This window comes from Bos taurus, chromosome 1, assembly GCF_002263795.3.
Source record: "Bos taurus isolate L1 Dominette 01449 registration number 42190680 breed Hereford chromosome 1, ARS-UCD2.0, whole genome shotgun sequence".
NCBI lineage: Eukaryota > Metazoa > Chordata > Mammalia > Artiodactyla > Bovidae > Bos > Bos taurus.
The window spans coordinates 10,880,610-11,024,788 of record NC_037328.1 but is presented as its reverse complement, the minus strand read 5'-3'; the positions used below and the strand labels follow the sequence as shown (position 1 = coordinate 11,024,788).

The 144,179-nt window shown below is 39.6% G+C and overlaps 2 long non-coding RNA genes and 1 other non-coding gene across 3 annotated transcripts; 2 read left to right on the top strand and 1 right to left on the bottom strand.

Moving 5' to 3' along the window:
- Positions 1 to 29,423: 29,423 nt before the first annotated feature.
- LOC132345452 (uncharacterized) lies at positions 29,424 to 137,219 on the bottom strand. The gene is made up of 3 exons (XR_009494766.1): positions 135,627 to 137,219; positions 105,366 to 105,446; positions 29,424 to 30,119 (listed from the first exon to the last, which is right to left on the bottom strand). It is a non-coding gene; the product is annotated as an uncharacterized lncRNA (long non-coding RNA).
- LOC112448274 (U6 spliceosomal RNA) lies at positions 130,896 to 130,999 on the top strand. Its single transcript, XR_003036645.1, has one exon. It is a non-coding gene; the product is annotated as a U6 spliceosomal RNA (small nuclear RNA).
- A 939-nt stretch (positions 137,220 to 138,158) lies between the features above and the next one.
- Positions 138,159 to 142,221, top strand: LOC132345453 (uncharacterized). The gene is made up of 2 exons (XR_009494767.1): positions 138,159 to 138,362; positions 141,899 to 142,221. It is a non-coding gene; the product is annotated as an uncharacterized lncRNA (long non-coding RNA).
- Positions 142,222 to 144,179: the final 1,958 nt, after the last annotated feature.

The window sequence follows — 144,179 nt, the reverse complement described above, 5'->3', positions numbered from 1 at the left end:
GAGGCAGGTGTGGTGGTCTGGTATTCCCATCTCCTTCAGAATTTTCTGCAGTTTGTTGTGATCCACACAGTCAAAGGCTTTGGCATAGTCAAAGAAAAAACAGAAATAGATGTTTTTCTGGAACTCTCTTGCTTTTTCAATGATCCAGCAGATGTTGGCAATTTGATCTCTGGTTCCTCTGCCTTTTCTAAAACCAGCTTGAATATCACACACTAGCAAAGTAGTGCTCAAAGTTCTCCAAGTTAGGCTTCAAAAGTACACAAACCATGAACTTACAGATACTCATGCTGGATTTAGAAAAGGCAGAGGAACCAGAGATCAAATTGCCAACATTTGTTGGATCATCAAAAAAGCAAAAGAGTTCAGAAAAAAACTTACTTTTATTTTATTGACTACGCCAAAGCCTTTGACCATGTGTATCACAACAAACTGTAGAGAATTCTTTAAGAGATGGGAATATCAGACCACCTGACCTGCCTCCTGAGAAATCTGTATGCAGGTCAAGAAGCAACAGTTAGAACTGGACATTGAATAGACTGGCTCCAAATTGGGAAAGGAGTACATCATCAAGGCTGTATATTGTCACCCTGCTTATTTAACTTATATGCAGAGTACATTATGAGAAATGCTGGGCTGTATGAAGCACAAGCTGAAATCAAGATTGCTGGGAGAAATATCAATAACCTCAGATATACAGATGACACCACCCTTATGGCAGAAAGTGAAGAAGAACTAAAGAGCCTCTTTTTTTTTTTTTTTTTTAACTTTACAATATTGTATTAGTTTTGCCAAATACCGAAATGAATCCGCCACAGGTATACCCACGTTCCCCATCCTGAACCCTCCTCCCTCCTCCCCCCCCACACCCTCCCTCTGGGTCGTCACAGTGCACCAGCCCCAAGCATCCAGTATCATGTATCGAACCTGGACTGGCGACTCGTTTCATACATGATATTATACATGTTTCAATGCTATTCTCCCAAATCTCCCCACCCTCTCCCTCTCCCACAGAGTCCATAAGACTGATCTATACATCCGTGTCTCTTTTGCTGTCTCATACACAGGGTTATTGTTACCATCTTTCTAAATTCCATATATATGTGTTAGTATACTGTACTGATGTTTTTCTTTCTGGCTTACTTCACTCTGTATAATAGGTTCCAATTTTATCCATCTCATTAGAACTGATTCAAATGTATTCTTTTTAATGGCTGAGTAATACTCCATTGTGTATATATACCACTGCTTTCTTATCCATTCATCTGCTGATGGACATCTAGGTTGCTTCCATGTCCTGGCTATTATAAACAGTGCTGCGATGAACATTGGGGTACACGTGTCTCTTTCCCTTCTGGTTTCCTCAGTGTGTATGCCCAGCAGTGGGATTGCTGGATCATAAGGCAGTTCTATTTCCAGTTTTTTAAGGAATCTCCACACTATTCTCCATAGTGGCTGTACTAGTTTGCATTCCCACCAACAGTGTAAGAGGGTTCCCTTTTCTCCACACCCTCTCCAGCATTTATTGCTTGTAGACTTTTGGATCGCAGCCATTCTGACTGGCGTGAAATGGTACCTCATAGTGGTTTTGATTTGCATTTCTCTGATAATGAGTGATGTTGAGCATCTTTTCATGTGTTTGTTAGCCATCTGTATGTCTTCTTTGGAGAAATGTCTATTTAGTTCTTTGGCCCATTTTTTGATTGGGTCATTTATTTTTCTGGAGTTGAGCTGTAGGAGTTGCTTGTATATTTTTGAGATTAGTTGTTTGTCCGTTGCTTCATTTGCTATTATTTTCTCCCATTCTGAAGGGTGCCTTTTCACCTTGCTAATAGTTTCCTTTGATGTGCAGAAGCTTTTAAGTTTAATTAGGTCCCATTTGTTTATTTTTGCTTTTATTTCCAATATTCTGGGAGGTGGGTCATAGAGGATCCTGCTGTGATGTATGTCGGAGAGTGTTTTGCCTATGTTCTCCTCTAGGAGTTTTACAGTTTCTGGTCTTACATTGAGATCTTTAATCCATTTTGAGTTTATTTTTGTGTATGGTGTTAGAAAGTGTTCTAGTTTCATTCTTTTACAAGTGGTTGACCAGTTTTCCCAGCACCACTTGCTAAAGAGATTGTCTTTAATCCATTGTATATTCTTGCCTCCTTTGTCAAAGATAGGGTGTCCATATGTGCATGGATTTATCTCTGGGCTTTCTATTTTGTTCCATTGATCAATATTTCTGTCTTTGTGCCAGTAGCATACTGTCTTGATAACTGTGGCTTTGTAATATAGTCTGAAGTCAGGTAGGTTGATTCCTCCAGTTCCATTCTTCTTTCTCAAGATAGCTTTGGCAATTCGAGGTTTTTTGTATTTCCATACAAATTGTGAAATTATTTGTTCTAGCTCTGTGAAGAATACCATTGGTAGCTTGATAGGGATTGCATTGAATCTATAAATTGCTTTGGGTAGTATACTCATTTTCACTATATTGATTCTTCCAATCCATGAACATGGCATATTTCTCCATCTATTAGTGTCCTCTTTGATTTCTTTCACCAGTGTTTTATAGTTTTCTATATATAGGTCTTTAGTTTCTTTAGGTAGATATATTCCTAAGTATTTTATTCTTTCCGTTGCAATGGTGAATGGAATTGTTTCCTTAATTTCTCTTTCAGTTTTCTCATTATTAGTGTATAGGAATGCAAGGGATTTCTGTGTGTTGATTTTATATCCTGCAACTTTACTATAGTCATTGATTAGTTCTAGTAATTTTCTGGTGGAGTCTTTAGGGTTTTCTATGTAGAGGATCATGTCATCTGCAAACAGTGAGAGTTTTACTTCTTCTTTTCCAATTTGGATTCCTTTTATTTCTTTTTCTGCTCTGATTGCTGTGGCCAAAACTTCCAAAACTATGTTGAATAGGAATGGTGAAAGTGGGCACCCTTGTCTTGTTCCTGACTTTAGAGGAAATGCTTTCAATTTTTCACCATTGAGGATAATGTTTGCTGTGGGTTTGTCATATATAGCTTTTATTATGTTGAGGTATGTTCCTTCTATTCCTGCTTTCTGGAGAGTTCTTATCATAAATGGATGTTGAATTTTGTCAAAGGCTTTCTCTGCATCTATTGAGATAATCATATGGTTTTTGTTTTCAATTTGTTAATGTGGTGTATAACATTGATTGATTTGCGGATATTGAAGAATCCTTGCATCCCTGGGATAAAGTCCACTTGGTCATGGTGTATGATCTTTTTAATGTATTGTTGGATTCTGATTGCTAGAATTTTGTTAAGGATTTTTGCATCTATGTTCATCAGTGATATTGGCCTGTAGTTTTCTTTTTTTGTGGGATCTTTGTCAGGTTTTGGTATTAGGGTGATGGTGGCCTCATAGAACGAGTTTGGAAGTTTACCTTCCTCTGCAATTTTCTGGAAGAGTTTGAGCAGGATAGGTGTTAGCTCTTCTCTAAATTTTTGGTAGAATTCAGCTGTGAAGCCGTCTGGACCTGGGCTTTTGTTTGCTGGAAGATTTTTGATTACAGTTTCAATTCCCGTGCTTGTGATGGGTCTGTTAAGATTTTCTATTTCTTCCTGGTCGAGTTTTGGAAAGTTGTACTTTTCTAAGAATTTGTCCATTTCTTCCACGTTGTCCATTTTATTGGCATATAATTGTTGACAGTAGTCTCTTATGATCCTTTGTATTTCTGTGTTGTCTGTTGTGATCTCTCCATTTTCATTTCTAATTTTATTGATTTGATTTTTCTCCCTTTGTTTCTTGATGACTCTGGCTAATGGTTTGTCAATTTTATTTATCCTTTCAAAGAACCAGCTTTTGGCTTTGTTGATTTTTGTCATGGTCTCTTTTGTTTCTTTTGCATTTATTTCTGCCCTAATTTTTAAGATTTCTTTCCTTCTACTAACCCTGGGGTTCTTCATTTCTTCCTTTTCTAGTTGCTTTAGGTGTAGGGTTAGGTTATTTATTTGACTTTTTTCTTGTTTCTTGAGGTATGCCTGTATTGCTATGAACTTTCCCCTTAGGACTGCTTTTAAAGTGTCCCACAGGTTTTGAGTTGTTGTGTTTTCATTTTCATTAGTTTCTATGCAAATTTTGATTTCTTTTTTGATTTCTTCTGTGATTTGTTGGTTATTCAGCAGCATGTTGTTCAGCCTCCATATGTTGGAATTTTTAATAGTTTTTCTCCTGTAATTGAGATCTAATCTTACTGCATTGTGGTCAGAAAAGATGCTTGGAATGATTTCTATTTTTTTGAATTTACCAAGGCTAGATTTATGGCCCAGGATGTGATCTATCCTGGAGAAGGTTCCATGTGCGCTTGAGAAAAAGGTAAAATTCATTGTTTTGGGATGAAATGTCCTATAGATATCAGTTAGGTCTAACTGGTCTATTGTATCATTTAACGTTTGTGTTTCCTTGTTAATTTTCTGTTTAGTTGATCTATCCATAGGTGTGAGTGGGGTATTAAAGTCTCCCACTATTATTGTGTTATTGTTAATTTCTCCTTTCATACTTGTTAGCATTTGTCTTACATATTGCCGCGCTCCCGTGTTGGGTGCATATATATTTATAATTGTTATATCTTCTTCTTGGATTGATCCTTTGATCATTAGGTAGTGACCTTCTTTGTCTCTTTTCACAGCCTTTGTTTTAAAGTCTATTTTATGTGATATAAGTATTGCTACTCCTGCTTTCTTTTGGTCCCTATTTGCATGGAAAATCTTTTTCCAGCCCTTCACTTTCAGTCTGTATGTGTCCCCTGTTTTGAGGTGGGTCTCTTGTAGACAACATATGTAGGGGTCTTGTTTTTGTATCCATTCAGCCAGTCTTTGGCTTTTGGTCGGGGCATTCAACCCATTTACATTTAAGGTAATTACTGATAAGTACGATCCCGTTGCCATTTACTTTATTGTTTTGGGTTCGAGTTTATACACTGTTTTTGTGTTTCCTGTCTAGAGAATATCCTTTAGTATTTGTTGGAGAGCTGGTTTGGTGGTGCTGAATTCTCTCAGCTTTTGCTTGTCTGAGAAGCTTTTGATTTCTCCTTCGTATTTGAATGAGATCCTTGCTGGGTACAATAATCTGGGCTGTAGGTTATTTTCTTTCATCGCTTTAAGTGTGTCTTGCCATTCCCTCCTGGCTTGAAGAGTTTCTATTGAAAGATCAGCTGTTATCCTAATGGGAATTCCCTTGTGTGTTATTTGTTGTTTTTCCCTTGCTGCTTTTAATATTTGTTCTTTTTGTTTGATCTTTGTTAATTTGATTAATATGTGTCTTGTAGTGTTTCGCCTAGGGTTTATCCTGTTTGGGACTCTCTGGGTTTCTTGGACTTGAGTGATTATTTCCTTCCCCATTTTAGGGAAGTTTTCAACTATCATCTCCTCAAGTATTTTCTCATGGTCTTTCTTTTTGTCTTCTTCTTCTGGGACTCCTATGATTCGAATGTTGTAGCGTTTAATATTGTCCTGGAGGTCTCTGAGATTGTCCTCATTTCTTTTAATTCGTTTTTCTTTTTTCCTCTCTCATTCATTTGTTTCTACCATTCTATCTTCTAATTCACTAATCCTATCTTCTGCCTCTGTTATTCTACTATTTGTTGCCTCCAGAGTGTTTTTAATTTCATTTATTGCATTATTCATTTTATATTGACTCTCTTTTATTTCTTCTAGGTCCTTGTTAAACCTTTCTTCCATCTTCTCAATCTTTGTCTCCAAGCTATTTATCTGTGATTCCATTTTGATTTCAAGATTTTGGATCAATTTCACTATCATTATTTGGAATTCTTTATCAGGTAGATTCCCTATCTCTTCCTCTTTTGTTTGCTTTGGTGGGCTTTTATCCTGTTCCTTTGTCTGCTGGGTATTCCTCTGTCTCTTCATCTTGTTTAAATTGCTGAGCTTGGGGTGTCCTTTCTGTATTCTGGCTGTTTGTGGAGTTCTCTTTATTGTGGCGTTTCCTCGCTCTGTGTGGGTTTGTACAGGTGGCTTGTCAAGGTTTCTTGGTTAGGGAAGCTTGTGTCGGTGTTCTGGTGAGTGGAGCTGTATTTCTTCTCTCTCCTTTCGAAGACTTGGGTTACTTGTCTGGGCGCCTGATGTCCTCTGCCGGCTTTCAGAAGTTGTTTTGTGGAATTTACTTGGCGTTTAAATGTTCTTTTGATGAATTTGTGGGGGAGAAAGTGTTCTCCCCATCCTACTCCTCCGCCATCTTAGCTCCTCCTCTCCTAAAGAGCCTCTTGATGAACGTGAAAGAGGAGAGTGAAAAAGTTGGCTTAAAAGTCAATATTCAAAAAATGAAAATCATGACATCTGGTCCCATCACTTCATGGCAAATAGCTGGGGAAGCAATGGAAACAGTGAGAGACTTTATTTTGGGGGACTCCAAAATCACTGCAGATGGTGACTGCAGCCTTGAAACTAAAAGACGCTTGCTCCTTGGAAGAAAAGCTATGACCAACCTAGACAGCATATTAAAAAGCAGAGACATTACTTTACCAACAAAGGTCCATCTAGTCAGTTATGGTTTTTCCAGTAGTCATGTATGGATGTGAGAGTTGGACTGTAAAGAAAGCTGAGTGCCAGTGAATTGATGATTTTGAACTGTGGTGTTGGAGAAGACTCTCGAGATTCCCTCGGACTGCAAAAAATCCAACCAGTCAATCTTAACAGAAATAAGTCCTGAATTTGGAAGGACTGATGTTGAAGCTGCAACTCCAATATTTTGGCCATCTGATGCGAAGAACTGACTCAGGTCAAAAGACCCTGATGCTGAGAAAGACTGAAGGCAGGAGGAGAAGGGGACAACAAAGGATGAGATGGTTGGATGGCATCACCAATTTGATGGACATGAGTTTGAGTATGCTCCAGGATTTGGTGATGGACAGGGAAGCCTGGCGTACTGCAGTCCAGGGGGTCACAAACAGTCAGACATGACTGAGCAACTAAACTGAACTGAACTGAACTAAACTGAGGGCTGGATAACATTTTAATCTTTTGACTTTTTATTTTGTTGGAGTATAGCTTATTAACAATGTTATGATAGTTTCAGGTCGACAGCACAGGGACTCATACTTATACATGTACATGTTCTTCAAACTGCCCTTCCATCAGGCTGCCACGTAACACTGAGCCGAGTTCCCTGTGCTATACAGTAGGGCTTTGTTGGTTACCCATTTTAAATATAGCAGTGCGTACACATCCATCTCAAACTCCCCAACTATCTTTTTCCCCAATTCTGAATATTTTTATGTCAGCTAAAAAGACAAATTTGGGGAGGATTCTAAAGGAGGATGCCAGACTGCAACTTTGAGAAACACTTAGAATTTTGAAGAAAACTTAAATTCTGGATCTAAAAGGACATGACAGACTCTCCAAAGAGGAATTATCAAGCTCTGGAAAATTAAAGTTCTAAAGACAAGTTTTAATTTATACCATGATTTTTTATGAAGTTTAATGTTTTGTTAGTTCAACAGTAAAAGCAGTGTGGTGGTTGGTTTTATGTTTCAACTCTTATCCTCCTGACTTTAAGTACAATTATATGGTAGCCACTCTGAGATTCTGGCCCAAATACGGTGATGGTTTTGATCGTCAGACTCCCCTGCAACCATCGAACAACTGACATCTGCTTATTGATACTCCAAGTAAAGCAATTTGGAACTCTATGTCCCCTGGAATTTTCTAATGCTTCTAATGAAGGCCCTGACATCTTAGACTGCATTGTCCCAGGTAAATGTGTCCTAACTGTAGGACTAACTTCAGACTCACTCAGAGGCAGAAGTTAAGAGGCCGCCTTTAGACTTCATGTGTCTGAGTCAGGAAAGAAACAGAAAATGAAATCCTAGCCTTTTTAAAATGTTTGCTTGAATTACTTCACTCAGTCCAACCTCTGGTGTGCTGGCAGTCAGACCACTCTATAATTGATCTGCTCCAGAAAGAAAGCCAGAACTTCACATATCCCTGGTGTGACTCTATGTTGCACAAACACACACACATGCACATTCATTGCACAACCTCTTCATTATTTCATTGTCTAAGTGTGGACTCTCCAACCAAAGGAAACTTGCAGGAATGTCAGCAGTTACTGACTTCTGAATCTTTGCAAGGCTGGTTTAGTAACTAAGTCATATCTGACTCTTTACAGTCCCAAGGACTGTAGCCTGCCAGGCTCATCTGTCCATATTTATTTCCCAGGCAAGAATACTGAAATGGGTTGCCATTTCTTTCTCCAAGGGTTCCCGACCCAGGGCTAGAACTTGAGTCTCCTGCATAGCAGGCGGTCTCCTGCATTGCAAGCAGATTCATTACTGACTGAGCCACCAGGGAAGCCATTAGCAAAGCATAATAAAATAAGCCACAATTTCCTGCCCCTGGCACTTCACCAAGCAGTGTCCAACCATGAAATGCCAGATGGCCCAGAGACATTAATTGCTCAAGAATGGCCTCATTCACACTTAGAATGGCTTGACAACAGCTAAACAGTATGGTCTAACAGTAGCTCTGCTGCCATCATGGATGACGAGTATCCTGTAGCCACACTTGCTCTTGCTTTTGTACAAATAGTATAGATCACGAGCTTGTTTAGAAACTCCCGAAGGTCTGTATTACTCTTTCTTAATTATTTATTTCTTTATTTGGCTGCTCAAGGTCTTAGTCGCATCACGCAGTTTCTTTGATCTTCATTGCAGCATGTGGGATCTAGCTCCCTCACCAGGGATGGTACCTGGATCCCTTGCATTGGGAGAACTGAGTCTTAACCACTGGACCAGCAGGGAAGTCCTCTGGGGCTGTATTACTCTCTAACTATGAATTCCTCTAGGTAACACTAGAAGTTTATGTCCCAAGTCTAGAACAAAATATTTATTTGGACACTTATAAAACAATATCAAATACTCATGCCATGAGCCATCACCTTGCCAATCTTCAAATATATTTGCTATGTCTTTGAAAACATTGTTACTAGAACATCAAATCCTAAAAGTATTCCTGGGGGATGCTACACTGTTTTGAGCTCAGTGTGGAGAGGGTATCCATGAGAGAAACTGCCCAGAGAATAGAAGCAATTACAAACCCTATAATGCTCCTCAGATTAGAAAAACCTGCTTTCAAATGAAACTCATCCTGATACTTTGTCAATTCTCCATAACAGAAATGGAGAATTTATTTCCATGAAGGCACTGACTAAAAGTGGAAATCTACCAACCTGTTAATTGATTTTTATATTGAATAAAATTTTAAGTAATTGAAAATAGTATATGCTACCCTTCTTAGTACAAAACTGCCAAAACTAATTTTATGCCTTTGGGAAGTGACCAAGAAACTTTGGGCAAAAATCAATGTTGACTTTTCAAGACTTTTCCAAGAGAAGAAAGACTGGTGGTCATTTTCTTTTTGTGAAAAGGGTCATGAGACCCATCTAAGCCATCTTAAAATGTTGCCACTATAATCTCAGAATTATGACTGCCAAGCACTCACATTTATGCCAACTAATCTGAATTTTCATTAGTTGAGTTAAAGGAAATTGTTCAGAATTTTTTTCCCAAGCAATGTGGATTAAGAATGCAGATGAATAAAAATGTGCTGAAGTGCATGGTTGCAGACAACTGATCCAACTGAAATAACCAATGTAGGTTTTTATCAATTTTCTATTTATAATTTATGTAGCAAGTTTTAAGGTAATGCAATGTACTGTCATTATCACAGGATGTCAAAATACAAATGGATTTTCCCTAAAGTTCCCACTTTCCCTTTCCAACCTGCTCACCTAATTCAGGCAAATACTCTATTCTAGTTATTTCCTGAGGATGTGGGTGTGACAGAGTGGGGTGGAAAACAGAAACTTCCTATAAGCCTTTTGTTTATATTTTCCAAAATCCTAAACCCATAAAAAAATTATTTTAGGAGCAAAAATGACTTTGGGGGAAGCCATCAGGATTTACAGAGGGAGAGATTTCCCCTGAAGATTGGAAAAACAATCTACTAGGCTGGAGGAGAGCCAAGATAGCCAAAGAATGGTGGTTTAAAGAGAGATAATTACTGACTCTGTTTTCCATATTGGAATTTCAGTGAAAGAGCAAGACCCTGATATAGTTTAGGAGACAGATAGTAGATGTGGATATTTGCTTTATTCTTGGATGCAATAAAGCCACGAATTAAGCATTAAGGCAAATGAAGCCATACATATGTCCCAGGGAAACAGCATGGAAGCCGTAAAATGATGCCCCTGTTCTCAAGCCTGATGTGAAAGCAGCAGAGAGTCTCCTGGACTTTGAAGCACTGGGTACACAAGGGTAAGAGTTGTCTTGACAGTTTCCTGCATGGATCAGTGAGAAAAGACCTTGAATTGATCAGCAAGTATCTACGTGAACAGATGAGTCAAGGACAAGATATATCCTATGGCATTTTGAAATTACACAAATCTCCCAGGAACTTAGACACAAGTCAGGGAAAAGAAAACTATTTAGTGTTTGATGTCCTGGAGGATGGAAAATTCAAAGAATTTAGTTTATATATAGAAGAATAAAGTTATGTTTCTTACACGTCTGGTATATTTGGGACTAAGATTTGTATCTGTATAACAGATAATATGATTAACACTGACATCATGAATGACAGTTTATGAATTAGCTTCCAAATACCTAATCTCCCAGGTTTTCTTAATTTCATGAACACAATGAGACACTGCTGCATGAATTGTGGACCCATCTAATTTGTCATCATCTGCCCTCACATATCGGAGAAGGCAATAATGGCACCCCACTCCAATACTCTTGCCTGAAAAATCCCATGGATGGAGGAGCCTTGTGGGCTACAGTCCATGGGGTCGCTAAGTCAGACAGGACTGAGCGACTTCACTTTCACTTTTCACTTTCATGCATTGGAGAAGGAAATGGCAACCCACTCCAGTGTTCTTGCTTTGAGAATCTCAGGGTCGGGGGAGCCTGGTGGGCTGCCATCTATGGGGTCGCACAGAGTCGGACACGACTGAAGCGACTTAGCAGCAGCAGCCCTCACATATGTTCTTTTAGCTTCATCTACTTGTTCACAATATGTATTTCACTTCTTTCTTCCTTCTCCCTGTTTTGTTTTGTTTGTTTGTTTGGTGAACACCTATTATGTGCAAAGCATGATAATGTAATAGTCTCTCTGTTCTTCAAGTTGTTTTAAATTTTTATATGAACTCTCATTTATTGTACATTAACCATAATAAAAGCTTTACAAAAACTATCTCTTCTTCACAAACACACAAAAAAATTTTTTGAATTCAGCATCATGATGCCCTTTTTACAAACAGAAATATGAAGCTTACTGCTGCTGCTGCTGCTAAGTCGCTTCAGTCGTGTCCGACTCTGTGCGATCCCACAGATGGCAGCCCACCAGGCTCCCCCGTCCCTGGGATTCTCCAGGCAAGAACACTGGAGTGGGTTGCCATTTCCTTCTCCAATGCATGAAAGTGAAAAGTGAAAGTGAAGTCACTCAGTCATGTCCGACTCTTCGAGACCCCATGGACTGCAGCCTAACAGGCTCCTCCGTCCATGGGATTTTCCAGGAAAGAGTACTGGGGTGGGGTGCCATTGCCTTCTCTGAATATGAAGCTTAGAAAGGCTATATATAATTTGCCCAAAGTCAAATGGAATGAAAGGAAAGGAAACAAACTTCCAAATCATTTCTACTTCTAACCCTCCAGCCCAAGCTGATCTCCAGGCTTGCCTTTTGAATGTATGATCATCTCAATATATACTACCTAATTTTCTTTTTTTCTTTCATCATACAACTAAGTTCTCTATCATGAGATGTCCTATCTTAGCCATTACTTACATGTTAAATTTGTCTTCTCTTCCAAGCTGGAAACAATCAAAGGTCATAGACAAAGCATTCTTTGGGGAAAACTATTCCATATTTCTTACTTTCTCTAAATAGTACATGTCTGTCCAGAAATAGTTAATCTTTCCAATATCCTCTCCAAAAATTTGACATTTCTCTATTTCTCTTTACCTCTAGATCCTTACCCTATCTCTTTTCTTTCCTCTACAGCTAAGATTCTTGAGTGTCTGCATTCTCTGTCTTCACTAGCTCACCTCCTGTTCACTCCCCAACTCACTTCAACCTGATTTCCTCTCCCACTAAGCCACTAAGGACCATTTGCAATGTCACAATGGATTCCTTATTTCTAAATCCATTGGCCACGTTTCAGTCTTTACCTAATTAACCATGTGACACAAAAATATAGCCATGTAGAAATAAGCAGGATTGTCCGCCTTGAGCATTTTAAAATAAAATAAACCTTTAAAGCATTTTGTTTTGGATAATATGTTCACATAACCAGGACAATTGTTAAAATCATATGTAAATAAGTAGAGGAAACAGTGTGGAAGCTAGGTAGCCTGACACAAAAAAGCTAGGGCAGAGCCAAAGGTTTGCTCCTTTCTGAACACTGAGTTCATCATGATGGTGACCACTCAGGCCCTTCTTCACTGATAGGAGAACTTGCAATCCTCTTCTTAAACACTGTCTTCCCTTGGAGTTTGGGACATCTCTCAACCCCGTGTATCATTTCCTGCTGTATCATTTCCATATACTTAGACTTCAAATCTTCCCTTAAACATCTCTTCATCAGAGACAGCTTCCATGATTCTTCAGGATTAATTAAATTCCCTTTGCTTTAAACAACTTTATAACCTTGTCCAGAATACTCATCTGGGCTTAATCACTCACTGAATATCTGCCTTTGCTAACCGTGATCTTCAGAAGGACAGATGGTCGTGTTCACTGACTTAGCCCCAGGGCCCAAAAGAGCGTCTGGTACATCCTAAGTGCTTGATAGCTATTCCCTGAATTGAACTGAATTGAAGTTTTCTTAAAATGACTTTCCCATCTTATTTAAGTAACATAGGGAACATTAAAGGAAGGGGGTTATTACAATAATAAACAGTCTAGACGAGTTAGCCAAAATGGTCTGTTGAATCACCTGGGAATATTTAGCATTCAGAAGAAAAAATATCTAAAGACCATCTTATGGAAGACAGCCTAAAAGTGCTCCCTGGAGGAACAATTCAGTTCAGTATGAGGAAAGACTTTCCAACAATTGCAGCTAACAAAAACCAAAACAAAAAAAAAAAAACCAGCAACAACAAAAACAACCTGTGTCAAAGTGACAGCAATTCTGTCCCTGCTCTGGTTCAAACAGATGTAATCTTGAAAGGGATTTCCTCACTGGACTTGTAGTTGGAGAGACTGAACACCGAAGATCTCTCTTAGGTTTCTTTTGTAAGTGAAAGTTGCTCAGTCACATCTGACTCTTTGTGACCTCATGGACTAAACAGTCCATGGCATTCTCCAGGCCAGAATACTGGAGGGGATAGCCATTCCCTTCTCTGGGGATTATTCCCAACCCAAGAACTGAACCAGGGTCTCCTGCATTGCAGGCAGATTCTTTACCAACTGAGCTCTCAGGGAAGCCTTATAAGTGAAGGAAAATGAAAAAACTGATGCATCATCCCCTTCACCTTAAGCCAACCTACGTTTAATGGAAGAAATTTGCATAAAAAGAGAAAAATCGAAGATAAACTCTTCAGAAAAGAATTGTGTTTAACACCTACTGTTATAAATTTTTTTCTCCAGGTATATTGGACTGCTCTAATATTATTTGCATGTTCAATTTGTTTCTAGTTGATTGTTTGGTTGATTGGTTGGTTTATTTGTTTTTTAGTGACTATGAATGTGTTATTCATGCAAACAACTTCTTGCATGCTGCCTTTTCCTTACAATTTTGCAGCCCTAGTTTGTGGTTCAACTAAGAGCAGTTGCTCAACAAACATGAAAATAATGATTGCTTATTATTTCTTAATCCAATTATTCAAAAATTCAATAAACGCTTTTATAGATGCTCAAAATTTCCCGTCAATACACATCCCTTGAGACATGGCTGGAAGAAAGAAGTAGGTTGTCAGAGACAGTTTAGAGAGGGGAAATTATTTTTGAAAGAAAATCATGAAGCCATAATATTAGTTTAATTGATATTAGGGTTCTGGGGTTAAACACACTTTCTGCATTAGTAACCATTCTCTTTCACATTCTTCCTGTCTGGCTTTTTTAAAATCTTAATGCCAGGAAAAAAAAAAAAAGCAATGGTGATTATATTGAGGCATTTTGAATTTAAAATATTTATACAAGTAGTTTTTTTTTAACAAGACCAGAGACCATTTGTAAGCTAAATTTTTTATCATTTACTCAATTATTCTCAACATTATTGAGTCTTTACTCTTCAGCAATATAGGACACACACAATGATCTTCCTACAAAGGGAATCAAAACTTTTCATTTTGAGGAAATAACTGTTTTATAAAATTTAAGCAAACTCATTTAAAAATGAAATCACTAAACTCTTAAGATCATACTTTACTTGAACAAATATTAGAGCTTGTCAAATGATAGCTTGAATGAGATTATTTGTACCCCTTTTGGGACTCATTTTCCAGGCTATCAAGAATTTTTATTCAATTTTTCACCAGATATAGACTAGGCACTGGGAAGGACCTAGAGGGAAGTACAGTAAGTCACCTACATATGAACCTTCATGTTGCAAACTTTCAAAGATGTAAATGTGCATTTTCCATCGATGTCAGGCATGAGTGAAATCGCAGCTTGCCATCTGTCTGCTATTGCAGATGATTTTTCAGCTCTACCATCTCCCGCCTCCTCCTCCAGTTAGTAACTCTTCTTGCCTGTTCACTTGATGCCCCCGTATGCCAGCTGCTGTACTGTACTACTGTACTTTCCAAAGTACTGTACTGTAAGGTTCAAAACATTTTCTTTATTTTTTGTGTTTTGCTTTTATGTATTATTTGTGTGAAACATATTATAAACCTATCACAGTACAGTACAGTACAGTATTCTATAGCCAATTGTGTCAGTTGGGTACCTAGGCTAACTTGGTGGACTTGTGAACAAATTGGGCTTATGAACATGCGGTTGAAATGGAACTCAGTGTATATAGGAGACTTCCTGTACATGAATAGATACACATATGACAATATAAGAGCAGAGTGGCGAATGCATGTGGTAGCAGCCTGGGCTGGAAAAGACACCTCTATTTTGCAGCCAGACAGTCCTCTGGGTAGCTGAGCATTAAGGCTAAAGTGGGTAACCAGACAGTGAGTGTCTGGTGAGAGCTCACTGAGCCTTTCTATAATTCAAATGTTGGCTGGACAGGTCAGTGTTGAGCACAGCCTGGAAGGCTTGTTGTTTTCAGTCAGTCATGTCCAACTCCTTGCAACTCCATGGACTTCAATAAGCCAGGCTTCCCTGTCCTTTACTATCTCATAACCTTGTTCAAACTAATGTCCATTGAGTCAATGATGCCATCCAACCATCTCATCCTCTGTTGTCCCCATGTCCTCCTGCCCTCAAGCTTTCCCAGCATAAGGGTCTTTTCCAATGAGTCAGCTCCTTGCATCAGGTGGCCAAAGTATTAGAACTTCAGCTTCAGCATCAGTCCGTCCAATGAATATTCAGGGTTTATTCACTAGTATACCTTAAAAGACGTCCAAAACTTTCTACTTCTGAGTAAATGGAGTAGGCATACTTTTTCGCCATTCCTTCTGCTAACTATAGTGGAAAAGGGAAGGCAGAGTTTATATTCAATATATAAAATAAAAATAAGAAGATGGAGATACAGGTGAAGAGAAGAAAGAAAACTGGCTAGGGACCTCAGGACTGATGGAAAGACATGACAGTGAGTTCTCTAAGTTTGGATTTTGTTTTCTGGATTTTCTTTGCCTCATATATTCCAGACTGCTTTCTGGAGAAGCTAGCAACCCAGAAACACCACTGAGAACCAGGAAAAAATATCCCAAAGTAAAGCTTGCTCCCATTATCCACAGGGGGCACCCCAGCAAGAAAGAGAATTTTCTGAAAATAACCATTCTACTCTGGCTAAATACCACAGAAAAAAAAATTCTGTGACTCCCTCACATCCTACTCCCACCAGTAAAAGCAAAGTGAGTACCTAGACTCCACCCTTGCCAAGGTGGAAGGCAAGGAATGAGGCATCCTACCCTTCCACCAGTGATGTCAGATAAGGTCCACTTGAGACCAGGGATTTTCACGGTAGGCCCACCCCAAATCACCCCATCCTGGTACTGTCAGTGGGGAGCTGGACTTCTAAATCTGTCTTTTTCTCTGCCCACTGTCAACTTTTTAAAAATGTACTTCATGAAAGTAGTGAGTTAAATTTTACTTGGGGCAAAATGAGGACTACAGCCTGGGAGACAGCTCCTCAGATAACTCTGAGAGACTGCTCCAAAGAAGCAGAGGGAAAGGTCAGTATATCTGTGATTTTAGTGAAGGGGGAATACATGCAATCAAGCACATATCTCTCCAGAAGGTTTCTACTAGTCTCATGAAACTTTTCTAGTCAAGAGGAACAGTCATCACCATAAAGGATTTTAGTACTTTTCTAGATATGGGGAGATACAGGAACTGGATCCATAAACTTGGCTCCTGAAAATATCAAACTATCTGAAGACCTGTCCTGCCAGTTTTTCCCTGAGCACAGAGTGCATCATTTCTGCTCTCCACCCTGAACTCTTTTCAGAGGGTATTAAAGGTCAGAAATCTGCAGCAGCACATGACTGAATGCTTATAGGGATAGATGGCAAGTGCCCATGGCAAGTACCAATCTGTAGCTGACACCACTGTGCAGTGTTAGAGAAGGCCTAGAGGAAGGTCAGGACTTCCATCACTACCTGTAGATAAGAAGGACATCTTCATACCCATGATGTTGACAGAGGCCACACAGGGAGCAGTAACAAGGTACTCCTGCCCCTCCAAATCAGGGTAGTGTCAGCAGAGGCTTGCAAAAATCCAGAATTCCCACTCACACATAGCAGTGAGGAGGACCAACATTCCTACAGGTGTCAGTGAGGAACTTGAACTTCCACTCCCATGAGGTAGTAACAAGGAAAGTGCACCCTGCAACCACCAGAGTGGAGTCAAAGGAGGCCTACTATAACAGAAGACTTAAATAAATTCCGGAGCCTCTACAACCACTATGAAGATTCCTTTTTAAAAAAAGCTAAAAATAGAACTGTTGTAAAGACCCAGGAATCCCACTACTGGGCATGTACCCAGAAAACGCATAATTCAAAAAGACACTAGCACCCTAATGTTCATTGCAGCACTATACACAATAGCCAGGACATGGAAACAACCTAAATGTCCATCAGCAGAGGAATGGATAAAGACGATGTGTGTATACAATGGTGTGTGTATACAATGGAATATTACTCAACCATAAAAAGGAATGAAATTGGGGGGAGGAGCTAAGATGGCAGAGGAGTAGGACGGGGAGAACACTTTCTCCCCCACAAATTCATCAAAAGAACATTTAAACGCTGAGTAAATTCCACAAAACAACTTCTGAATGCCGGCAGAGGACATCAGGCACCCAGAAAAGCAACCCAAGTCTTCGAAAGGAGGTAGGAAAAAATATAAAAGATGGGAAGATTTGGGAGAATGGCATTGAAACATGTAAAATATCATGTATGAAACGAGATGCCAGTCCAGGTTCGATGCACGATACTGGATGCTTGGGGCTAATGCACTGGGACGATCCAGAGGGATGGTATGGGGAGGGAGGAGAGAGGAGGGTTCAGGAGGGGGAACACATGTATACCTGTGGCGGATTCATTTTGATATTTGGCAAAACTAATACAATTATGTAAAGTTTAAAAATAAAATAAAATTTTACCAAAAAAAGTAACTTTAAATCTCCTACTAGGCATATTTTAAAATAAACAGAAATAAATGAAAAAAAAAGAGAGAGAGAGACAAAAGAGGGAGGGACGGAGTTTCATCCCTGGAGGGGACTCTTAAAAAGAGAGAAGTTTCCAAACACCAGGAAACCTTCTCACTGCCGAATCTGTGCGGAGCCTTGGAAGCACAGAGGGCAACAAAACAGGGAGGAAAAATAAATAAACAATTAAAACCCACAGATTACAAGCCCTATGGTAACTCCCCCAGCAGAGAAGCAGCACAGACGCCTGCATCCGCCATTAACAAGCGGGGGCTGGGCAGGGAGGCGCGGCGCGGACTGCATTGCTTAGAGTAAGGATCTGGCCTGAATACCCTGAGTGCTATCTGAGCGAACTAATTTGGGCTAGCAAACCAGACTGTGGGATATCTACCACGCGAAAAGCCAGCCCTAACCTAAGACACCGCCAGGCCCGAGCACGGAACAAAGGACTGAACAGAGATAGCCGGCTGCAGACCTTCCCCCTCCGGTGACAGGCAGCCAGAGCCGGAAGGGGGCAATCGCAGCCCCAGAGAGACATTATCTATAAAACTGTAAGCAGGCTTCTTTGCTAACTAAGACTTCTTGGGGGTCTGGATGGTCAACATTTGCCTAAGAAGGTGTGCCAGTTGTACACCTAGATAACTGAGCGGCGGGGAGGCAATAAGTCGCAGCAATCGTGCTCACCAAACACCTCATCACCTGAGCTGCTCGGACCTGGGAAGGGCACAAAACGCAGGCCCAACTGAGTCTGCACCTCTGAGGACTACCCGAGTGCCTGAATCTGAGCGGCTTGGACCTGGGAGGTGCAAGCAGCCCAGGGCCGGCCACGGACGGTTCCCAGCGGAAAAACCTAGAGCCTGAGCAGTGTGGGCAGGAAGGCTACACGCGCCGTGAGCGGGTGCAGACCCAGTGTGGCTAAGGCACTTGGAGCACACACCAGTGTTATTTGTTTGCAGCGTCCCTCCCTCCCCACAGCGTGACTGAACAAGTGAGCCTAAAAAAAAAAGTGTCCACCACCGTCCCCTTTGTGTCAGGGTGGAAACCAGACACTAAAGAGACCAGCAAACAGAAGAAGCTATAACAGAGGGAACCGCCTTGGAAGCTACAGGCAATAGATTAAAACCCTGTGGTTAGTACCGTCCACATAGGAAGGGGCCTATAGATCTTGAGAAATAGAAGTCGGACCAAGGAACTAGCCGAAAATGAACTGAACCCACAATACCAACAACAAAACCAGAGAAAGTCTTAGATATATTTTTACTATTTTTACGATCATTCTTTCTTTTTTATTTTTAATTTTTAAAAAAAATTTAAGTCCTCTATTATTCCTTTAATTTTCACTTTTATAACCTACTATTACCTTGCAAAAAAAAAAAAAGACCCTATTTTTTTAAAGCAAACTTCATATATATATTTTTTATAATTTTTTTGACCTTGTTTTTTTTTCTTTTTTTATTCTTTTCTTTAACACTGTATTTTTGAAATTTCAAACTCTACTCTAGATTTTGAATTTTAGCTTTTTGGTATTTGTTATCAATTTTGTACCTATATATTTTTTAATATATAATTTTTGTGACTTTCTTTTTCTCTCTTTGTTTTTCTTCTTCTTTTTTTTAACATTGTATTTTTTGAAATTCCAAACTCTACTCTAGATTTTTAACTTTTGCTTTTTGGTATTTGTTATCCATTTTATACCTATATTTTCTTTATAATTTTTGTGACTTTGTTTTTGTTTGTTTTTTTTTTCTCCCTTACTTTTCCCTCTTCTTTTCTTTAACGTTGTATTTTTGAAATTCCAAACTCCACTCTAGATTTTTAATTTTTGCTTTTATGTATTTGTTACTAATTTTGTACCTTTAAGAACCCAATCTTCAGTACCCATTTTTCACTAGGGAGTGAGATTACTGGCTTGACTGCTCTCTCTCCCTTTGGACTCTCCTTTTTCTCCACCAGGTCGCCTATGTCTCCTCCCTAACCCCTCTCTACTCTACCCAACTCTGTGAATTTCTGTGTGTTCCAGACGGTGGAGAACACTTAGGGAACTGATTACTGGCTGGATCTGTCTCCCTCCTTTTCATTTCCCCCATTTATCCTCCTGGCCACCTCTGTCACCTTCCTCCTTCTTCTCTTCTCTGTATAACTCTGTGAAGATCTCTGAGCGGTCCAGTTGTGGAGTGCACATAAGGAAGTGATTACTGGCTAGCCCACTCTCTCCTCTGTTGATTCCACCTCATCTCATCCGGGTCACCTCTAACTCCCTCCTCCCTCTTCTCTTCTCCATGTAACGCTATGAACCTCTCTGGGTGACCCTCCCGGCGGAGAAACTTTTCATCTTTAACGTAGATGTTTTATCAATGGTGCTGTATAGAAGGAGAAGATTTGAAACTACTGTAAAAATAAGACCCATAACTGGAAGCAGGAGGCTTAAGTCGAAACCCTGACTCCAGGGAACATTAATTGACAGGGGCTCATCAAATGCCCCCATACCGACACTGAAACCAAGCACCACACAAGGGCCAACAAGTTCCAGGGCAAGACATACCAAACAAATTCTCCAGCAACAAAGGAACACAGCCCTGAGCTCCAAGATACAGGCTGCCCAAAGTCACCCCAAAACCATAGACATCTCATAACTCATTACTGGACACTTCATTGCACTCCAGAGAGAAGAAATCCAACTCCACCCACCAGAACACCGACACAAGCTTCCCTAACCAATAAACCTTGACAAGCCACCTGTACAAACCCACACACAGTGAGGAAACGCCGAAATAAAGAGAACTCCACAAACTGCCAGAATACAGAAAGGACACCCCAAACTCAGCAATTTAAACAAGATGAAGAGACAGAGGAATACCCAGCAGGTAAAGGAACAGGATAAATGCCCACCAAACCAAACAAAAGAGGAAGAGATAGGGAATCTACCTGATAAAGAATTCCGAATAATGATAGTGAAATTGATCCAAAATCTTGAAATCAAAATGGAATCACAGATTAATAGCCTGGAGACAAGGATTGAGAAGATGCAAGAAAGGTTTGACAAGGACCTAGAAGAATTAAAAAAGAGTCAATATATAATGAATAATGGAATAAATGAAATTAAAAACACTCTGGAGGCAACAAATAGTAGAATAACAGAGGCAGAAGATAGGATTAGTGAATTAGAAGATAGAATGGTAGAAATAAATGAATCAGAGAGGAAAAAAGAAAAACGAATTAAAAGAAATGAGGACAATCTCAGAGACCTCCAGGACAATATTAAACGCTACAACATTCGAATCATAGGAGTCCCAGAAGAAGAAGACAAAAAGAAAGATCATGAGAAAATACTTGAGGAGATAATAGTTGAAAACTTCCTTAAAATGGGGAAGGAAATAATCACTCAAGTCCAAGAAACCCAGAGAGTCCCAAACAGGATAAACCCAAGGCGAAACACCCCAAGACATATATTAATCAAATTAACAAAGATCAAACACAAAGAACAAATATTAAAAGCAGCAAGGGAAAAACAACAAATAACACACAAGGGAATTCCCATAAGGATAACAGCTGATCTTTCAATAGAAACTCTTCAAGCCAGGAGGGAATGGCAAGACATACTTAAAGTGGTGAAAGAAAATAACCTACAGCCCAGATTATTGTACCCAGCAAGGATCTCATTCAAATATGAAGGAGAAATCAAAAGCTTTACAGACAAGCAAAAGTTGAGAGAATTCAGCACCACCAAACCAGCTCTCCAACAAATACTAAAGGATATTCTCTAGACAGGAAACACAAAAACGATGTATAAATTCAAACCCAAAACAATAAAGTAAATGGCAACAGGATCGTACTTATCAGTAATTACCTTAAACGTAAATGGGTTGAATGCCCCAACCAAAAGCCAAAGACTGGCTGAATGGATACAAAAACAAGACCCCTACATATGTTGTCTAAAAGAGACCCACCTCAAAACAGGAGACACAGACACACTGAAAGTGAAGGGCTGGAAAAAGATTTTCCATGCAAATAGGGACCAAAAGAAAGCAGGAATAGCAATATTCATATCAGATAAAATAGACTTTAAAACAAAGGCTGTGAAAAGAGACAAAGACGGTCACTACATAATGATCAAAGGATCAATCCAAGAAGAAGATATAACAATTATAAATATATATGCACCCAACACAGGAGCACCGCAATATGCAAGACAAATGCTAACAAGTATGAAAGGAGAAATTAACAATAACACAATAATAGTGGGAGACTTTAATACCCCACTCACACCTATGGATAGATCAACTAAACAGAAAATTAACAAGGAAACACAAACTTTAAACTATACAATAGACCAGTTAGACCTAACTGATATCTATAGGACATTTCATCCCAAAACAATGAATTTCACCTTTTTCTCAAGCGCACATGGAACCTTCTCCAGGATAGATCACATCCTGGGCCATAAAGCTAGCCTTGGTAAATTCAAAAAAATAGAAATCATTCCAAGCATCTTTTCTGACCATAATGCAGTAAGATTAAATCTCAATTACAGAAGAAAACCCATTAAAAATCCCAACATATGGAGGCTGAACAACACGCTGCTGAATAACCAACAAATCACAGAAGAAATCAAAAAAGAAATCAAAATCTGCATAGAAACAAATGAAAATGAAAACACAACAACCCAAAACCTGTGGGACACTTTAAAAGCAGTCCTAAGGGGAAAGTTCATAGCAATACAGGCATACCTCAAGAAACAAGAAAAAAGTCAAATAAATAACCTAACTCTACACCTAAAGCAACTAGAAAAGGAAGAAATGAAGAACCCCAGGTTTAGTAGAAGGAAAGAAATCTTAAAAATTAGGGCAGAAATAAATGCAAAAGAAACAAAAGAGACCATAGCAAAAATCAACAAAGCCAAAAGCTGGTTCTTTGAAAGGATAAATAAAATTGACAAACCATTAGCCAGAGTCATCAAGAAACAAAGGGAGAAAAATCAAATCAATAAAATTAGAAATGAAAATGGAGAGATCACAACAGACAACACAGAAATACAAAGGATCATAAGAGACTACTATCAACAATTATATGCCAATAAAATGGACAACGTGGAAGAAATGGACAAATTCTTAGAAAAGTACAACTTTCCAAAACTCGACCAGGAAGAAATAGAAAATCTTAACAGACCCATCACAAGCACGGAAATTGAAACTGTAATCAAAAATCTTCCAGCAAACAAAAGCCCAGGTCCAGAAGCCTTCACAGCTGAATTCTACCAAAAATTTAGAGAAGAGCTAACACCTATCCTGCTCAAACTCTTCCAGAAAATTGCAGAGGAAGGTAAACTTCCAAACTCATTCTATGAGGCCACCATCACCCTAATACCAAAACCTGACAAAGATCCCACCAAAAAAAAAAAAAAAAAAAACTACAGGCCAATATCACTGATGAACATAGATGCAAAAATCCTTAACAAAATTTGAGCAATCAGAATCCAACAACACATTAAAAAGATCATACACCATGACCAAGTGGACTTTATCCCAGGGATGCAAGGATTCTTCAATATCCACAAATCAATCAATGTAATACACCACATTAACAAATTGAAAAATAAAAGCCATATGATTATCTCAATAGATGCAGAAAAAGCCTTTGACAAAATTCAACATCCATTTATGATAAAAACTCTCCAGAAAGCAGGAATAGAAGGAACATACCTCAACATGATAAAAGCTATATATGACAAACCCACAGCAAACATTATCCTCAATGGTGAAAAATTGAAAGCATTTCCTCTAAAGTCAGGAACAAGACAAGGGTGCCCACTTTCACCATTCCTATTCAACATAGTTTTGGAAGTTTTGGCCACAGCAATCAGAGCAGAAAAAGAAATAAAAGGAATCCAAATTGGAAAAGAAGACGTAAAACTCTCACTGTTTGCAGATGACATGATCCTCTACATAGAAAACCCTAAAGACTCCACCAGAAAATTACTAGAACTAATCAATGACTATAGTAAAGTTGCAGGATATAAAATCAACACACAGAAATCCCTTGCATTCCTATACACTAATAATGAGAAAACTGAAAGAGAAATTAAGGAAACAATTCCATTCACCATTGCAACGGAAAGAATAAAATACTTAGGGATATATCTACCTAAAGAAACTAAAGACCTATATATAGAAAACTATAAAACACTGCTGAAAGAAATCAAAGAGGACACTAATAGATGGAGAAATATACCATGTTCATGGATTGGAAGAATCAATATAGTGAAAATGAGTATACCACCCAAAGCAATTTATAGATTCAATGCAATCCCTATCAAGCTACCAACGGTATTCTTCACAGAGGTAGAACAAATAATTTCACAATTTGTATGGAAATACAAAAAACCTCGAATAGCCAAAGCTATCTTGAGAAAGAAGAATGGAACTGGAGGAATCAACCTACCTGACTTCAGGCTCTACTACAAAGCCACAGTCATCAAGACAGTATGGTACTGGCACAAAGACAGAAATATTGATCAATGGAACAAAATAGAAAGCCCAGAGATAAATCCACGCACATATGGACACCTTATCTTTGACAAAGGAGGAAAGGAAAATATGCAACGGATTAAAGACAATCTCTTTAACAAGTGGTGCTGGGAAAACTGGTCAACCACTTGTAAAAGAATGAAACTAGAACACTTTCTAACACCATACACAAAAATAAACTCAAAATGGATTAAAGATCTAAACATAAGACCAGAAACTATAAAACTCCTAGAGGAGAACATAGGCAAAACACTCTCCGACATACATCACAGCAGGATCCTCTATGACTCACCTCCCAGAATATTGGAAATAAAAGCAAAAATAAACAAATGGGACCTAATTAAACTTAAAAGCTTCTGCACATCAAAGGAAACTATTAGCAAGGTGAAAAGGCAGCCTTCAGAATGGGAGAAAATAATAGCAAATGAAGCAATGGACAAACAACTAATCTCAAAAATATACAAGCAACTCCTACACCTCAATACCAGAAAAATAAATGACCCAATCGAAAAATGGGCCAAAGAACTAAATAGACATCTCTCCAAAGAAGACATACGATGGCTAACAAACACATGAAAAGATGCTCAACATCACTCATTATCAGAGAAATGCAAATCAAAACCACTATGAGGTACCATTTCATGCCAGTCAGAATGGCTGCGATCCAAAAGTCTACAAGCAATAAATGCTGGAGAGGGTGTGGAGAAAAGGGAACCCTCTTACACTGTTGGTGGAAATGCAACTAGTACAGCCACTATGGAGAACAGTGTGGAGATTCCTTAAAAAACTGGAAATAGAACTGCCTTATGACCCAGCAATCCCACTGCCGGGCATACACACTGAGGAAACCAGAAGGGAAAGAGACACGTGTACCCCAATGTTCATCACAGCACTGTTTATAATAGCCAGGACATGGAAGCAACCTAGATGTCCATCAGCAGATGAATGGATAAGAAAGCTGTGGTACATATACACAATGGAGTATTACTCAGCCATTAAAAAGAATTCATTTGAATCAGTTGTAATGAGGTGGATGAAACTGGAGCCTATTATACAGAGTGAAGTAAGCCAGAAAGAAAAACACCAATACAGTACACTAACACATATATATGGATTTAGAAAGATGGTAACAATAATCCTGTATATGAGACAGCAAAAGAGACACTGATGTATAGAACAGTCTTATGGACTCTCTGGGAGAGGGACAGGGTGGGAAGATTTGGGAGAATGGCATTGAAACATGTATACTATCATGTATGAAACGAGTCGCCAGTCCAGGTTCAATGCACAATACTGGATGCTTGGGGCTGGTGCACTGGGACGACCCAGAGGAATGGTATGGGGAGGGAGGAAGGAGGAGGGTTCAGCATGGGGAACACATGTGTACCTGTGGCGGATTCATTTCTATACTTGGCAAAACCAATACAATATTGTAAAGTTAAATAAAATAAAATTTTTTTAAAAAACAGTAAAAAAAAAAAAAAAGGTATGAAATTGGATCACTTGTAGAGACATGGATGGACCTAGAGTCTGTAATGCAGAGTGAAGTAAGTTAGAAAGAGGAAAATAAACATTGTATATTAATGCATATATGTGAAATCTAGAAAAATATTATGAAGGATATTATTCAGTTCAGTTCAGTTGCTCAGTCATGTCCAATTCTTTGCGCTCCCATGAACTGCAGCACTCCAAGCTTCCCTATCCATCACCAACTCCTGGAGCTTGCTCAACCTCATGTCCATTGAGTCAATGATGCCATCCAACCATCCCATCCTCTGTCACCCCCTTCTTCTCCTGCCTTCAATCTTTCCCAGCATCAGGGTCTTTTCCAGTGAGTCAGTTCTTCGCATCAGGTAGCCAAAGTATTGGAGTTTCAGCTTCAGCATCCGTCCTTCCAATGAATATTCAGAACTGATTTCCTCTAGGACTGACTGGCTTGATCTCCTTGCAGTCCAAGGGACTGTCAAGAGTCTTCTCCAATGCCACAATTCAAAAGCATCATTTGGCAAAGCAGAAATAGAGACACATACATAGAGAACAAATGTATGGACACCAAGGGGAGAAAGTGGGGGTTAGAATGAACTGGGAGATGGGGGTTGACAAACACACACTACTATGTGTAAAATAGATAACCAATGAAAACCTACTGTACAGCACAAGAAACTCTACTCAGTGCTCTGACGTGACCCAAATGGGAAGGCTGGATGGCATCACTGACTCAGTGGACATGGGTTTGGGTGGACTCCGGGAGTTGGTGATGGACAGGGAGGCCTGGTGTGCTGTGGTTCATGGGGTCACAAAGAGTGGGACACAACTGACTGACTGAACTGAAATGGGAACCAAATTCAAAAAAGAGGTGATACATGTATACACATAGTTGATTCACTTTCCTATACAGTAGAAACTAACAAACTCTGTAAAGCAACACCAATAAGTTCAACCAAAGTTGTACACCAGTAAGTTTTTAAAAATAAATTCCAGTGTCTCAGAATACTCAAAACTTCCAAGTTTTCACCAAAAATAACTCATCCCACCAAGAAATGGAACCAAGAAAATCTCATCATTTTATTGTGTTGTTATTCCCCAGAAAGCACTCTGCCTGCTAAAACAGCTGTGAGAAATCTTGACTTTCTTACACTCTTTAATTACCAAAACCAGTCAGATTTTTCTTTACTCATGCAATTTCCATCACCACGAAAGAGAATAATCACTCTAGAAAGATGAAAAGTCCATCAAAGTTTTGGGGGTTTGAGGGAGGGAGTAAGGGAGATTGTTTGTTTACAAATAAACATTAACCAAAAAAAAAAAAAAATCTCAACATGAATGAGAAAAGATCATCAACAAACAGCAACACCAAGAAGACACAGAGGTTAGAAATAGCTGACAATGATATGAAAGCAAGAATTACAAAACTGATTCAACAAGTGATTATGAACATGTTTAAAACAAATGAAAAAATAGAAAGTCTCAGCACAAATAAAGAAAATATAAAGAAGAATCAAATGGAAATTTTAGAATTGAAAAATACAATAACATAAACAAAAAAATTAAAAGATAGTCTCAACAGCAGAATAGAGAATACAGAGTAAAGAATCGATGCACTTGGGACTTCCCTGGTGGTCCAGTGGTTAACAATCTGCCTTCCAATGCAGGGACACAGTTCAATTCCTGGTCAGGGAATTAAGGTATCCCACATGCTGTGGAACAACTAAGCCCTTGTGCTGCAATTCCTGAGACTGTGCCACAACTAGAGAGAAGCCTGCACACCACAATGAAGATACCACAACTAAGACCTGACACAGCCAAATAAATAAATGAGCAAATATATTTTTAAAAGACCCTGCGGGATGGGATGGGGAGGGAGATGGGAGGGAGGTTCAGGATGGGGACACATGTACACCCATGGCTGATTCATGTGAATGTATGGCAAAAACCACCACAATATTGTGAAGTAATTAGCCTGCAATTAAAATAAATCAATTAATTTTTTTAAATAAGTGAATTTGAAGATAGAACAATAGAAATTTCCCAATATGAAAACAGAGAGCAGATAGACTGGCTGGGGGTGGCGCAGGGGAATGGAATTAATAGAACTTCAGGGACCTGTTGAACCATAATAAAATATCTAATTTATGTGTCATTGAAGTCTTAGGAAGAAGGAGAAAGAGGCTGGAAATGTATTCAGAGGAAGAATCTAAAGATCTGAATAACACTCTTTTAAGTTAGCACCACCAATTCCCAGATTTTCCCACTTCACTATCCTTGGAAGCTAGAGTTTGGCTTACTTAATTTTTAAGAGGATAACATTGACCTCATGGGACTACCCTGGCAGTCCAGTGGTTCAGAACCTGTCCTTCTGTTGCAGGGGGCACAGGTTCAATCCCTGGTCAAGGAACTAAGATCCCACAGGCTAAGTGGCACAACCAAAAAATAAATCAATAAAAATAAATGTTTTTTAAAATATTGACTTAATGATACAGCACCAGAGGACTGTCAGTGCAGTATATCCTAAGCCTAATTCAAAGATATATATTTTGGTAGAAGTTGCTTAAATCAAAAGTTCATAGTAATTTTTCAGTTCACAGTCAGTTTCAGTCCCTTCCCAGGATGTGAACCTGGGAATCTTCCAAGGACAAACAGTAGGGCTGTCAAGGGGGTCACACCCCAAATTCAGCAGTAGGAGGGGTATTAGGTCTTGGGTGGGGACAAGTGGGGTAAATCTGACCCTTGGATTTCCTATTCTGGGGGTGGATAAAGAAGTCTTCTGCTATGTAGAGACTTGACACAGTGAGAGAAGTAGAGGGTGGGACAAATTCAGAGAGTAGCATTGACATATATACACTGCTGCTGCTGCTGCTGCTAAGTCGCTTCAGTACGATGTGTAATATAGTTAGTGGGAAGCTGCTATATAACACAGGGAGCTCAGCTCAGTGCTCTGTGATGACCTAGAGGAGTGGGATGGCAGGGGGAGTGGGGTGGAGACTCAAGAAGGAGGGGATCCATGTGTACATATGGCTGATTCACAAAGTTATACAGAGAGACTGATACAACATTGTAAAGTAATTATACTCCAATAAAAAAATAGATAATGATAAATGATGTAAAAAAAAAAAAAAAAGTCTGCTTTTGCCCCTGCTCAGGGAGCTGTGAATACTTCTTTGATCTTGAGACCACTTAAGAAGTTTATCTTTAAACAATTTAAGATAAGCTGTGATTTTTCAATTTTTGTCAATTCTGAGATTGTTAAATATGCATTGAAAACTGGCATTTCATTTGAGAGGACATATTACTTGAACTTTAAAAGAAAATGTCTGGGGCAGAGTCTGGAATGAAGAGGTTGACAAAGAGGAAGCCAAATTGTTCCACTTGACAAATTATCAGTAAATTCCACATGCAGTAATAACATCTTTTTAATTTTTTTTTCCTTTAAGATGAGTGGGGGGTGAATTTGGGAACTTGGAGTACAGGAGGGAAAAAATACTCTAGAGTGAGAGAGAAGACCCATAAAAATGGCAACAGACCAGAGAGTCCAGAAAAAAGTACAAAAATGTAGGATTCCCGTAGAGCAGAAATGGCTGATGAACTTGAGGTAAAGTGACTCACTTAAGTGAATGCTGTTTGCTGATTTGTGCTTTAATTGCTTGCCACCATCACCAAGACTTCACATAAAAATCTCCATAGCAGCTCTAGGCTGGTGGTACACAAAGGAACAGAGGACAGGTGACTGCTCTGTTCACCTGTCTTTAAATGAACTGGTGTGGGCAGGACACAGGTACAGCAAGATGATAGATCCAGAGTTTAAGAAAGGGTGGTAGGAAATGGATGTTGAGAGACATGGCAAATGTAAGACGAGATGAGCCAAAGGCATCTTGTACCCATTCTCCTTCACTCCCTTACCTGGAAAATAAAAGAAAGGGTATTAAACAGACTATCATTTACTGCATGTGTGCAGAGGGGTCTCAGTTATCGAATTTGTATTTGAAAGAACACAGAACTCCAGAGGGCTGAAGGTCTTGTGAATACTTAGCTCACACATTCTTCTTCTTGAGGATTCTTGAAAACTTGCAATTCAGGGTCCCCAATACTGACATTTATAAAGATTTCCAAATAGAGCTGCTCCTTAGGCTACTACATTCATTTCAGTTCAGTTCAGTCGCTCAGTCGTGTCCGACTCTTTGCAGCTCCATGGAGTGAAGCACACCAGGCATCCCTGTCCATTACCAACTCCCGGAGTTTATTCAAACTCATGTCCTTTGAGTCTGTGATGGCTCCTACATAGGTTTGTGCGTGTTTCCAGTCCAGAATTCCCTGTCAACAAATGAGACTAAAATGACACAAATCTTACATAGAAAATAGAGGAAAGATACTCTAAGACAAAAAATATCAGTCAGGTTGCCCTTGACTGGACCTAACAGTAAATAAGGAATTGCATGCAAGCTGTTAGGGAAATCATAATGGGTGTTATATGGAAACTTGGAACAGAGAAGTACTGACCATGTTAGGTTATTAATGTTCTAAGACTTCTGCCACTTGGCTGGCGTCTTGGTTTGGGTCTCCTTGACAGCAGAGCTTAAGATGGGAACTTGGGCTTGGGTGCATGCATGGGTTACTCAGTTGTGTCCGACTCTTTTGTGACCCCATGGGATTTTCCAGGCAAGAATACTGGGGTGGGTTGCCATTTCTCCTCCAGGGGATCCTCTTGACCCAGAGGTCAAGCCCACATCCCTGTGTCTCCTGCACTTTGCAGGTGGATTCTTTACCACTGAGCCACCTGGCAAGTCCTTGGACTTGGATACATACAGGTGATTGATTTGAAATGAGATCCCTGTAAACAGGAATGAGGAAACAAAAGCATGAGAAAAGGGAATATAAGATAGCATTATCCTAAAGGAGAGTTTGATTCTGCTAAGCTTGCTGAAAAGAGAAACAAATACCTCTCAGAAGAGTTCCCTAAAGGCCAAGAGGCTGAAGCATTTATCCACAAGCTTCCCATCATCTTTGCTTAAAGGATTGCTCCCAGGACTGAAACCTGGTTACTTCCAGTCTACACTTTCCCCAGCCACTTCCCATGAGAACAGGACATGTCCGCCAGTGGGAGATGAGTCTGAACTCCCAGGAAATGTCTGTATGAAGTCAGAGGTGGACTTAGAGGAAGAGATGTTGTTGTTTAGTCTCTAAGTCATGTCTGACTCTTTGCAACCACATGGACTGTCGCACTCCAGGCTTCTCTCTCTATGGGATTTCCCCAGCAAGAATACTGGAGTGGGTTGCCCTTGCTTCCTCCAGGAGATCTCCCCACTCAGGGATCAAGCCATGTCTCCTGCATTGGCAGGCAGTTTCTTTACCACCGAGCCACCAGAAAAGCCGAAGAGGAAGAGATATGAGGTACCAAGAGCATCTGCCACAAACTCAATGTCCAAAACAGCCACCAAGTTCATGTCTTGGTCTTCTTTTCAGTTGGCACAACAGACTTGTTAGTGGCAACCTAAAAGTAGAACTCAGTCTTCCTGTCTTCCCAAAATCGAAGCTTTTCCTCTCCATCATGCCTCCTCCCCAAAACTGAACCTTCCACAAATCAATCAATCGACATATTCAATTAAACTGTCATTGATTGGGATTGAAAGATGAATCCTTTCTGTCACTGCCTTCATGAACTGTATGATTCACTGACAGACACAAATATATGAAGAGATCATTTCTAATAACACGATGAAGACAATGAAAGAAGTACAAACGTGGTCACAAGACATGAGGAGGGCAGAGATGAGGCCCCCAGCCCAGCCTGGGGAGCAAGACCATGGTCAGTGACATCCCCCTAAAGGGGGTATTCTAAATGCATGGATGAGTTTTTTAAAGCCACGAGAAAAATCAGTGTTCTGTGCACTTCTGTTTTCCTTTTTTATTCCTTCCAACTTTTACATCCAATCATAGTGCCTTAAGCTTTGCCTTCACAACTTTATTTTAATTGGAGGATAATTGCTTTACAATGTTGTTGGTTTCTACCATACAACAACATGAATAGGTCATAAGTATATATATGTCCCCTCTCTCATGAGCCTCTCCCACTCCCCGACTCCATCCCACTCCGCCACCCCATCCCACCCCTCAAGGTGGTCACAGAGCACCAGACTGAGCTCTTTGTGCTATACAGCAACTTTCCACTAGCTATCTCTTTTACGTATGCTCTCTCCGTTCATTCCACCCGCTGTGCCCACAGTCCATTCTCTATGTCACATCTCTATTCCTGCCCTGCAAATAGGTTCATCAGTATCAATTTTTTAGATTTCATATACATGCGTTAATGTTTTTATATATATAAGAACTTTTTCATGTTCATCACATGAAGGCAGGCTATTCCTGTCTTCTCTCAGTTCAGTCGCTCAGTCATGTCCGACTCTTTGTGACCCCATGAATTGCAGCACGCCAGGCCTCCCTGTCCATCATCAACTCCCAGAGTTCACTTACACTCACGTCCATCAAGTCAGTGATGCCATCCAGCCATCTCATCCTCTGCCGTCCTCTTCTCCTCCTGCCCCCAATCCCTCCCAGGATCAGAGTCTTTTCCAATGAGTCAACTCTTCACATGAGGTGGCCAAAGTCCTGGAGTTTCAGCTTTAGCATCAATCCTTCCAAAGAAATCCCAGGACTGATCTCCTTCAGAATGGACAGGTTGGATCTCCTTGCAGTCCAAGGGACTCTCAACAGTCTTCTCCAACACCACAGTTCAAAAGCATCAATTCTTTGGCGCTCAGCCTTCTTCACAGTCCAACTCTCACATCCATACATGACCACAGGAAAAACCATAGCCTTGACTAGACGGACCTTTGTTGGCAAAGTAATGTCTCTGCTTTTGAATATGCTATCTAGGTTGGTCATAACTTTCCTTCCAAGGAGTAAGCGTCTTTTAATTTCACGCACCATCTGCAGTGATTTTGGAGCCCAGAAAAATAAAGTCTGACACTGTTTCCACTGTTTCCCCATCTATTTCCCATGAAGTGATGGGACCGGATGCCATGATCTTCGTTTTCTGAATGTACCTCAGTGTAAACCCATTAAGACTCTCAATATTTGATGAATGAGGTAAATAAGTGAATGAATGATATTTATCATCTCTTTGCATTCTATAATCTACAGGAATAGTAAGAGTATTCTATAGTAGCTTATGACTACTAATGACTAAGAATGTGTGCTTAGCCACACACACATAGTAGAAAAGACACTGATTCATTCATGAAGGGCTAACAAAGAAGCCAGGAGGCCTAATACTGTAACTCAAGGCCATTTGATTATTTATCTTCCCTGAAACAATTTATGTTCCAGGAAATTTTGTTTATTTTCATGGTCTAGAAAGTATACATTTTAAGTGGTTTACTAGAACTATTTGGATATTTATGAATATTATTCATCATAAACTTTATCTTTTTATAGAAATAAGGAGAAACATGAGAGACCAGTTGCTCCTTTCTGAGTTATAACCTCTTGTCTAACATGTGTCTGGGGCCTCGAGTGCCTGTACATGCTTTGGTGATGGTTGATGGGTATGTCCACCTAGTCCACACTCTTCATGCAGTGCACATGATGCTGGCTGTTGCTTGAATCTGACCTTGGTCAGCAGCACAGTAGCTTGTCTGCCTTTTCCAGTTCAACAACAGTGTGTCTAATAAAACTAGATGCTATGTTAGAAATAGAGACACATATGTGGGAAACAAATTTATTGATATCAAGGAGGGGATGAGGGTGGGATGAATTGGGAGATAGGGATTGATATATATACACTATTATGTATAGTGAAAGTGAAAGTCGCTCAGTCGTGTCTGACTCTTTGCTACCCCATGGACTCTACAGTTCATGGAGTTCTCCAGGCCAGAATTCTGGAGCGGGTGGCCTTTCCCTTCTTCAGGAGATCTTCCCAACCCAGGGATCAAACCAGGGTAATAGATAACTAATGAGAACCTGCTGTACAATTTGGGGAACCCTACTCGGTGTTCTGTGATGACCTAAATGGGAAGGAAATCTTAGAAAGAGGGGATATATGTATATGTATAGTAATTCACTTTGATGTACAGCAAAAGCTAATACAACATTGTAAAGCAATTACAGTCCAATAAAAACTAAAACAAAAGAATGAGTAAGTAAAGTAGTTTAGTTGTGTCCAACTCTTTGCGACCCCATGTACTATACAGTCTATGGAATTCTCCAGGCCAGAATACTGGAATGGGTAGCCTTTCCCTTCTCCAGGGGATCTTCCCAACCCGGGGACTGAACCCAGGTCTCCCACATTGCAGGTGGATTCTTTACCAGCTGAGCCACAAGGGAAGCCCCAAAAGTTAAGTCGCTCAGTTGTGTCTGACTCTAATGAATGTCCAACTCAAAAGAATCAGCTTACTTCTAAAAAGAAATAATGGAAGCCAAAGATAATAGAATTGTAAGGGGATGGAAAGAAAACATCTATTAATATACAATAAAAATACCTTTTGAAAATGAAAAAAAAAAAAAAAGAATGAAGGCCCTGCCTTAAAAAAATTAGATGCTATGTTTTCACATTTAATTTGGGTAAAATTTAGCTTTTATGTGTGGATTACAATTTAATTTGAATACCAACAAATACATGATACTTTTCCAGAGGAATAATCCTTGGACAAGTTTTAAATCATTTTTTGTATGGATTGGTTCAGGTACACCTATATACCGAAGAATCCTGAGTGTAGGACTTACAGCAGAAAGTTACAAAGTAGTATATAAGTTTAGGAAAGAAGTTTATTTTTATGGAGCATATTAAAATTAACCAATCCATCTAGAATATTCAATTTGAAAATTTCATTCTTTCCAAAAATATTTGTTATCTACTATATAGTTCTATATGTTAATACCAAGCATTAAGGAAATCACAATCAAACTTTCTGTTTATACTACATTACATTGGAAAACATTGCAAAACCTCAAAACTCATGCTGTGTGTATAAATATACTGAGATGCATCAGCAATCAGTTGGTATAAAACAAACTTTTATTCAAGATTTGAATCAAGAGAGAAGAAAAGTGGTGCCTACGTTTATTAATATGTGACAGAACTGTGGGTCTCAGAAATTAGGTCAGTTTCATGCCCTAATAGCAAAGATTTTACAAATCAGAAAAGTATTTGTTCTGGGAAATTGATTTTCTTATATGAAAAATATTAATAGATAATTAAACCTTGGAAGGAAAGTTATGACCAACCTAGACAGCACATTAAAAAGCAGAGACATTACTTTGCCAACAAAGGTCCATCTAGTCAAGGCTGTGGTTTATCCAGTAGTCATGTATGGATGTGAGACTTGGACTGTGAAGAAAGCTGAGTGCTGAAGAATTGATGCTTTTGAACTGTGGTGTTGGAGAAGACTGTTGAGAGTCCCTTGGACTGCAAGGAGATCCAACCAGTCCATTCTAAAGGAGATCAGCACTGGGTGTTCTTTGGAAGGAATGATGCTAAAGCTGAAACTCCAGGACTTTGGCCACCTCATGCAAAGAGTTGACTCATTGGAAAAGACTCTGATCCTGGGAGGGATTGGGGGCAGGAAGAAAAGGGGAGATGACAGAGGATGAGATGGCTGGATGGCATCACCGATTCGATGGACGTAAGTTGAGTGAACTCCGGGAGTTGGTGATGGACCGGGAGGCCTGGCGTGCTGCAGTTCATCGGGTCACAAAGAGTCGGACACGACTGAGCAACTGAACTGAACTCAACTGAAACATGAAGAGAATCCTTTCAATTTTGAATGTGTCTCTCTTTGTACTCTCCCTGAGGCCTCTCTGTTTTTCAGTCTTTTATGGCAAACTGTTTGGATAGATTTAATTTGTACGACTTTAAAACTTTTGGATAAAGAAGATGTGGTTCATATAGCAATGGAATATTACTCAGCCATTAAAAAGAATGGAATAGTGCCATTTGCAGCAGCATTGATGGACCTAGAGACTGTCACACTGACTGAAGTAAGTCAGACGGAGAAGCAGAAACACTATATAACATCCCTTATATGTGGAATCGAAAACAAAATTACACAAAAGACTTCACTTACAAAACAGAAAGAGACTCATAGACTTAGAAGACAAACTTATGATTGCCAGGGGGATATACAGTTAGGGAGTTTGGGATGGTCATGTACACACTGCTATGCTTAAAATGGATAACTAACAAGGACCGATTGTATAATAGCACATGGAACTCTGCTCAATGTTATGTGTTAGCCTGGATGGGAGGGGGGTTTGGGAGAGAATGGATACATGTGTAGGTATAGTTGAGTCCCTTTGCTGTCTACCTGAAACTATCAAAACATCGTTAATTGACTCTCCCCCAATACAAAATAAAAAGTTCAAAAAAAATTTTGGGAGGATGGTTCTGGTCTCAATCATTGATCTAACCATTATAATAATATAATACAAACAATTATATTAATTTTACTGAATCCTTGTTATCAATAGTTTGATCATCTTGACAGTTGTATGAAGGAAAACACAAAAATCAAATCTAAATAATAAATTGAGTTAGAAGTTTGTGACCAGAACTTACTCATATACCTTAGGAAATAAATCCAGAACTATAGAATTTTTAAATTACTGTGGGCAATATCCTATCTCACCAATTCCTTTCTCCTTAGTATTCTCTTCTAGCCATTTCTTCTATGGTGCATTATTCTAGACCAAAGTTTATGCTTTAAGTATAGATGTGCACTTTCTACTTACCACTCTTCTTTCTCCTCCTTCAGACACCTCTTTCTCTGTCTCCCCGTCTGTCTCTGTCTTTCGTTATTTCTTACAAACCTACATCCTCCCACACACAGTCTTCTTGAGTCTTACAATCAATGACCCATTAAACATTTGTTTTTCTCACTCCCTTTTTTACTTTTTAGAAAAGGAATGAGACAGTTTCTGTTTCTATACAGGAAGGTCAGTGGAAATTTGAAGTAAATTTCTAGATGGTTGCCATAATACACAGGTTTTTTTTTTTTTCAGTATTAAAATTTTACATTCTGCATTTTAATTACTCAAATGACCTTCATTGTATTTACACAGAGGGATACACAGGAATTAGAAGCAGTATTTGTAATTCTGTGATTTTCTCCCCAATTATATTTTTTTCATGGAATTACTAAAGCAAAAAAAAATTTGTGATTTTCTCCCCAATCATATATTTTTCATGGAATTACTAAAGCAAAAAAAAAAAAGAGTATTTTCCAAATGTTGACCCAAAATCAAATTCCTTCTTCTAGAGAACTGTTTCATATTTGTTCCTAAAGTAATAAGAGTTTTTCATGTACAAATGACATACAGAGAAAAAGAACATGTAATTGCCAGGAAGAACTAAAACTTTTTTCGAAACTTTTATGGGTTCTTTCATTTCTATTTAGAAAGTCACTGAAGTGACAAGACATCAAATAAGGAAATTCCCCTCTGATTCTAACTTATACCGGGTCAGACATGCTTAGAAGAGTAGGTTTGGCCTGGGACAAACTGTAGGAGGTTACCAGTAATACAGGAGTAAGTCTCTTCACTGTGTAACAAATATCCTTCAGGACTGACAAGTCCCTATGGGAGTACGTTGAACTTTATGTGTCAGATAAAAAAACGCCATGCAAATTCTCTTCTCTCTACTCTTTCTATCCCAGCTTCATAGAAACACTGTATTTATAACCAAGTTATTTTCCTCTGTGTTCATAAGCTGTAAAAGGAGGGTCTAAATGGAAAAAGAAGGATCCATCCTGTTGTTTCTGTTTGTAGGTTTATTTATAAGCTTCTAAAGTTTTTAAGGGCTTCCAAGGTGACACAGTGGTAAAGAATCCACCTGCCAATACAGAGACACAGGTTTGATCCCTAGGTCGGGAAGATCCCCTGGAGGAGGAAAAGGCAACCCACTCCAGTGTCCTTGCCTGGAAAATTCCATGAACAGAGGAGCCTGGCGGGCTACAGTCCATGGGGTCACAAATGATTGAACACAAAATGCAAAGTTTTTAAATTTTCTTATAAGGAAAAGGAATAGATCTTTGAAAGGAGGGAGAAAGAAAGGAGACAGAATATAAAGAAAAGCACACCTGGAATAGAAATCTCTTCTCAAAAAAAAAAAAAACAACAGACCCATCTATAAAAATCTCAGCTGCCACTTAAACACATATCACAAAGTCACTAAGTGCAGTCTTAGCAGTCAGACTCCACACCCACGCAGCTGGAGCTCACAGTGATCATCTTCCCCTCCTCCAGGGGAACTTGAGCCATATAAAACAGACTTCTGACTTTCCGAGGTCTACCTCTCCATCTTCCATTCCTTGCTGACTTCAGCAGAGGAGAGGCAACAAGCAAATATGACAGACTCAGAAGCAGGGGACACATTTTCCCAATTCTGCAGCCCCCATGGCTCTCATAATAACCAACATATGAAACCCACATCCCATGATGCTTGCACATGGCTCCCATCTTGAAATGAGGCCTGAGTGAGGATGGATGGCAAGAACTTCACGTGGGTAAGAGCTGTAATATTGGAGTATAGTTGATTTACAAGGTTGCATTAAGTTCAGGTGTACATCAAAGTGAATTTATTTGTTGCTTGTATATCTTCCTTGGTGAGGTATCTGTTTATACCTCTTGCCCATTTTTAAGTTGGGTTCTTTGTTTCCCTACTGTTGAGTTCCAGAAGTTCTTTGCATATCATGATTGTGATTCTTTTATCAGATATGTGATTAGATAATATTTACTCTCATCTATGGCCTGTCTTCTCATCCTCTTCACATTGTCTCTTACAGAAAAAAATTTTAATAAAGTTCAACTTATCAGTATTTTTAAAAAGTAAATTTGTTATACATAAACACATTGGAATTGACATACACACACTATTATACATAAAATGGATAACCAATAGGGACCTCCTGTATAGCACAGAGAACTCTGCTCAGTGCTCTGTAATAGCCTATATGGGAAAAGAATCTAAAAAAGAATGGATATTTGTCTATGTGTTAGTATTTTTTTATAGTTGGCATTTAACACATATCTGGTAGAATAAAGAAATGAATGAATAAAAGCACAGCAGCAACACATCAAATAAAGTTGATAGTTGATGGCCAGAAATATACCATCTTGGAAACATATTTCTTTTGAATAGACTAAAATAAAATACTGGTGCTATCCAATTGTCTCAGTTATAATTCTCCCACATTTGGCCCTTACCTCTCAGCTGGCAAAATTCCTTCAAGACTTTATTAGTTTTTTTATTTCTCCCTTTTCCTGACTTCAAATTTTTCTCATCATTAAGCAATTCGTTACATTTTCAGATCAAAATTCCCCTTTGAATTGTGATAGAAAAAACTGAGGTGTAAAAATAAAAGTCATTTTCAAGGCCACTGCAGTGACTCAGCTGCTGAAAAGACTTCAAATTGAGCTTTCAATATTCTGACATATAGCCCCAAATAGTATCATAATTATTGTTTGATCACCACCAAGAAGCTTTCCAAGTGACCTTGTCCAGAATAGAATCTTAGTCATTTCTCAACCAGACAATGCATGAACAAGTCTATGTGCTTTCTGAAACTGATCAAGGTGTACTAGGTAGGGATAAAAGAAATACTTCTTTTTTTCAATTCAATGAAAAATTGCTCACTTTTTGGGTGGAGCTGTATCAAGAAGCTTGTTTCATTTATATATATACTTTTTCTTACTGAGTTTACACTTTATTTGATATTCAGTTTGAATTTTTTCAAATAAAGAACATGAAAGTTTTGGAAAGCTTTCTCAATACCCCACAAAACAAAATATTTCTTCAACACAGAATTTGCCACCCATGGGGTTTTTTTCTAATTAACTGCACAAATTTTAATGAAAGTAATTATATTCAGAATAAATTGCATTCTCCAAATTAAGAATCATAAAATGTTTGCTAAGTATCCAATTTTAATGTCCTGGAAAAATTTTGTTTATTTATTAACCAGAGTTATGGGTTATGGAGGAACATAATAAATGAGATTAAGTTCCAAAGACAAATAATTAACCAAAAAAAAGAAGAAAAAATTTGTTTTGTATGTTTGTTTTATATGACCCCCAATATTTAATACATTTAAATCTCATATTCTAATTATGTCTCTTAATATTATTAAATAAAGTTAGCTTGACAATAAACACAAGCTCCCAAATAAGTATTATACCACTCTAGGGTATAAAACTATTTCTTCTCCAATGTTTACCTATTTTGCTTTTCCTGTTTTGTTTTACCTGCTTTGTTTTTCATCTACAACACTGACATTTTTAGTAGACACAGTAATTAAATATAAAGCATTTAATTTTCACACAGGAAATATCAATTTCAGTGCTGTCCTCAAAGTATGAATAAGCTACTGAAGAAGAGTGTTTTCACTCAGTTCAAAGCAGATTTTAACCTGAATGTTACAGCACAAGAGAAATGTGGGAAAGGGAGTGGTCCTCACTGGCTGTGCTCTTCTGTGCCGTGCTCCAGCATGTCTGACTCTTTGCGACCCCATGGACTGGAGTCCACCAGACTCCTCTGTCCATGGGATTTTCCAGGCAAGAATATTAGAGCAGGTTGCCATTTTCTCCTTCAGGGGATCTTCCCAAACCAGGGATGAAACCTGTGTCTCTTGTGTCTCCTACATTAGCAAGTGGGTTCTTAACCACTGAGCTACCTAGAAGGGATGAAAGGTGAGCTTACCTGCTGAAGATCGAGAATATAGCAGGGATTCGAGATATTTAGAAATATGGAGGTTGGGTACAAGTTAAACACTCAGAACACAAATAAAGGTGTGATGCTTTTAGCATCAAAGTTATGATGAAAACTCTCAAGAAAACTCTCTGAAGAAATTAGAGTATAAAAGAAAAGAGAAAGCTAAAAACTAGTTCTTGAGACATTCCACTGACTGGGATGTAGGAAAGGAACTGCCAGCGAGAAAAAATTGAGGATGCTCTGGTGACACAGAGAAGGATAAGAGTTTTCAATTCTCAATAGAATTGCATGCCACTGAAAGCCCATAAGGTTGAGAATTTTAAAAGGCCATTGATTTTTACTACAAATTCATTACTAACCACCTTCCCATAAGCAGTTATAGGAGGCTAAGTTTCCATGTCAAAGTTTATAGACAAAACAAATAATGGAAAAATGAAAGTGAGTGTAGACTATCTCTTGGCAGAGTTGATTGAAAATAAATTCAAAGTTCATTCATTAGGTATCAGGATGCAAAGAAATGTGTTAATTTGTTTAAAGTAATTGACTTCTAGTCTAGGCATGACTAATGGCAAGAAAGAATTTTTAAAACAAGAAAACAAAAAGAAAGATTGAGGACCCTAAGGAGAATGGGTATGATGAGGTGTAAACACAATCCTTGAAAAACTCCATTCAAGGATGGATTCCAAAGCAGAGGAAAAAAATTAACTTTAGAAATTAAAATAATAATAATAGCAGTTAACATTTACTGAGCAGTGGTGATGTGCAAGCAAAAGTTGCTCAGTCGTGTCCAATTCTTTACAATTTTCCAGGCCAGAATACTGGAGTGGGTAGCCTTTCCCTTCTACAGGGGATCTTCCCAACCCAGGGATTGAACCCAGGTCTCCCACATTGTGAGTGGATTCTTTACCAGCTGACCCATAAGGGAAGCTCCCAGTGATGTGCAAAGGGATCTACATTATCTCCTTAAATATTTATAAAAACCTTAAAATGTAGATACCATCGTTCCCACTTCACCTATGAGGAAATTGAAACCAAAATTTAATTAACTTGCCTAAGATCACCCAGAAAGTATGAGGCAGTATTCATATACAAGCTTACCCAACTTCCAACTTAAAATTCTAATTTTTAAGAAAAATTCTTATTTCTGATTAATTGCCTGGTGTCACAAAGCACAATTCTCATTCAGTGAAATTGGTAGAAGTTTTATTCTTAAAATGAATCTACAAACACATTTGGATGCCCACAACTTCTGATATTGAAAATACAGATTCTTCATCCAATGTTTGCTACATATAATACTCAGAGAGACTCTGAGATGGAGAAGAATAAACCCTTATTCCTGGAGCAATCTCCTTTTAAGGAGCAGTTCTTTGATTTCCATGGGAAGGGCGCATCCATTGAAAAATTATATGAAGCTGATTTCAATAATCTTACTTCAAGGAGCCAAAAGAAATACTTTTCTACCATGCTACATCTGTATGGATATTGGAGCACTGTGCAAACCCCAAGCTTACATCTCTCTCCACACCCATCTCTAACCACCTGAAGTTCTTCCCTAGAGAGGAAAGTGAACAACAAAAGTTGTCATTAAACTAAAGAGAATATCTCAATCATCATCCTATTGCTAAATTCAAAGGATGCTTTTCAATCTTTTCTCACTTCTCTATAGAATTTGAAGCTGTTCCACATATAACCTTTTTTTGGAAGTTCTCACCTCCTTTGTTTTATCGAGTATGGTCAACCCTGGATTATTTTCCACTTACCTGGTTTTTCCTTCTTTTCTCTTCTCATTGGCTCTTCCCATCTTTTAAATGTTGGAGCTTCCTCTACTCCTTTTCTTTCTCTTTCTTCACACTGTCACTAAAAGATTTCATTCTCCGTATGGACTTGAAATATCACCTTTATGGTAATGAGTTCCAGGAGCGTATCTTTAGCTTGGACCTCTCTGTTGAGCTTCAGATCCATTGGTACAGCTCTCAACCTCCCATTTGCGTGTCCTGTAGAAAGTACCCCATCATTTTCCTAATAACCTGTTCCTCTTATGTGGCCACTCCTTTGATGAAACTGTCAATCAATACAGAAAACTAGCAATCATCTTTGAAGTTTTCTTCTTTGTTCGTCTCCTCTTCACATTTAATCCAGTCACCAAATTCAGTAAATCTTATTTCCAACATCTCCCAGATCTTCTCTTCCTCTTCACCCACATCATGACTATCATATTTGGGAACTCATCTCTTCTTGCATAATTTAGTTTTCAACAGCAGAATCTGGTTTTCCTACCTCCTCCAATCCAAAACACTCCAAATCCAGTCTCCATGTGTGTGTGCTAAGTCGCTTGAGTTGTCCGACTCTTTGCCACCCTATAGACTGTAGCCGTCAGGCTCCTCTGTCCATGGGATTCTCCAGCCAAGAATATTGGAGTGGATTGCCATGCCCTTCTCCAGGGGATCTTCCCAACCCAGGGATCAAACCCATGTCTCATGTCTCCTTCACTGACAGGTAGGTTCTTTACCACTAGTGCCACCTGGGAAGCCCATCCAAAGTGATCATTTTTTTTAATTTCATATCTGACCATGTTATTCTTATTCATAAGATCCTCAAAGTCTTCCTATTCATTTATGGGTAGAATCCAATCTTTCAAGAGTGTCATATAATGGCTTCCTATAAGGTCTCTACCCAACCAGAATCACTCCTCAGATTCTACTGTGTGTGCCAACTACACAAAATAACATGTCATTTCCAGTATGTGCACATACTCCTCCCAGTGCCTGAAATGTGGTTTTCTTCCATCACTATTGACTGACTCATTTATCAGCGTGATCAGTTTCAGCAGGGTACCATGTCTTATCCCATCCATCAAGTTTGTCTTCCCCATATTAGTGCCCATGCTTCCTTGCACCATAATCTGCTTGATCAACTACTAACGAGTTTACCACTATGTCTAGAAGTTTAGTGCTTTTGTTACCAAACTAAGTTCTTCTTGCCTGATGCACCGCAAGCCAAAATGCTGAGACTCAGAGGTATGCGGCAAAGAGAGGGTTTATTTGAAGGGCAGCCAAGCATGGAAACAAGAGAAAAATCTCAGATCCACTTCCCTAAAGACAAAGGGCTGGGGTATTGATGGGATAAAGAGTAAAGAAGCAAGGTGGCCTGAGGAGGCAAGGTGGTCTGAGGAGTGGGAGCACAGGGAGCATAGGGAAAGGTGATTGGAGAAAGGTGCCATAGTCATCAATCCTGTGCAGGCATAACTAAGCTACAGATCTCTACATTCAAAACCACACATTTGCACATGCCAAGTTGCATCCAGTCTTCACCAGCTCAACTCGAACTAGACACAGCTGTTTCTGGAAAACAACTTATGGTTTAAGCAGACATCTTATTGTTTCAGCTACCTGCAACCTGGAGGATGTGCAAATCTTTTGTGGCAACAATCAAAATGACCTTCACTAGTAAAGGCAGGTAACAGGTGAAATGGATTTAACAAATGATTACCCATGGTTTTCACCCTGAAGGCAAAAAATAAAAATTAAAAAAAATATATATATATATATAGTACTTGGAGGCAGTAGGCATATTAGTTAAGAACACCAGATTCATAACAAAATAAACTTGGATTTGAATCCTGAAGCCTCCACTTACTTAATAATTGTGTGCATATGTATAGAACGGGGCATCCAGGCTCACTTCTTTAAACTCCAGTCTCTGTAAAATATGTTTCAATAATATCTTTTCTAGGGTTTCTTTTAAGATTAAAACAAAATAGTACATAGGCTTTGGTACACTGCCTTAAACATGACAGAATGACATCATCTTGCCCAACTAGCAACTGGTACATAGTAGATATTTAAAGGGCACAGACATTTGCTATGGAATGCCCCCTGGTTGATAGCAGTGGTCAGTGAAATCTTGAAGCAATAGCAAGCAAACAGAATTAATAGAGCCTTCAGAATTTTGATACACTCTTATTGATCTTAGAGTGACTGAATGATTGCAGGCATTGACGAAAGGCTAGACAAAGTCTCAAGCTCGGCTTTAAGCATGAGGATTTGTGCTTTTATCTCATAATAAAAAGTTCCCTCCAAGCTCAATCCCTCTGGAATCACCATAAAATCGACATCCCATTGTATGAGACGTATTACTTGTCGGGAATAAGAAACATGATCCCTCATATCCAATCTTTGCTCCCAGTTCAGAGAGACTGTCACTGGGGCACATTATCTTCTTATAGGCTTCTGATGTGACATCTACTCTCATCATTTACTCTTGGGAAAGTCCCCAGATGGCTTTATATCCTACTGATAACACATGAAAAGATGAAGATATTTGCTCTAAATCTACTGAATAAACATTATAAAAGGAACTGTAGGTCAACCCAAGATTTTCTTATCCAAAGATAAGGCCAGATCTTAGAGAGCTATGAAGAATTGATTTTCTGAAATAAAGAAAAGGAAGATGATTCTTCCTTTTTTATTTTTTTTATATTGGCATATAGTTGACTTACAGTGCTAGCTTCAGGTGTGCTACAAAGTGACTTAGTTATACATATACATATATCTGCTTGCAGTGCAGGAGATCCAGGTTCAATCCCTGGGTTGGGAAGATCCCCTGGAGAAGGAAATAGCAACCCACTCCAGTTTTCTTGACTGGATAATTCCATGGACAGGGAAGTCTGGTGGGCTACAGTTCACATGGTTGGAAAGAGTCAGACGTGACTGAGCAACTAACACACACATATATCTATTAAAAAGAAAGATGAGGGCTTCCCTAGTGGCTCAGTGGCAAAGAATCTGCCTGCCAATGCAGGAGATACAGGTTCCATCCCTTCTGGGAGCCGCAACTACTGAGCCTATGTGCTGTAGCTACTTAAGCCCATGTGCCTAGAGCCCAAGCTTCACACAAGAAAAGCCACCACAATGAGAAGATGCACGGCACAACTACAAAAAAGCCATGGAGCATCAAAGATCCAACACAGCCAAAAATAAAAATTAAAATAATCTTTTTGTAAAAATTAAAAAAGAGTTTTCTGATCTCAAATATTTACCCTTTGAGTTCAGCTCAAACTTTGTTTGAATAACCCCTCTGAAGGCCAATTAAAAGGTTTGTAAAATAAATAAAATGCATTTATGATATTCTCCAGTGTGTCTCTCTATGCCTTAGCAAACAATTTTTCTAAAGACACTTGTTCATACAACTACAGGGATGAAATCTTTTCATAAGGAATGAAACTTAAGGTCTAGGCCAATTGATTTTCTGCCTGTATCACTAAATCTTGTAGTGTGATCAGAGGTAATCTCTTTGGCTATCCATAAATACCAGGAGCTCAGAATAATCCTTTTTGAAGGGACAAGGGAAAACCCTTCTAAAGTCCTCTGGATTGGAAATAAATGATATTTGCTTGTACATTTATGCCAACTGTCTAAGATAAAAACCCAGCTAATAACATACATTTCATATTCCATTGAAGTCACATCTTCCTTTGCTTGGCTACTAGTTTTTCACAATATAATTGGCCAACATGAAATAAATTTCCATTCTGAAAGCCAAATTTCCCAAGAGAAAGAATATTTCTTTTTAAAAATAGTTGGCCTTCATAATAGTTCACAGAAGAAAAGAAAAAGAACCCACATATATCATTCCATTTAATTCTTGTCTTGGCCAGTGATTATTTGGTGATGAGGGAAAGCATTTTCTCTAACAAAGGCAAAGAAAAGGAGTTTTGTTGTAAGGCTACAAAAGGAAATTGTCATGGATATTCATAGGTAAAATATAAAGTACAGCAGGCCCTCTTAGAAACAGATCAGGAGATGAAAATTCAGAAATTGAGATCATCTCTCTTGGTCAGCATGATTTCTCACCTCCTTCTCTCTAAAATAGACTTTATCTCCTGATCCCTAGTCTAAACCAATGAAACAATGGTTTTCATTCAACATGAGTAATTGCCATGAGTCATATCAAAATTTGCAGAAAGATACTGCTTCAGGCCATTTTCTTTAAAACGAAATTATAAGTACAGTAGGTCTTTGGTGTTTCGTGAGCTCCTCCATTCTTTTTGCTACATGGGGCCTCATTACCCTTGATCAAGTGGTATATTCCCTCTAACTAGTCCATAGAATCTGGATTCAAGATGGGTGCTCACATGGTAATGAGAAAGAAAAAAGAATCAACATTCTAGTCAACAAAGTCAATCAAAGTTGGCCTCTTATAAATGGCTTGATGAGAAATAAAGTTTTCCTGGGTCACAGAGGAGAGACAGAGAATTGAACCATAAGAATATGCTGTTTTATGATCAAAAAAGATCAAACATCATCAATTTTATGTGATCCAACTTAATAAAAAATATATAACTGACAAATCATTCGGATTATTGCTACTAGAGATGGTAAAATTGTGTCAATATATTTATTTTGTTGTTGTTGTTCAGTCATCCAGTTGTGTCTGACTCTTTGCTACCCCATGGACTGCAGCATGCCAGGCCTCCCTGCCCCTCATTATCTCCCAGAGTTTGTCCAAATTCATGTCCATTGAATCAATGATGCCATCCAACCATCTCATCCTCTGTCATCCCCTTTTCCTCCTGCCTTCAATCCTTCCCAACATCAGGGTCTTTTCCAATGAGTCAGCTATTCTCATCAGATGGCCAAAGTACTGGAGCTTCAACTTCAGCATCAGTCCTTCCAGTGACTATGCAGAGTTGATTTCCTTCAGGATTGACTGCTTTGATCTCCTTGAATTAAACCATCCTGCCTTTACCTCAATATATTTGTTTTTCTTGCATAATATCTGGAATAGTTCATATCTTTCTTCTACCTAATCAAAAAAATCCAGAGTTCCTGATTATGGAACCATCAAAGGTTATTTTCTCTTAATTACTTTTCATTAAAAACTAGTGTACACCCGTGGCAGATTCATGTTGATATATTGCAAAACCAATACAATATTGTAAAGTAATTAGCCTCCAATTAAAATAAATAAATTTATATTTTAAAAAAATTTAATTAAATAAAATAAAAGTATCAGAAAAAAAAATAAATAAAAACTAGTCAGCTTATTTTTCCAAAACAAAAATGCATGTTCTTAGAGAGCAAACTATGATTATCAAAGGGGAAAGGGGTAAGTGAGGAGGGAATAAATTAGGAGTTTGAGATTAACAGATGTACACTACTATATATAAAATAGATGAAGCATAAAGCAAAGATCTACTGTATAGCACAGGGAATTGCATTCAATATCTTGTAATAACATATAATGGAAAAGAATCTGAAAAGATATATATATGTATACATATACATATATAGATCAGATCAGATCAGTCACTCAGTCGTGTCCTACTCTTTGCGACCCCATGAATCGCAGCACGCCAGGCCTCCCTGTCCATCATCAACTCCCGGAGTTCACTGAGACTCAGGTCCATTGAGTCAGTGATGCCATCCAGCCATCTCATCCTCTGTCGTCCCCTTCTCCTCCTGCCCCCATCCCTCCCAGCATCAGAGTCTTTTCCAGTGAGTCAACTCTTCGCATGAGGTGGCCAAAGTCCTGGAGTTTCAGCTTTAGCATCAATCCTTCCAAAGAAATCCCAGGGCTGATCTCCTTCAGAATGGACTGGGTGGATCTCCTTGCAGTCCAAGGGACTCTCAAGAGTCTTCTCCAATATAAGATATATGTATATATGTCATGAACGGATGTGAGAGTTGTACCATAAAGAAAGCTAAGCACCAAAAAATTGATGCTTTCAAACTGTGGTGCTGAAGAAGACTGTTGAGAGTCCCTTGGAGAGCAAAGAGATCAAACCAGTCAATTCTAAAGGAAATCAACCCTAAATATTCATTGAAAGGACAGATGCTGAAGATGAAGTTCCAATATTTTGGCCATGTAATGCAAAGAGCTGACTTATTGGAAAATACCCTAATGATGGGAAAGATTGAAGGCAAAAGGAGAAGAGGGTGGCAGAGGATGAGATGGTTAGATAGCGTCACTGACTCAATGGATATGAATTTGCGCAAACTCAGGGAGAGAGTGAAGGACAGGAAAGCCTGACACACTGCAGCCCATGGGGTCACAAAGAGTCAGACATGACTTAGCAACTGAACAACAGCAAATACATATATAATAGAGTCTAGAAAGGTATACAAATACATACATATTTTAAAAACTGAATCACTTTCCTGTGTACCTGAACATTGTAATTCAGCTATATTTCAAATAAATAAATAAAACCATTCCCCCAAAAAAATTAACTAATAAATGAAGAAAACCAAAAAAAAAAAAAAAGCACATACACTTATTTATTTGTTCTCCTCTGTTAGGGCAGAGATACAATAGGAGGGAAAAGAAAGACAGAGTCCCTTTTGGACTTTTGAGTACTTATAATCTAGTAGGGAACAGAGACAATAACCAAAGGATCCCATGAATAAATCATAATTAAGGTGATTTCTCTGAAGGAGAATAACACTCTGAGAACATGGGGTGGTGCAGGCAGAGGAATGTGTCATACGACCAGAAGGCATATCATTGGAACAAAGAGAGGGCAAAAAATCTGTGTAGCCAAATGAAGAAAAGCCCGATGTGAAAAGGGACTGCTAATTTAACCAATGAACCTGTGGGGGAGGGGCAATAATCACTCAATCGTGTCTGACATTTCGCATCTCCATGGACTGTAGTTGGCCAGGCTTCTGTCCATGGAATTCTTCAAGCAAGAATACTGGAGTGGGTTGCCATTCCCTTCTCCAGGGGATCTTCTCCAAGGATCAAACCCAGGTCTCCTGCATTGTGGGCAGATTCTTTACTGAGCCACCAGGGAAGCCCCAAAATTTTTAGAAGTTCAGCTCAGTTCAGTTGCTCACTCATGTCCGACTCTTTGCAACCGCCATGAACCACAGCACACCAGGCCTCCCTGTCCCAAACCCATGTCCATTGAGTCGGTGATGCCATCCAACCATCTCATCCTCTGCCGTCCCCTTCTCCTCCTGCCCCCAATCTTTCCCAGCATCAGGGTCTTTTCAAATGAGTCAGCTCTTCACATCAGGGGGCCAAAGAATTGGAGTTTCAGCTTCAGCATCAGTCCTTCCAATGAACACCCAGGACTGATCTCCTTTAGGATGGACTGGTTGGATCTCCTTGCAGTCCAAGGGACTCTCTAGAGTCTTCTCCAACACCACAGTTCAAAAGCATCAATTCTTCAGCCTCAGCTTTCTTTATAATCCAACTCTCACATCCAATCCATTCATGACCACTGGAAAAACCATAGCCTTGACTAGACAGACCTTTGTTGGCAAAGTAATGTCTCTGCTTTTGAATATGCTCTCTAGGTTGGTCATAACTTTTCTTCCAAGGAGCAAGCGTCTTTTAATTTCATGGCTGTAATCACCATCTGCAGTGATTTTGGAGCCCCAAAAAATAAAGTCTGACACTGTTTCCACTGTTTCCCCATCTATTTCCCATGAAGTGATGGGACCAGATGCCATGATCTTCGTTTTCTGAATGTTGAGCTTTAAGCCAACTTTTTCACTCTCCTCTTTCACTTTCATCAAGAGGCTCTTTGGTTCTTCTTCAATTTCTGCCATAAGGGTGGTGTCATCTGCATATCTGAGGTTATTGGTATTTCTCCCAGATATCTTGATTCCAGCTTGTGCTTCTTCCAGTCCAGCATTTCTCATGATGTACTCTGCATGTAAGTTAAATAAGCAGGGTGACAGTATGCAGCCTTGACGTACTCCTTTTCCTATTTGGAACCAGTCTGTTGTTCCATGTCCAGTTCCAACTTGCTTCCTGACCTGCATACAGGTTTCTCAAGAGGCAGGTCAGGTGGTCTAGTATTCCCTTCTCCTTCAGAATTTTCCACAGTTTATTGTGATCCATACAGTCAAAGGCTTTGGCATAGTCAATAAAGAAGAAATAGATGTTTCTCTGAAACTCTCTTGCTTTTTTGATGACCCATCAGATGTTGGCAATTTGATCTCTGGTTCCTCTGCCTTTTCTAAAACCAGCTTGAACATCTGGAAGTTCATAGTTCATGTATTGCAGAAGCCTGGCTAGGAGAATTTTGAGCATTACTTTACTAGCGTGTGAGATGAGTGCAATTGTGCGATGATTATCTGAATCTCCAGACTGCCAGCCTGCTCTGTAGATTTCAGTCTTGCCTGCCCCAATGGCAACCCACTCCAGTACTCTTGCCTGGAAAATTCCATGGATGGAGGAACCTGGTAGGCTATAGTCCATGGGGTCACAAAGAGTCTGACACAACTGAGCAACTTCACTTTCCTTCTTTCTATAGTTCCTTTTGGAGAAGGAAATGGCAACCCACTCCAGTGCTGTTGCCTGGAGAATCCCATGGACGGAGGGGCCTGGTGGGCTACAGTCTATGGGGTTGCAAAGAGTCAGACTCGATTAAGCAACTAACACACACACACACAAGCATATAAGCCAATTCCTTAAAATAAATTCCTCTCTCTCCCCTCTCATCTCTCTCTCTCATTCTCTATCTCTGCTTTGTCATATAGATAGATGAAAAATAGAAGATAGATGACAGATAGATAAATAGATGATAGATATATAGACATAAGTACTATGAGTTCTGTTTCTCTGGAAAAAATTATATCAAATACATCAGTATACCCATAATATTATCATCTCTACAAATAATATAAAAATTATTAACAAGGTATTTTACATTCTTTTTCATTCTAAGTCTTCGAAATCTGGATTGAATCCTGTGCTTACAGTACATCTCAGTTTGAATTGGCCATGTTTCAAGTGCCCAATAGCCATGGCTATATGTAGCTAATGGCTATCATATCATACAGTGTGGGGCTAGAACAAAGCAACTACATGAAGCATAATAGAAAGCAGAATGTGTATGAAACGATAGACATAAGTTTCAACTCCACTCTGTCACTAAGGCTAAGTGAATGCTAGCTATAATATCTGTTCTCCTAACTGGAGAACGTCTCTGAGCCTAGGTGTCCTCATACATAAGTGAGGGATAACAGTATGTATCTAAGAGAGCTCTTGTGAATATCCATCATAAAGTCTTTAACAGAGTGCCTAGTAAACCATAGAATCCCCACAAACATCAGGCACTTTCCTTTTCCTCTTAATCTTCAATCTGTTCTCCTGACTTCCCTCTTTAATAAAAGTGTCTGTGTTTGTTTCATATTTGTTTCTCCAGTCGGGTACATTGGTACGTGCTCAATAAATGCTTGTGGAATTAATGCATAGACTTTTGTTGTCATGGGGGAGTATAACCATTTATATTTTCTTTTAATACATATGTCTTAGAAAACACTTTTGCAGGATTTGTGGAACTGTTGACACTGTAGTGGAGAGATGAGTCAAGCTTACATTTTGGATTTGAGAGAAGAATCTATTAAGCTGGCCTTCCCAGGTGGTACTAGTGGCAAAGAATCCACCTAACAATGCAGGAGACACAAGACATGCGGGTTCAATCCCTGGGTCGGGAAGATCCCCTGGAGGAGGAAATGGCAACGACTCCAGTATTCTTGCCTCGGAAATCCCATGGACAGAGAAGCCTGGTGGGCTAGAGTCCACAGGGTCACAAAGAGTTTTGACAGGACTAAGCAACCGAGCACACAGCTGAGCACAGAGCATCTACTAATCTAAAGCAAATGTGGCAACATCACAAATAAAACCAGCCAGGTGAGATCAACCACAGACATCTCTGACATAAGAGGACACCAGCTTTTTAAGTTCATTATTTCATATAATTTTTAATTACTGAGGACACGTCTGACAACTGTTAATGAGATGGGATGCATCCTCATTAAAAACAAAAAACATAGGAAACACATTCACACTAAGTCCCAGAAAAAATCTAGGGTAGCTGAAAACATTTTTCCTCTGCCAGTGAGTGTATTAAGGACCTAACTCATTTATAACAGTAAAATGATCTTGTAACTGCCATTTCATGAAGACACCTAATGTATCTAGTCAGCGTTGTCTAGACACAGAACAAATAAGAGGTGTATAAATGAAGAAAGAGATCAATTATAAGGAAGAAGCTTACATGATTTTGAAGGCTGACAAGTCCCAAGATCTTCAGTAAGCAAGCTGGAAATTCAGGAGAACTGATGGTGTGGTTCCAGTCTGAATACCCTCAGGAAGATCCAAGAAGACCCACTGTTCCAATAAGAGTCTGAACATGGGGTGGGGGTGGGGGGGGGAACCCTGACGCCTCAGCTCAAAGGCAGGCAGGAAGAAGGCTTTTTCTCTCATGCAGGAGGTTCAGCCTTTTGTTCTATCCAAGCCTTCAACTGATTGGACGAGGCCCATCCACATGGCTGGAGGCAATCTGCTTCACTCAGTCTACCAATTCAAATGTCAGTCTCCTCAACAAACACCCTCACGGACATCATCATCATCATCAATAATGTTTGACCAAGTAAGTATCTGGGCACCCCATGACCCAGTTAAGCCAGCACATGTAATCAACCATCACACCTGGCCAGATGCAATATGCAACAATTGCATATGTTGGAGCTTAAAGAAAAAAAAGAAAAGACAGTGAAGTCACTCAGTTGTGACCGACTCTTTGAGACCCCATGGACTGTAGCCTACACGTGCCGCTGTCTGTGGGATTTTCCAGGCAAGAGTACTGGAGTGGGTTGCCATTTCCTTCTCCAGGGGATCTTCCAGACCCAGGGACTGAACCAGGGTCTCCCGTGTTGTAGACAGATGCTTTACAGTCTAAGCCACCAGGGAAGTCCATATGTTGGAGCTTAATATGTCAACAAAGCATTACTTGAGCAAGGATGCTAAATGCTTTCTTTTTTGCTCCTTGATTTGCTTCTTCTCAGTCCACTGTTTTCTTTCCCCCTTCCTCGCATGAGTGGTGCACCACTCCATGCCATGCATTTTACCAGGTACTCTTTCACACTGTCCCCATAAGAAATAAGATCTCATCAAAGTGGCAACAGCCTTGGGGAGGCCACTGAAGCCCAGTCGGTTGCTCAGCATTATCTGTTTAAAAATTCCATTTCCTCAGATATCCCAGACTTGGTCAGACTTGGGAATTGTAACTCATACAAACTACATTCAAGAGAGTTTTGTACAAACCAGGGGGGGGAAAATCTCTTACTAATTATAGCATATAACTGCGAGAGGGTCCTCTAGCCAAAGCATTCCTTCCTTGTAAATTTATTTCAGAAATCAAATTATAATCAAAATATTACTTACTTGAGTATGAATTCAGAGTAAGTGGGGATTGATTTAAACAAAATGCTCAATGGCATCAAGCAAAGAATAACTAATGCTACAATTTCAAGAATCAGCACCAGAAAGAACAAATCTCAGGAACAAATTTCTCTAGAATTCTCTGCCAAAGTGTACTTCATAGATTATTTGTTTTGTTCTTTCATATGCCAGACTGACCAACTCCCTTTTTTTTTTATAACTTATTCCTTCTTTTAAAAATATTTAACAGGTCACACCACAGTTTTGAACACCACAGTTCAAAAGCATCAATTCTTCAGTGCTCAGCTTTCTTTATAGTCCAACTCTCACATCCATACATGACTACTGGAAAAACCATAGCCATGACTAGACGGACCTTTGTTGGCAAAGTAATGTCTCTCCTTTTCAATATGCTATCTAGGTTGGTCATAACTTTCCTTCCAAGGAGTAAGCGTCTTTTAATTTCATGGCTGCAGTCACCATCTGCAGTGATTTTGGAGCCCAAAAAAATAAAGTCTGACACTGTTTCCACTGTTTCCCCATCTATTTCCCATGAAGTGATGGGACCAGATGCCATGATCTTCATTTTCTGAATGTTGAGCTTTAAGCCAACTTTTTCACTCTCCTCTTTCACTTTCATCAAGAAGCTCTTTAGTTCTTCTTCGCTTTCTGCCATAAGAATGGTGTCATCAGCATATCTGAGGTTAGTGTTATTTCTCCCAGAAATCTTGATTCCAGCTTGGGCTTCATCCAGCCCGGCATTTCGTATAATGTACTCTACATATAAGTTAAATAAGCAGGGTGACAATACACACATGATTTGGAACCAGTCTGTTCCATGTCCAGTTCTAACTGTTGCTTCCTGACCTGCATACAGATTTCTCAGGAGGCAGGCCAGGTGGTCTGATATTCCTGTCTTTTTAAGTGGTGTTGCAGAAGACTCTTGAGAGTCCCTTGGACTGCAAGGACATCAAACCAGTCAACCTTAAAGGAAATCAGTCCTGAATATTCATTGGAAGGACTGATACTGAAGCTGAAGCTCCAATACTTTGGTGACCTGATGCAAGAACTGACCTACTGGAAAAGACCCTAATGCTGGGAAAGATTGAAGGTGGGAGGAGAAGGGGACAATAGAGGATAAGATGGATGGATGGCATCACTGACTCGACAGACATGAGTTTGAGCAAGCTCCAGGAGTTGGTGATGGACGGGAAGCCTGGAGTGCTGCAATCCATGGGGTCACAAAGAGCCGGACATGACTGAGCAACTCAACTGACTGAACAGGTTACAAGTCAAGTTTTATTCCCTTTTTAATAAATGGTTCAGTCTCAGTAAGATGATTTCCACTCTTAACTTTCTCAAATTTTCAGAGGTCACTGTTGACATTCTTTTCACTGATATCCATTTTATCTTTATAGCAATTCTTCGCTGATAATCTATTGATGATTCATCTTTTTCTATCAAAAAATGTAATGGCTTAAAGCAGGAACCTTTTTTTTTTACTACCACTGCTATTCTCAGCATTTCTCAATGTTATTTTCAGCTGAGATTATTCGTATAACTGGAATTGGGATATTCTAATATCTTAAATGATGTTTGGGGGCTTCTAGAAAAATTTTGGAGGGAGTTAAATTTTATATTTCCTACTAAACAATGTGAAGTCAAGTGGGCCTTAGAAAGCATCACTATGAACAAAGCTAGTGTAGGTGATGGAATTCCAGTGGAGCTATTTCAAATCCTGAAAGATGATGCTGTGAAAGTGCTGCACTCAATATGCCAGCAAATTTGGAAAACTCAGCAGTGCCCACAGGACTGGAAAAGGTTAGTTTTCATTCCAATCCAAAAGGAAGGCAATACCAAAGAATGCTCAGACTACCGCACAACTACACTCGTCTCGCATGCTAGTAAAGTAATGCTCAAAATTCTCTAAGCCAGGCTTCAGCAATACATGAACTGTGAACTTCCATATGTTCAAGCTGGTTTTAGAAAAGTCAGAGGAACCAGAGATCAAATTGCCAACATCCGCTGGATCATGGAAAAAGCAAGAGAGTGCCAGAAAAACATCTATTTCTGCTTTATTGATGATGCCAAAGCCTTTGACTGTGTGGATCACAATAAACTGTGGAAAATTCTGAAAGAGATGGGAACACCAGACCACCTGACCTGCCTCTTGAGAAACCTGTACGCAGGTCAGGAAGCAACAGTTAGAACTGGACATGGAACAACAGACTGGTTCCAAATAGGAAAAGGAGTACGTCAGGCTGTATATTGTCACCCTGCTTATTTAACTTATATGCAGAGTACATCATGAGAAACGCTGGGCTGGAAGAAGCACAGGTTGGAATCAAGGTTGCCAGGAGAAATATCAATAACCTCAGATATGCAGATGACACCACCCTTATGGCAGAAAGTGAAGAGGAACTAAAAAGCCTCTTGATGAAAGTGAAAGAGGAGAGTGAAAAAGTTGACTTAAAGCTCAACATTCAGAAAAGGAAGATCATGGCATCTGGTCCCATCACTTCATGGGAAATAGATGGGGAAACAGTGGAAACAGTGTTAGACTTTATTTTTTTGGGCTCCAAAATCACTGCAGATGGTGACTGCAGCCATGAAATTAAAAGATGCTTACTCCTTGGAAGGAAAGTTATGACCAACCTAGATAGCATATTCAAAAGCAGAGACATTACTTTGCCAACAAAGGTCCGTCTAGTCAAGGCTATGGTTTTTCCTGTGGTCATGTATGGATGTGAGAGTTGGACTGTGAAAAAGGCTGAGTGCCAAAGAATTGATGCTTTTGAACTGTGGTGTTGGAGAAGACTCTTGAGAGTCCCTTGGACTGCAAGAAGATCCAACCAGTCCATTCTGAAGGAGATCAGCCCTGGGATTTCTTTGGAAGGATTGATGCTAAAGCTGAAACTCCAGGACTTTGGCCACCTCATGTGAAGAGTTGACTCATTGGAAAAGACTCTGATGGTGGGAGGGATTGGGGGCAGGAGGAGAAGGGGACGACAGAGGATGAGATGGCTGGATGGCATCACTGACTCGATGGACGTGAGTCTGAGTGAACTCCGGGAGTTTGTGATGGACAGGGAGGCCTGGCATGCTGCGATTCATGGGATCGCGAAGAGTCAGACACGACTGAGCGACTGAACTGAACTGAACTGAAACAATCCTCTAAACATTTTGCACTCCTTACCACTTACCCAGTCATAGCCCTCCTGTGTTTCAGCTTCTTAGAAATACAAAGAGTGACTGACTAATTGGTGTGTTAGATTATCCCATTTTAAGATGTTAATTATGGTTTGAAACAGAAGGTTGCCTTCTTTCTTAGATAAGATCATTCTTCAATGCCTTAAGCTAAAGATGTTGGTAGATTTTAAATACAAACATCAAAACCGTGTAGGTAGAAAAAAAAATTGGTCTGGGAAGGGGACATTGAATTTAAATGTAAATTCATTTACAGGAAAACAGATTGACTCACAAGATGCAATTCTTTGGTAGAAACTGCCCTTTGGTGACAGACAGCCCAGGAAGATAAATTCATACTTAATAAAAAGGTTTTTTCTAATCACGTTAGCTTTAATAAGGGGTTATAATCTCCAGCATAATTCCCATTCTACAAATAATGTTAAATGAAGAATCACAAGGCACAGAGGCACCTAGCATTAGACCTCATATCTTATGATATCATTCACTGCTACTTGAAGGATATCTTAAGAGAAGGATCTCATTAGATTCCTGACACTTCTTGGTTTCTAGAATGCTGAGATCTCAGAACATTTTTTTTTTTCTTGTGGTTTTCAATAGAAAACCATGAAGTACAAAAAAATTGCTTTTAACCTGCTGTGTGATTTATTGAACAAATATTTGTTGCATGTTGCTGCATGCCAGGAACTGGCAAAGGTACAGGAGACACTGCAATGAGCAGACATGACAGCTGCCCCAGGGAAACTTGAAGTATCAATAAGGGGCTTCCAAGCCTGGAGTTACATTGGAACTTTCCATATGGTTCTTTCCTTCCTTCTTTTTTTCTTTCTTCCCTTTTTTTTTTTTCATTCTTTCTCTAGCTAGCAGCTAACTATCATCATCTTTCTATCATAGTGTAATGATCAGCAGAACAAATTCTAGAGGTATAGGATTCATAAACCAGTTTCATGAAGAAAAAGAGTTTTAAAAGAATGATAGATAGATGGGTAGAGGCCAGAAGAAATCATAAGCAGTGCTTTTATGTAAAGCAGAACTCTGATAAATTTCACTGCTAATGCCCAGATTCACTCTCTAAGAGCAATTTTTTGGCCACAACTACATTGTTTTCTTCCTTAAGAAATGGTTTTCACCATATTCTTTACACAATAAATCTTAAATATTTTGTGAATCATTACATTCAACCATATTTTTTCTCCTCCTTAGTGAACTGTTTGCCCGTGAAACCGTTTCACTTTCACTTTTCAAAATGATAGTATTAAAAAAAAGAAGTGAAAGTATGAATCATAATATAATCAGGAGTTCATAGTTAGCTATCCATTTATAACTCAGAAACCACGGGGTATTTCCAAATTGATGTCATTCATAGAAAGAATGCCATATGTTGTGGAAGAGTAAGAAAAATTACCTAGGCCAACTGGGGCATTTAGAAAGCATGTGGGATATTCCCAGCGAATTTTTTTTTTTTTTTAATCACAAAGATCAAGCTGTATTTCAAAGACTTAAACTGACACTCTTCTTGGAAATTACACACTGGATTCTGGGTTATACTTTTCAATTCTGATCATTTAGATGATGTACATTGAAATTTTACTTCAGAAGGCATATACCAACATAAGTACTTTTTTTAAATGGAAGTGTATTTGACTTACAATATCTTACTGATTTCTGATATACAACAGTGATTCAGACATATATGTGTGTACATATGTATATATATATATTCTTTTTCATTATAGGTTATTACAAGATTAGATGATATTGAATAAGTTCTTTGTGCTCCAGTATAAATGCTTTTTATAATTCAATGTTTTATTTTCTTTTCTTTAAAAAGCTGTATAAATACTAAAATTACCATTAAATTCCTTGCAGTTGTTTTACTTATAGGATAAAATTGTAGCCTATGCTTAAATTATTAAGCTTGATTTTATTTTATTATTCTTTCAGCAGAGGAGAAATATACAGTTTATTTTTTCCAACTAAATAATTAAAATAGTATTTTTCTTTTCTCTCCACTCTATTGGTTTTTTTAAGAACTTAAAGAAGACTTTAGTATATATTAAATAAATTAGTGACATTACATAGAGGAAATATTATCCAGAAAATACTTTCTTCTGCATTGTCTCCATTTGATTGGAAAATGCTTTAGCCGTGTTAGTTCTGCCATATTTGCTGCTATGCTTTCTGACTGGTTAATTGTTTTGATCCAGATCCTGATATCCAGTTGTGAGGTCAGGCCTGTTTTATCCTTCTTCCATCAGTTGAATATCCCTGGTGTCCATACTACAGGGGATTCCACAGAGGTCATCCCACTCACTGATTCAGGCGACACCACTAGCTTGCTCTCTGGTTTATGGGGTCATCGGTGAGCCCAGCAGTTTAGCCACAGTGCTCAGTCTTGACTCCTGCTATGAAATGCTTTGCTAACCTCGAGCTTTCAGTGTGGCTGCAGGTAAATCTGCCAATCTGCTGGGATGACCTCATGTGATTGAGGAACAAATTTTAAAATGTATTGAATTCTTCCTCATTCCATATACAATAGAAAGTCCACATGGATTAGACTTAAAGATTAAAAGCAACCCTCAAAAGTTTTAGAAGAAAATATAGGAGACTACCTCATAACACTGAAGGAAGGAAAGATTTAAAAAAATATATATTAAAAGGTTCATCAGTTGTAATGCATTTATGACTCTGGTGGGTATTGACAATGGAGGAGGTTATGCATGTATGGGGGCAGGCACTAAATGGGATACCTGGGTACCTTCTGCCCAATTTTACTATGAAGCTAAACCACTCTGAAACAAAGGCTAATAAGAACCAAAAAACCAAGCCATTAAGTATAAACTAAAAGCTGGGTAACTTTGATAACATGTTATTTTAAATACCATTCTTTATTTCATTTTTATTTTTATTAGTGTATAGTTGCTTTACAGTGCTGTGTTAGTTTCTACCATAGAGCAAAGTGAATCAGTTATATGTGTACATATGTCCCCTCTTTGGGGGATTTTCTTCCCATTTAGGTCACCACAGAGCACTGAGTAGAGTTCCCTGTGCTAGACAGTAGGTTCTCATTAGTTGTCTATTTTATACGTAATATCAATAGTGTACGTATGTCAACTGCAACCTCCCAGTTCATCCCATTCCCACTTTCCCTTTGGTATCCATAAATTTGTTCTCTATTATTCAAGTTTTTGAAGTCCCAGCCACCACAATCAGAGAAGAAAAAAAAAACTTAAAAAATCCAAACTGGCAAAGAAGAAGTAAAACTCTCACTGTTTGCAGATGACATCACACTGTACATAGAAAATCCTAAAGATGCCACCAGGAAACTGCTAGAGCTAATCAATGAATTTAGTAAATTCACAGGATACAATCTTAATACACAGGAATCTCTTGCTTTCCTATACACTAACGATGAAAGATAAGGAAGAGAAATTAAGACTCTCGTTTACCATTGCAACAAAAAGAATAAAATACTTAGGAATAAATCTACCTACAGAGGCAAAAGATCTGTACACAGAAATACATATCATGCTTTAGACATCATAAACTAAGTTAAAGACAGAGAAAATATTTATAAGGCATTTGAGAAATAATTGCAATCTAGAATATATAAAATATATAGAATATATAAAAATATTCTATAAGTAAGAAAAAGACAAAAATCCCAGTAAAGAAACAAATATTAATTTTAGGTCACAGACAAGAAGCTCTGTATGACCAATAAAGAAAAAAATGTTGTAAACTGCTATTAATAGAAATATGCAAATTTTAAAAAGATACCCTTTCACATCATCACACTGGAAAAAATTAAAGTTTGTTGATGACTAGTGATGAAGAAGTAGGGGAGACAGGAAGTTTCAAATTCTTAAGTGTTAATTACTGATGATTAATGAGCTTTGAAGTTTTACAGTAGGGAGTTTTGTTTAAATTTAAGAAGAAAAAGATGAAGCGATTGAGAGAGCAAACTGGTGTAATACTGAAAGCTTTCCACAATATCTAGCAAAGTTTGAAGGCTAGGACCCAGAAAGTCAACTTCAGAAATATAAATTGCAAAAATCTCTTGTCCAGAGACACAACCAAAATTCATTGCAACATTTTTTGTAATTCCAAAATGTCTGCCATGTGGCAACGGATGCTTTTAGTTTCACTTGACCCGATACCAAGTATTCATTTCTTTCATGGACTCTTACTGCTCCCTTCTTAACATAGTTGGAAACAAGGCACTGGCCCAATCTCCTTGCTCCCACAGACTCCTCCCTTCATATCCTCCCTAAACTTCCCTATTCCCATGGGAAGCACTCTCTAGCCTGGAAGTTTTCCCTCTCATCATATCGCTGGCCCAGACACTTACTTGGTCAATGTCCATACATTCTCCTTCTTTTTGCCTTTTCTAGCCATCTTGCCTGATTTTGCCTATGGGTTTGAGTCACTGGCAATTAATAGCCAGAAACATTCTCTTGCCTCACACTTCCCCAGGATCTGCTTGAATGAGGAGGAACAGGGAGAGGAAAAGATACATACAGTGAGAAGAAAAAGGGTAAATAACTTCAAATATTTTCCTAACTATATTCTTCTAGCAAATCTTTGAGCAGTCAAATCCACACACAAATTGATGAGGTGGGAAACATGGATATGGGGCAAATTTCTTGACTCACCTGGAAGTGTTTTACTCATATCTGGAAGAGATGTACCTTCATCCATCAACAACTGTATGCTGCCTTCATCCTCCCTACCCTAGGAACTTAAGCTTGTTACTGATAAGGCAGAACTTCTCCTGAGGCGTGGTATTCTATTACTGCACAGCTGCACCCAACTGTGAAGAGAGCTGCACTGGGCAACCTAAAGCCAACTAACAATCAAGGAGCAGAGGGCGGGGAGGGGGCTGTCAAGAGCTGCAAGCAATTTGGATGGTCCAGCCATTCTCTTCTCAGGCAACATCCTTCTCCAAACCTCTGTGCTTAATAAGTAGGAGGCAGACCTCTGCTACCATTGAGGGAGGAGATAATGAAATTGGCTGCCATACAGGTGTCCAGTCCTCTTCTCACCCAGCATCCATCACCAGGATGGTATTCCATCTTTTTTCTTTTACTCTATGTGTCTTCCCTTTTTTGGTCATGTTATGAATAAACTTTTTTTTATTTAGGAGATTTTTGAATCTGAAAGATCAAAGACTGCAAGATAGAGAAATTTACTAAAGTAGAGGATTCTTTTTAAACTGGAGAATAATCACTTTATAATGTCATGCTTGTTTCTGCTGTTTATGAATCCCCCATATGTCTATATATACCCTCCCCCTCTTGAGCCTCCTGCTCACCCACCCCCCGCCATCCCACTCCCCTAGGTCATCACAGGGTACTGCTGTAAGCTCCCTGTGCTACAGAGCAGCTTCCCATAGCTATCTATTTTCACATGGTAATGTCTATGTGTCAGTGCTGCTCTCTCAATTCATCCCACCCTCTCCTTCCCCTGTTGTGTCTATAAGTCTCTTCTCTATGCCTGCTCTGCAAATAGGCTCATCAGTACCATTTTTCTAGATTCCACATATATGAGTTAATATATGATATCTGGTTTTCTCTTTCTGATTTATTTTGCTCTGTATAACAGGCTCTACGTTCATCCACCTCAGTTCAACGGATTTAAATTAATTCCTTTCTATGGCTGAGTAGTACTCAGTTGTATGTACATACCGTAACTTCTTTATCCATTCATCCACTGATGGACATCTCGGTAGCTTCCACGTCCTGGCTGTTGTAAATAGTGCTGCAATGGACATTGGCGTACATGTGTGTTTTTGAATTATGGTTTTCTCAGGGTATATGCCCAGTAGTGGGCTTGCTGGATCATATGGTAGTTTCGTTCCTAGTTTTTTAAGGAATCTCCATACTCTTCTCCAGAGTGGTTATTGATATAATGAATAAATGACTGAATGACAAGTAAAACCCCCCTTATCTCCCTTAGATAACAAATGTGAAGAACTGGGTGTATATTTGTCCAATTTTCTTTTTTGTTAATCACATACTATGGTGTTTTCTTGGACGGGGTTGGGGGGGGTGTTTTGTTTTATACTTCAATTTGAAAGCAGTCACCATTTGTTAACTGACTAGATTACCAGAATAATCAAGGCACACACCTTAGTTTATCCTTCTAATAAACCTGTTGATTTGGTCTTTTCTGTTGCCAGAGTCTCTATCTTCTACACAGTGGATGATCTTTCCACCTCATGGAAAAGATAATTTGAAGACCCAGTAGAAGTTGTTGGTTTCTTGAAAGCATTGTTCAACAGTATAGATCTCACTAATCAGATCCTCCACGCAGATAGTCCCAAATGTAACAAGAGAGCCAGCAATCAACATGTTATCTGTCAGGGCAGTTTACATGCAGTATACGGTTCCATAATACTCAGCATGTTAACTGAAGCCTTGCTGATCTTCACAAAAGTACCATTGAAGATACGGTGAAGACTAAGAAGCCACAACGCTTTACAGACCCTGGGGTCACACCATGGATATCGATGCCAATGACAAATTCCAATATGGGTTCTACAGATACAAAGAATTTGCCAACTTATCATGCCATCCTAGCCTTCTTAGATGTGTCATTATCGTAAGTCTGCCCATATTCCTTGTAATTGTGCTTACTTTTCATAGATAAGATTCATCCTTGCCTTTCAAAGCATTTGGGAAAACTTCTTCTTCAGGTACCTAATCTTCAACTCAAAGAAATTCCTTCCCTTTTTAAGGGTTTCTGACACAGCAGAAACCATCTTTTTCTTTTCTGCTGCACTTTCCATGGTCCCAGCTGGGGAAAAGGACTACATAACCTAATTTTTGATTTAGCTTTAGGTTATTATTCACTTTACTCTGAATTGGTTTTATTTAATTTCACTGTATATTGTGATCTTCGCTTCCATTTGGGATATTAATACATCCTAATATATCATTTTCCAATGAGTGTGTGTGCGTGAGCACATGTGTGTGCAGTGATTTATTCAATTCCCTACTCATGGGCATTCAGATAGTTCATGGCTTGTTCACACTACAAATCATGCTGCAAATAGCATTATGTCCTCATAGTTCTTTATCTGGTGTAACTTTTTTAATGTAAGGTAGAATTCAAGAACTAGAGTTGCCATAAAACATATAGTCATTTTAATTCAAATAATTGCTGCCAGGTTTATTTGCCAGAACAGTTGAGGAATTCACATTCCTGCCACTAAAGGAAGGGCACTTGCATATCCCTGAGTCTTTGCCAGTGAGAGTTACTGTTGCTTGTTTAGAACATTGGTGAATCCAACAGGTGAAAAAGCTGATAGCTTCTTATAATTCATTTTCAGCATCCTAGGGTAGGGGGAAAGATGTACATCACAAGCCGAGAGAATTCTGCCTGAAATTCTTAGTTGCACCCATTGGTAGCTCTGTCTGCCCCTGACCCTGGTAGAGACCTGCGTTCCTCCTTACAGAGGTCTGAGAATGTTGGAAATAGCCAGTGTTTTCCTTAGTACTGTTTTCTTTCAGCTCAACAGGATTATGTCAACTGTTATTACAAGGAAAGGCCATCCACATACCAATTTAAAAAGGAAAAGGTGTGTCCGCTGGCTAAAATAAATAAAGGGCAAAACACATAGAAACAGTTTTAGACCCCGACAGTTACAATAGTACTGAGGAAGCTGGTAGGATAAAGTCAGGCTCAATCTTGTAAAATCAGGGTGGTCCAGACCTCTTATAGCCTCACTTGGGAAATTAACCATACAACAACCTTGAAAAGTTCTGATCGGGACACTGATATTTTAAAGAGGGTTATAAATGTATCAACTGTGGTCTTTTGGCTACTCTTGATATCAGTGATTTCAGAATTATTTATGACCAATGAAAGGGTGACCAAATAAAAATTACATACCACGCTGATGGATAAACATACCTAATTTCATTTTACATTGAAACTGAGATGGACACTATTGCAATCTTTAACTCTTGCTTAAATTTAAATCAGAATCTTTGAGAAAGGATTCTTCAGAGGTTCCAAGTGATTTAGCCCCAATTAAAAACAGTCTTATCAAGAACAGTGTGGAGGTTCCTTAAAAACTAAAGAGAGAGTTACCCTATGATCAAGTAATTTCACTCCTAAGCATATATCCAGACAAAGCTCTAATTTGAAAAGATGCATGCATCCTAATGTTCATAGCAGCACTATTTACAATAGCCAAGACATAGGAGCAAGCTAAATGCCCATTGACTGATGAATGAATAAAGGAGATGTGGTACACATATTTGATGGAATATTACTTGCTCATAAAAAGGCATGAAAATGCCATTTGCAGCAACATAGATGGATATAGAGATTATCACACTAAATGAAGTAAATCAGAGAAAAAAACAAACATCATATGATATAATTTATATGTGGAATCTAAGAAAATGATGCAAATGAAACTTATTTACAAAATAGAAATGGACTCACAGATATAGAAAACAAACTTATGGTTACCAAAGGGGAAAGAGAAGGAAGAGATAAATTAGCAATTTGGGATTAACAGATATGCACTTCTATAAAATAGATAAAAAACAAAGACCTACTGAATAGCAAAAGGAACTGTATTCAACATCTTGTAATATCCTATAATGGAAAAGAATCTGGAAAGGAATATACATTTAATTGAATCCTTGGAAGGAAAGTTATGACCAACCTAGGCAGCACATTAAAAAGCAGAGACATTACTTTGTCAACAAAGGTCCATCTAGTCAAGGCTATGGTTTTTCCAGTAGCCATGTATGGATGTGAGAGTTGGACCATACACAAAGATAAACTCAAAATGGATTAAAGATCTAAACATAAGACCAGAAACTATAAAACTCCTAGAGGAGAACATAGGCAAAACACTCTCCAACATAAGTCACAGCAGGATCCTCTATGACCCACCTCCCAGAATACTGGAAATAAAAGCAAAAATAAACAAATGGGACCTAATTAAAATTAAAAGCTTTTGCACAACAAAGGAAACTATAAGCAAGGTGAAAAGACAGCCTTCAGAATGGGAGAAAATAATAGCAAATGAAGCAACTTACAAACAACTAATCTCAAAAATATACAAGCAACTCCTACACCTCAATTCCAGAAAAATAAATGACCCAATCAAAAAATGGGCCAAAGAACTAAACAGACGTTTCTCCAAAGAAGACATACAGATGGCTAACAGACACATGAAAAGATGCTCAACATCACTCATTATCAGAGAAATGCAAATCAAAACCACAATGAGGTACCATTTCATGCCAGTCAGAATGGCTGCTATCCAAAAGTCTATAAGCAATAAATGCTGGAGAGGGTGTGGAGAAAAAGGAACCCTCTTACACTGTTGGTGGGAATGCAAACTAGTACAGCCACTATGGAGAACAGTGTGGAGATTCCTTAAAAAACTGGAAATAGAACTGCCTTAGGATCCAGCAATCCCACTGGCTGGGCATACACACCAAGGAAACCAAAATTGAAAGAGACACGTGTACCCCAATGTTCATCGCAGCACTGTTTATAAAAGCCAGGACATGGAAGCAACCTAGATGTCCATCAGCAGATGAATGGATAAGAAAGCTGTGGTACATACACAATGGAGTATTACTCAGCCATTAAAAAGAACACATTTGAATCAGTTCTAATGAGGTGGATGAAACTGGAGCCTATTTTACAGATTGAAGTAAGCCAGAAAGAAAAACACCAATACAGTATACTAACGCATATATATAGAATTTAGAAAGATGTTAACAATAACCCTGTATGCAAGACAGCAAAAGAGACACAGATGTATAGAACAGTCTTTTGGACTCTTCTATGGGAAAGGGAGAGGGTGGGATGATTTGGGAGAATGGCATTGAAACATGTATAATATCATATACGAAACAAATCGCCAGTCCAGGTTCTATGCAGGATACAGGATGCTTGGGGCTGTTGCACTGGATGACCCAGAGGGATGGTACGGGGAGGGAGGTGGGAGGGGGGTTCAGGATGGGGAACACGTGTACACCCGTGGTGGATTCATGTTGATGTATGGCAAAACTAATACAATATTGTAAAGTTAAAAAAATAATAATAAAACAAAATTTAAACAAAAAGAAAGAAAGCTAAGCACTGAAGAATTGATGCTTTTGAACTGTGGTGTTAGAGAAGACTCTTGAGAATCCCTTGGACTGCAAGAAGATCCAACCAGTCCATCCTAAAGGAGATCAGTAATAGGTGTTCATTGGAAGGACTGATGTTGAAGCTGAAACTCCAATACTTTGGCCACCTGATGCAAAGAGCTGACTCATTTGAAAAGACCCTGATGCTGGGAAAGATTGAGGGCAGGAGGAGAAGGGGATGACAGAGGATGAGATGGTTGGATAGCATCACCGACCCAATGGACATGAGTTTGGGTAAACTCTGGGAGTTGGTGATGGACAGGGAGGCCTGGCGTGCTGCGGTTCACGGGGTCACAAAGAATCAGACACAACTGAGAGACTGAACTGAACTGAACTGAATATATATTATACTGATGTGTGTGTGTGTATTATATATTATATATAAAAAAGTGAATCACTTTGGTGTACTTCTGAAACATTGTAAATCCACTATACTTCAATTTTAAAAAAGAGTCCTATCAGTTGATGGGGCAGTAAATTAACTTTTTAAGGATGTTAAATCATCTAAGCATTCCAAACCACAGTGATCATACACTGAGGAAGAAAAAAGTTTGAAGAGAAATGACGCCATAAGAATCACCTTTGCCACAGTCACTGAAATAAGCAAAATTCCCGGCACAAGATCCTAAGGCAGCTCAGGAATAAAATGCTCTGCCTAAAACATAATATAGTTTCTTGTGGCTCAATGGGCAATACTTGCTATATTAGAAATCAGAGCAGAAAATAATGGATGGCTACTATGTAAAATATGTATATACTATGAGTTAAGACATATTGGTGGGAAATGCAGTGTAGAGAGACATTTTCAATCAATTATCTAATACACATTTCTATTTGCTTCTCACAGGGTATTATGATGTTTGTGGGTGTACACATCAATTTCACTCATTAGACTGTAAGTTTATAGGCAGAAGACTCTTTGATTCATCTTTATGACACTCCAAATCTAGCATGGTGTCAGGTACATCCTCTGTAAAGGTTGATTGCTGAAACTGAAGCATGGTGCAGAATACTAAAATACTGGAAATACTGCTATAGTTAGATTTGGCGCTATATTGGGGCTATGGAATGAATTGTGTCCCCCTCAAATTCATAAGTCCTAACCCCTTATGTGATTGTTTTTGGCAATGGGGCTTCTAGGAGGTTGTTGCTTTTGTTCTGTCTCCCAGTCATGTCTGACTCTTTGCTACCCCTGCAGCTCGCCAGGCCTCTCTGCTCCTCACCATTTCCTGGAGTTTGCCTAAGTTCATGTTCATTGCATCGGTGATGCCATCCAGCCATGTCATCCTCTGCCACCCTCTTCTCCTTCTGCCCTCAATCTTTCCCAGCATCAGGGACTTTTCCAATGAGTCATCGGTTCACTTCAGATGACCAAAATACTGGAGCTTCAGTTTTAGCATCAGTGAATAGTCAGGGTTGATCTCCCTTAAGATTGACTGGTTTGATTTCCTTGCTGTCCAAGGGACTTTCAGGAGTATTCTCCAGAACTACAGTTCGAAGGCATCAGTTCTTTGGCTTTCTGCCTTCTTTACAGTCCAGCTCTCACAACCGTACGTGACCACTCGGTTAAATGAGTTCATAAGAGTAGAGTCCTGATATGGTAAGATTGGGCTTCCCAGGTGTCATTAGTGGTAAAGAACCTGCCTGCCAAGGCAGGAGATGTAACAGATGTGAGTTCAGTCCCTGGGTGAGGAAGAGCCCCTGGAGAAGGGCATGGCAACCCACTCCAGTATTCTTGCCTGTAGAATCCCTTGGAGAGAGGAGCCAGGGAGGCTACAGTCAATGGGGTCACAAAGAGTCGGACATGACTGAAGCAGCTTAGCAGGTACACATGAAAGGATTAATGGCCCTTTAAGAGGAAAAAAGAGAGATCTCTCCCTAGGAATGTTCCAAGGAAAGTTTCAGTTCAGTTCAGTTGCTCAGTCGTGTCCAACTCTTTGCGACCCCATGAATCGCAGCACGCCAGGCCTCCCTGTCCATCACCATCTCCTGGAGTTCACTCAAACTCACGTCCATCGAGTCAGTGATGCCATCCAGCCATCTCATCCTCTGTCATCCCCTTTTTCTCCTTCCCCCAATCCATCCCAGCATCAGAGTCTTTTCCAATGAGTCAACTCTTCGCATGAGGTGGCCAAAGTACTGGAGTTTCAGCTTCAGGAAAGTTATGTGAGCACATATCTACAAGCTCTCTCTTCAGAACAGACTTGACCCACACTTTATCTCGAACTTCAAATTGTGAGAAAACAAATTTCTGTTGTCCAAGCCACCGAGTCTATTGCATTTTGTGTGGACAACCAATAACCCAAACTTCTGATGCTTTTCGTTGGTTTCACGATAATCAAGAAAACCAAAGAGAAAATGGTTTTTAAAGCCACTGTAATTATCATCCAAGAAAGAATTTTAGCACAATATTTGACATCCATGAATTTAAGAATGACCCATAAGCTTGAGAATACTTTGCAACAAATAGAGAAAAGGTAAAAAATTAAAATATGAGCTGTGAATTACTTTTAACATAAAAAGATTATGTTCTACACAGAAATTTTTTATTCAGCCTATATCTCATTTGACAGAAGACTCTAACTTGAACTCTTTAAGTTCAATTAAGATTGATAAAGATTGAAAACCATTTGACCTAATACAAATTCTTGATTATTCTCTTAGATTTCACCAAGAATTGGTAGCAAATTGCATGTGTTACTTTTAAAATATAATCACAATGTATTTTCTAAATTAGAGAAAGGAAACCCTTCAGTGTGTTTTAGGAAACATGAGATCCCACAGAAAAAGAAATATTTATTTCTCATATTTGTCTCATGATATTATGTATTTTTATGCAGAGTTGCTCATCAGAAATTTGCAAACCAAGCTTAGTAAGATAGCAATTTGCAATTTCACCCTCACTATAGATTCCTTAAAAGAAAGTTGCAAGGGCCTAACTAAGAAATGTGACACATGCTTTACCACGTGTCCAACATTTACCATTATTGTGTCCAAAATGAGCATACTAATGTAGATTTAGAAATCCAGGTCGAGGTTACTTTCTCACTTTAGTGTCTTTTAAAGCAGTAAATCGGAGAAGGCAATGGCACCCCATTCCAGTACTCTTGCCTGGAAAATCCCATGGACGGAGGAGCCTGGTAGGCTGCAGTCCATGGGGTCACTAAGAGTCGAACACGACTGACCGACTTCACTTTCACTTTCATGCATTGGAGAAGGAAATGGCAACCCACTCCAGTGTTCTTGCCTGGAGAATCCCAGGGACCGGGGAGCCTGCTGGGCTGCCGTCTATGGAGTCGCACAGAGTCGGACACGACTGAAGCAACTTAGCAGCAGCAAAGCAGTAAATGGAAGGATGTGGTAAGCCATGATCACAAAGGTACTTGACACCTTTATAACCATGCAAGCAGTTGAAGAAGGTCAGTGATTTGGTTCTTTTGAAGCTAACAATTTTTTCTTTGCTTTGCTTTTTTCCTTCAAAATTTGGATTTACCCCCACAGAGTTGCTGGCCTGAATATGCAACTAATTTCTAGGGCATCCTGACATATTTGTTGTCACCATCTCTCCAACAACTTTAAGAATTCTCACACTAGTATGTGAACTTTTGAAAACTAAAGCTCAAAAACGTATCCCCTTATCCATTCTATGCCTATTTTTTATTGACATTTATGAACCTCATGAATTGAATTTGTAATTTTTTCCTTTGGCAAAAAGAAATAGATTTTCCATGTTGTGTAGTATTGCATCATGCAGAGAATGTTTGTAGTTAAGTCAACATATATTGTTTCTAGGCACCAACAAGGAAATCACTTTGTTAAATGCAGATTACCATATCACCAGAGTAATAGGACCAAAATGACTCACTGGAGTGCCCACTCCTGCAAACAGTGCTAAGCTGAGGGCCAGTGCTAAGTGGATGTCTCTTTGAGAGGTCATAAATGACTCTCTTCCAAAACACGAAAGCATCAACTAGGACAGTGTGTTGGACCAAGAGAAAAGACAACGCGGAAAGCTTAGAAGATAAGACCTAAGCCCTCTCTTCCTCCCTGGGGATGCTCACGGAGGTTGATTAACTTCCAGGAACTTTAGAAAAGGCAAAGGAAACTGGTCCCCACAACATCTTGTCCTACATGATCTGGAAGGATAAAAGAATTACCAGTTGCTGCCTTTCAGGGCTAGAGCCACCAGTGTGAGAATGACAGAACATTCAGGAAAGACACATGGATGTGAAAGGGAAGACTCTTCCTCCCTGCTCTCTGCTATCGATATAGTTTCCTACATTGCTTTTATTTATTCAGTCAGTACTGATTATTGCTTTCTGTGGATGAGATGCAGAAACATCTACAACACTGAGAAGGCACATGGAATTCCTGTCTCTGCACAGCTTAATATCAAATGAGGAGCTAGATTCCACACTAACTTGCCTTTTTGCCTTTTTTTGCTGCCTCCTTTGCTGGTTCTTCCTTATCTCCTGCCATCTAGATTCTGGATGTCTTTCCATCTACATCTAAGTGGATATCACACGTGAAAAAAGAGTTGATGGAGGAGTAGCATAAGAGCAAGATAAGAAAATGTCTATGGGAAATAGATGAGGAAACAGTGGAAACAGTGTCAGACTTTATTTTTCTGGGCTCCAAAATCACTACAGATGGTGACTGCAGCCATGAAATTAAAAGACGCTTACTCCTTGGAAGGAAAGTTATGACCAACCTAGATAGCATATTCAAAAGCAGAGACATTACTTTGCCAACCAAGGTCCATCTAGTTAAGGCTATGCTTTTTCCAGTGGTCATGTATGGATGTGAGAATTGGACTGTGAAGAAGGCTGAGCACCAAAGAATTGATGCTTTTGAACTGTGGTGTTGGAGAAGACTCTTGAGAGTCCCTTGGACTGCAAGAAGATTCAACCAGTCCATTCTGAAGGAGATCAGCCCTGGGATTTCTTTGGAGGGAATGATGCTGAAGCTGAAACTCCAGTACTTTGGCCACCTCATGCGAAGAGCTGACTCATTGGAAAAGACTCTGCTGCTGGGAGGGATTGAGGGCAGGAGGAAAAGGGGATGACAGAGGATGAGATGGCTGGATGGCATCACTGACTCAATGGACGTGATTCTGAGTGAACTCTGGGAGTTGGTGATGGACAGGGAGGCCTGGCGTGCTGCGATTCATGGGGTCGAAGAGTCGGACATGACTGAGTGACTGAACTGAACTGAAAGTGACACAGGGCTTCCCTGGGGGCTCAGTGGTAAAGAATCCACCTGCCAATGCAGGAGATGAGGGTTTGATCCCTAGGTCTAGAAGATTCCCTGGGGAAGGAAATGACAACCCATTCCAGTATTCTTGCCTGGGAAATCCCATGAGCCTGACAGGCTAGAGTCCATGGAGTCATGAAGAGTAAGAAATGACTTAGTGACTAAAGAACTACACCAAAGTGACACAAAAGAGAGATTTCGGCAAAGAAAGGGTGGGTGAGTAGGTTGGTTAATAGGGTTGATTGAAACAAAGTGTTAAAGAGCATGACAACTGAGAAAATGTCTATTGGATCCAGGGCATAGTAAGTTGCTGCTGCTGATGCTGCTGCTAAGTCCCTTCAGTCATGTCCGACTCTGTGCAACCCCATAGACGGCAGCTCACCAGGCTCCCCTGTCCCTAAGTTTCTGGGGGTTTCAAAAAAACCTGTGTAAACATGATGGGGACAGAAAATAAAACTAGAGAAAATTTTAAAACATATTGGTGCTGATGCTGCATGCATGTGCATGCTAAGTCACTTCAGTCATGTCCAACAGTTTGCGACCCCAGGGACTGTAGCCTGCCAGGCTCCACTGTCCATGGGGATTCTCCAGGCAAGAATAATACTGGAGTGGGTTGCCATGCCCTCCTCCAGGGGATCTTCCTAACACAGAGGTCAAACTCGTGTCTCCTGTGGCTCCTGCACTGCAGGCGGATTCTTTACTACTGAGCCACCTGGTGCTGATGAAGTGGACATTTAAGAAGTTCATTGGTAAAGGGGAAAAATAAGTAGGGAGATTGGGTTTCTCAGATAGAAATTAATCATATTTGTAAGTCACGGTGAAATTAGAGTGGTTGAAAATATTAAAATGCTGGATAAAGACAAAAGAAGTGATACTTAACGAAGCATGATTCCAGAGGAAATGAGAAAACTTGGAATTAACAGCATGAGTGTTCTGTTTTGTAGAAGAATGCATCATTCTCCAAAACTGAGTGGGCGGGAAGGAATAAAAGATAATCAGTGTAATACAGATGGCCAAGATTGTCAACAATGCTACCTGTTAGAGAAATGCAAATCAAAACTACAGTGAGATATCACCTCACACTAGTTAGTGTGTGTGTGTGTGTGTGTGTTAGTCGCTCAGTAGTGTCCAACTCTTTGTGACCCCATAGCCTGTAGCCCTCCAGGCTCTTTTGTTCATGGGATTTTCCAAGCATGAATACTGGAATGGGTTGCCATTTCCTTCTCCAGGAGGTATTCCCAATCCAGGGATCGAACCTGGGTCTCCCACATTGCAGACAGATTCTTTACCATCTGAGCCAGCAGGGAAGCTCCTACTTAAAGTGGTCATCCTCAAAAACTGCAAACAATAAATGCTGACAAGTGTGCGGAGAAAAGGGAACTCTTCTAAACTATTGGTAAGAATGTAAATCAGTATAGTCACTATGAAGAACAGTGTGGAGGCTCCTTAAAAAACTTTAGAGCTGCCATATGACCCAGAAATCCCACTCCTGGGCATATATCTGGAGAAAAACATGGTTTGAAAAGATGTATACACCCCAATGTTCGTTGCAGCCCTGTTTACAATAGCTAAGATACAGAAGCAACCTAAATGTCCATTGACAGAGGAATGGATAGAGGATGTGATAATATTCCATGATTAGTCAGCCATTAAAAAGAATGAAATAATGCCATTTGCAGCAACATGGATGGACCTACAGAGTGTCACATTGAGTGAAGTAAGTCAGACACAGAAGGAGGAATACTGTCATGACATCCCTTATATATGGAATCTAAAAAGAAATGAAAATGAACTTATTTACAAAACATAAACAGACCCACAGACTTAGAGAATGAACCTATAGTTACCATGGGGAGAGGGTGGGCGGAGGCATAGACTAGGAGTTTAGGATGGCCGTGTATACATTGCGATATTTTAAGTAGATAACCAAAAAGGGCCTACTGTAAAAAAAAAAGGGAGGTGGGGGAGACTTTAAGTACTCCGGGGGGAAAAAGAGATACTGCAGTGTGGTCACGTGATATATTTGAAGATGGGTCTGTAAACAGTACTTTGTGTATGTGTGCTTAGTCACTCAGTCATGTCCAACTCTTTTCAACCTTTACATGTAGTTTAATCTGAAAAAATATTTACATAAAGAAGAGTTTTTTTTTTTCTTTAATGAAACAGTTGGTCGTGATTTTTCTCTTCACTGTAACACTTGGAAAGACGAACTCCTTCCTCTAGTCTCAGAGCCAGGTGTCCACAGACTGAAGCCAGATTTTTATGGTGTACTTTATTATTCCGTTCCAACTAAATTCCCAGAATATCAGCACATGTTCAATTAAATATGATGTGAAAACACATTGCAAATACAGAAATGTTATTTTTGGATTATCCATGGATTTTGGTCTATTTATACCTCCATATTGCCCAATAATGGCAACTACTCATGTTATGATAATAAAATATATTCTTAAGTAACCATTATAAGAACTTAACTTCTTAAGTTCTATTATAACTTACCCTGCAAATACCCAAGACTTGCCATCAAAACAGGAAGAAAAGCAGAAATGTTGTGCAATTTAGGCTTCATTTCTTCAGTTCCCTGAGAAAATCTGACTCTCCCATTCTCTTTCATTCAGCTTTCCCTTATGTATAGACACAAGAATAAAATAAGAAATTCCTATATTGTGAGACAATTATTACTAAATATGGGTGAATCATAATGGTGATTATATAAACTAGGCACAACTTTAATACCTCCCAAGTTTACTTTCTATCCACTTAATGAGAGGAAAGCACTAGCATTCTTTTAACTTTGTTAAATGATTAACCTTTTGTTCTTTAATTTGTATTATATGAAACTGCTGCTGCTGCTGCTGCTAAGTCACTTCAGTCATGTCTGATTCTGTGCGACCCCATAGAGAGCAGCCCACCAGGCTCCCCCGTCCCTGGGATTCTCCAGGCAAGAACACTGGATTGGGTTGCCATTTCCTTCTCCAATGCACGAAAGTGAAAAGTGAAAGTGAAGTCTCAGTCGTGTCCGACTCTTTGCTATCCCAGGGACTGCAGCCCACCAGGCTCCTCCATCCATGGGATTTTCCAGGCGAGAGTACTGGAATGGGGTGCCGTAAATGAACATGTTCAAACATATTCAAAAGTAGAGTGAAGAGTGCACAGAAATACATGTTTTCTCTCTGAAGAATACGAACTAACACTTTACATGGCAAAAGGGGGTTTGCAACTCTAATTAAGCTTGCAGATCTAAAACAGGGAGATTAGCCTGGCTTTTCCTATCCAAGCAAGTCTAATCTAATCACCTGAGCCCTTAAAAGCAGAGAACCTTCTGGAAGAAGAAGAGATGGAGCAAGAAAATTCAAAGAGATTCAAAGCATGAAGAGGACTTGACAGGAAGTTGCTGTCTTAAAGATGGAGAGTCAACATGAGGAGGAATTCAGGCAGTCTTAAGGATCTGAGAGAGACTCCTGGCCAACAGCCAGCAAGGAAACAGAGACCCCAGGCCAGCAGCCCAAATAACTGAATTCTGTCAACAGCCTGGATGAGCTTGGAAACTGACTTGCCCTCAGAGCCTCCTGATAAGAGTCTAGCTTGCCAACAACTTGATCTCAGCCTGTGACACCCAGGCCAGAGGAACCAGCTGAGCTCACCAGACTCCTGACCTACAGAACTGTGAGATCATAAATTTGTATTGTGCTAAGTGGCTAAATCTGTAATAATTTTAAGGTTGTAATAGGTAATAAATTGTACATGCTCAGTCACTAAGCCGTGTCTGACTCTTTTGCAACCCCATAGACTGTAGCCCGCCAGGCTCGTCTGTTCATGGGATTCCCCAGCCAAGAATACTGGAGTGGGTTGCCATTTCTTCTCCAGGGGATCTTTCTGACCCAAAGATCAAACCCATGTCCCCTGCAGCTCCTGGCAGACAGATTTTTTACTACTGAACCACGTGGGAAGCAGGTAAAAAATACATCCTGTGTATGTTAATCACAAAGTCATGTCGAGCTCTTTGAAACCCCATGGACTGTAGCCCACCAGGCTTCTCTGTCCATGGAATTCTCCAGGCAAGAATACTGGAGTGGGTAGCCATTTCCTTCTTTAGGGGATCTTCCCAACCCAGGGATTGGTTCCAGGTCTGCTGCATTACAGGTGGATTCTCAACCATCTGAACCACCAGGGAAGCCCAACAAATATATCCTACTTGACACTAAAAAAGACCCAATAGCTAACAACACTGTAAAAAACTTATTCCTAATACAAAAAGTAAGAGAAGTAATTTTATTTTGCATGTAATATTGGGAAAATGTGTAAAAATAAATGGTGGTTGAGACGTGTGTTACATCACGTGTGATAAGCTCTTGATAGTCATAAAAGTTGATCCAAAGTTTTGGAAAAATAATTGGTGATATGTTTAAGAAATCAGGATATCATATTTGACCTTTGACCTAAAATTCCACATCTATTTTTCAAGGAAATAATTCTGGTAGTATTTCTTAACTTTGATCCAGTTATTCTACCTCCATATGCTAAGAAAATAATTTTAGGTGCATTTTTCATGAAAATACATATTAAAATATGAAGAAAAGTAATCTATAAAGATGGTAGTATTAAGATATTACAGCATGTAATAGAAAAATTGGTAACAATATAAAGATTCATCAAAAGAGACTGGTAAGTTAGGGTATACCCACAGATGGAGACAGAAATGGCGACCCACTTCAGTGTTCTTGCCTGGAGAATTCCATGGACAGAGGAACTTGGCAGGCTACAGTCCATAGGGCCTCAAAGAGTCAGACACAACGGAAGCAATGGAGCACATTTGCAGACCCACATAATTAACTGCTGTAAACTCAGTTTAAAGGAAAAAAATTGGGTAACAAAAAACACCAATACATTAAAGTGTCAGAAAGTATATGCACCAATTCTACCTTCTTTCTCCTGGTCTGCATCTTTTGATTTCTCTTTTATGAGAGTAGGTTTACTAATAAATGAAAATTTTCTTTTTAATAAAGTTTACATTTTTGTGCTTGTTTATCAATTTCTAGGAAGTTATTTACTCAGTTAGGACAAAAAATGATTATATGTATTTCAAAACAAATGACAAAATATTTCTTCTTTATTTGGAGCAGAAAACTATAACAAAATGTCCCCCTACTCCTCATGGTGAGCATGGCTGTTAAATTAAAAAATTTATCTTTTCGTTTTATAACATGTGATAAAATTTATGAGATAAAATTTATCACTAGTTTTACCACATCCAAAATGTTACCTACTACTCCACTACTACAGCTGCAGCCTTTCCTTCTGTTTAAAATATGTACCAAATTCTATTGATTAGATTCATTCATCTAAATCTAAATTTTATGCAGTTTAAGAGTTTTCATTGAACTTATATAAAGTAAGAAATGCTCTCCTGCACCCAATCCTCATCTCCCCCTGCATCACCACGGAAATGATATCTGAAAGTTTTGTGTCCACACACTGGCTGGAAGGTGAAATGTTTCTATTGAGGCTGAACATAAAGATTGTGGTAAAATTTGTCTTCAAGAAAGAAAGGAAGTGAAAAATTAGTTTTTAGAGATAAGTACTTGTCTGAGACAAATCTGAAAGACACATTTAAGGAGATTTTTCTCAATTTCAACCTTCAGTTCTTGTATTGACTGGCTGAGGATGATGTTTTAAATCAAAAGATGATATTTGAAATGCATTGCATACTATTGCTAAGTACCTAATTTCGATTAAAACATAGTAGGCAAAAATTGGGGTTGATTCTTAAATTTTTTTTCAATCCATTTCAGTTTCATGGTTTTGAACTGTGGTGTTGGAGAAGACTCTTGAGAGTCAATTGGACTGCAAAGAGATTCAACCAATCAATCCTAAAGGAAATCAGTCCTGAATATTCATTGGAAGGACTGATGCTGAAGCTGAAGCTCCGATACTTTGGCCACCTGATGCGGAGACCTGACTCATTGGAAAAGACCCTGATGATGGGAAAGATTGAAGGCAGGAGGAGAAGGGGACAACAGAGGGTGAGATGGTTGGATGGCATCACCGACTTAGTGGACATGAATTTGAGCAAGCTTCAGGAGACGGTGAAGGACAGGGAGGCCTGGCATGCTGCAGTACATGGGGTCGTGAAGAGCCAGACATGACTGAGAGACTGAACAACAATTTCCATTTAACCCAGTGGTATATTGAAAAGTTGATTATACACATTTTCAAATTGATGGCTTTAAACCAGTAAATGCTACAAAACAAGACTTTTCTTTCAGGACTTCCCTGATGGTCCAGCAGCTAAGATTTCGTGCTCACAGCACCAGGGGAGTGGGTTCAATTCCTGGTCAGGGAACGAGATCCCACACGCCGCATCTAAAGCTCCCACATGCCACAGCCAAGATGGAAGATTTCAGGTGCTACAACTAAGATCCAGTGCAGCCAAATAAATTTTAAAAAAAGAAACTTTTCTTTCTTTTTTTCTGGAAGATCCAGGTAAGACAAAGCACTGCTTCAACTCCTCCCATATCATGGGGAAGACTTCAAGTACCTCTGTAAGCATCACAGAGTATGTGATGAGTCACTTGGACCCTTGACTCTTAGTTCCTGTAGAAGCCTGGGTCAGGTGAGAATCATGGATATCAGCAGCTTCGATTGCATCCCACTGAATCTGTTGTACCAAAGGGGCTGCAAAGACAGCCGAGGAGTCTTGGATAGTACTTCCAGACCCTGCTAGGAGTACATCCTAGACCCTTCTTAGGATGCAAACGATATATCAGGTGGATGAAACATCACATAACCATAGGAACCAGTGGGGCAGAACATGAATGCAGGACTACACTAGAGTACTAACAGACCAGAAAAAAAAAAAAATGTTATTTGGATACACCAGGGTCTCTCTTTATTGCTAACTGGACCAAATTCTTAATGTTATTTTATTAAATAACATGGAAAGCAGTGTTATGGGTGGACTGAAAAGCAGGCAAAACAGGAGGCAAATAAAAAGTAATAACATTGTCAGAGACGTCTTTATTTACTTGATCCTCAGCCAATGCAACATGTAGCCGGTGCTCAATTAATCCAAAAATAACATACATTTCTCAGACTTCCTCATTTCCTTCTTCACCCCTTGTATTCTCTAGTGCTTGGGCATTTTAAACTGTTAGGTGTTACCCTTTAATTAATATTATATTTAGGAATTATCTATGGATTTTATTACAAATGGGATGCTCCTCTCTACTGCAAGCTGGCAATTGTTCACCATAGACACTAGAGTGAAAAGGGAGAAAAGCATTAGTTTTTTATGTGTGATATAACATAAAAGAAGCAGACTCACAGATACAGAGAAAAGTTAGTGGTTACCTGTTGGGGGGTTATATAAAAATGGGGGTTGAGGGATACAAGGATTGGGTATAAGATAGGCTCAAGTGTATAGTGTACAACTTGGGGAACATAGTCAATATTTTGTAATAACTGTAAAGGGAAATTAACCTTTAAAACTGTATAAAAATAAAATTTTAAGTAAATCCATTTTTAATTAATTTTTAACTGGACATAGCTGATTTACAACGCAGGGCTTCAGGTGTACAGCAGAGTGAATAAGTTATACATATACACATATCCACTCTTTTTTAGATTTTATCCCCAAATAGGTCATTACAGAGTATTGAGTAGAGTTCTCTATGCAATTACGGTAGGTTCTTATTAGTTATCTATTTTATGTATAGCAATATGTATATATCAATCCCAATCTCCCAATCTATCCCTGCCCCTCCTTTCCCCAATAGTAACCACAAATTTGTTTTCTACATCTGTGATTCTATTTTTGTTTTGTAAACAGGCTCATTTGTACAGTTTTTAGGTTCCATATATAAGCAATATCATATGATATTTCTCCTTCTCTGTCTGATTTACTTCACATAGTATGACAATTTCTCATTTTAACCATGTTGCTGCAAAAGGCATTATTTTGTTCTTTTTATGGCTGAGTAATATTCCATCGTATATACATACTACTTCTTGTTTATCCATTCCTCTGTTGATGGACATTTAAGTTGCTTCCATGTCCTGGCTATTGTAAATAGAGCTGCAGTGAACGTTGGGGTGCATGAATCTTTTTGAATTATGGTTTTCTCTGGATATATGGCCAGGACTGGATTGCTGAATCATATGGTAGCTCTATTTTTAGTTTTTTAAGGAATTTCCATACTGTTTCTCCATAGTGACTGTACCAATTTACATTTTTACCAATAGTTTAGGAGACTTCCCTTTTCTCTACACAACCTAAATATGTAAATAGCATGTCTCACCATTAACTACATAGTCATGTATTGGTTTTATGACCTCACTGTTACCCGCAATAAAGATCAAAGAGAAAGAAGGGAAAAAGAAGAGAGGGGAGGGGGGAATCTCTTATGTATTCAGCTTAGATTTGTTTTTGGAATGATTACTGTTTAAAGAAAATTATCTTGGGGGAATGAGTAACTGTTCTACATGTGATGGTGTTTTCATGAGTATATACAACTGTCAAAACTCATCTAATTGTTAACTTGAAGTAGACATAGTTTATTACCTGTAATTATATTCCAACGAACTTGACTTTTAAAAAAATAAATAATTAAAAGTAGGTCCACAAAACAGCAGAAGCAACACCACCATGTGAGAAGTCTTAGAAAAGCAGGTCCGCAGGGGCCGCCCCACACTTACTTAAGTTTATTCTGTCATTATGCTCAGCCTGAGCATGTGTGTGACTTCTCATGGTCACAGGAAGAACCACTCTATGTCTGGGTTCCAGGCAGAAGGAAAAAAGTGGAAAATCAAAGAGCCTGATTCTGCCCGCCTTTTTAGAGGCTGTCCGGGAAACCCCACCAGGAACAAGGACTTTTGTCTCATTGTGACTTTCGTCACAAACAGACCTCAGGGGTTCAATGCAGAACACAAATCTGCATTTTGTTGGTAATAAAGAAAAGATAAGAATGCTGCAATGGGCAACAAAGAGGACCTGTTCCAGCTGGACTCTTTTTCAATTTTATTTTTTTTAATTAAATTTATTTATTTTAATTAGAGGCTAATTACTTTCAATATTGTATTGGTTTTGCCATACGTCAATGTGAATCCGCCACGGGTGTATACATGTTCCCAATTCTGAACCCTGCTCCCACCTCCCTCCCCATACCATCCCTCTGGGTCATCCCAGTGCACCAGCCCCAAGCTTCCTGTATCCTGCATCGAACCTGGACTGGCGATTCGTTTCTTATATGATATTATACATGTTTCAATGCCATTCTCCCAAATCATCCCACCCTCTCCCTCTCCCAAAGAGTCCAAAAGACTGTTCTATACATCCATGTCTCTTTTGCTGTCTCATACACAGGGTTATTGTTACCATCTTTCTAAATTCCATATATATGCGTTAGTATACTGTATTGGTGTTTTTCCTTCTGGCTTACTTCATTCTGTATAATAGGCTCCAGTTTCATCCACCTCATTAGAACTGATTCAAATGCATTCTTTTTAATGGCTGAGTGATATTCCTTTGTGTATATGTACCACAGCTTTCTTATCCATTCACCTTTTTCAATTTTATGCTTTTGACGAATCCAACACAACCACTGACACCACGACATGTTTGCTGCTGCTTTGTGCAGGACACTTTAAGTATGAAGACTTCCCTGCTGGTCCAGTGGTTAAGAATCCCCCTACCAATGTAGGGGACATAGGTTCAATCCCTGGTCTGGGAAGATCCCACGTGCCATAGAGCAATTAAGCCCAGAACCTCAACTACTGAGCCCACGTGACCTAGAGCCTGTGCTCCACGAAAGAAACCACTATAATGAGAAACCCGCACACCACAGTTAGAGTAACCGCCACCCACTGCAACGAGAGAGAGCCCGCATAGCAACAAAGACCCAGGGCAGCCAATAAATAAATAAATATTTTTTAAAAAATTTTTAAATAGAGATGAGATTCTGGGATAATCATGGCATTCATTGAGCACTTGCTATGTATCAAGTCTCAGACTAAACACTTGACATATATTTTCATGTAACAAGTGTTACCTAAGGCTTGGTATATCATACATCCCATGTCATATATCTTATTATATCACATATTTAAATGTCATATGTAACACTTGCTCTATGATTAACATGGTTAGGGTTAAAAACTACATTTCCCCAAACTGTCTTTCATGTATTGTTCAAGGTTAGAGTTGACCAAAAGGGGAACATCTGAGCGATTCTGGAGCAGAGTGAAAAATGATAAAAGTCGTTCTTCGAAAGTCATTTTGCAGTCAGAGGCAGGGTTGCCCAGGAAACCTCAACTTGGCCTCACTCTCATCTGGTCCACATTACATATCTTCTCCCCAATCTCTGACCCTGCTGATCAATAGTAACCCCAGGGCCACTGACGTTCTGCTGAGACTCATTCAGGTGGTAGCTACCCAGAGGAAAGCTCTCCTGAGCAGAAAGACATCTGTGAAGCTTCTTCCAGGTGACACAGTGGCTGGACACACCTTTTCAGCAGCCCCAACCCCGACACATTCTTATTTGTCCACAGGCACCAGAATTTCAGGGACGCTAGCTACTGCCTGTGACCCTCATCATCCATTTTCCCCTTCTCTTCACTTACTTAGCTTTTCCCACAACTAATAAGATCTAGTTCCTTTGATGGGCTTCTCTGATGACTCAGCGGTAAAGAATCCCCCTGCAGTGCAGGAGTTGTGGGTTTGATCCTGGGGTTTGGGAAGACCCCCTGCAGAAGGAAATGGCTACCCACTCCAGTATTCATGCTTGGGAAATCCCACAAACAGGGGAGCCTGGCGGGTTACAGTCCACTGGGTCCCAAAGAGTCAGACATGACTTATCGACTAAATAAGAGCTCCTTTAGTAGACCCCTGATCTCGTAGCGCTCATCATGGTTCTGCTTCTCTGACTGAGCACTGGCTGTTATAATTTAAACAGTGATATCTTTCCAAGCCTGCTATAAAAATGAATCAACTCCATAGAAGTTATACAAACAAAAATGTTTGTGTATTCCACTGTAAAAAGAACTCAAGTACTGAATTCTCAGTTCTCATATAACTTTAGAGAAACAAACTATTCCTTGATATTTGTACAAAGAAATTTTCATTGTGTTTAGTTGTACACCATCTGTTTTTATCTTCCTCCAGTCTCTCCCTTCTCAAATATATCTTCCACCCCACTGCCAGAATAACTGGCATTGGACAGCTCTAATTAGGTCAGTTCATTGCTTAAAATCCTTTGGTGGCTGTAACCTGCCTAAAAGAAGAGAATTCAACTTATTATTATGGCAAAGAATGATCCCTCCCCAAGGTTCTGAAATTTCTTTAGAGCAACAATTCTTACCACTGTCCTCCCCACACTCTAGTCCCCTCTGACTACAAGCTCATCCCTCCTTTTTACATCTGACTTTTTCCCACAGCTGTGCCTTTGCATATAACCCATCATCTGCCTAGTCCTTCCTTTCTTCTGTGGCTGGTGAAATCTTATTAGTCCTTCAACGTCCAGCCCAAACATTAGCTCCTCTGTGGCGTCCTCCCAGCTGTGCAGGGTTAATAAATGTCTCCTTGATATGCCTGTGTATGACAATGTCCTATAATTGATTTGTTTAAGTCTCTGTGGGCTTCACTCTATTTTTAGCAGCTGGTAGTACCACTAACTAGCAAAATTCCTGACACCCAGTAGGCATACAAGAGTATTGGTTTCTTTAACTAATCTACTCACACATGTTGAGAAAATATTTCTTTTTCTTAGCAGACTTACTTTGGCTCTTTGGAGAAGGAAATGGCAACCCACTCCAGTATTCTTGCCTGGAGAATTCCATGGACAGAGGAGCCTGACAGGCTGCAGTCCATGGGATTCCAAAGAGTCAGAAATGACTGAGCAACTCACAAGGTAAAGAACCTGCCTGCCAATGCAGGAGACATAAGAGACATGGGTTCAATCCCTGGATTGGGAAGATCCCCTGGAGGAGGGCATGGCAACCCACTCCAGTATTCTTGCCTGGAGAAGCCAATGAACAGAGGAGCCTGGTGGGCTGCAGACCATGGGGTTGCAAGGAGTCCGACACAACTGAAGAGACTGAGCACGCACACACAGGCCATTCAGATACCTGACAGAAACAGTCCAAACATAAATTCGAAATTTGGAATATGTCAAGATGTATTAAAAGTTTAAGGAAACAGTATTAAAATGTAAATATATATGCTGTGTGACCATAGATATGCTTTATATAAATTGAACTTGATTAGACTCAATCTGTAATTTAAAACCTTCTCACAAAGACTACTCTGGGCCCAGAGGAATTATTACCAACATTTCAGGAAGAATTCACACAAATTTCCTCAGATATTAAGAAAAGAAAGAATGTTTCCCATTCTATTTAACAAAGTTGGCAAAATAAAATTGCATCCAAAAAAAGATAAGTATAGGCCAATATCTCTCATGAAGGGAGATACAAAAATCATTAATAAAATATTATCAAAGAGAACCAATGCAAAGAAATAGAGGAAAACAATAGAATGGGAAAGACTACAGATCTTTTCAAGAAAATTAGAGATACCAAGGGAATATTTCATGCAAAGTGAAGTCGCTCAGTTGTGTCCGACTCTTAGCGACCCCATGGACTGCAGCCCACCAGAGTTCTCTGTCCATGGGATTTTCCAGGCAGGAGTGCTGGAGTGGGTTGCCATTCCCTTCTCCAGGAGATCTTCCCGACCCAGGGATTGAACCTGGCTCTCCAACATTGTAGGCAGATGCTTTACCATCTGACCCATCAAGGAAGTTGGGTCAAGATACCAAGGGAATATTTCATGCAAATATGGGCTCAATAAAGGACAGACATGGTATGGCCCTAACAGAAGTAGAAGATATTAAGAAGAGGTGGCAAGAATACACAGAAGAGCTCTACAAAACAGATCTTCAGGACCCAGATAATCACTATAGTGTGATCACTCACCTAGAGCCAGACAATCTGGAATGAGAAGGCAAATGGGCCTTAGGAAGCATCACTACAAACAAAGCTAGTGGAGGTGATGGAATTCCAGTTGAGCTCTTTCAATCCTAAAAAATGATGCTGTGAAAGTGCTCCACTCAATATGCCAGCAAATCTGGAAAATGGCAGTGGCCACAGGACTGGAAAAGGTCAGTTTTCATTCCAATCCCAAAGAAAGGCAATGACAGAGACTGCTCAAACTGCTGCACAATTGCACTCATCTCACACACTAGCAAAGCAATCCTCAAAATTCTCCAAGCCAGGCTTCAACAGTATGTGAACCATGAACTTCCAGATATTCAAGCCAGATTTAGAAAAGACAAAGGAAGCAGAGATCAAATTGCCAACATCCACTGGATCACCGAAAAGGCAAGAGAGTTCCAGAAAAAACATCTACTTCTGCTTTATTGACTATGACAAAGCCTTTGACAGGGTGGATCACAACATACTGTGGAAAATTCTTCAAACGATGGGAATACCAGATCATCTGACCTGCCTCTTGAGAAATCTGTCCGGAGGTCAAGAAGCAACAATTAGGACTGGACATGGAACAACAGACTGGTTCCAAATAGGGAAAGGAGAACATCAAGGCTGTATATTGTCACCCTGCTTATTTAACTTATATGCAGAGTACATCATGAGAAATGCGGGACTGGAAGAAGCACAAGCTGGAATCAAGATTGCCAGGAGAAATATCAATAACATCAGATATACAGATGACACCACCCTTATGGCAGAAAGTGAAGAAGAACCAAAGAGCCTCTTGATGAAAGTAAAAGAGGAGAGTGAAAAAGTTGACTTAAAGCTCAACATTCAGAAAATGAAGATCATGGCATCTGGTCCCATCACTTCATGGGAAATAGATGGGGAAACAGTGGAAACAGTGTCAGACTTTATTTTGGGGGGCTCCCAAATCACTGAAGATGGTGACTGCAGCCGTGAAATTAAAAGATGCTTACTCCTTGGAAGGAAAGTTATGACCAACCTAGGCAGCATATTGAAAAGCAGAGACATCACTTTGCCAAAAAAGGTCCGTCTAGTCAAGGCTATGGTTTTTCCAGTGGTCATGTATGGATGTGAGAGTTTGACTGTGAAGAAAGCTGAGCACTGCAGAATTGATGCTTTTGAACTGTGGTGTTGGAGAAGACTCTTGAGAGTCCCTTGGACTGCAATGAGATCCAACCAGTCCATCCTAAAGGAGATCAATCCTGGGTGTTCATTGGAAGAACTGATGTTGAAGCTGAAACTCCAATACTTTGGCCACCTGATGCGAAGAGCTGACTCATTTGAAAAGACCCTGATGCTGGAAAAGACTGGGGGCACGAGGAGAAGGGGATGACTAGGATGAGATGGTTGAATGGCATCACCGACTCAATGGACATGGATTTGGGTGAGCTCTGGGAGTTGGTGATGGACAGGGAGGCCTGGTGTTTTGTGATTCATGGGGTTGCAGTCAGACATGACTAAACTGAACTGACTGAGACAGCGTATTAAAAAGCAGAGACATTAATTTGCCAACAAAGGTCCATCTAGTCAAAACTATGGTTTTTCCAGTGGTCATATATGGATATGAGAGTTGGACTGTAAAGAAAGCTGAGCACCAAAGAATTGATGCTTTTGAACCGTGGTGTTGGAGAAGACTCTTAAGAGTCCCTTGGACAGCAAGGAAATCTAACCAGTCCATCCTAAAGGAAATCAGTCCTGAATATTCATTAGAAGGACTAATGCTGAAGCTGAAACTCCAATACTTTGGCCACCTGATGTGAAGAGCCGACACATTTGAAAAGACCCTGATGCTGGGGGGGATTGGGGGCAGAAGAAGAAGGGGATGACAGAAGATGAGATGGCTGGATGGCATGATCGACTCAATGGACATGGGTTTGGATGGACTCCAGGAGTTGGTGATGGACAGGGAGGCCTGGTGTGCTGCAGTCCATGGGGTCACAAGGAGTTGGACACTACTGAGCAACTGAACTGAACTGAAAGAGAATCGAATACTATATAAAGAAGTGAAAGTGAGGTTTATCCCAGGAATACAAGGTTATTTTAACATTTAAACACCAATCAATATCATTTTACACATTAACAGAATAAAGGGGGGAAATGATTACATAAAAGGATAGTGAAAGGGTATTTGATTTAAAGAAACACTTTGTCATGATGAAAACTGACACCAAAAAAAAAAAAAGAATAAAAGGGAAATTCCTTAATCAGATATATAGAAGTCCTTTAATCTGAAAATCTGATAAAACTGTATCTACAAATTACCTACAGCTACCATTATATGTTTCATTCAACATTGCATAGAAATTCTAAAAAAGTGTAGTAAAAGAAAAGGTATAAAGATTGGAATGAAAGAAACCAAACTGTCATTATTTGCAGGTGACATAGTAGTATATACATGAAATTCAAAAGAATCTATACTACAATTTAGGATTATTAAGTAACTTTAGCAAAAAATCTAGATACAAAAATAATATAGAAATATGTTATTTTTCTATACATTAGCAACAATTAGAAAATATAATTTTTTAAAAATCTATAATAGCATCAGAAATAATATCTAGGAATAAATCTCAGAGAAGGCGATGGCACCCCACTCCAGTACTGTTGCCTGGAAAATCCCATGGACAGAGGATCCTGGTAGGCTGCAGTCCATGGGGTTGCTAAGAGTTGGACACGACTGAGCGACTTCACTTTCACTTTTCACTTTCATGCATTGGAGAAGGAAATGGCAACCCACTCCAGTGTTCTTGCCTGGAGAATCCCAGGGACGGGGGAGCCTGGTGGGCTGGCGTCTATGGGGTCACACAGAATCGGACACGACTGAAGTGACTTAGCAGCAGCAGCAGCAGCAGGAATAAATCTAACAAAAGTTAAACAAGATGTCTAAAATGAAAATGAAAATATATTAATGAAAGGTTTTTTTTAAAGACCTAAATAAATGGCCAGATATACCACAATAGAAGACTCAGCATTATTAAAATCTTAATTAACCACAAATTGACTTGTAGATTCAGTATAATGCTGATTGAAATCCCAGTAGGTTTTATTGTGGAAATAGATAATTCTAAGACACATATTTAAAGGACCTAACATAACCAAGATAATAATGAAGAAGCATGAAGGTTAAAATTTTATGTAATTCAATTTCATGACTTACTATCAAGCTATAGTAATTAACACTAGGGGAGTTGGTGATGGACAGGGGGGCCTGGCGTGCTGCAATTCATGGGGTCGCAAAGAGTCGGACACAACTGAGCGACTGAACTGGATTGTTAAAAAATCCACCTGTCAATGCAGGAGATGTGGGTTCGATCCCTGAGTCAGGAAGATCCCCTGGAAGAGCAAATGGCAACCCACTTCAGTATTCTTGCCTGAACAATACCATGGACAGAGGAGCCTGGCAGGCTACAGTCCATGGGGTCACAGAGTCAGAGAGGACTGTGTGAATGATCATGCTCACACTGGGTAGTAGCTTGAGAATCGATAAATAGACCAATGAAACAAAAATGCAGTGGGTTGAATGGTGGCCCTGAAAGGATATGTCTATGTTCTAACTTCCAGAACCTGTGAAAATGATCTCATTTGGAAAAATAGATCTGATTAGGTCATAGATATAGTTAAATTAAAGTGAAATCACTCAGTCGTGTCCAACTCTTTGCAACCCCATGGACTGTAGCCCACCAGGCTTCTCCATCCATGGGATTCTCCAGGCAAGAACACTGGAGTGGGTTGCCATTTCCTTCTCCAGGGGATCTTCCCGACCAGGGATCAAACCCGGGTTTCCCGAATTGTAGGCAGACGCTTTATCGTCTGAGCCACTTAATTAAGGTGGGCCCTAAATCCAATGACAGGCATTCTAATAAGAGAAAAGCAGAGGAAAATTTGAGACTCAGGCACCTGGGGGAGAAAGCAGAGATTAGAGTCACATAGCTCTATGCCAAGAAATATATGGAGCCACCAGAAGCTGGAAGAAGCAAGGAAGGATTCTCCCCTAGAGACTTCAGAGGATCTTGATCTTGCCAACGTCTGATTTCAGACATCTGGCCTCCACAAATGAGAGGGAAGACATTTCTTTTGTCTCAAGCCACCCTATTTGTGATATTGTGTTAGGGCCACAGTAGAAAACTAATACAGTAAGTAACAGAGAGATTCCAAACAGAGACCCACCTTCATGGAGTGATGTGAACAATGACACAGCAGTACAATTCAGTTAAGAAAAAAAAAAATCTTCTCAATAAATGGTTTGGAGTCAATTGAATATTCATGAGGGGGAAAAGCCCTTTATCTCATACCAAACACAAAATAAACTTGATATAGACCAAAGAGGTCTTCCCAGGTGGCTCAGTGATAAAGACTCCACCTGTCAAGCAGGAGACTTGTGTTCAGTCCCTGGGTTGGGAAGATCCGCTGGAGAAGGAAATGGTAACCCACTCCAGTATTCTTGCCTGGGAAATACCATGGACAGAGGAGTCTGGCAGGCTATAGTCCATGGGCTCACAGAGTCAAACATGACTGAGCAACTAAACCACCACCACCAGAAACCATAGACCAAAACTTGAAAGCTAAGATAATCAAGCTTCTGGATGAAAACATAGAATATATCTTTATATCATTGGTACAGTCAGAGATTTAAGGGAAAAAGCTCTAACCATAAAAATAAAATATTATTAAACATGATGTGTCATTATTAAATATTATTAAATGCTATTAAATATGACTAATAGCCCCCAAAAGATGTCCACATCCTAGTCCCCAGAATCTGTGTATGTTAGATTGTGTTGTAAAAGGGAATTAAGGTTGAGATGGAATTAAGTTGCTTCAGTGTTCCTGGGTTTAAGGTGGAAGATGGGAACACAAATCAAGAAATGCAGAAGCTATATTCCTAGAAGCTGGAAAAAGCTAGGAAATGAATTGTCCCTAGAGTCCCCAGAATGGAACACTGCCCTGCTGATACCTTGAGTTTAGCCCAGTGGGACCTGTCAGACTTCTGATATACAGGACTATATGATAAGAAATATGTGGTTTTCGCCACTAAGTTTGTGGCAATTTGTTACAGCAGCCGTGGAAAACAAATGCATCTGACTTCATCAAAATTAAAAACATCCATTTATGGGACCATCATTAAGACCGAAAAGGTAAGACACAGACTGGGAGGAGAGGTTTATTACACATATATCCCCACAACAGACTTGGGTCCAGAATATAAAAGTAATTCCCCCAATCTATAATAAAATGACAGAAAAACCCAACTTTAAATGGGCAATAAAAGTTAAAAAGAGAATCAGTATTATTATTTATCAGGGGAAGACAAATGAAAACCAAAGGAGACAACCCTACATACCCACAGATTTAAAATTTTAAAAGACTACAATGTAAGGCTTTGACAAGGACATGGTGTAAGTGGAAAGCTCAAACATTGCTGGTAGAATTGCAAATTAGAACAACCACTTTGGAAAACTGTTTAGTATTCAATAGAATCTACTAAGATTGGACTTCCCTTGTAGCTCAGTTGGTAAAGAATCTACCTGCAATGAAGGAGTCCGCCTCCAAAGCAGGAGACTCGGGTTCAATTCCTGGATTGAGACGATCCCCTGGAGAAGGAAATGGCAACCCACTCCAGTGTTCTTGCCTGGGAAATCCCATGAACAGAGGAGCCTGGCAGGCTACATTCATGGGGGTCGAAAGAGTTGGACACGACTTAGTGACTAAACCACTCCCAGAATCTACTAAAGTTAGGCATGGTGGTGGTTTCATCGCTGTTGTGTCCTGCTCTTGTGACCCCCATGGATGCACTCCAGTCCCCATGTCCGTGGGATGCTCCAAGCAAGAATACTGGAGTGGGTTGCCATTTCCTTCTCCAGGGAATCTTCCCAACCCAGGAATCGAACCAAGATCTCCTGTTATGGCAGGCAGCTTTGACTGGACAAACCTTTGTTGGCCAAGTAATGTCTTTGCTTTGTAATATGCTGTCTAGGTTGATCATAGCTTTTCCTCCAAGGAGTAAGTGTCTTTTAATTTCATGGCAGCAGTCACCATCTGCAGTGATTTTGGAGACCCCCACCTCCCCCCAGAATAAAAGTCTCTCACTGTTTCCATTGTTTCCGCATCTATTTGTCAAGAAGTGATAGGACCGGATGCCATGATCTTAGTTTTCTGAATGCTGAGTTTTATGTCAGCCAGCTTTTTCACTCTCCTCCCCATGGGTGCTATAGTTTAATTTGAAAAAGCAAAACGTGAAATAAAACATTATATTCAGATTGCTGGAATGTAGTTGATAATGATTTCTAAGCATGTAAAGTACAGGCATGTAATAGCTAGAACATAGTATATGATCAAGTTTAATTGGAATTCCTAAACCAATAGAATAAGAGGAGAAATTAGTCCAGTTTTGATCAAAACATAAACAAGTATTTGAAGTCTTTAATGTTTACGTCATCAGCTCATGGCATAGCCAGATCTTCATAGAGATTTCTGTATACCGTATAAAAAAATGTGAGAGGTACCCGATTACTGGCTAAGACTTTGAACTTCAAAAGTTGCTTCAGATCAGTCACTCAGTCATGTCCAACTCTTTGTAACCCCATAGACTGCAGCACATCAGGCCTCCCTGTCCATCACCAACTCCTGGAGTTTACCCAAACTCATGTCCATTGAGTCAGTGATGCCATCCAACCATCTCATCCTCTGTCATCCCCTTCTCCTCCAGCCTTCAATCTTTCCCACATCAGGGTCTTTTCAAATGAGTCAGCTCTTCGCATCAGGTGGCCAAAGGATTGGAGTTTCAGCTTCAGCCTCAGTCCTTCCAATGAATATCAGGACTTCTCCTTTAGAATAGACTGGTTGGATCTCCTTGCAGTCCAAGGGACTCTCAAGAGTCTTCTCCAACACCACAGTTCAAAAATATCAATTTTGGGGGGCTCAGCTTTCTTTATAGTCCAACTCTCACATCCACACACGACTACTGGAAAAATCATAGCTTTGATTAGATGGACCTGTTGGCAAAGTAATGTCTCTGCTTTTTAATATGCTGTCTATATTGGTCATAACTTTTCTTCCAAGGAGCAAGTGTCCTTTAATTTCATGACTGCATTATGTCTAAAAAAAATGTACATACCTTAGTCAAAAAATACTTTACTACTGAAAAATGCTAACCATCATCTGAGGCTTCAGTAAGTCATAATCTTTTTGCTCACAGGGAATCTTGCCTTTGTGTTAATAGCCACTGACTCATCAGAGTGGAGGTTGCTGAGGGTCTTGGTGACAGTGACAATTTCTTAAAATAAGACAATGAAATTTGCTCCATCAGTTTGAAACAGAGCAGGACCCTATGGTTCTTGCCCACACCCCACCCCCACTCGCTCCCACCCACCATGTCCTCTGCCTGCCTTTTGTCTGTGGAAAACTTTAGCCCAAGAATAAGAGATCAGTCCTGGATGTTCATGGGAAGAACTGATGTTGAAGATGAAACTCCAGTACTTTGACCACGTGATGCAAAGAGCTGACTCATTTGAAAAGACCCTGATGCTGAGAAAGATTGCGGGCAGGAGAAGAAGGGGATGGGGATGGCAGGAAGAAGACAGAGGATGAGATGGTTGGATGGCATCACCGACTCAATGGACATGGATTTGGGTGGACTCTGGGAGTTGGTGATGGACAAGGAGGCCTGGCGTGCTACAGTCCTTGGGGTCGCAAATAATCAGACACAACTGAGTGACTGAACTGAACTGAAGTTTAATCAGGGAGGTGAGAAATATGGACAAAGGGAGACAGTCAAAGAAGATGAAATAATAACAATGTAGTCATTAAGCACAGTCAAGGACGTTTAGTTTTCTCTCAAGGGCTGTAGATAATATTCTGAGCCACATCCTGTGAGCTGTCTTATAGATATTAAAACCCCAGGTGGAGAAGTTAACTACATGATGACCAGACTGTACCCAGACCATGAGCTACCACAATTCTGAGAATTGGCTGCAAGAAAATGGGAACACATGGGCCCTGGAATTGAAGATTAACTGTACCTAAAACAACCGAGATGACGCTGGTCAGACCACTGTTGACCAATTTGAAGATGACTGTGAGGGCTGAAAATGACTGTACTGTTTCTATATGTAGAAACAGCTGTTTCTATATGCCCTCTCCCTGACTTCGTCCATAAAAGCTCTTGCCCCACAGGTTGCCAGTGGGGGGGAGGTGGAGAGGACAGGAATCAACTATTGGATAGATGTCTGCTACCCTCTCCCCACCAGTTGCTGTCATCTGAAATAAAGCCAACTTTTCTTTCCACCAACCTAGCCTGTTTATTGGCTTTTAAGCGGCGAGCAGCCAGAATCCGCACTATTTCAGTAACAAATTGACTTTTCTTTTCACAACTGATTTTTCCATAGCATACAATGCTGTTTGACAGCATTTTACCAACAGTAGGACTTTTTGAATTGGAGTCAATCCTCTCAAACCCTGCCGCTATTTACCAACTAAATTTATGTAATATTCCAAACCTTTTGTCATTTCAGCAATCGTTGCAGCATCTGTACTGGGAGTAAAATACGTCTCAAAAAACACTTTATTTGAGTGTTTAAGGTGCATAAGCTACATACACAGCAGCTCCTAATGTTTATGTTTTATCGTGAGATTGAAGCAATTCAGTCACGTCTTCAGGCTCCACAACTTATCCTTTTAGGTCTCTTGCTATTTCCACCCCATCTGTAATTATTTCCTTCACTGAGCTCTTGAATCCCTCAAAGTCATCCATGAGGGTTGGAATCAACTTCTTCCAAATTCCTGTTAATTTTTATATTTTGACCTCTTTGTATATATCACAAATGTTCTTAATGACATCTAGCACCATGAGTCCTCTCCAGAAAGTTTTCAATTTACTTCTCCCAGATCCATCTGAGGAATCACTGCATATGGCAGCTTTAGCCTTAAGAAATGTATCTTTTAAGTAACAAGACTTGAAAGTCCAAAGGACTCCTTGACCTGTGGGCTGCAGAATAGATGTTGCATGAGCAGGCATGAAAACAACATTAATCTCATTATACATCTCCATCAGAGCTCTTAGGTGACTGGGTGCATTATCAATGAGCAGCCATATTTTGAAAAGAATCTATTTTTCTGAATCATAGTTCTCAGCAGTGGGCCTAAAATAGTCAGTAAACGATGTTATAAAGAGATATACTGTGATCCAAGTTTGTTGTTCCAGTTATAGAGTACAGACAGAGTAGAATGAGCATAATTCTTAGGATTTGGGGATGGTAAAGGAGCATTTGCTTCAACTTGAAGCCACCAGCACCATTAGCCCCAACAAGAGTCAGCCTGTCCTTTGAAGCCAGGCATTGACTTCTCTCTAGATATGAAAGTCATAGATAGCTAGCATCTTCTCCCAGTATAAGGCTGTTTTGCCTACCTTGAAAATCTGTCATTTAGTGTAGCCACCTCCATTAATTATCTTAGTTACATCTAGATAACTTGCTGCAGCTTCTATATCAGCACTTGCTGCTTCTCCTTGAACTTTGATCTTATATGGTTTCTCATTTAAGCCTCATGAACCTACCTCTGCTAGCTTCAGACTTTTCCTCTGCATCTTTCTGATCTCTCTCAGGCTTCATAGAATAAAGAGAGTTAGGGCCTTGCTCTGGATTAAGCTTCAGCTTAAGGAAATGTCATGGCTGGTTTGACCTTCTATCCAGACCACTAAAACTTTCTCCATATCATCCATAAGGCTGTTTCACTTTCTTATAATTTGTGTGTTCACTGGAGTAGAACTTTTGATTTCCTTCAAGAGCTTTTCTTCTGCATTCACAACTTGGTTAACTGTTGGCACAAGAGGTCTATCTTTCAGCTTGTCTCAGCTTTTGATATGCCTTCTTCACTGAGCTTAATCATTTCTAGCTTTTGATTTAAAGTGAGGAATATATGATGCTTTCTTTCACTTGAACACTGAGAGGCCATTTTAAGGTTATTAACTGGCCTGATTTTGATATTATTGTACCCAAAGAGAAGGGGAGAGATGGGAGAACAGCTGGTTGATCAAGTAGTCAGAACACATACAACATTTATCATTTATATGTCTGTCATATATGGGCACAGTTTGTGGTTCCCCAAAACAATTACAATAGGAGTATCAATGATCACAGATCACCATAACAAATATAATAATAATGAAAAAGTTTGAAATATTGCAAGAACTACCAAAATGTGACTCAGAGACATGAAGTGAGAAAATACTGATGGAAAAAAATGGTGTCAATAGAATTGCTCAGTGCAGGATTGCTATAAACCCTCAATCTCTCAATCTATAAAAGATGCAATTATTTGCTAAATGCAATTTTAAAAAGAAGGTATGCATCCATACCAAGACAGCCTTCTCTTTCTTTTTTTTTTTTTTTTAAGCCTGGACTCCAGAATGTTTCCTCCTTGGCTTTCTAAGGCCCAGGAGGCCTCTGAAGTGGTATGCATGTGCTTAGTCACTCAGTCATGTCTGACTCTTTGCAACCCCATGGATAGCAGCATGCCAGGCTCCTCTGTTATTCTCTATCTCCTGGAGTTTGCTAAACTCATATCCATTGAGTTGGTGATGCCATCCATCCATCTCATCCTCTGTATAAGTTCATTTATTTGTGAGCACAAGCATCTCCCTCACCTTTGGATCCAGAAACAATGCCCAGAAAGATCAGGTGAATCTTGCATTTTATTCATATATAAAAAGAGAACAAAAGTATAATGGTCCTTGGCTTCCAGAGGGCAGTCAACCCCCGCTTTTCTCTTTGTGTGCAGGTCTTTAAGTAAATGTTGACTCTATGGACTTATTTTCCCAATAATCCAGTGTTGCTGCCAGGATCTGAAGCAACACAGACCCTGATGATGGTGGAGTGAGAACTAAGTGAACATTTAAGACCTCTTGCTGTCCTGCTGGCTCCACGGTAAAGAATCCACCTGCCAATGCCGGAGACACAGATTTCATCCCTGGGTCAGGAAGATCCCCAGGAGAAGAAAATGGCAACCCACTCCAGTATTCTTGCCTGGGAAATCCCATGGACAGAGAGGTCTGGTGGGCGACAGTCCATGGGGTCACAAAAGATTCAGACGTGACTGAGCGACTAAAGAACAACAGCTGTCCTCCTTATACCGTCTCCTCCTTATCTTCCCTCCACGGCCAGTGATTCCAGCCAAAGCTCCATCCCTGAGATGCTTTCAATTCAGGATGGCTTTTGTTCTTTCACTTGGAGACTGAAAACCAAACCCATCTGTTTGTTTAAGCTCTGTCTGTCTAACCTTTTTCACTTGTTAAAAAAGAAGTAAAGGAGAAAAAGGAAAAAAGGAAAGAGAGTTGAAAATCTAGGATGATTTTTTTTTTTAATGCTTGAATGTCTTGAGCATAGTATAGTTATACTAATAGAGAAGCTCCAATAGCAAGCAAACATTTAAAGAAACAGCCAAGAGAAGAAACCAGCCATGAGTCCTTGGAAAATCTACAAAAACCCAGAATTCAGGGACATCTCCCTCTATGCCCCAACTTTTGTATCTGTATTGACAGTCTCCACAAGAGCAAGGAGGCTCTCTTTCTAATTATAATATTACCAGCACTTACCTCAGTGAAAGCAAATGGTAAATATTCAAAGGAGAGGAAGAAAGAGAGAGAGGGAGAAGGGGATAAAAGTGTTATTTTGCCCTAAATCTATATCGCAAACAATCTTTTCCATTTGAGTAACAACCAGAATCTGCCCTGTATCAAGAGATTGACTTTAGATAACCATTATAGAGATTATAAATATATTTGTTCATATCATAACTCTTATATTTATATTGACTTTTAATCAACCTCAGTATAGTTCCTCCCTATTTTATATTTTCCCCCATATAATTTTTAACTTCTTTGAACATTTCAACATACTTTGCAATATGTATTGATAGCATTTCTAAGGTAGTTTCAATATGTTATTGAGCCTCTTAGATACCCTCAAAAACTCTTCCCTTCTCACTGTAAAGTTGACAGGAAAACACGAAAGAATGTTCACAAATTTTTCCAATACATACTGACTATTAGTAGTCTTTAGACTGAACAGAAAAACTTTGTTTTCAACACCTCTTAAGTGCATGCTATTACAGCTTTGGAATGTATGTGTTTAGAAAGTACAACTTAGAAGGATACTGATTGGAAAAATTCTTCTTTGAGACATAAAAATTATATCAATTATCTGGAATATAATTAGCATAGCTAAATGATTATTCATCATCTGGAGGGTGAAAAAAGATAGGCTTCCTCCTAGCTTGTAATTTTAAATTTAGTAGGTGCCAATGATAAATGCCTTTATATGTATAGTCTTCATGCAATGTAAAATTAAAATTCAAAACCATTTAAACAGAAAGAGGTTTGGAACTCAGTTAAGCAATTTAAAACTATCTAAAACCTTAATTAAGGTCAGTTTTTCACAGCTCAACCATGTCAACTTATAAATTTGTTTTTGATGCGGTCTTGAATCAGCACAGGAAGATTTTGAATAACGTGGGCTAAGACTTATCCTGAAGCACATAAATCACTTTTGACATATATATTCATAACAACAGGCTTCAGAAGAAAAGGGAAGAGTGAAAGTTCTAAGAAACTGGGCAGGAATACTTCCTAACGTTCAGTGGTTTACATGAGTTGCTAAATTCTAAATTGCAAAAGTGTATGTAGTTTGCATGAAAAAAAATAATTTTATTCACTATGCAGACAAAAAGTCCCTTTGAACATGCTCTACTTGGGGGTAATTTTGTGACTCAAAGAGTTCTTCATATTTCCCCAGGGATGCTTTAATCATTTCTCCCTTTTACCCTTGAAAGACCTCAAAAAATCCAGTTATGTGACATAAATGAACGTGTACCAGAGACATTCGGAACATACATTTACCTTTAAATAATTAGGAATGTAAGAGCAGATCTTTGCAATCTAAATGAGAAAAGGTCCCATAAAGTTAAAAATATACCCTTAAAACTCAATATTTTACAATAACTCCTTAATATTCATTAGGGGATCAATGTCCAAACCAAAGCATTGCAGTTCTGAGAGATTTTCTGCATTGCACAGTTCAGCCAAAGGACACATTTTGGAGCAATATCTGAGGTCTAGAGAAATTTAATGGAAAAACAAATTAAAAAAAAAAAAAAGAAGCCCAAATCTTCACAACTAAGACAAGCCAAGAAATGTTTGGATTTAGACACCCTGACTATAACCCAAAGGGGTACTTTTTTGGAGAGTGAAAGTAATTTGTGTGTCCTCTTAAACCAGAATTAACTACAATATCTTACATAGGTCATTGCTGGATAAGCAACAGTCTTTGTGTTCTGTACTTGCATTTACTTTATTCTGATTCTTTTTCTTTGCTCATTCTCCACATTTCAGAGAAATTGATAAGTATCTCCATTATCAAAACTTTTCAATTATTTCATTAAATGTGTTTTTAGTCTGGAAGCGTAATTTTATGTAAAAATAACATTCATCTAGCTTGATCTTTATTCTCTGCACTTGCTGCTGCTTATAATATTTCTAGTCTGAAAGGTTTGCCTTTTTTCCTGGCAACTGTTGTATTAGGCTAACTTCCATGAGTTGAGGAAAGGGCTCTACATTGTTGGTTTATATTTCTTTTTCCTAATGAGGGTCTGAAAGTCCTTTGGGGCTGTTAGAATTTTTCCAAGCCACAGCTTCTTCTGACCTCACACAATTCTTAAGGTTCACCTCTCTCATTGCACTGCTCCAAGAACATGGAGAAGTGAGCTTTTTAGAGGCTCGTCCTTTCTTGTTAGATTTATAGTTATTGTTTAGGAAGATTCTTCTAAACCCTCTTGAACCGCGTGTCTGTGTACTAGGATCCCTGATTTGGAATGACACCCCTCTTTTTGTCTTAGTTGTTTTTGAAATTTGTTTCACAGAAAACCAGAATGTGGTTTCTGAGTGCCTGGAGTTGCACTCCCCTCACTGTTTTGATTTCCAAGAACAAGCTATTCACATACTGTTACTTCTACCCAGAATGTCCTTCCTCCCTTCTGTTTCTGGTCAATTCTCTATTATCCTCGAAGAGGATCTACTTAGTAATCATATTTTCTCTGAAGCCTTCCAGTCCCCCATTTCTGTTCTTCCCCAGCATTTTACATCTGCCTCCATTAACACTTAGCACATTTCTCTAGAACTAGTGACCTAGACTGTGAATTCTTGTAGGAAACTGTTGGCCTTGAAGTCCCCAGTGTTTATACATTGTATCCACTCCTCCATTTATTTACTCTCTGAATCATGCATTTTCAAATACTTTTCAAGCACCTACTCTGCGCCAGCAATATTTTGGTCTCCAAAGATCAGCAGCAAATGACATGAACAAGATTTCTGTTCTCCAGCAGCCTTATTTTAGTAGAATGAAGCCTGATGATGAATAAGTAAACAAATAAATGAACAAGATAATTTCCACTATTAATTGGCATCCATAAAATATATAAAACAGGCAGGTATAGTGTGATGGGAAAGTGTGATGGGTGGTGAGACAAAACTTCTTTGGGTGGTGGTATTTGAGCTGCAACCCGAATAGCATGAGAAAACAAGATCTGGTCAGGGAAATGAAAATCAAAACCAGAATGAGATATCACCTCATACCTGTTAGAATGGCTGTTATCAAGAAGCAAAAGGCAAGTGTTGGTAAGGCTGTGGAGAAAAGAAAAGTTTTGTGTTCTGTTGTGGGAATGTAAATTGGTGTAGCCACTATGGAAGTCGGTGCGGAAGTTGCTCAAAAAATTAAAAATAGAACTGCCATATAGTCCAGCAATGCTACATCTTGGTATTTATTCAAAGAAATAAAATCACGATCTCAAAGAGATAGCTGCCCCCTGATGTTCATTGCAGGGTGGTTTACAGCAGGAAAGAGATGGAAACAACCTCAGGGTCCACCAAGAGGTAACTGGGTAAAGAAAATGACAATGGAACTTTATCCTGCCATGAAAGAAGGAAATCCTGCTCCTTGCAACAACAGGGATGAAGCTTGAGGGCATTATGCTAAGTGAAAAAAGTTCAGGTAGAAAAAGACAAATACTATATGTTCTCACTTACATGAGAAATCTAAAAAAGTGAACTCAAAGAAACAGAATAAAATGGTAGTTGCTAAGGACCTGAGGGATGGGGAAAGTAAGAGATGTTGATTAAAGGGTACAGACTTCTAGCTATAAGAGGAATAAGTTCTAGGAATGTAACATACAACATGGTGACCATAAATAATACTTGAAAGTTGTAAGAGGCTAGATCTTAAATGTCATCACCCACACACAAAAATATGGTAATTATGTAAAAAGACGGATGTGTGAACTACCTTATCATGGTCATCATTTTGCAATATATACATAAAACAAATCCTCACATTGTACATCTTAAACTTACAAATGTTATATATTGATAGCATCTCAATAAATCTTCAGTTCAATTCAGTTGCTCAGTTATGCCCAACTCTTTGAGACCCCGTGGACTGTAGCAAGATAAGCCTCCCTGTCTGTCACCAACTCCCAGAGTTTACTCAAATCCATGTCCATCAAGTTGGTGATGCCATCCAACCATCTCATCCTCTGCCGTCCCCTTCTCCTCCTGCCTTCAATCTTTCCCAGCATCAGGATCTTTTCCAATGAGTCCGTTTTTTGCATCAGCTGGCCAAAGTATTGGAGCTTCAGCTTCAGCATCAGTCCTTCCAATGAATATTCAGGATCAATTTCCTTTAGGATGGACTGGTTTGATCTCCTTGCAGTCCAAGGGACTCTCAAGAGTCTTCTCCAACACCACATTTCAAAAGGATCAATTCTTCAGCGCTCAACCTTCTTTATAGTCCAACTCTGACATCCATACATGACTACTGGAAAAATGATAGCCTTGACTATATGGAACTTTGTTGGCAAAATAATGTCTCTGCTTTTTAATATGCTGTCTAGGTTTGTCATAGCTTTACTTCCAAGGAGCAATTTCATAGCTGTAGTCACCATCTGCAGTGATTTTGGAGCCTAAGAAAAATAAAGTCTGTCACCATTTCCATTGTTTCCCCATCTTTTTGCCATGAAGTGATGGAACTGGATACCACAATCTTTGTTTTTCTAATGCTGAGTTTTAAACCAACTTTTTCACTCTCCTCTCTCACTTTAATTAAAATGTTCTTTAGTTCCTCCTCGCTTTCTGCCATAAGAGTGGTGTCAACTGCTTATCTGAGGTTATTGATATTTCTCCCAGCAATCTTGATTCAAGCTTGTCCTTTACCCAGCCTGGCATTTTGCATGATGTACTATGCACATAAGTTAAATAAGCAGAGTGACAATATACAGTCTTGACGTACTCCTTTCCCAATTTGGAACAAGTCTGTTGTTCTATGTCCGGTTCTAGCTGTTGCTTCTTGACCTGCATACAGATTTCTCAGAAGGCAGGTCAGGTACTATGGTATCCCCATCTCTTGAAGAATTTTCCACAGTTTGCTGTGATCCACACAGTCAAAGGCTTTGCCATAGTCAATAAAGCAGAAGTAGATGTTTTTTGGAACTCTCTTGCTTTTTTGATATCCAACTGATGTTGGCAATTTGATCTCTGGTTCCTCTGCCTTTTCTAAATCCAGCTTGAATATCTGGAAGTTCTTGGTTCACATACTGTTGAAGCCTGGCTTGGAGAATTTTGAGCATTACTTTGCTAGTGTGTGCTGCTGCTGCTGCTAAGTAGCTTCAGTCGTGTCCGACTCTGTGCAACCCCATAGACATCAGCCCACCAGGCTCCGCCGTCCCTGGGATTCTCCAGGCAAGAACACCGGAGTGGGTTGCCAGTGTGTGAGATGAGTGCAATTGTGCAGTAGTTTGAGCATTCTTTGACATTGCCTTTCTTTGGGATTGGAATGAAAACTGACCTTTTCCAGTCCTGTGGCCACTGCTGAGTTGTCCAGATTTGCTGGTATATTGAGTGCAGCACTTTCACAGCATCATCTTTCAGGATTTGAAATAGCTCAACTGGAATTCCATCACCTCCACTAGCTTTGTTCTTAGTGATGCTTCTTAAGGCCCACTTGACTTCACATTCCAGTATGTCTGGCTGTAGGTGAGTGATCACACCTTCGTGGTTATCTGGGTCATGAAGATCTTTTTTGTATGGTTCTTCTGTGTATTGTTGCTGCCTCTTCTTAATATCTTTTGCTCTTGTTAAGTCCATACCGTATCTGCCTTTTATTGTGTCCATCTTTGCATGAAATATCCCCTTGGTATCTCTAATTTTCTTGAAGAGATCTCTAGTCTTCCCTATTCTATTGTTTTCCTCTATTTCTTTGCATTGATCGCTGAGGAAGGCTTTCTTATCTCTCCTTGCTATTCTTTGGGACTCTGCTTTCAGATGGGTATATCTTTCCTTTTCTCCTTTGTCTTTAGCTTCCTTTCTTTTCTCAACTAATTGTAAGACCTCCACAGACAACCATTTTGCCTTTTTGCATTTCTTTTTCTTGGGGATAGTTTTGATCACTGCCCCCTGTCCAATGTCATGAACCTCCCTAAATAGCTCTTCAGGCACTCTGTCTATCAGATCTAATCCCTTGAATCTATTTGTCACTTCCACTGTATGATCATAAGGGATTTGATTTAGGTCATACCTGAATAGTCTACTGGTTTTCCCTACTCTCTTCAATTTAAGTCTGAATTTTGCAATAAGGAGTTCATGATCTGAGCCATAGTCAGTTCCCAGTCTTGTTTTTACTGACTGTGTAGAGCTTCTCCATCTTCAGCTACAAAGAATATATTCAATCTGATTTCGGTATTGACCATCTGGAGAAGAGAAGTCTTCTCTTCTGTTGTTGGGAGAGGGTGTTTGTTAGGAGCAGGGTGCACTCTTGGCAAAACTCTGTTAGCCTTCGCCTCGCTTCATTTTGTACTCCAAGGCCAAGCTTGCCTGTTTCTCCAGGTAACCAGGTTACTCCAGGTCTTTAGTGTACATAATGTTTAATAAGATTAGCTAGCATATGATCACCAAAAGACATGTACTAGGACATTTAAGACAGTGCTCTTCACAAGCACCCCAAACTGGAAACTAACCAATGCCTGTTAACAGTAAAATGGGTAAATAAATCAGGGTATATTTCCACAATGTAATTAAATAAGAATAAATACACTTAACTACATGCAATAATATTGATGAATCTCACAAATGTAATTTCAGTGAAAGAAGCCTGACACAAACAAACAAACTATATGTGTTCATTCATATAAAGAACAAAAGCAGATGAAAGCAAATTGATGCTGTTCTAAGTCAAGATAGTGGTTACTCCTGGAGACTGGAGGGATGTTGCTTGGAAGGGGGCAAAAGGGGCTTCTGGGTCCTGGTCACATTCTGTGATTACATTGGAGTGTTCAACTGGTAAAAATTCAGCGAGTACTACACTTTAAAATATGTGCCTTTTTATTTATGTAGACTTTACGTTTTTAAAAGTTTAATAAACTAAACAAAAAAGACATAAAATTTGAAAAAGAACTGAAAAAACTAATAGACACCCTATATTAATTACTCGCTTTTGCTCCAGTTGCTGTTTATGTCATTTCTATGTGCTAACTCTTTGCACCTATAGTAGTGGAGTTGAATCTGAAATTCTAATGCGGACATTTTTTTTTTTTTAACTTTACATAATTGTATTAGTTTTGCCAAATATCAAAATGAATCCATCACAGGTATACATGTGGACATTTTAAGTGCTGACTTAAATCTGGGTTTTGTACTTTCTAGGTGTTTTGTTTGGTCTTTGCTGTTTTTTCATCTTTTGTTTTTACTTCCTTAATCCTTGGTTTTCTCATTTATAAAATAAAGGCAATAACAGTAGCTACTAATAGGTTTGTGGTTAAGTATTAAATGAGCAAATTTTTGTAATGTACTTAACATAATGCCTAACATGTGGTAAGTGCTCAATAAACCTTTACTAACTGATAATTTCTGCTTTATTTTACCTAGAAATACTCAACTTTTGTCAACCCAAGCATTGCGAGATAGTCCACAAGTCTGTCCACCTTCAAATATTAGAAACTAAAAAGACAGCAGCATGCCATGCTCTGCACAAGAATGAATGAGGGCAGAAAGTAAGGAAAGAAGAAAAGAAGGAGCTAGAGAAGAATGCCATCCTAGCATGTGAAGATGGTGATTCGATAACAGTAAGAATCGAAGCAGACAGTCTGCAAAAGCATCAAGATATATCATCATTATCAGATCCTCTTAAAGACAAAGAAAAGTACAACTATCCTTTTGTCTGAACCCTGACTTACATTACAGTTTTGTGTTATGTATGGCAGGTAGGATGTGTTGTGGTGAGACTGCTGACTCAGAGACACAGCACCTAGACTTCAGTCACAGCTACTTGTATCACCTGGGAAAATAACTCCCTCTTTTCTCAGTTTCCTCACCTGAATGATGAGGATAATATTAATGGTATCCACCTCATGCTGCTGCTGCTGCTAAGTCACTTTAGTTGTGTCCGACTCTGTGTGACCCCATAGACTCATTGGCATACAGAAAGCACAATAGCTTCTTATAAGAAACGCGAAGTATGGTCAAGCTTTACTCTGGGGAAAACTGTAAAAAGCCAAACTTCTGTTCTATTCTTTCCCAGTCTTCTTCAGAGCACTTCCAGTCTTGCTCCCTCCAGGTTCCTAACACACACAGGCCAGTCCCTGGTAACTCACAGCACTTCCCCAAAAATACTCACCCTGACCTGCCTCCTTCTCCACATCCCAAATTCCTACTTGGAATCTTTATAAAATTGACTTGTGCCATCTATGTTTCATTCCATTCAAGGTGAAAAATAACGCATTCCTTTCTGTGGAAGTGTAGTCGCTCAGTCACGTCCGACTCTGTGACCCAGTGGACAGCAGCCCACCAGGCTCCTCTTTCCATGGAACTCTCCAGCAAGAATACTGAGTAGGTAGCCATTCCCTTCTCCAAAGGGTATTCTGACCCAGGGATCGAACCCAGGTCTCCTGTATTGCAGGCAGATTCTTTACTGTCTCTTTACAACTCTATAGACCATAGCCTACCTGGCTCCTTTGTTCATGGGACTCTCCAGGCAAGAATACTGGAGTGGACTGCCGTGTCGTCCTGTCAGGAATTTTCGCAACCTAGGGATTGAACACACATCTTTTATATCTTCTGCTCTGGCAGATGGGTTCTTCTGAGCTACTACCCCTAGTGCCACTATGGGAAGCCCATATAATCTTTTTTATGATATTATAATGGGTATCTTTTCCTCAAATGACATTTCTGATTTTGACAAAGCTTTCTGAACTCTGCTTCACAACCTCATGAAGTGACACAAATGGTACAAACTCCCAGCTTCATTTCTTGCCAACTGGGAGATATTTTCAACCAGAAAAATCTTGTCATTCTCAGTCACAACAAATAGATGACTGCTTATTATAATCTTGATGATTTCAGAGCTGTAAATTGCAAAATTAAAAAAATAATAATATTTTCTCTTTTCTATCCTTTTATATCCAAATAAAGGGGAAAAGCAGAGAACTAAGAGATGGAATATGCTCTGATTCTTCTGTGGAGTTTTAATTTCCCCAGGGAATGACCAGAGAGTTGACTTGTGCAACTCATTCTCTTTCATGTTAAAAGACTCTGTATTTCCCAGTATATTCGAAGCCGAAGAGATAGTTCCTCCCTCAACTTCACCCTGGATTTCCCTGATTGATTCCAGGAGCAACCACATGGCAAATATGCATGTCCACATGTGTGTACATATTCACATGGACACACATATTCTGCATTGCCATCCCTATTCCAGCCCTACCCTATAGTAAATTTCCCCAAATGAAAAAAAAAAAGAAAGAACTAATTCTGATGACCCTTGGTGGACAACCTGGACCTCAGAAGTACCCAAGAATCCTAAAATAACTTAGTTAAAGATAGAGACCTGTTTGAGTTGCAGAAGCTCAGGTTTTATTTAACTGCACAGTGCGTCCCAGAAGTCAGATGATTACCCAAGGTCAATTCAGAAAACCAACCACCCATGTTGCATGCTATTGCAACCTTCAGGATGATTCACTTAATTTGCACTTACATTTTAGTTTAAAATGTCATTGAGAGAGTTGCATGTGTGTGTGCATGCTCTTTGTGACACCATGGACTGCACCCCACCAAACTCCTCTGTCCATGGAATTTTTCATGCAAGGATACTGGAGTGGGTTGCCATTTCCTCCTCCAGGGGATCTTTCCTACTCAGGAATGCTGTGTCTCCTGCATCGGCAGGCAGATTCTCTACCATTGTGCACCTGGGTTTATCAGCAGTCAAAATAGAGTCTCTGACTTTAGGAAAAGATTGAGTGGCAGTTAACCCCGGAGATCCAAACCCCAACCCTTCTCTTTCTCCATAGACATCTAGCCTGGTAAACATTGATTATAACATGAATCCATCAGAGTTTGAAATCCCCGTGTGGGCTAGAGTGTTCCAGACATTTCCTGGCACTAAGAGAGTACTCTCCAAAGAACAAGCATCAATTCAACAAGATAGAACTGACGCCAACTTTTCCTAGAGCACAGATGTCAGTCATGAGCAGGGGAAGAATGTAAATTCTCAGCATGATATAATCACAGAAAATTACTTGTAAATAATCCGAACACTGGTTTAAAAGGTGTATCTCAGGATGCAAATGTGCACTCATCAGTGACTCAGAAAGTACCAGATGTAAACAATTACCCATGCACAGAAAGCACTTCTAAGGAAAGTGAATCAGGTCAAGACAGAGGATGGTTCAGGACATCCAGTACAAAACCCTCTCCTTCATTTAATCTCTGAGCACAAAGGACAGTTTGAAATGCTTTTAAAACCCCTTCAATATTTTGGACTTCTATGCATAGCTTACACATGGGTATTCTCTTATCATTAGGCTGTTCCAAAAATCTGAATCCTTAAAGTCCCAGTGTAACTGTCTACCATAAGGTAGGCTCCTTGGATGAGAGCCATAAGTCATCAAGATCACTTGACCTGGTCCAGCGCCCCACACTGACTCAGCTCCCTAATTCCCTCCTGGCAAAAGTCCACAGCCAGTCTTAGCCTCATTCACTCCCCCACTAAGCTCAGTACTTTCCTCTCCTTCACACTCTGATCCAACTCCCAACAGCCTCACTCTTCCGTGGACCTCTGTAGTGTGAAGAAAAGTGCAGGATAAGACTCTGCTGCTGTATTTGAGTTAAAAAATATCGGAGGAATTTTTGCCCACCTTAGCTTAAGGCATCATTGCCCTTGACCTGGATGATGCCCTAGCTCTGAGCCCTATGCTTTAGAGGACTCACTCTGCCCCAACTCTCGCCATGCATGTCCCAAGGTAAAAGTTTATAGGCCTAAACTTGCACACTTGGAAACTTTGCCTCCCCTTATAGACCAGGATTTGGGTACTTGGGACCTTGGAATTTCCCACCCAGACATCACTGAGTCTGTTTCCAAGGCCAGAATGGAGCTCTTCACCATGGTGCCTCCTGCAAGCAGATGGCGCTGGCCGTCTGCTCCCCCAAGGCCAGAGGAGTGGCTGAGGGGCTGCTGAGTTCAGGGACTATGGATACAGCTTTGAAGTGCAGCCTGGATTGTCTATACACGTGTGATGAGGTCCCTCTTGGCATGAGAGATTGCTAGTAGTGGGGAAGGAAAGAGGAGCGGTCAGGGGCCAGGGCCAGCTCTCCCCACTATGCTACATTTTAACACAGAATTCCGAGAAGTGTGAGAATCATAAATTGGTACGCAGCCTCCCAGGTCAACATAAAGATATATTTGTCAAGGAAAGAAGACATAACAATGTTTATTTAATAGATTCTCACTTGAGTTATGGGGTTTCCCAAGTGGCGCAGTGGTAAAGAATTCTCCTGCCAATGTAGGAGATGCAAAAGACACTGGTTCAATCCCTGGGTTAGGAAGATCCCCTGCAGGAGGAAATGGCAACCCACTCCAGTATTCTTGCCTGGGAAATCCTCCGGACAGAGGAACCTGGTGGGCTACAGTCGATGGGGTCACAGAGTCAGACACAACTGAGCACGCGTGCACACACACACACACATATCTGAGTTATAATTTTTTAATATTTAGACATGTAGCTATATGACCTCAATTGGCACTCTTGTTACAGAGACAAAATTAGGGACAGACTTGCTGAAAGATACATTTGCTTAAAGTTCATCATCTTCAGAAATTAACTTCTGCAAGGAATATATTACTGGTGGTTGGGTTAGTCACTAAGTTGTGTCTGACTCTTGAGACTCCATGAACTGTAGGCTGCCAGGCTCCTCTGTCCATGGGATTCTCCAGGCAAGTATACTGGAGTGGGTTGCCATTTCCTTCTTCAAAATATACTCCTAAGAAGCCTCAAGTCACAATAAACTCTTTAATCTGCTCAAAGATTTTCCCTGGAGCAGCACCACTGCTCTTCAAAGTAATATGGTATCCAATAAGCACTATTCCCATCAATCCTGAGGTGTGAGGTGCCAAAGGCAACCTCCAGGACTCCATCCTGAGTCACTCACCTTCTTTGCTAGCCCTCCCCTTGGGTCACATTTCTAAAAATCAACTGGTGCCATCTGCAATGAATACCCATGTCATCAGCAATCATTTTCCAACAAAATCATTTCCCATGTGTGCATCATCTGAACATAGATATCAGTTCAGTTCAGTCACTCAGTTGTGTCCGACTCTTTGCGACCACATGGACTGCAGCATGCCAGGCCTCCCTGTCCAGCACCAACTCCTGGAGTCTACATAAACTCATGTCCATCACGTCAGTAATGCCATCCAACCATCTCATCCTCTGTCATCCCCTTCTCCTCCTGCCTTCAATCTCTCTCAGCATCAGGGTCTTTTCCAATGAGTCAGTTCTTTGCATCAGGTGGCCAAAGTATCGGAGTTTCGGCTTCAGCCTCAGTCCTTCCAATGAATAAAGGACTGATTTCCTTTAGAATAGACTGATTGGATCTCCTTGGAGTCCAAGGGACTCTGAAGAGTCTCCAACAACACAGTTCAAAAGCATCAATTCTTTGGCGCTCAGCTTTCTTTACAGTCCAACTCCACATCCATACATGACTACTGGAAAAACCATAGCTTTGACTAGACAGACCTTTGTTGGTAAAGAAATGTCTCTGCTTTTTCATATGCTGTCTAGGTTGGTCATAACTTTTCTTCCAAGAAGCAAGATATAACAGGAATTCACATCCACTCTCCAATGTGTTTGCTCTCATTAAGAAACATCATGTTATTAACAATCCTTAAAAAAAATGATAACTTGTTGTGAAAATCAAGGTAATAAGTAATAAAGAAATACTGAATAAACTAGAAAAGCTAGCTGGCTTCACACCAGAAAGGGCAGAGAAAAACAAAGGATAAAAATTGCGGACTGGAAAGGAAGCAGCAGGGAGATTTCAGAAACAGAATTGGTGGCGGGGGTGAGGGGTGGGGGGAAGTGGGCAGGGCTTAGCAGAGTTGAGAGTGAGAGGGGAGAGAGACTTAGGTGAGTGACCTTGTGTGAAGGATATTGAGAAAGATGAGCCATAGAGGATTAAGTGAAAGTGAAATCGCTCAGTCGTTTCCGAACCTTTGCGACCCCATGGACTATAGCCTACCAGTTTCCTCAATCTATGGAATTTTCCAGGCAAGAATACTGGAGTGGGTTGCCATTTCCTTCTCCAGGGGATCTTCCCGACCTAGGAATTGAACCCTGGTTTCCCGCATTGCGGGCAGAAGCTTTACCATCTGAGCCACCAGGGAAGCCCACTAGAGGATTAAATACGGCCACAAACATTGCCCCTGTGTCTATCAAGAGGGAGAGTCTTCTTCAATTGCTTTGAATCTGTGACCTGCTTTGGCCAATAGACTGTGACTGAAGTGATACTGTACAGCCTCCAATACTGAGCCTAAAAAGACCTGCAGTGGCCTCTTAGACACACCCAGGGGAGCTTCCAGATGACTGCAGCACGAGAACAGACCTACCGCCCAGCTGACATCATCAACTCCACTACTAAATGATGTGTTATGTGCTCAGTTGCTCAGTCATATCCATCTCTTTGCAACCCCAGGGACTGCAGCCCACCAGGCTCCTTGGTCCATGGAATTTTCCAGGCAAGAATGCTGGAGTGGGTTGCCATTTCCTCCTCCAGAGGACTTTCCTGACCCATGAATTGAACCTGCATTTCCTGCATCTCCTGCATGGGCAGGTGGGTTGTTTACCACTGAGCCACTGGGGAACTCCCACTAAATGATGTTAAGCCACTAAATCTTGGAGTGGTTTGCTATTCAGAAATAGATAACCAAAATACAGGAGGAAAAGATTTTTAAGACTTCAACTGGACATTATGGACATAGGCTCTCTGTGTTCTCAAGAGATTGCATTAGAAAGAATTAATTTGTTTTTGAGTTATCTCCAGATATCATTTGAATGTCAAGATGGGAAGAGACATATGGGCCTTAATGGACTATACAATATGATGCCAACAAGAAGTTCTAAATATCATTTAAAAATGTGTTTTCCATACCTATGCTACATTAGTATATTTTCATGCTAACAACTCAAAATAAAACTAAAATACAATCAGAAAAAAATCTCTAACAATCCATAAAATTTGTAGTAACTACAAATAGTCAAAATTCCATGATTATTTCCATATTCCTCTATGAAGAACACTATCCAGCAACCAACTTATTTCAAAGGATATAAAAGCTAAGGACCCCCAAGTGGTATGCTATGTTTAAAAGAACACCCAGTCCCCCACATCTAGATCCATGCCAATATTATGCTCCATTCAAGAAACCTGGGATCTTCAGCATATAGGTCCCCACCATCACAGAGCCTCACACTTTAGTACTGGAGAAAGGTTTCAAGCACTCTCAGGGCCATGCCATTCAATTTAGGTGACCATCACACCCTGCGGGATTCCTGTCCTTCCATCCAATCCTTCTGGCCACTTGGAAATGACCACAGCCGCTGTGAGTCAGAGCTATTTTACAACAGTGTGCACAGCTGCCAAGTTTGGATCAGTGGAGTTGTTATTTTCTCTGGGTAATTCAGATGTTTGACTTACTTGCATCCTGGACTTCCACACCCACACACATGTAAAGATATGTGACTTTAGTCATAGCAGAGCTAGATAAGCACTTAGCCATGTCTGCTCTCAAGTAGGAATTATGAGTTCATGACTGAGTCAGTGTATTCACCCACCCATCAGATAAACTACTTGACAGTCTTGTTGAAAACAGTTTCTCTTCTCCATGAGCAGATTGGCCAGCAGCCCAAACCCCAGTAGTTCTGCATCGTGTAACAAGAGCTGCTGCCTTCTGCCTTCTGAGCCAGACTCCAAGGCCCACAGGAACTGACTAGAGTCCTGGAAGACCCAGACACAGCCCCATGTGCAGATTCCTGTGCAAATAAACTGAGTCCCCGCCTTAGTCAGAGCCAGGAAACACCAGCAGTAGCTGGATCATATGTCATCCAGCCACAAGACCAACTGTCTCTTCAGACATTTGAAACACTTCAAACCATGAAGTAGGAATTAGCTAGAACCTTAGACCCAGTGTCTGAACAAGGGAGACTAGTTATTTGCTTCCCCTTCAAATCAATGTTGTTTGAATATTTGTTCGACATTCCCTTAGCAGAAATACAGAGGTACTAATTTTCCATTCCCAAAAATCATCTACAATTCTGTTATTTCTTATTATTTCAATGAGCAAATTTATTGAGAAACATATGAAACTGCTTAATATGTAAATAATCAGCAAACCACATGTTTCTGGTCGACTGTACTATGTTGCTGCTGCTGCTGCTGTTGTTGTTCAGTCACTAACTCGTCTCCAACTCTTTGCGACCCCATGGACTGACTGCATCACACCAGGCCTTCCTGTCCTTCACCATCTCCCAGAGTTTGCCCAAGCTCATGTCCATTGAATTGGTGATGCCATCCAACCATCTCATCCTCTGCCACCTCCTTCTTCTCCTGCCCTCAATCTTTCCCAGCATCAGGATCTTTTCCAATGAGTCAGCTCTTCTCATCAGATGGCCACAGTATTGGAGCTTCAGCTTCAGCATCAGTCCTTTCAATGAATATTCAGGACTGATTTCCTTTAGGATGGACTGGTTGGATCTCCCTGCTGTCCAAGGGACTCTCAAGAGTCTTCTTCAGCACCACAATTCTAAAGCATCAATTCTTCTTTTTTATAGTCCTACTCTCATACCCTTACATGACTATTAGAAAAGCCATAGCTTTGACTATACAGACATTTGTTGACAAAGTGATGCCTCTGTTTTTCAATAATTGTCTAGGTTTGTCATACCTTTCCTTCCAAAGAGGAAGTGTGTCTTTAATTTCACGGAGCCCACTATCATGTCCCTTAATTGGACAATACATCAAAAGCCATCATCTATATGGTCCAATATGAATAGTGTTTCAGTCAAGGAAACAAAGTCCAGCAACTAAAAAAAATCATTTATCCCCTTCTGCATCAGTTAGAATTGCAATTGATTGAACAGCATAAATATCCTATGCTGGTTTTTATAAATTAACTTAATGAAGTTAAGGATGAAATTATTGACGTATGCTAGTTAATTTCAATCTCCCCACTTACCTTCACCAATCTCTGCCCTATTCCCTGTCACAAGAGGTGGACCTTCATAGACAGCATCGCCCAAACTCTTCTGCCCTCTGGCTTAAGCAGGAAGAAAAAGGATCACATATTTATTTCCCATAATCTCCACCCCAACTACTTTACTTGTGTAGCTATAGTTCTGGCAGTTATTTTTCTTTGTACTCAAAGATCATATAAGGCAGCATCTGTTCATATTCAAGTTTTTTCTGACTCCATTGAATACTCTTCCCTCCCCTAACCCATCACAATCTCCACCATTTCTAGTGGTATTGCACCATCTCTTGTGAGTTCCTATGGTGGCTAATTTTATGTCTCAACTTGACTGGGCCACATGGTGCCCAGATATTTTGTCAAACTTTATTCTGAGTGTGTCAAAAGAGGTATTTGGGGATGAGATTAACATTTACATGGTAGATTTGAAACAGCAAGACCCTATGGTTCTTGCCTCCCACCCCACATCCTCTGTCTGCTTTTTGTCTATGGAAAACTTTAGCCAAAGAATAAATTTAATCAGAGAAATGAGAAATACGGAAACAAAGGAAAACAGTCAGAGGAGACTAAATAATAACAATGTAGTCATTAAGCATAGTCAAGGACCTTTTGTTCTTTCTCAAGGGCTATCGATAATATCCTGAGCCATATCCTGTGAGCTGTCTTACAGATACTAAAACACCAGGTGGAAAGGTTAACTACATGATGACCAGACTGTACCCAGCACACGAGCTGCCACGATTCCAAAATTGGCCTCAGAGAGGAGGAGCTAAGATGGCGGAGGAGTAGGACGGGGAGAACACTTTCTCTCCCACAAATTCATCAAAAGAACATTTAAACGCTGAGCAAATTCCACAAAACAACTTCTGAATGCCGGCAGAGGACATCAGGCACCCAGAAAAGCAACCCAAGACTTCGAAAGGAGGTAGGGAAAAATATAAAAGACAAAAAAAGGGGCAAAAGAGGGAGGGATGGAGTTCCCTCCTGGGAAGGGAGTCTTAAAAAGAGAGAAGTTTCCAAACACCAGGAAACCTTCTCACTGCTGAATCTGTGCCGAGCCTTGGAAGCACAGAGGGCAACATAATGGGGAGGAAAAATAAATAAACAATTAAAACCCGCACATTGCAAGCCCTATGGTAACTCCCCCAGCAGAGAAGCAGCGCAGATGCCTGCATTTGCCATTAGCAAGCGGGGGCTAAGCAGGGAGGCGCGGCGCAGGCTGCATCGCAAGGATCTGGCCTGAATACCCCGAGCGCTATCTGAGCAAAATAAGTTGGGCTAGCAAACCAGACTGTGGAATATCTACCACGCGAAAAGCCAGCCCTAACCTAAGACACCGCCAGGCCCGAGCACGGAACAAAGGACTGAACAGAGATAGCCGGTGGCAGACCATCCCTCTCCTGTGATAGGCAGCCAGAGCCGGAAGGGGGGCAATCGCAGCCCCAGAGAGACATTATCTATAAAACTGTAAGCAGGCTTCTTTGCTACTTCTTTACAACTTCTTGGGGGTCTGGATGGTCAACATCTGCCTGAGAAGGTGTGCCAGTGCACACCTAGATAACCAAGCGGCGGGGAGGCGATAAGTCGCAGCAATCGCGCGCCAAACACCTCATCACCTGAGCTGCTCAGATCTGGGAAGGGCACAAAACGCAGGCCCAACCAAGTCTGCGCCTCTGAGGACTACCTGAGTGCCTGAACCTGAGCGGCTTGGACCTGGAAGTGCAGGCAGCCCAGGGCCGGCCACAGACGGTTCCGGCGGAGCAACCTAGAGCCTGAGCAGCGTGGGCAGGGAGGCTACACGCGCTGTGAACGGGGAGGCAGACCTGGTGTGGCTGAGGCACTGCGAGCACATGCCAGTGTTATTTGTTTGCAGCATCCCTCCCTACCTCCCCTCAGCGTGATTGAACAAGTGAGCCTAAAAAAAAAGTGTCCTCCACGGTCCCCTTTGTGTCAGGGCGGAAACTAGACACTGAAGAGACCAGCAAACAGAAGAAGCTATAACAGAGGGAACTGCCTTGGAAGCTACAGGCAATAGATTAAAGCACTGTAGTTACTACCAACTACATAGGAAGGGGCCTATAGATCTTGAGAAATACAAGTCCGACCAAGGAACTAGCCAAAAATGAATTGAACCCAAAACACTCACAACAAAACCGGAGAAAGTCCTAGATATATTTTTACTATTTGTACGATCATTCTTTCTTTCTTAATTATTTTTTAATTTAAAAAAAATTTTAAGTCCTCTTATTCCTTTAATTTTCACTTTTATAAGCGATTACTTTGCAAAAAAAAAGAAGACCCTATTTTTTTTTAAGCAAACTTCATATATATTTTTTTAATAATTTTTTTGACCTTGTTTTTTTTTTTTTTTTTTCCTTCTTTTCTTTAACATTGTATTTTTGAAATTCCAAACTCTACTCTAGATTTTTAATTTTAGCTTTTTGGTATTTGTTATCAATTTTGTACCTATAGTTTGTTGGGGGTTTTTTTTATAATTTCTGTGACCCTTTTTTGTTTTTTCTTTTTCTTTTTCTCTGTTTCTTTCTCTTCTTCTTTTAAATAACATGGTATATCTGAAATTCCAAACTCTACTCTAGATTTTTAATTTATGCTTTTTGGTATTTGTTATCAATTTTGTACCTGTATTTTTTTTTATAATTTATGCGACTTTGTTAGTTCTTGTTTGGTTTTTTTTTCTGTCTCTTTCTTTTTCTTCTTCATTTTTTAACATTGTATTTTTGAAATTCCAAACTCTACTCTAGATTTTTAACTTTTGCTTTTTGGTATTAGTTATCAATTTCATACCTATATTTTCTTTATAATTTTCACGACCTTGTTTATTTTTGTTTGTTCGTTTTTTCTCTTTCTTTTCCTTCTTTTCTTTAACATTGTATTTTTGAAATTCCAAACTCTACTCTAGATTTTTAATTTTTGCTTTTATGTATTTGTTACCAATTTTGTACCTTTAAGAACCCAATCTTCAGTACCCATTTTTCACTAGGGAGCGAGATTACTGGCTTAACTGCTCTCTCTCCCTTTGGACTCTCCTTTTTCTCCACCAGGTCGCCTATGTCTCCTCCCTAACCCCTCTCTACTCTACCCAACTCTGTGAATTTCTGTGTGTTCCAGACGGTGGAGAACACTTAGGGAACTGATTACTGGCTGGATCTGTCTCCCTCCTTTTCATTTCCCCCATTTATCCTCCTGGCCACCTCTGTCACCTTCCTCCTTCTTCTCTTCTCTGTATAATTCTGTGAACATCTCTGAGCGGTCCAGTTGTGGAGTGCACATAAGGAAGAGATTACTGAATAGCCCACTCTCTCGTCTATTGATTCCACTTCATCTCATTCGGGTCACCTCTAACTCCCTCCTCCCTCTTCTCTTCTCTATATAACACTGTAAACCTCTCTGGGTGACCCTCATGATAGAGAAACTTCTCATCTTTGATGTAGATGTTTTATCAATGGTGCTGTATAGAAGGAGAAGCTTTGAAACTACTGTAAAAATAAGACCGATAACTGGAAGCAGGAGGCTTCAGTCCAAACCCTGACTCCAGGGAGCTCCTGACTCCAAGGAACATTAATTGACAGGAGCTCATCAAATGCCTCCATACCTGCACTGAAACCAAGCACCACACAAGGGCCAACAAGTTTCAGGGCAAGACATACCAAGCAAATTCTCCAGCAGCAAGGAACACAGCCCTGAGCTCCAAGATACAGGCTGCCCAAAGTCACCCCATAACCATAGACATTCCATAACTCATTACTGGACATTTCATTGCACTCCAGAGAGAAGAAATACAGCTCCACCCACCAGAACACCGACACAAGCTTCCCTAACCAGGAAACCTTGACAAGACACCTGTACAAACCCACACAGAGCAAGGAAACGCCACAATAAAGAGAACTCCACAAACTGCCAGAATACAGAAAGGACACCCCAAACTCAGCAATTTAAACAAGATGAAGAGACAGAGGAATACCCAGCAGATAAAGGAACAGGATAAATGCCCACCAAACCAAACAAAAGAGGAAGAGATAGGGAATCTACCTGATAAAGAATTCCAAATAATGATAGTGAAATTGATCCAAAATCTTGAAATCAAAATGGAATCACAGATAAATAGCCTGGAGACAAAGATTGAGAAGATGCAAGAAAGGTTTAACAAGGACCTAGAAGAAATAAAAGAGAGTCAATATATAATGAATAATGCAATAAATGAAATTAAAAACACTCTGGAGGCAACAAATAGTAGAATAACAGAGGCAGAAGATAGGATTAGTGAATTAGAAGATAGAATGGTAGAAATAAATGAATCAGAGAGGATAAAAGAAAAACGAATTAAAAGAAATGAGGACAATCTCAGAGACCTCCAGGACAATATTAAATGCTACAACATTTGAATCATAGGAGTCCCAGAAGAAGAAGACAAAAAGAAAGACCATGAGAAAATACTTGAAGAGATAATAGTTGAAAACTTCCCTAAAATGGGGAAGGAAATAATCACTCAAGTCCAAGAAACCCAGAGAGTCCCAAACAGGATAAACCCAAGGTAAAACACCCCAAGACACATATTAATCAAATTAACAAAGATCAAACACAAAGAACCAATATTAAAAGCAGCAAGGGAAAAACAACAAATAACACACAAGGGAATTTCCATAAGGATAACAGCTGATCTTTCAATAGAAACTCTTCAAGCCAGGAGGGAATGGCAAGACATACTTAAAGTGATGAAAGAAAACAACCTACAGCCCAGATTATTGTACCCAGCAAGGATCTCATTCAGATATGAAGGAGAAATCAAAAGCTTCTCAGACAAGCAAAAGCTGAGAGAATTCAGCACCACCAAACCAGCTCTCCAACAAATACTAAAGGATAATCTCTAGACAGGAAACACAAAAACAGTGTATAAAATCGAACCCAAAACAATAAAGTAAATGGCAACAGGATCATACTTATCAGTAATTACCTTAAACGTAAATGGATTGAATGCCCCAACCAAAAGACAAAGACTGGCTGAATGGATACAAAAACAAGACCCCTACATATGTTGTCTACAAGAGACCCACCTCAAAACAGGGGACACATACAGACTGAAAGTGAAGGGCTGGAAAAAGATTTTCCATGCAAATAGGGACCAAAAGAAAGCAGGAGTAGCAATGCTTATATCAGATAAAGCAGACTTTAAAACAAAGGCTGTGAAAAGAGACAAAGATGTTCACTACATAATGATCGAAGGATCAATCCAAGAAGAAGATATAACAATTATAAATATATATGCACCCAACATGGGAGCACCACAATATGTAAGACAAATGCTAACAAGTATGAAAGGAGAAATTAACAACAACACAATAATAGTGGGAGACTTTAATACCCCACTCACACCTATGGATAGATCAACTAAACAGAAAATTAACAAGGAAACACAAACTTTAAATGATACAATAGACCAGTTAGACTTAATTGATATCTATAGGACATTTCATCCCAAAACAATTAATTTCACCTTTTTCTCAAGCGCACATGGAACCTTCTCCAGGATAGATCACATCCTGGGCCATAAATCTAGCCTTGGTAAATTCAAAAAAATAGAAATCATTCCAAGCATCTTTTATGACCACAATGCAGTAAGATTAGATCTCAATTACAGGAGAAAAACTATTAAAAATTCCAACATATGGAGGCTGAACAACACACTGCTGAATAACCAACAAATCACAGAAGAAATCAAAAAAGAAATCAAAATTTGCATAGAAACTAATTAAAATGAAAACACCACAACCCAAAACCTGTGGGACACTTTAAAAGCAGTCCTAAGGGGAAAGTTCATAGCAATACAGGCATACCTCAAGAAACAAGAAAAAAGTCAAATAAATAACCTAACCCTACACCTAAAGCAACTAGAAAAGGAAGAAATGAAGAACCCCAGGGTTAGTAGAAGGAAAGAAATCTTAAAAATTAGGGCAGAAATAAATGCAAAAGAGACCATAGCAAAAATCAACAAAGCCAAAAGCTGGTTCTTTGAAAGGATAAATAAAATTGACAAACCATTAGCCAGTCTCATCAAGAAACAAAGGGAGAAAAATCAAATCAATAAAATTAGAAATAAAAATGGAGAGATCACAACAGACAACACAGAAATACAAAGGATCATAAGAGACTACTATCAACAATTATATGCCAATAAAATGGACAACGTGGAAGAAATGGACAAATTCTTAGAAAAGTACAACTTTCCAAAACTCGACCAGGAAGAAATAGAAAATCTTAACAGGCCCATCACAAGCACGGAAATTGAAACTGTAATCAAAAATCTTCCAGCAAACAAAAGCCCAGGTCCAGATGGCTTCACAGCTGAATTCTACCAAAAATTTAGAGAAGAGCTAACACCTATCCTGCTCAAACTCTTCCAGAAAATTGCGGAGGAAGGTAAACTTCCAAACTCGTTCTATGAGGCCACCATCACCCTAATACCAAAACCTGACAAAGATCCCACAAAAAAAGAAAACTACAGGCCAATATCACTGATGAACATAGATGCAAAAATCCTTAACAAAATTCTAGCAATCAGAATCCAACAACACATTAAAAAGATCATACACCATGACCAAGTGGGCTTTATCCCAGGGATGCAAGGATTCTTCAATATCTGCAAGTCAATCAATGTAATACACCACATTAACAAATTGAAAAATAAAAGCCATATGATTATCTCAATAGATGCAGAGAAAGCCTTTGACAAAATTCAACATCCATTTATGATAAGGACTCTCCAGAAAGCAGGAATAGAAGGAACATACCTCAACATAATAAAAGCTATATATGACAAACCCACAGCAAACAGTATCCTCAATGGTGAAAAATTGAAAGCATTTCCTCTAAAGTCAGGAACAAGAGAAGGGTGCCCACTTTCACCATTCCTACTCAACATAGTTTTGGAAGTTTTGGCCATAGCAATCAGAGCAGAAAAAGAAATAAAAGGAATCCAAATTGGAAAAGAAGAAGTAAAACTCTCACTATCTGCAGATGACATGATCCTCTACATAGAAAACCCTAAAGACTCCACCAGAAAATTACTAGAACTAATCAATGACTATAGTAAAGTTGCAGGATATAAAATCAACACACAGAAATCCCTTGCATTCCTATACACTAATAATGAGAAAACTGAAAGAGAAATTAAGGAAACAATTCCATTCACCATTGCAACGGAAAGAATAAAATACTTAGGAATATATCTACCTAAAGAAACTAAAGACCTATATATAGAAAACTATAAAACACTGGTGAAAGAAATCAAAGAGGACACTAATAGATGGAAAAATATACCATGTTCATGGATTGGAAGAATCAATACAGTGAAAATGAGTATACTACCCAAAGCAATTTATAGATTCAATGCAATCCCTATCAAGCTACCAAAAGTATTCTTCACAGAGCTAGGACAAATAATTTCACAATTTGTATGGAAATACAAAAAAACTCAAATACCCAAAGCTATCTTGAGAAAGAAGAATGGAACTGGAGGAATCAATCTACCTGACTTCAGGCTCTATTACAAAGCCACAGTCATCAAGACAGTATGGTACTGGCACAAAGACAGAAATATTGATCAATGTAACAAAATAGAAAGCCCAGAGATAAATCCACGCACATATGGACACCTTATCTTTGACAAAGGAGGCAAGAATATACAATGGATTAAAGACAATCTCTTTAACAAGTGGTGCTGGGAAAACTGGTCAACCACTTGTAAAAGAATGAAACTAGATCACTTTCTAACACCATACACAAAAATAAACTCAAAATGGATTAAAGATCTCAACATAAGACCAGAAACTATAAAACTCCTAGAGGAGAACATAGGCAAAACACTCTCCGACATACATCACAGCAGGATCCTCTATGACCCACCTCCAAGAATATTGGAAATAAAAACAAAAATAAACAAATGGGACCTAATTAAACTTAAAAGCTTCTGCACAACAAAGGAAACTATTAGCAAGGTGAAAAGGCAGCCTTCAGAATGGGAGAAAATAATAGCAAATGAAGCAACTGACAAACAACTAATCTCAAAAATATACAAGCAACTCCTACAGCTCAACTCCAGAAAAATAAATGACCCAATCAAAAAATGGGCCAAAGAACTAGACATTTCTCCAAAGAAGACATACAAATGGCTAACAAACACATGAAAAGATGCTCAACATCACTCATTATCAGAGAAATGCAAATCAAAACCACTATGAGGTACCATTTCACACCAGTCAGAATGGCTGCGATCCAAAAGTCTACAAGCAATAAATGCTGGAGAGGGTGTGGAGAAAAGGGAACCCTCTTACACTGTTGGTGGGAATGCAAACTAGTACAGCCACTATGGAGAACAGTGTGGAGATTCCTTAAAAAACTGGAAATAGAACTGCCTTATGATCCAGCAATCCCACTGCTGGGCATACACACTAAGGAAACCAGAAGGGAAAGAGACACATGTACCCCAGTGTTCATCGCAGCACTGTTTATAATAGCCAGGACATGGAAGCAACCTAGATGCCCATCATGGAAGCAACCTAGATGCCCATCAGCAGATGAATGGATAAGAAAGCAGTGGTACATATACACAATGGAGTATTACTCAGCCATTAAAAAGAATACATTTGAATCAGTTCTAATGAGGTGGATGAAACTGGAACCTATTATACAGAGTGAAGTAAGCCAGAAAGAAAAACACCAATACAGTATACTAACGCATATATATGGAATTTAGAAAGATGGTAACAATAACCCTGTGTATGAGACAGCAAAAGAGACACTGATGTATAGATCAGTCTTATGGACTCTGTGGGAGAGGGAGAGGGTGGGGAGATTTGGGAGAATGGCGTTGAAACATGTATAATATCATGTATGAAACGAGTCGCCAGTCCAGGTTCGATGCACAATACTGGATGCTTGGGGCTGGTGCACTGGGACGACCCAGAGGGAGGGTATGGGGAGGGAGGAGGGAGGAGGGTTCAGGATGGGGAACACAGGTATACCTGTGGCAGAGTCATTTCGGTATTTGGAAAAACTAATACAATATTGTAAAGTTTAAAAATAAAATTAAATTAAAAAAATAAATAAATAAAAGGCATGTAACAGTAAAAAAAAAAAAAAAAATTGGCTTCAGCGAAATGGGAACAAATGGACCCTGGAACTGAAGATTAACTGTACCTAAAACAATCAAGATGACACTGGTCAGACCATCGAGGATGAATTTGAAGATGACTGTCAGAGCTGACTGTGCTGTTTCTACAAGCAGCCCCCTCCTTCTATCTATACAATCTCTTGCCCCACTAGTTACCAGTTATGGGCAAGGAGGAATTAGTTGGCCTTTGGACTGACTTTTGCCCTCATCCCCGCCCCTCTCCGCCCAGCTGCCAGCATCTGAGATAAAGCAAACTTTCCTTTCTACCAACCTGGCCAGTTTGTTGGCTGTTGAGCACCCAGTAACCCAACCCCACACACCTTTCAGTAACAGACTGAGTAAAGCAGATTGCTCTCCCAAAAGTGGATGGGCCTTACCCAATTAGTTGAAGGCCTGAATAGTTCAAAAAGACTGACTCTCCTCTAAGTAAGAGAGAATTGTCCTGCCTGATGGCCCGTGAAACAGAACATTGGTTCTCTGAAGGCAGCCTGCCAGCCTTCAGACTCAACCTGAGATATTGACTCTGCAGATTGTGAACTTGTCAACTCCCACAACCACAGAAACCAATTGAAAGAGAGAAGAGAGGGGGGAGCAAGACAGAAAAGAAAGAAAGGGAAGAGGGAAAAAGGGAAAGGGAGGAAGAAGGAAGAATATCTGTTGATTCTATTTCTCTAAAGATTACTGACATTTCCTTGCTCCTTTCTCATAACTCTGTAAAGAGTCTTTTCATTAAATGATTTTAAGGCCTTTTGGTCCACCTCTTGTATCTGCCAGGACCCCATCTGACACATCAGGTTTCCCTTTTCTCTTTTCTTCACTTCACAGTGTCAGAGGTAAGTAAGCCAGTTCCAAAGCAAGAGATCCACCGTGTTGCTTCTTTCTCCCTGTCCTGCTGTCCTTGGCAAATGACCTTTATCATGACATTTCTACAATATTTCATGAAAGAGGAAAATGGATTAAAAGCTTTCTCCCAGCAAGGCTTTATTTAAAAATATCATTTTCAACTCCCCATAGACTTTAGCCTATATCTTACTGGCCAGAATCATGTTCATGGCCACTTCTGTCTGCCAGGGCATTGAGATACTGAGCACACTGTTATTCAGTCTCTATCCTAGAGACAAGCAAAGGAGACAGAAACTGGATAGAAGGTCAAATCATTAAACCCTCAGTACCTACCACAAGTGGGTTTTTTGAACTTCACATCCACTTTCCTCACATGCCATAGCTGTGCTAATATCTCTTTTATACACAAGAAAAAAAAAAAAAAAACTTCCCACATATGTAATTTTTTTCTCCCAAAATTTCTAATATCATCATGGTCACAAAATGACTGCCTCATCCCCAAGAATCTTATCTATGCTCCAGATAGGCTTCACTGAATAGGAGAAGCCCTTCCCCAGTTTCTGGGGAAAAGATATAAATTTATGTATTACCAATTATTACATATTAATAACTATTTAAGTTGTGGTTTTCAGAAAGCTAACTGGCACCAAATATCCAATTTACTCTCTGGTCATTTAGTAAGCCTTATAATCAGCTCTCTGGGTAGTTGCTCCCTGTCATTCAAGGAATAAAGGAATGTGTGCATGTGTGTTCAGTCATTGAGTCATGTCTGACTTTGTGACCCCATGGACTGTAGTTGCCAGACTCCTCTATCCATGTGGTTCTCCAGGCAAGAATACTAGAGCGGGGGGTGGTGGGGAGTGAGTGGGGAGTATGATCAGAGAGACTCTTCCACTTATGCAGAGGAAGAATATTCCAGCCTCAAATTCAAGATGGCGAGTTGTCTGAATCCTGGTAAGAATTGCTATACTCTTGGTTCCACCATAGGATTGATTAGTACGTCAAAAGCAGAAAACAATAACACATTCCTATTTCTTAGAAAAAGTGACTGTGAAACACAGCAGATGTGCTAGATGCCAAATACTCCCCAACTCTGGCCAGATCAACAGACGTGACGCCTGTTCCAAATGCAAAGACAGCATAGAATCACCCAAGACCAATAAAATAATCATGATAATATAGCTAGCACAGCCTTTGTGGCAGGTATTATCATAAGTTTTTCACATAAAATAACCCACTTAATTCCCCACAACAACCTTATATGGGAAGAACTATTATTGTCTCTATTTTAAAGAAGAAGGAACCAGGAACAGGGAAGTTAAGTAATTTTGCTCATGGTCAACAGCTTGAAATTAGCATTCTGTCCCGAGAGTCTATGATTTTACCTACTATGCTGACCTAAAAGCATATATTCCACCAACAAGAAATGTACAATCCTATTAGAAAAAAAGTCCAAATAAAAGTTACAAGAATACTCACAGACAAGGTATTAGATTGAACAGAAAAATTAAGGACTTGTAAGTGACACACTATGTTAATAAAGAGAGAATTTTCAATATCTCTAATCATTAGGGAAATGCAAATCAAAACTATCATGAGGTGTCATCTCATACCAATCAGAATGGCCATCAGCAAAAACTCTACAACTAATAAATGCTGGAGAGGGTGTGAAGAGAAAGGAACCCTCCTACTCTGTTGCTGAGAATGTAAATTGGTGGCCAATATGAAAAACAATATGAATGTTCCTTAAAAAACTAAAACTAGAGCTACCATATGATCACAGTCACACTGCTTGGCATATGTCCAGCAACAACCCTAACTTGTAAAGATACATGTGGCCCAATGCTCATTGCAGCACTCTTGACAACAGCCAAGCCATGGAAGCAAACTAAATGTCCATTGACAGATGAATGGATAAAGAAGATGCAATATATTTATACAATAATATTACTCAACTATAAAAAAGAATTAAATAATGTCATTTGCAGCAACATGGTTGAACCTAGAGATTATCATACTGCTGCTGCTGCTGCTAAGTCACTTCAGTCGTTTCTGACTCTGCGACCCCATAGACTGAAGCCCACCAGGCTTCCCCGTCCCTGGGATTCTCCAGGCAAGAACACTGGAGTGGGTTGCCATTTCCTTCTCCAATGCATGAAAGTGAAAATTGAAAGTGAAGTCGCTCAGTCGTGTCCGACTCTTAGCGACCCCATGGACTACAGCCTACCAGGCTCCTCCATCCATGGGATTTTCCAGGCAAGAGTACTGGAGTGGGGTGCCATTGCCTTCTCTGGATTATCATACTAAATGAAGTCAAAAACAAATATATACTTCATTTATATGTAGGATCTAACAAATGATACAATTGAACTTATTGAACAAATAAATTCATAAACATAGAAAACATTCTCATGGTTACCAAAGGGTTAGGGGGGCTAGTGAGGGGTGGGGAGAGATAAATTAGAAGTTTGAGATTAAAACTTACATACCTTGGTAGCTCAGCTGGTAAAGAATCCACCTGCAATGCAGGAGACCCCAGTTCAATTACTGAGTGGGAAAGATCTCCTGGAGAAGGTATACGCTACCCACTCCAGCATTCTTGCCTGGAGAATCCCCATGGACAGAGGAGCCTGGGAGGCTACAGTCCATGGGGCCACAAAGAATGGAAAACAACTGAGTGACTAAGCACACAGCACGACTTTGTATCAAATAAGTAAGCAACAAGGGCCTACTGTATAGCACAGGGAACTATACTTAACATCTTTTAATAACAGAAAGTGAAGAAGAACTAAAGGGCCTCTTGATGAAAGTGAAAGAGGAGAGTGAAAAAGTTGGCTTAAAGCTCAACATTCAGAAAACAAAGATCATGGCATCCGGTCCCATCACTTCATGGCAAATAGATGGGGAAACAATGGAAACAGTGGCTGACTTTATTTTTCTGGACTCTAAAATCCTGCAGATGGTGATTTCAGCAATGAAATTAAAAGACGCTTACTCCTTGGAAGGAAAGTTATGACCAACCTAGACAGCATATTAAAAAGCAGAGACATTACTTTATCAACAAAGGTCTGTCTAGTCAAGGCTATAGTTTTTCCAGTGGTCATGTATGGATGTGAGAGTTGGACTGTGAAGAAAGCTGAGTGCAGAAGAATTGATGCTTTTGAACTGTGGTGCTGGAGAAGACTCTTGAGAGTCTGCTGGACTGCAAGGAGATCCAACTAGTCCATCCTAAAGGAGATCAGTCCTGGGTGTTCATTGAAAGGACTGATGATGAAGCTGAAACTCCAATACTTTGGCCACCTGATGTGGAGAGCTGACTCATTTGAAAAGACCCTGATGCTTGGAAAAATTGAGGGCAGGAGGAGAAGGGGATGACAGAAGATGAGATGGTTGGGTGACATCACCGACTCAATGGACATGGGTTTGGGTGGACTTCGGGAGTTGGTGATGGACAGGGAGGCCTGGTGTGCTGTGGTTCATGGGGTTGCAAAGAGTTGGACACGACTGAGCAACTAAACTGAATGGAAAAGAATATATACATGGTATTTATGGACTTTCTTGGTGGCTCAGATGATAAAGAATCTATCTGCAGTTCAGGAGACCCGGGTTCGATCCCTGGGTTGGGAAGATCCCCTGGAGAAGGAAATGGCTACCTACTCTAATATACGTATATAACTGAATCACTTTTCTGTACACTGAAGCTAACACAACACTGTAACTTATACTTCAATTAAAAATAAAAATGAAAAATAAAAGAGCATTTTAATCAGAGAACACCCTGATTCTCTTTGAATTAAACACAACGGATGAGACTACATCTCTCTCCTGTTGCTGTTATTGTTCTTGTTGTTTTGTTTGAAGTTTGTCTAGTAATTGATCCTTTCAATGAACTGTGCTTTAAAAGTATATGCTAAACTTCCTTTCAAAATTTATAAATTTTTGCTTTCACCTTTTTTGCTCCCTTTTGTTTTACATTAGAGATTTGTGATAATATGTCTTGAACCAATTGTAGCTGAAAGCCCTGAAGTTATGCTAAAGATTGGGGTTGATTGATAGATAGCAAGCTCAGTTCTCCCTGTGTGTCAAGAGCTGGTCAACACAGTTATCCAGCTATTCTGGCAGGTAGCTCTCTGGTTTTATCCTGTTGGTTAAAGAAATGGCCTCACCAGTGCAGATAATCTAACAGGAATAGGAGGCTTCTAACAGCAGTATGGCCTTCCTGAGTGTGCACTGGCCAGAAGAGCATGCCTTCAGATACAATAACCAATTCACCTGGGTTTGCCCAAGACTTTCTCAAGCTTAGCTCTGAAAGTCCCACATTCCAAAAATCCCTCTTTCATGGGACAACAGAAAGAATTGGTCATCCTAGGCCCAGTGCTGTCTTTGACCTTGGGTGAGGCAGTCCAATGTTGAGGCAGGAAACAGAGGTTTCAGAAAAAGACATATCTCAACTCCACCTCTGCCACTTACAGTATAATCTGGGACAAGCCATTTAAACCGAGACACCATTTTCTTTATCTGTAATATAAGGATAACAGCCCTGTGACTTTTTGAGAATTTAATCAGAAGTCATGAAAGATTTCTAGAAAAGTGTCTGGCATAAAGTAGCTGCCCAGCAAATAGTAGGTGTTATTACTATATTCCAGGAATTCTAAAATCAAATAGCAACTATAAAAGCAATTATGTCTAGACAGGTGGTATTTTGGGTTTTTTTTTTTTTTTTTTTTTTTGGTTTCTTTTTTCTTAAATGGGATTATCTATGACTATGGTTATTTCCATTTTTAAAAAGTCAATTCATTTGATCGGATTGATTGGCCAAAAATTCATGTTGACTCGTGCTAACTGTTGTAAGATCAAGCACTTTCAAACTTATTCATAAATAACATCCAAGTCATCTTTTCTAAATATTTAAGTTAACAATATAATTGCCTGCTACCCACAGAAGCATCTTCCTTTCAGTAGAATTTTAGAAAGAGGTACACAGAAGAAATACAAAAATGTCTAATTTTCTCCTTTAAGCTATGATATTCTACACTAACCCAGGTTTTTATGTAACAAAGCTCTGGTTTATACTAAGTACATTCTTTAATATTAATTGAAAAGAACTAATTTATAATCTTATGCTTTAACTTCTTGAAACTGACTAATTCTTTTAAAAGGTTTCCTAGGATAAGATCCATTAAATTTTATGATTTTGATTTTTGTATTGATAGTAAATCATTTTTCACCAATGATTTCTTTGGTGTTCTATGTTTTTCTCTCAATTCTGAATACAGTTTCTTATACTTGAATTTTTAATAACACAAATAGGATGTATTTTGATTAATTAACTTTAAAATACAATTTCTGATAATCTATCTTCTATAATATATAGATTTTAATTCATAAACTCAAGTATTGATGGAACAGTGGTGCACTAGAATCTATTTTATCTATTTAAGAAATCTTTTCCATTGAGTACAACATTTAATAAGAATTTTCAAACTTTATGCAATATTTTTACTTCATAATAAAAATATAATTTAAATAATTTTTATAAGATTATTTTCCTACCTTTTTTTTAAGAACAAATTTACATTTGAGCCCATAAAGTTTTCAGTTTATGACACTATACAATTCAAGCTAAGCAGTTAAAAGATTCTGAGAAGGAAACTCGAATTGCTCAGAGAAAGTGTGAAATCCCATGTATTACTAAAACTCAAAGGACTGTCTTGATCAAAAATTTTCTGAATACGTGGCAGGTGGATAATTCATTTAAAAAATTCCCCACCCACATTGTTCTCTGAAGTGTGTCTCAAAGTCCCATTCCTTAGCATAAAAGACATCTTGGTTTCTTTTTCTCAACATGTGTTTTTTTTTTTTTTAGTCAAACATATAATATTCAGTCTTGGGACATTACAGGAAATGTGATTTAGATTCTTCTCATTACTGCAGCATAACACAGAGGCACACATAAAAAATCCCCTCTCTGTGCTGCCTATGTTCCTCTTACACATTAGGTTTCTTAATTTTTTATTGAAGTATATCATGTAAGTTTCAGGTCTACAGCACAGCAATTCAGTTATATATATATGTGTGTGCGTGTGTGTGTGTGTGTGTGTGTATACATATATATGTATATATACATTCTTTTCCTTTTCTTTTCTTTTCAGATTCTTTTCTCTTATCATTTCAGTTCAGTTCAGTCGCTCAGTCGTGTCCAACTCTTTCTGACCCCATGAATCACAGCACGCCAGGCCTCCCTGTCCATCACCAACTCCCAGAGATCACTCAAACTCACGTCCATCGAGTTAGTGATGCCATCCAGCCATCTCATCTTCTGTCGTCCCCTTCTCCTCCTGCCTCCAATCCCTCCCAGCATCAGAGTCTTTTCCAATGAGTCAACTCTTTGCATGAGGTGGCCAAAGTATTGGAGTTTCAGCTTTAGCATCAGTCCTTCCAAAGAACACACAGGGCTGATCTCCTGTAGAATGGACTGGTTAGATCTCCTTGCAGACCAAGGGACTCTCGAGAGTTTTCTCCAACACTACAGTTCAAAAGCATTAATTCTTCAGCGCTCAGCTTTCTTCACAGTCCAACTTTCACATCCATACATGACCACAGGAAAAACCATAGCCTTGACTAGACGGACCTCAGTTGGCAAAGTAATGTCTCTGCTTTTGAATATACTATCTAGGTTGGTCATAACTTTCCTTCCAAGGAGTAAGCGTCTTTTAATTTCATGGCTTCAGTCACCATCTGCAGTGATTTTGGAGCCCAAAAGAATAAAATCTGACACTGTTTCCACTGTTTCCCCATCTATTTCTAATGAAGTGATGGGACCAGATGCCATGATCTTTGTTTTCTGAATGTTGAGCTTTAAGCCAACTTTTTCACTCTCCTCTTTCACTTTCATCAAGAGGCTTTTTAGTTCCTCTTCACTTTCTGCCATAAGGGTGGTGTCATCTGCATATCTGAGGTTATTGATATTTCTCCAGGCAATCTTGATTCCAGCTTGTGCTTCTTCCAGCCCAGCGTTTCTCATTATGTACTCTGCATATGTACTTTTCTCTTATCAGATCAGATAAGATCAGATCAGTCACTCAGTCGTGTCTGACTCTTTGCGACCCCATGAATCCCAGCACACCAGGCCTCCCTGTCCATCACCAACTCCCGGAGTTCACTCAAACTCACGCCCATCGAGTCAGTGATGCCATCCAGCCATCTCATCCTCTGTCCTCCCCTTCTCCTCTTGCCCTCAATCCCTCCCACCATCAGAGTCTTTTCCAATGAGTCAACTCTTCGCATGAGGTGGCCAAAGTACTGGAGTTTCAGCTTTAGCATCATTCCTTCCAAGAAACCCAGGGCTGATTTCCTTCAGAATGGACTGGTTGGATCTCCTTGCAGTCCAAGGGACTCTCAAGAGTCTTCTCCAACACCACAGTTCAAAAGCATCAATTCTTCAGTGCTCAGCCTTCTTCACAGTCCAGCTCTCACTTTAGCTGAGTATACTTCCCTGTGCCATACAGTGGGTCCATGTTACTTACATATTTTATACGTAGTGGAGTATATAAATTAATCCCAGCCTCCTAATTTATCCCTCTCCCCTCCCACCTTTCCCTTTGGTAAGTGTAAGTTTGTTTTCTGTGTCCATGAGTCTCTTTCAAACATCAGTTCTTTAAGTAAAATTCATGTCAATGTTTTAAGAAATAAAGGACTGTCTTTTCAATTATTTTTTATACATTTCATATAATATCTTATCTGTTCTCTGCTCCCAGATTTTTGATAACTCTAGGACCTCTGAGATGAGTCCTGACACATTCAGTGACCACATTAAGCATTTTCAGTCCAGAGCCCAGAAAGCTTGACTATGTTTCAAAATGGGTAGAAACATTTCTGAATAAAAGTCTTTTTATTCCTAATATGTTATACTTGTCAAAAGCACATTGGGTGCTCACTTCACCAGCACATATACTAAAATTGAAATGATCCAGAGATTAGCATGGCCCCTGTGCAAAGATGACACACAAATTTGTGAAGCATTCCTTATTTTTCTGTATGACTCAGGGAACTCAAACAGGGGCTCTGTATCAACCTAGAGGGTGGATTGGGGAGGGAGATGGGAGGAAGGTTCAAGAGGGAAGGGACATATGTATACCTATGGCTGATTCATGTTGAGGTTTGACAGAAAACATCAAAATTCTGTAAAGCAATTATCCTTCAACTGTAAAATAAATAAAATTTTAAAAGAAAGAAAAAGCACATTGGATCTGCCAGATAAGCAAATATTTACTAATCTAATTTGTTGCCAATGTTGCAAGCAGGTTACTTTACAAATAGCTGACTGGGAACTTCAGCGGCAATAGAAATTGCTAAAGTGACTTATTCACTCAAATGCTTTTAAACCATATTGTATTCTTGGATTCCAATAATAATTCCATCCACTCAATGGCAATTCTAGTGCAATCCCATCCACTCAATTGAACCAACCAAGAAAAACCAAATACATCTGAATGCCTAAGAATTCATCATAAATTGGTGGTTCAGTTTTGATCCTTAGAAGGAAAACTAAAATGAATACCACAGATTGCTCTAACTATTCTCCAGTACTTTAGAGATACAAAATACAGGATTTAAAACTTTCACTAAATCATATATGCACCACCCCCACTAAACAGAATTCTTTTACTGGAGGAACAAAATTACATGGGTATGTTTCTGAGAGCTCATGTTGAGACATTTCTTTCCATTATTTCCATACCTTTTTCTAAATTGCTGTTTATTGGCAAAATAAACTGAAAGTCATTATTATTCTTCCACCTGATTTGGATATGAAACTTGGCCTTACTCTTAGAGCTAGATAATTTAGCTCCAGAGTACTAAAAAAAAAAAAAAGTCCACATTTTTCATCTAAAACTTGTTATGGTAGGTATAATGTTCCAGCTGATAGCCTGACCTGTTTTTAAAAATGGAAATTTTTCAAAAACCATGAAAGTACATGTTATTTTCTCTTTTTTTCATTGATCACTTTTCATTGAAATATTGTTTATTTTAGAGAACCTTGAAACTGGTTTATCATAGTAATAAAATGTCAACATTCTAGGTAGGTCAAATTTTGTCCACAACAAATGTAAGGTTTAAAAACTTAATTTGTAAGAATAAATATTGTTTTGCCTATTGAATAAAAACTAAAGAAAAATGAGTATTATCTGTAACTACAATGGAATATAACCAAATTGTTCAGAATGCCATTTTAGAAATTTGGTATCATTTTCTAAAATGAAAATACATTTACGTCATTTTCCCCATTTACTGTAAACCCAGTTTTCTAGTAGAATGGGGAAAAATACTTAAATTGTAAAACAAAACATTCCCAAATCACTGAAAAATTCTTCAGCTGTGAAATCAATGTGTGTTTTTGAGATTTGCTGTGAAATTTTCAGCTAAACTTCATCTTTGTAAGTGAAAGCTAAAAGCTTCTTCACTGTTTCCATATAAGTAATGGCTTATTTGACCGGCATTTTTTTTTTCTTTAAAAAAAATTCTTTCCCTACTAACCTTTCCTCTAAATGCAAAGAAATATAATCTCCTTGATTCTAAGTACTTTGCAAACCCTGTAAAAATTTAAAACTATGTCACTGCTTCTCATACTCTCTGGCTCTGTAAGTTTCCTCATAGTAAGAGTAATATTAGTCATTCAGACTTGTCAGATTCTTTGGGACCTCATGGACTGTAGCACCCCAAGTTCCTCTGTCCATGGAATTATCCAGGTAAAGATATTAAAGTGGGTTGCCATTCCCTTATCCAAGGGATCTTCCTGACCCAGGGATCAAACCTGGGTTTTTCTACATTGCAGATTCTTTACTGTCTGAACCACCAGGGAAACCCAACCTTCCTCAAAAGCCATTTCTAACACTGTTCTTACTGGGGTTAAAAAAAAAAAGAAAAAGAAAATTGAAAAATAGAGAGATGCAGGAGCTAGCACTGAAATTTTCAGAAGAGCAACTATCACACCATAACACCAAGCAGAAGGGTGAGTTTCCCTTACTCATAGTGGGAAACCATAGAGGGCTCATTATAATCACTCGCTATGATTAACTCTCTACATTTTAACCATGTAACTCACAAATTAAGAAGAATAGAATAGCTTGTCCAAAGACAAAGATGTGCCTTGAACTCAAAAATACAGTGGATAATGGATGATGGGAAAAGCCAGCCAGAAAACGTCAGAGCTGGGAGACAGTTGGTCTTCCCAGGTGGCACTAGTGGTAAAGAACCTGCCTGCCAATACAGGAGATGCAAGAGACACGGGTTTGATCCCTAAGTGGGGAAGATCCCCTGGAGGAGGGCATGGCAACCCACTCCAATATTCTTGCCTAGAGAATCCCATGGACAGAGGAGCCTGGCAAGCATGGTCCATAGTGCCACACAGAGTCAGACATGACTGAAGCGACTTAGCACGCACACACAGGGCTCAGTTAGGGAAGTAGAGATGACAGTGTGTGAGGTGTAGAAAGGATGGGGTCTCGGGAGAGGGCCGCAGAAAGAGGTCACCTTTTATATTCTATGTAACTTTTATGTCAGCCAATAAGAAAAGACAAGAAGCAGAGTCCAAGGAATCACATGGTAGAAGAATAATGACACCAGTGCAGATGTCCACGTTCTAATCCCTAGAACCTGTGACTACCTCATGTCACATGGCAAAGGGAATTAAGGTTGCTGATGGAATTAAGTTGGATGTTCAGCTGACCTTAAAATAGGGAGATTCCCTGGATTATCTGTGCAGACCCAATGTCATCATAAGGGTTCTTAAAAATGGAGGCGGGAAGCAGAAAACGAGATGTGATGAGGCAAGCAGGGTCAGAGAGGCACTATGTTGTTGGCTTTGAAAATTAAAAGGGAGCCCTCAAGCCAAGGAATATGGGAAGCCTTTAAAAGCTAGAAGAAGCAAGGAAACAAATTCCCCATAACCTCAGGGAAGGAATATAGCCTTACCAACATCTTGGTTTTAGCCCAGTGATCTGTGTCAGACTCTGATCTCTAAAGCTATGAGACAATAAATTTGTGTTATTTTAAGCCACTAAGTTTGTGGCAATTTGTTAGCAGTGATCGAAGACTAACACAGATATGTGCCCAACGATTGAGAATAAACTAAAGGGGACAAACAGAATATGCAATAAGTGCTTTTAAAAAAAATGAGAAATGAGTGAATAAAGGAATATGATGCAATTGGTAACCATATTCTGGGGTCCATCAAAAATAAGACAGTCACCAGCCACACAATATGATAATAACAATCAATCCATAGACTCAAACTCATTTTCCCTGAACCGTCCCACTCTATAGAGTGTGGATAAAACCTGTCTAGTGAAGATAATGTGTTAAAAATCAGGCTTAAACAAATACATGGAGAGGAGCTCAACATTACTAGTCATCAGGGAAATGCATATCAAAATCACAATAAGCTATAACCTCATACCTGTTAGCAGAGAAGGCAATGGCACCCCACTCCAGTACTCTTATGTGGAAAATCCCATGGACAGAGGAGCCTGGTAGGATGCAGTCCATGGGGTCACTAAGAGTTGGACATGACTGAGCAACTTCACTTTCACTCACTTGCATGCATTGGAGAAGGAAATGGCAACCCACTCCAGTGTTCTTGCCTAGAAAATCCCAGGGACAGGGGAGCCTGGTGGGCTGCCGTCTATGGGTCACACAGAGTCAGACACGACTGAAGCGACTTAGCAGCAGCAGCAGCAGCATACCTGTTAGAATGGCTATCATCAAATAGACAAGAAATCACAAGTTTGACAAGGATAGGGAGAAAGGGAACTGTTTGTAGGAAGGTAAATTGGTACAAGCACCATGGAAAACAGTATGGAGGTTCCTCAAAAATTTCATAATAGAACTATCATGCGACCCAGCATTTCCACTTTTGAGTATATACCTGAACAAAATTAAATAACAGTCTTGAAGAGATATCTACATTCTTGTGTTCACTGTCGCATTATTTACAATAGCCAAGACATGGAAACAACCTTAGTGTCTATTGGTAAATGAATGAAGAAAATATTGATAAATAATCTATATCTCCAAAAGAATATTATTCAGCTGTAAAAAAGAAAGAAGTTTTGCTATTTGTAATAACATGGATGAAACTTGAGCGCACTAACCCAAGTGAAATAAGTCAGAGAAAGAAGATACAGTGTGATCTCACTTATGTGTGGACTCTTCTATGATTCTCGTAGAAACAGAGAAGAGATTGGTAGTTGCCAGAGGTGAAGTGTGGTAGGTAGGGGATATGAATGCAGGTAGTCAAAGGGTATAAACTTCCAATTATAACATGAATAAGTTCCGAGGATGCAACCTACAGCATGGTGACCATAGTTAACAACACTGTATTATATATTTGAAAGTTGTTAGAAGAGTAGATTTTGAAATTTCTCACCACACACAAAAAAAATTGTAACTATATGAGGTGACAGATATGTTAACTAAGCTTTTCATGGTAATGATTTTGCAATATATACATATACAAAATCACTACATACTATACCTTAAACTTACACAATGTTCTATGTCAGTTATATCTCAACAAAGCTGGAAAAAATTAAAATCAGACCAATTTCCCAGTTTCCCAAGTTACTATGGTAGCTGATCAAGACAAATAAAATGTATCACCTTATAGCTGCTGAATCAGTCCTTCGAATCAGGCGGCCAAAGTGTCGGAGTTTCAGCTTCAGCATCAGTCTTCCCAATGGATATTCAGAACTGATTTCCTTTAGGATGGATTGGTTGGATTTCCTTGCATTCTAAGGGACTCACAAGTCTTCTCCAACACCACATTTCAAAAGCATTAATTCTTCAGCGCTCAACTTTCTTTATAGTCCAACTCTCACATCCATACATGACTACTAGGAAAACCACAGCTTTGACTAGATGGACCTTTGTTGGCAAAGTAATGTCTCTGATTTTTAATATACTGTCTAGGTTGATCATAACTTTTTTTCCAAGGAGCAAGTGCCTTTTAATTTCATGGCTGCAATCACCATCTGCAGTGATTTTGGAGACCAAAAGAATAAAGTCTGTCACTGTTTCCACTGTTCCCCGAAGTGATGGAACCAGATGCCATTATCTTTGTTCTCTGAATGTTGAGTTTTAAGCCAACTTTTTCACTCTCCTCTTTCACTTTCATCAAGAGGCTCTTTAGTTCTTCTATACTTTCTGCCATAAGGGTGATGTCATCTGCGTATCTGAGGTGGTTGATATTTCTCCTGGCAATCTTGATTCCAGCTTGTGCTTCTTCCAGCCCAGCGTTTCTCATGATGTACTCTGCATATAAGTTAAATAAGCAGGGTGACAATATAACTGACTTATTTGAAAAGACCCTCATGCTGGGAAAGATTGAAGATGGGAGGAGAAGGGGACAACAGAGGATGAGATAGTTGGCTGGCATCACCGACTCAACAGACATGAGTTTGAGTAAATTCCAGGAGTTGGTGATGGACAGAGAGGCCTGGTGTGCTGCAGTCCATGGGGTCATAGAGTTGGACATGACTGAGTGACTGAACTGAACTGATAGCTGCTGATTTTTTATCCAGTAATTAAGCCAACCTCATTCCACTCCCTTCCTCCCACCATACAAAACACCTACCACTCAGACCACCTTACCAGGCTCTCCACCTTCTAGGTCCTCACGCTTGCTGCTGCCTCTGCCTGGAAGGCTCTTCAGGTCTCCCCTATTGACTAGTTAGCTTCTAATTACCATTTATCCTGCAGGTTTCCTCAAAGAAATCTTTATCGGATTACTGATTGGATTTGATCCTCTGTTCACATAGACGCCCAGGCCACCCTAAATCAGGAACATTGGTATGGCCCAATAATACAGAAGAGTGCTTCAGTGAACCATATTCATATCAATATGAATCTACCCTTGCTGATTTAACTGGGCCAAAGTTTCTTTCCTGGGCTAAAGGCAGGGATAATATCTACCTTGTTCATTGTTCACACCTCAACATCTAGTACTGACCCATGATGGGCTCCTGGCAAGAGTCTGTGGAATGAAAATCCTAAAATACTAAAGCAATAAAAATCTAGGTCTTTTCAGGAAACTGATTCTTGTATTCCAATTTTGATTCTTCCAACCAAGATGAGTGTTTGGGGTTATTATTGATATTCTCTTCAAAGTTAAAGTGATGCTATCTTTTATACATTTCTTTTCCAGCAGAAAGAATTAAAAATTTTATAATTTATATTTTCAACTTTAATATATGAATAAAATGAAAGTCTATTACATCATAGGTGTATGTACATATAAATATACACATACTCTGAATTAGTCAGGATTCTCCAGAGAAACAGGACCACTAGGAGACAGATGATAGAGAGATAGATAGATAGACAGAGATATAAGCTTATCATAAGGCATTGGTGCATATTATGGACTATGGAGGCTAAAAAGTCCTATGGTTTGTCTGTAGGCTAGAGACCCAAGAAAGCCAGTAGTGTAGCTCCACTCTGAGTCCAAAGGCCCAGGAAACCAGGAAAACCAGTGGTATAAGTCCCAGTCCAAGGGCATAATATAAGTGTCTAAGCTCATGCAATCAGGCAGAGAGAGTGAGTTAGTCCTTACCCCAGCTTTCAGTCTACTCTGTACTGTGCTGTGCTTAGTCGCTCAGTCATGTCCGACTCTTTGCGACCCTATGGACTGTAGCCTGCCAGGCTCCTCTGTCTATGGGGATTCTCCAGGCAAGAATATTGAAATGGGTTGCCATACCCTCCTCCAGGGGATCTTCCCAACTCAGTGATTGGAACCCAGGTCTCCCGCATTACAGGTAGATTCTTTACTCAGCCCTCATCAAATTATGTAATGCCCACCCAAATCTGCTTAACTCAATCTATGAATCCAAGTGTCAATCTCTTCTGGAAACACCTCCACAGACACACCCAGAAATAATATTTAACCAAATATCTGGCCACCCCCTGGTCCAGTCAAGTTGACACAGAACATTAACTATCACACACAGATACATATGTATAATTTATTTTCTTTTCAAATAGCCTTTATTTTCACAAATGTACTTTGATTCTAGACTCATGGAATGCTCCTTCACTCTCATACATGATGACTTGAGCAAGAGATTTCTGAGTTCAGATGGTTGAATGAAGCAACCCTGATTTGCTCTCTTCCAAAACCACATGATTTAAAGCACATGTACTTCAAACTCCAGGAGATAGTGGAAGACAGAGGAGCCTGGCTTGCTACAGTCTGTGAGGTCACAAAGAGCCAGACACGACTTAACAACTGAGCCACAACAACTTCAAAATTAACAAAATAAGTTCAACAATATACAAAAGGCAGAGTCTAAAACGATATTCTTTCCCAAAAAGGTGCCCAAGAGCCTGAAGCAGAATCAGGTAGAGTAAACCCCAACCCAGACCCTCCCATCCTGTTCTCAGGCTAGTCTAGTCATCAAAATTGTGACATTTCTAACTAATCTATCCATGTGTTCATTTTCTGTAGCTTCCATAACAAATTACCATGAATTCAGCAGCTTCACACCACACAAATGTATGATCTCACAGTTCTGTAGGTCAGGAGTCTGGTGAGCTCAGCTGGTTCATCTGGCCCGGGTGTCACAAGCTGAGATCAAGTTGTTGGCAAGCTGGACTCTTATCTGGAGGCTCTGAGGGCAAGTCGGTTTCCAAGCTCATCCAGGCTGTTGACAGAATTCAGTTATTTGAGCTGCTGGCCTGAGGTCTCTGTTTCCTTGCTGGCTGTTGGCCAGGAGCCTCTCTCAGCCTGAATTCCTGTCATGTTGCCCCCTCCACTTCAAAGCAGCAACTTCCTGTTAGGTCCTCCTCATGCTCTGAATCTCTCTGAGTTCTCTTTCTGCCTTATCCCTTCTGCCTCCAGCTGGAGAAAGTTCTTTCTCTTAAGGGTTAATGGGATTAGAGTGGTCCAAAGTAATCACCCTGCTTTATGATCAGTAACTCTAATTATATCTGCAAAGTCCCATGTGCTATGTAACATATGCATGGGTTCCAGGGATTAGCACATAAACATCTTCAGAGGAGGAAAGAGACCTTGCCCCATACCCCACATCTCAAAGGAGCTAAGTGCAGAGGGGTGGAGGTCTCATTTTCCCCCTCTTATGATTCTGATGGTTGTTGTTTAGTCGCTAAGTCATGTCTGACTCTTTTGTGACTCCATGGAGTGTAGCCCACCAGGCTCTTCTGTCTGTGGGATTCTACAGGCAAGAATACTGGAGCAGGCTGCTATTTCCTTCTCCAGGGGATCTTCCCAACCCAGAGATATGCAGGTGGATTCTTTACCACTGAGTCACCAGACAAGTGTCTCTAACTCTAAAATACTACAAATGATTTGTAGAGAGAGACTGGTTTAAAAAAAAAAAATTCCAGGAGATAAGATCAAGAGTTACACATACCAAATTCGGGATTCCATCTAAAATGCAAAGACATCATCCCCCAGGAATGGAATATAACCCCCAGCTAAGTAGAGTGGGTCTTGAGGTGGCTTCACTGGTTTACACAATCTTGCACGAGACAACAGAGCTCAGGTCTTCCAATAACGATGGCACATCCCTTTACCCAAATTCTTCCTCTGGGGCACCACTGTGCTTTAGTGCTACAAAAAGTAGATGGATCACCAAAAATTCGCCATTCGAGAGGGTGGGACAAAGGGAGAGAGTAGCATGGAAACATACGCTAAGTTGCTTCAGTCGTGTCCAACTCTTTGCAGTCCTATGGACTGTAGCCCAACAGGGTCCTCTGACCAAGGGATTCTCCAGGCAAGAATACTGGAGTGGGTTGCCATGCCCTTCTCCAACATATACACTGCCGTATGTAAAATAGATAGCCAGTGGGAATTTGCTGTATGATGCAGGAAGCTCAAACAGGTTCTCTGTGACAACCTAGAGAGGTGGGATGGGATGGGAAGTGGGAGGGAGGTCCGAGACAGAGGGGACACAGGTATTCCTACGACTGATTCCAGCTGATGTATGGCAGAAACTAACACAATACTGTAAAGAAATTATCCTTTAATTAAAAATAAATACAATTTAAAAAATTTCAGCACTCAAACTGTGAAGCAGTGGAGTCAGGAAATAAGTCAAAGGCACGGTGGAATGGGAGGTAAGAATCTTCCCACACTCAGATCACATTAAGTTTCCAGGCAGAGCCTCCAAGCATGAGTAAAGCTAGAAAAATGGAGTGACATGGAAAGAATGAAAGCTATATGGAGATAGAAAGAACAAAAGGGAAGGAGGGAGGGAGGAAAGAAAGGACTGAGAAAGAGAAAGAAGGAAATATACATAACCTAGGGCTTCCCAGGCAGCACTAATGGTAAAGAACCCGCCTGCCAATGCAGGAGACGTGAGGTGCAGGTTTGACTCATGGGTCAGGAAGATCTCCTGGAGGAGCGCATGGCAACCCACTCCAGTATTTCTGCCTGGAGAATCCTCAGACAGAGGAGCCTGGCGAGCTGTAGTCCATAGGGTCACAAAGAGTCACCTGAAGCGACCTAACACACATGGCAAGCATGCACGCTACATAGAGAAAGAAAGAAAGGGAAGGAGGGAGGGAGGAAAGAAAAGTGTGACAAAGAGAAAGAAGAAAATATACACAACCTAAAGGGGGGAAATTCCCAAGTGCTTCAAATTTAGAACGATCGAAAAAAGGCTCAAACTTATTTTAAAAGAATGGCATGAGAGGATTGCAGGTTTGAGGACCTAAACAGTATTATCAAAGAACTACTGGATGAAAATTTAGGAACTGGTAACATAATATACATGGCTACAGACTGAATAAGTGTCATGGAGGAGAGGGAAAGCTAGTCACACTGGGGAGGCAGAAGAAAGAGATTAAAGCAATCAGAAAACAACTGAGTTATTTTCAACTCAGTTTGAAAATGATGGTTTGTTTGGTTTAGTTGCTAAGTCGTGTCCGACTCTTGCGACCCCATAGACTGTAGCCTGCCAGGCTCCTCTGTGTCCATGGGATTCTCCAGGCAAGAATACTGGAGTGGGTTGCCATTTCCTTCTCCAGGGGATCTTCCCGACGCAGGAATCGAACCTGGGTCTCCTGCATTGAAGGCAGATTCTTTACTGACAGAGCTATGAGGGAAGCCCCTTGAAAATAATGGACTCTGGGTAAAGAGAGACTGTCATAATTGAGATCTGAAGCAGAAAACCCTCCAAATAATGTTGAGGTAACCCTGTTAATGGAAAAAACATTCAACAACACTTGTTAAAGGTGGTACTACAGACTTTATTCAGGATCATTGTAACAGGTGTAGGGACCACTGCCACGGAATTTTACAGCTGGAGAAAAGATTTGGGCTCAACTCTGAATACAGCATGGGCAGGTGGGAATTTATAGCCAAAGAGCAGGGTGAGGGTCAGTGGATAGAAAATACTAAGAGGAAACAATGGGAGTAAAGGGCTTTTGGCTAAACTGACCGGACAGGATCCTTTGCTCAGGATACGATGAGAAAACATCACCTGCAGGTTTGGGTTGGGGGTGAGGAAGCTGATCAGACATTGAAGGTCATCGGGCATCAGGGGTGCAGGGTTCTCGTCAAACTGACTTAGCAAAGTTCTTCCTAAAACTAGATTTTACAAGGAAGGGCATGGATGGGCCTAGAAAAGCTTGCTTAAGCAAAGAATCTATGTCAACCTTCTAACCCTGACCCTTCCAAGGTGGCACACTGGTAAAGAATCCACCTGCCAATGCAGGAGAGGCAGGTTCGATCCCTGGATGGGGAAGATCCCCTGGAGAAGGAAATGGCAACCCAAATCAGTATTCTTACCTGGAGAATCCCATGGACAGAGGAGCCAAGCAGGTTCCGGTTCATGGGTCTCAAAGAGTTGGACATGACTGAGCACACACATACGTACATAACCCTAACCCTAACTCTGCTCATCTTTCTACAGAGAGGAGGCAGGCTCTGCTCAATTCCCTAGGAGGAAAAAATATGGAACAACCATTTCATCTTGGGTCTGTCCTTTCATTCTATTTTCCCCAAGGACAGATGGATTTACCAGGTGGATCTGTGACTTTTGGCCCCTGCTTCAGACCTTCCTGTTCGTGGAGATCTCCAGCTAGCTCTCCATCTCAGAACAAGTTAGAGTGCTGATGGAGGGACTAGAGACATGGTGAGCACATCTGTCTATTCAGGAAGAATATCATAAATCTACCTGGCCTCAGCTCTCAACACATACCTTCCAGCTTCATTATAATAAAGATGATGATGATGTGTGTGTGTGTGTGAGTTATTCGTTCAGTTATGTCTGACTCTTCACGACCCCATGGACTGTAGCCCACCATGGGGGCCCCTCTGTCCATGGCGATTCTCATGGAGAATACTGGAGTAGGTAGCCATTCCCTTCTCCAGGGGATCTTCCCAAGCCAGGGATCAAACCCCGATCTCCCACATGTAGGTGGATTGTTTAAAGTCTGAGCCACCAAAGAAGCCCAAAAATACTAGAACGGGTAGCCTCTCCTTTCTCCAGGGGATCTTCCAGACCCAGGAATTAAATTGGCGTTTCCTATATTGCAGGTGGATTCTTTACCAGCTGAGCTACTAGGAAAGCCCTACACACCTGGAGGTAACCACTATCCTCAGTTTTGTGCATATTATCTCCTTACTTTTTAAAATGATTTTTACATATCAGCATGTTTAATCAAATGCTGTTTATTTTATTTATTTTTTAACTTTAGAAAATGTTAATATCATAAGATGACTTTAGAATAATTTTGTCAAATCTACCCCTAAAACAATCTTACAATTTTAATTAAAATGCATTATATTTATAAGTGATCTGGGGGAGACACATTACCTCTATAATATCATGAATTATATAATACCTCTATAAAACATCATGAATTAGTGGTTATGACCATTTTGATTTCAAATATCTCTGTCTCTCTTCTGTTGCTGTTTTTGTTTTTGTTGTTTTGCTTGAGGTTTGTCAGTAATTTATCCTTTCAATAACTGTGTCTGGAATGTATGTACTAGAATTTGGTTCTAAATTCATAATTTTCTGCTTTAATCATTTTTGTTCTCTCCTACTGAGGTTCCCAGATTTCTCATATAGCCCTCTTTTAATTTCTGATATTAACACAGCCAGTTTAAGCTTTATATTGTCTAACTTAATAAAACAAATGACATATTTAAAATTCTTGAGTACAATCTTACTAGTCTGATTGTCATTCTATTCTAAATATCCTATCATTGCAACTTTGTTTCCCTCTAATTTTTTTTAAATTTCGAAGTTTTTTGGTTTTTAAATCAAGCGTATATTGTTAATTTCTACTTGTCCAACATTGTGTTCAGAGGTTGTGTTCTGTAACCTTTCTGCTGTTTTATAACATGATGAGTTTATGTGTTCTGATACATGATCATATTTTAATGTTCCAGGAACATATCTTCGTGTATAGGATACAAAAGTTATTAATATAATCTACACAATTTAAATGGTTATTAGTGAAAGAATATGATTGCTGGAATATACTTAAAACACAACACCAACAAGTCACTAATGAAAATCATGCATACATAAAGGGGTAGAGATCAATGAAAAAAGAATGGGAAAATGTAAATTTATCCTTTATCAATATAAGTTGGCAATGTTTTGCTTTGGACACCAGCTTTCTTTTTGTTTGTATTAACCAACTTTTTTGATGGTTTTGCTTTACTTCAGCATTATTTTGTTGAATTTTTAAAATTCTCCATGAAAGTATTATTCTTTCAGTTGGGGAGCTTAACTCACTTATAAATATGTCATAATTTATATATTTAATATTATATCTAACCTTTAAAGTTGTTTTTATTCATTTCTTATTTATAATTTATAATATGACTCAATTATTTATTCTAGTCTTTATAGGAACATATTTATTTTTTAAATTTTATTTATAGTTATATTTATTTTTTAATCATTTTTTAATTTATAAGTCCAAATTTCAGAATCAAGAATGAAACTCATATATTCAATCAGCAAACACATATTGAACTATGACAACTGCTATAATGATATTTGAAAATCAATGGCAAAAAAATAAAAGATAAACCCAGCCCTTGTCCATGCAAAGCTTAAAATCTACTTGAAGATAAGCAAGTGAACAGGCAGTTACTACTCAGCATCATAAGGGCAACAACTGTAGGAAAATAAAAGATGCTACAGAAACATGTAGGAGAGATGCCACCTTGAC